This window comes from Asterias amurensis, chromosome 8, assembly GCF_032118995.1.
Source record: "Asterias amurensis chromosome 8, ASM3211899v1".
NCBI lineage: Eukaryota > Metazoa > Echinodermata > Asteroidea > Forcipulatida > Asteriidae > Asterias > Asterias amurensis.
In genome coordinates this window covers 764,380-888,305 of record NC_092655.1, presented here as the reverse complement: position 1 = coordinate 888,305, position 123,926 = coordinate 764,380, and the positions used below count along the sequence as shown (strand labels likewise).

General features: G+C 36.6%; 3 protein-coding genes across 4 annotated transcripts; 1 reads left to right on the top strand and 2 right to left on the bottom strand.

Moving 5' to 3' along the window:
* The first annotated feature begins 5,652 nt into the window (after window positions 1-5,652).
* On the top strand, window positions 5,653-47,026 carry LOC139940733 (neuronal acetylcholine receptor subunit alpha-10-like). 2 transcript variants are annotated; one of them, XM_071937101.1, is made up of 7 exons: window positions 5,653-6,156; window positions 32,309-32,448; window positions 34,625-34,669; window positions 35,698-35,807; window positions 43,335-43,537; window positions 44,175-44,501; window positions 44,888-47,026. In XM_071937101.1, exons 1-7 carry the CDS (start codon window positions 6,108-6,110, stop codon window positions 45,478-45,480), a joined length of 1,467 nt encoding a protein of 488 aa, XP_071793202.1. In that variant the 5' UTR covers window positions 5,653-6,107; the 3' UTR covers window positions 45,481-47,026. The 2 variants fall into 2 exon arrangements, with proteins under 2 accessions (XP_071793202.1, XP_071793201.1); XM_071937100.1 differs by lacking the exon at window positions 5,653-6,156 and adding an exon at window positions 17,314-17,665.
* A 2,222-nt stretch (window positions 47,027-49,248) lies between these two features.
* On the bottom strand, window positions 49,249-96,870 carry LOC139941134 (acetylcholine receptor subunit alpha-like). The gene is made up of 9 exons (XM_071937583.1): window positions 96,365-96,870; window positions 80,279-80,430; window positions 69,728-69,772; window positions 67,366-67,475; window positions 61,997-62,196; window positions 60,872-60,904; window positions 55,823-55,944; window positions 53,842-54,049; window positions 49,249-53,520 (listed from the first exon to the last, which is right to left on the bottom strand). The coding sequence occupies exons 1-9, from the start codon at window positions 96,432-96,434 to the stop codon at window positions 52,961-52,963; spliced, it is 1,500 nt and encodes a 499-aa protein (XP_071793684.1). The 5' UTR covers window positions 96,435-96,870; the 3' UTR covers window positions 49,249-52,960.
* A 2,499-nt stretch (window positions 96,871-99,369) lies between these two features.
* Window positions 99,370-122,939, bottom strand: LOC139940766 (neuronal acetylcholine receptor subunit alpha-10-like). The gene is made up of 7 exons (XM_071937145.1): window positions 122,518-122,939; window positions 106,663-106,811; window positions 105,497-105,541; window positions 103,632-103,741; window positions 102,996-103,198; window positions 102,258-102,596; window positions 99,370-101,549 (listed from the first exon to the last, which is right to left on the bottom strand). The coding sequence occupies exons 1-7, from the start codon at window positions 122,585-122,587 to the stop codon at window positions 100,918-100,920; spliced, it is 1,548 nt and encodes a 515-aa protein (XP_071793246.1). The 5' UTR covers window positions 122,588-122,939; the 3' UTR covers window positions 99,370-100,917.
* Between the last annotated feature and the right edge of the window lie 987 nt (window positions 122,940-123,926).

Sequence of the window (123,926 nt, the reverse complement as noted above, 5' to 3'; positions counted from 1 at the left end):
TATTTGTCCACTCTATGTGCAATTGTAGAGAAAAGCCAAAATAAACACTACGGGAACGAGTGTCTAAAATTTACTTGCATGACTAAAATGCACTGGCCACTACTTGGTAGCGGATATTGGAGAGCTGTTGATAGTAGAAAACATTGTGAGAAACGGCTCCCTCTGAGGTATAGCGTAGTTTTATAGAAAGCGGTAATTTCTCACTCAAATAATAACAAACTTCAGCTGAAGCTTTTTTATTATACATCTGAGACACACAAAGTAATGCAACAAAGGTGTTTTTTCTTTAATTTGATGACCAATAGAGTCACAACTTTCACATGGTTGTTATGTTTACGTTGAGTTATATCAAGTGAGAATACTGGTCTTTGACAATTACCAAACGTGTCCATGCAGTGCCTGCAATGTGCAAAATACAACAGTAAAAGTATCAAATGAATGTTCTAAATTGATGCTGTTTTCCTGAATGTTATCCTAGATTAATCACCGTCACGCACCACCTTTGTACTTTCTCAACAGAGTCGTTTACTTCAACGAGTTGCAATAATGGTTAATTGTTTTCCCCATCGTATGTAAAATGGCCCCACAATGTCCCTCTACATAATCCATACCACTCGATTGCTTCTATGGTTGGTTGCTTTCTCCACACTATACTGCAATGAGTATACGGAATATTTCCAATCAAGTCTATTCAGCTGAACATCTCTGTGGGGGTAAATTATCCTTTTTTAATTGGAACAATCTTTATTGGCTCTTACAGCCTTCATGCCACGGGGAGAAGATACTTAAATGCAACATCCGCCTTTACTTGACATTGTTCATTCATAATGGTATTGAGATTTACTTAAAGTTAGACATAAGCGTCTCGTTTAATTTAAATACTTTATTGATTCATATTTTCTCTTATATCTCACAATATTTCTGCAGTATTTAGGTCGTAAGTCTTTTTTATATGCAGAAGGGAAATACAAGAAGTGATGGGGGTGTTTATTAAAGAGAGTTAGATTTGGGCAATTTTTGCGACATGGTCGTGTCCAAGCAATTGTGGGTGACGGAGTTTAAAACCTAATGTTCATTCGTTCACCTTTAACGGCTTATTTACATCCATCCATCTACATGATTTATGTGACACTCACAAACCTTGCTCCAAAAAGGCTTGGTGTCACAATCATTTTACCAACGCATGTAAAACGTTAATCTCCCTCGCCACTTTAGACCGAGAAGGTAAAATGTATCGTAATGCCACTTTATACTGTGCAAAGCTGACGTTTCATATCAGAAAAGAAACGATCATTGCACCTAACCCCTGTGGTGTGTGAAGACCTGGTACTTCGCTGAGGCGACAGATGCAATTGCCTCAATTGGTCATTGCCTTGGTGCCCTTGAAATATTCCCAAAACAATTTACAATTTCCTCATAGTAGAGGTGCCCTTTACTAAAGGTGAAAATGCTGTTGTAGTGGCATTAAAACCCATTTCTAAAAACGAAACATATAAAATACTAAACGATAGGAGTTTGATACTTTGACAGTAGGAATTAACATAAGCAATTATTATTGCACTTTGGCTTTATACAAGAAAATGTTTTGCTCGAAAACAAATCGCGGTTGAGTTAAGAACTGTTATTCTTGTGAGAATACATTTATTAGGTTGGTATAAACATAAGCAAAGCTTTAAGACCACAAAATAAGTTTACTCGCAATTTTGGAAGAGTCTGCGTTTAAGTTTGGTATATTAAAATTTGGCTAGACCATAAATTCATATTTGGGAAAACTACACACGCTATAACTTCCTTGAATGTCATGTTGTAGCTTCGTACTGATGCAGAGTCCAGCAATTAATTATGAAAGATTACAATTACACTTGCCCTTGAAACCAGAGCCGTGCTTCATTTCCATAGAGTCTAATTATAGATGTTACCGATTAGCAAACCATAGCCTTAACGGAAACCACATATCTCAGTATATAATACAGTTGTTCATACAGTCGTTGCCATTGATTCGAAATATTTCAATTTCAAGTTCAGTTATATTTTATGAGTAGACGTAATTTCTTTTAATCAAATTGTGTTGTGTTGACTTCTTCTTCAAGACTGCCGCGGCGCCATAATATATTATTGCTTCTAATGATTTATTAATTTCATTATTTTGTTTAATTATTTAGCTTTTTATCTTCAAGTTGTTCTGGTTTGGAATCACCCGAAACTAGTTCAACCGAACCTTTGTGTACACTTTGTTGAACATCTTTCATAGTAATATTTTTTGGTTTTTTTGCTGTTCAATATTCCATCATTAGTGACAAATTGTGGTACGGTCAAAATGACGACCTTGCATAAATATACTGCGTCTTCGTGACAATATCCAATGCGGCTATGCCTCCTAAGGGGCAACTATAATTTCTCAAATCCCCAAATGTTCGTCCATCTTAAGATTTGAAACCCTGAATTAACCACAACCTTTAAGACCTTTGTATTTTATAGGACTCATGGTAAAAAAGCTGTGTGACAGAGTTTTCTTTTTAAGTTCACGTCTCAAATGGCCATCGATATCTGTTAAATTTAAATCACGCAGTCTTCTTGTTCCTGACATCTCTTTTTAATCTATATCACACAGTCTTCTTGATACTGACATGTCTTTTCCAGAGAGTTACCTCCAGAAGGTACAGACGAAGAAATATGAATATTCGGCGCTAATTCGTCTGTAAGAGGTGTATACATGGCTTCCCTCTCAGACTGGATTCATTTTTATACAACAATCAAGGAGGAAACACCAAAGAACTATGAATTATCGGTCTGAAACACAAACACTGGCTCTAGAGAGTGCCACAATAGGAATTTCAGCCTCAACCCAGATTTTAAATGCTTGACTTGCGTAGTCTGTTTTGATTAAGTCATTCTTTTCATCATCTTAAAATGTTACTTCGAAGGTGAAAATTAAAATGGAATGAAACACCCCGAACAATTACTTCTTTATTTAATTATGACTAATATTGACGGAAGCTTCGAAATGTGTTTGTCACGTATGCGGCATACATACATATATTAGATAACAGTTAAGAAAATCGAAATATTATCTATGGCTTTCACGTCTTAATATTTCTTAAGTGGTTTTGAACCAAATTCAAACATTCAGCAAAACCTCTGAAAATTAATTTATTATACAATATTAAATTCGAAGTTGTCCTCTCAAAGTTCCCAAACAACAAAAACAAACACAAAACAGAGATAGACTTGTCCATGTTGTCATGTTAGCGTCAATGCACATAAACTCATACCATAACCAATCAACAGATAGTTATAAGGATCAAACATAATTTGTATAACATAATCTACCCATTACTGCAGATCCATTTTTACGATAAAAATTGTAATTATTTAGAAGATAATTACAATATGTTAATTGTGTAATTTAACCAACCTTGAATTTGAATAATGAAGTTTAAGGAACAGCTGGTGTAGAGCGAGGATACAAATTCTTTATTCAGTGAAATACCATTATCGGTATTATTTACAATCAGGCATAATTCCCAATTGGGTTACCTGAGCTTGTATTCAAGGATAAGTGCGTCATTGATAATTGCATGTTGTACTTTGGGTAAGGTCGCCTATAATTTAAATTTCGCTAGAAGGTGAAACAGTGGGTAACCATGATGCCATTATTATTCCCACGTAACATTTTTGGTATGGATGCACGCAACCCAAACTGCATGCCAAGGAAATTCACCTTTCCTTTAATATGATACTTTTTAATTAGTAGAACGTTATATCGAGTTGGTTAAATAGTTTCCATGGATACTTATTTGTATCCAAGATTGCACTTAGTTACATTAAAATGCATTCCCCAATAGGTGTGCAACTCCTTTAAAGTAACCGTGGTCGCATTCCGCATCAATGGGGCTACGATAAGGTCATGGATGCTACAAACAGTCGGCTTCCAACCTCACAGTTAGAAAGGTGACCATGCAATAAAGCACGTAGTTTGTAATTTCTCTAGGGGCGATGGGGATGGGGGAAGGGGGGGGGGGGGGGAACTTCCCGGACTATCTTCGCTGTGTCAGTAGGAAGTGACATCATACCTTGTATATGATTAGGGGAGAATCCAAGCTCGTATCGACAGGTCAGAAGTTTTCATTTATTGCATGCTCTGATGCTGCTAAAAGAACTTATTATAGACCCATGTAAACTTTGAAGACAGTTTAGTGAAGCTTAAAGGGATGAGCGGATCAATGCAGACTTGATCTCTCTTCAGAGATGTCCTTGGGCAGTCCGAGAAGATGAAGTTCATGCTCCTTTTATCCAGAGATATTCCTCTTGACTCAATCCTCAACGCGTGCTATATTCCACTTCTAACCCACGCCAATTTGTCAGCTTAACTCGGACTATCCATAAACCATACACTCTCACAAGTCAAACCTGTCCCCATTCTAACCTCGTGACCGTCGTACTCAGGATTGGAATTAAATCAGGGCAAACTGCTGATTTTGAAAATGGAGAAATGGGTGACCCATATCAGATTGTGGAGAATTTGTGATAGAAAATTTTATGTCAATAAAAGAAACTGAAAACATTTGCGGTAGTAGAATAAAAGCAAGACAGTTCTCCAAAATACAAACTCTCCCTGGCAAGTAGATATACACATGGTGTTACCACAAACCAAATATAAAGATTATGTTGACACCTCACATGATATTGTTATATACTATATTTAGTTATGAACATTGGTGCTGGCTCATTGACTGAATGGAAGGAGGTTGAGTTATTTGAATGTTCATTGATACACGTGCTTCTGTAACGCAGCTGTTATTTGGGAATGGTTGACATACTATGTATATTGTAGACAAGCTGTTTGTTTCATTGATTGTAATTAATGCTACGCGGAGACATAACTGTGAATTGGGAGTTGATTTACTCAAAAGGTTAAAGATCAGCTTCGATTCTTTGCAGGAAACTATAAAATGAATTATTAATTGTCAATATCATTGATATCACAAACCTACGACGTGCTGTGCAACCCGTAAGCAATTGTAGATGTAGGATTAAATATACTTGACTGAATGCCAGCATACACTGCATACATTTTAAATTATTTTTTATTTTTAGGTCCAAAATTATTCATAGTGAACACCCTATGCTACAAATAGTCGATGGCTTTGTTGTATAAGAAGGCTTTGTTAAAAGAAGGCTTTTTCATGACACAGTGTGTAATCAATATTAATGTAAAATTGTTAAAGTGAAAACTACTCAGCTTTAACCTTGTTTAAGACTGTGCGTGGAAAATTGTTGTACGGCAAAGGGCTATTGTTGAAACACGAAACGTCAGTTGTTTTTACCACACGCTTGCAAGTTGAACTTGACAATTTCCCTCAATGGCTTTGTAAGAAAACACTTAATACATACGGTAAGTTACCAATGTACGAGCGAGACTAGTTAGATTTCAACCGTTCCTTCCGATTGTGTTAGTCCATCGAGGATACCTAGCCAATAACACTCCGTGGACACTCGCATGCCAATCAATCTGTTTCAGATGCATTTAAGATAGAAAACGCGCGTAATAGGAACAGTTCACCACACACGTGACCCTTGAAAACCACAGGAGTGGATGAAGTTTGGTTGCAGTATTGGGTATCTGCTCTTCACGGAGAGTTAACGCTTCTTCAAATTGATGCTGAGATTGAGATTGTGAAACACATAGAGGAGGAAAGTTGGAGACATATTCAAGATATCAAAATGAAGACGCCATCACGAGTAGCATAGAGCAAAGTGATGCTATTGTGTCAGTCAAGCGTATTTAATTGGCTCGTGTATCCCAAGGCTGTAACGATGTTCAATCTGTGAAGATTGTGGTATTGTGTAGACGTGGACGGTTAGGCATCACCCTCATCATCATTATCGGACGTGCGATGAGCCCTAAGCGACGGGGGGAAATAGTTGAGTGAGTTCGGTAACACGGCATTTTCTCCGTTCCTACCTCTTGGGCTTCATCGTCATCATCATCACCCGCGGACCAGGAGCAGCAGTTGCAGGCAGCCTGCTGCCTATAACACCCCCTCCTCCTCCGAGAATCCTCTTTCAGTCGGAACTGACGGACTCACCAACAACATCCTGACAACATGAAACACTTGTGGAACTATGTTATATTGCTAGGATGTCTTATGCAAGGTGAGTGTTTTCACATGATGCGTACGGGGTGTTTTTCTTACTTTCATCACGGCTTCGTTATTGAATCTCATGTTTGTTTTTCACAGCTGTGTGCATTAACACAATCCATTAGATCAGAATAGTTTCCTCCCAGCCCCCTATCAACACTACTCTCCGAGGTCCACACAACCAGACTAAGGCCCACGACCGTTTTGAATATTGATCCCCCCTTTTTTAATGTAGGGGTGTTATTTACGTGTATCTCCTTTGTATGTGCGTCACCAAAACCATATATCACTATTCTACATTATGCCTTCGGTGTCCTAACGGCAAGTCGGTTCCATCTTTGTGCGGTTTTATCAGTCATAATTTCATCTTCATCTAAGCATGATAGCATCATCCCGGGAAAATTTGTGTTTGTTGGAGATTTTGTCTTCTTAATTTTATCAAATTACTCCAACGGGACTGTGTGATTGTCTGCACACTTGAAATAAACTCAAGGCTGTTTCAAGTGTCGTACTTGGCCGTTATTACACGGTTTACCAAGTGGCTCTTATGGAGGCAGATGCAATCCAAGCAGAACCCAATCTCTAAGATAAACTAATCCCTTTCATGTTCTTGATAACATGCTAACTGATTTCTTCTTTATCAATAAGTCTGTATTTGTTTTGATAGGCCAACATTACACATAGCAGCTAGGGACTCCTGACACTTTGTTTAGATCTCTCTCTCACCGTAATCTCTACTGGGAATGATCAACTAAGATGAGACGATGTACTTAAAGAGCAAGGCAAAGCACTTCAATGCTCTCCATCTATAATGAATCTACTTCAAGTTGGAATATGTTATGTTAGGTTTCTTCCAAAGTGGGTAATGCCTTTATATTTAACTGGGACACAAGAAAACTGGACTACTGTAATGCTTGTCTAAGATAGTTGGCTCATACTTGTACTGCCTTTTGAGAAGTTCATCACATTTTATTGCGGTCAGTGGCCTCTTATTTAAACATTTTCCTGTCTCATGATGCTTATGAAGACGTCACTTTTGTCTGCGTACCACATGATTACTTCCCCACCCCAATGCGGTCATTGGCTTTAAAATCATTCTCTTGTCATCAGTGGAGCTCTTAAAATAAACACATGTATTATTCAACCACATCATCTTTTACACGAAGAGTGAGTTGATATTCCAATCTAAAAGGCATCCTCGTTACGAGTACAAATTGTAAAGCCACCCACTGGAATGATATTTCCACGTAGCACACTGTGATGCACTTACTTAAGAGCCTGTTATTCTGTTCAGGTAATTGCTCATTATGGTTTAATTATAAAAGGTATTGATTCTTGACTATCACTGGACACTATAATTAACAACAGGAATAACAATAGACTTGTTTCACGGCATAAAGAGCACCTCTTCAAAGGAGTCTGAAGAACAATGTCAGGACCCGTCACTAATGACAGGCCTATTATGAATGCAATCAACAACAACTCATCATAACTTTCTAATTTGAAAAATGCATTGGTGTTGGTTAATAACAATTTATGGTTAAACCATGGAGGTGGAAAATAGCAAAGAAATATTGGACAACAATATTGATATAGGGAGACCACCAACATAAGGGTTAGATAGCTCAGTTGGTAAGGTACAGTAGTAGTAGTAGGGCCATAGTCCGACACGGGCATTCATCGCCATATCTTGAGGTAGTTGCGAGCTAAAAGTAAGTTGGTAAGCGCCGGCACGTTAATCCGGACGTCACAAATTCAAGTCTCACTCTAGTCAAACTTTCTTTGGTTAACTTGAAATTATTAAAAGTCTCCCTTCTAGCATTTAGGCAATCGTGTGCGCGTGGGTGTGTGGGTGTGTGCCTTAACACAAAGAAGAGGAACTTTAAGTTGTCTTGTCATTTTTTTCTTCAAATTTCGTTAGAGTGGGCGTTTTCTGTATTGTGGCACATTGTCTTTTGAAGTAAACCTTTCCTATCAGTTATGGAAAAGGCATGAACAGATGAACAATTCTGAATGTCAAATCTGTTGATATCCGGCTTTCACTTTCACGACTTGACAAGGATAAACAACACTGTCATTAAAAAGTTTGATTCGACCACTGTGGTTTCCCAATGGAGCTTTCTTTGCATTGCTCGTGTACATCCCTGCTATCACGGGGCCTTCTTTCTTGATGAGATCTACAAAATCTTTGAAAGTTTCTTTCAACACATGTGCATTGTAGTTACGTTCTTACTAATGTTGCCACGGAACTAGCAAAGAGTGCAGAATTAAATCACTGGGAATGGTTAGAATGTAATAAACTGTGATTATTTCTAATCCCCCCTATGGGCCTGGACTCCTATAGAGGAATTTCAAATGCAATAACAAAGTTCATTTCAACGCATCGTTGCTTATCGTCTTACGTTTTCTCCTTAATGTCCAGTGTAAATAGTGCAACCACGTCAATGTCAAGATAATGTGAAAGTACATTACGGAGAGCTTCTTCAAAATTCAAAACAAAAACCAAGAATTGTTTTTGTTTGTTGGAAAGATGTGAAAGCACAGTCTAAGCTTAGCGGAACTAAAGAAAAGCTTATTTGGATGTGTTTTCCTCCACCAAGATGCAAATGTGGCAAATGATGTGCACTACTTTGCAATTTGCCACTAACAAGTTGCTAATGTTCTACCGAACAGTCTTAAGGTGGTTGGGGGTTGGTTCGAGATTGTCTTTGTGAACGTGCATGACAACAAAGTGGGTGGGGAGGGAGAGGGCTGACCTGGTTTTCTATTCCTTCTTGTCTTATCGTTGATTCATTGTGATCTCTCGAGCTTGACATCAATCTTTATTCTATCATCATTGACATTTGCACACACACACACGACCAGAAAACCCTAAACATTGTAGTCTGGCTAAAAGCCTCCGCACATCCTCGCAAAATGTATAAGAGCTTTTTAGTATTCAGAGCGTAACATTTCAATTTCCGGTTGTTTTCTTTTCAGAGATATAATGTTGTGGATGTAGGGCCATTACTGTTTATCATGGCATGTGTGCGTAAGTGCACTCCGAATGCCCCAAAATGCTTTAATGTGTCCTTATGTTAAATCGGTTGGTTTACAAAATTGTTCGAATGTTTAAATTTGTGACAAATTGAACATCATTCTAAAAAAAAAAACTAAAAAAAAAAAACGAAAATTGTCTGACTGGTTTCATTGTCAACTGCTGTCAATGTGCTAAAAAAAAATTATTTCTTGTTTTGCTATATGAAGAGAATTGTTTTCTTTGTTTAACTACAAAGTTCATATAGACTTGGTAAAAATACTCGAACTAATCCACTTTGGGAGGATACAAATAAATTTTCGAAATCTATAAGTTATATTTTACTCACTCTGTATTTATAACATGCTTGTGTTCATAATGAAAACAAATAATTGTTATTCTTGCTTTATGTGTATGTATGGCACAGTCCTTGAAAATTATTCAAATATTCCGGAGGCCGAAATTTGGGCAAACCAAACATGGTTAAAGCGTATTCATAAAAAAGAAGAATAACAAATCGTTTAAAGGAAAAGGTTATAATGCGCGAAAAACATAAATTTGCATTTTTATCTATTATGTTTGTTGTTGTTATAAGTTTTGATACTCGTAATTATTATTATAATAACTAATAATTGTGATACTTGATTAACTGTGCATCAGAATATCAAACGAGAGCGAAATCCAATACAAATTACTTTGGTGTAACAGCTGTTTAAATGTCTAGGCATGACTAAAACTAATCTAAAAATGAAAGACTTTAATAACCACCAATTGGAAGAAAGAACGAACGAGTGTGTTTTTTGGTAATGACCACTACTCGTGATTTCTCTAAGGCATTTTGAGCTAGGGTTAAAGGCCTGACTGCAATACGGTAACCGTGTTTTATCAGTTGCATCGGTCAGCTAGTGACGCTAGTGACGCTCATTACTTTCCAATCGATCCATGCTCTTGATGATATCTCGCGTCATGTCATTTGGACTTTCTCTAGAAAGACGAAAAAACGGTTGCGCCTAGAGGGCTTCCCAGCGGCCAGGCGCACGATCAAACGAATCTGATATATCAAAATCAAGGGGTATGTCTCGAAACAAATATTTCATTTCGCTGTGTACCGGTAGTTATAAGCCAAGGGAGAGTTGTTTGTTTTGTTTGGCAAATAATAAAAATCTTGTCTGCATCCGATCAAACATTTTCCCAGTGAGTTGGAAACAAATCTTCCTTTTAATTTGATTAGGAATTTGTCGTCTCCCGCAAGCAATACTTGGTGAATTTGATGATATTTAGACCAACTTGACAGTGTCTTGCTTTTTGTTACAAGGACACTTGGTAAAGCATTGCAAACAATAATATAAGCTTACAACGCAAACCCAACCACTTAAGATTTCATATATAGAAGTCTCAAATCGATTGTAAAATTAAATCAACAACCATTTAAAAATTACTATGACAGGAAATTAGTTCTAGTTTATCAGAAATTGGATTTGAATTTTACAATATTCCGAATTGAAACTAAAGCTCTTTTCAATTTAGCCTATGTGGATGAATGGCTACCGTGTTATTTGGTTATTTTAGTTTGATATTATCGTGAATCAGAGCAGAAGCATTTTGCTGACTGTCCCCATGAGAATTCTAGGTGACTTAACCCTTAAGACATTAATCTGTACTCCTGGATCGTTGGCATTGAGTTTGAACCATGCAGTTTGAACGTTCAGTATCTTTAAGTTCCTTTTACATTTGAGACTAAACGTGTTACAGAGGGACCTTGATTATGTCGCTGCATGCCCATAAAAAATATTCAAACCATTAAGATATTGTTAACAAATTCACAATTTGTTGAATTTAAAACGACTTTATAGCTGTTGTTCTGACTTAGGTAAACTGTTCAATGATCATTTACTGGCCAATGCATTGTACACCAACAATCATCATTCTAAGGAGGATAGTTGCACACGGCTTTATATCCTGGGAAGATTAGTGTCCATAAATATTATAAGAAGTAAAAGAAGACGATCTTTAAGAAGCATACTGAGTCATCTGAAGCACTTATGCATTACGTAATTAAATATCAGTGGGAAGCCTGGCATTTCATTGCTACAGTGCAGGCTTTAAATTATTTGTTTTGAAATGTCCCGTGGTTTGGGAAATGAAATGAGAATAAAATTGACGATAATTAACCACATACAAGTTTTTATTATTAATAATCTGTGTAGTCTACTACATTCAAGTTAAAGGTAAATACATCATCTGGTTGTAAACCTGAAGGTATGGGATTTGAGGCGTTGCATGGTGAGGTACCAATGGTTTAAGGTAACACCTTGCGTGTATCTACTTGCTGTTGAGTAGATTATGTTCTTTTGAGAAACTTAAGATGGCTACCTACTACTGAATGTATCAGGCTCTGTAATGAGAAGACACACAGCAAAATCAATGCATTTGTATTATTTATTACATCGGTGCATTGAAGATAACCCGTGGTTTCCATCAATGACATAGTGGTTGACTTTGGTTGTGTCGTAATATATCGATGTGTCTATAATTATTCCTGAGAGACATTACCTTTTAGTATCCAGCCCTTCTCCCCTGGCACATTCAATTTTTGACAACACAGAGACGGGACAGTGCCCGTTTTTCACTGCATGGTGTACACATTTGATACATGAGTAATTTAAAAGAAGGTTTTTAATTTAGGGTTGATGACATTATCTTTATAACATTCGGCTGTTGACCTCAGAAATATTGACATTTTATGAAATCATGTGAGAGAAGATTTATAATAAACACTAATTTAATGAACTCATGAGTCAAGATTTTTGCAAAGATAATACGAAGCAGTTGCTTTCTGTTCTGAGGTCAAATGTCACGTAAGGATGTGGAAGCAACCAATGAGGAATTCCACATAGCAAAACATTTTCTTTGAACAGTTTTTAATCGTTTAGAAAAAGAATGAGCAAAGGTGTCTCTTTACAAGAACATAACTGCCATCGACTAAAACTTGAAAGAGCCTTAATTTTTAAATTGCCTAAATTTTAAGGGAGAATGCAAAAAAATGCCGGCATTTTAACAACTATAAATTTTAATTGAGGAGACGTTGTACCAGCTGACGACATTGTAGCGCGTCTTTACTTATTAACATTACTTGTTTAAGTTTGAAAGAATTTGGAACGATTAAGCAACGAATCACGCTCTTTGCAAAGTTGTTTTCACATAATATCAAATCCTCCACTTAACCGTCACCCTACTGCCCATTTTCGGTCTTTCAAACAACTTATGCACCCCCCCCCATTTTGTTCTTCAGCTTCTGTCTTTATCCCGAGCTAAGCTTGAACACAGCCATTTAGTTTGTTCTCAACCACACCGATATCATGTATTATTTGTAAAAAAGGCTTTTAGTTGTGTGTTAGACGTCACGATGGATAACAAATTCGATCCGTCAACCACATAATTTTATAGTTCATGCGTCATCGCGCCGTGAGGATTTGCGCCCTCTTTCAACCAACCGATCCAATTAGTCTTTCCACAAGGACATATAGATGAACAAAAACAAACACACTTCCCAGGATTGAGTGTGTGTAAATAAATCTGTCTGGTAAATGAGATACAGTAAATAATGCAGACATCAAATTGATTGTTATGCAAAGAGTGCTCAATTTAGATGGGGAATTGAATGGATTAAAGAGGGATATTATCTTACAGGTAACTATGATATTTTTAAAGTTTCAAAACACAATTTACTTAGAAGGGTTCTTGACAATCTATGCGTGTTTGTTCACTCAAATGACATTTGTTACATGAGACATGAAAGAGAAAAACACACATTTTTTTTGAATCAACAAAACATTGGATTTTGATTTCAATATAGGAGGCTTTGAGAGTTTTATATTTGTTATAATTTCTGAGTTGAATTAGGAAAGGCACCTACGGTTACCAAACAAGTACCATACCTCTCTATTTACAATAGAAACGGTAAAGTACTTGTATGGTTGCATTTATAACATGAATCAAAGAGATTACTGACCATAAACCTTAGAGCCCGAAATTTGCAAACTTTGATTAGAAATGAGAGTGGAGATTTAGGAATCCTCTTAGGCGAATTCAGCAGTTATCAAGATATAAATCCATGTTAGAAATATTCCAAATGCAATCCTGCCTTTTTTACGAATTTCAAAAGATCAGCCATGTCGCAAACAAGATTTGCAGAGCGTCAGTGGCTCAAATTATCCATTGATACCACAATACTTTACGTTTGTTGTAAGCATTGCTCTCTCTCTCTCGAATGAAATAGAGCTGTAGTTCCATTATTGACTTACATGCAATTCGTTCATTGCATCGAGCGATATTTTGAAACAACGACTGCCTGTTCTGACAATTAAACATCACTATTTCTCCATTTTTAATTGAACGTTAAGACGCACATAACATTAACCCTAATCAGACCTAAACTGTTAACTGTTAACTTTTTGCTGTTTTGTTTTTTGGTTTTGTCATTGACAATGTTGTCATTTCTTTTGAACGAAATTGCATCGTTAGGAAAGCAGGGTGTATTCTTTAATCGTGCCGGTATGGGACCATTCCCGAATTTCATCTTAAAAACTCAACATATTGGATAGGTCATTTCTTAACACTCAAGTTTTTCTTTCTATACAATAACTCACACTCAAGTTTGGTTTGCAAGTGTGAAAACATTTAATGAAAAGAGTCGTCTACATTTGGCTCCAAAACTAAGTTATTTTAAGACGATCGCGTGTAAAATGTTCATTTTTTATTCAGTGTTTAAACAAATAAACATGTCTCGTGGTTACGGTGTGGTGCCACGTTGAAGTGTTTTAAATAGGTGTCTCGCCTTGGTTGTGGTTATGTAAGCTAAAAAACAGCCACGTTTGTGTTAATGTTACATTACATCACGCCCAAATACTCTTCTATAAAAAAAAATAATCTTACGGATTCAGTGACAGCACTGTCTAAGATCCTCAACCAACCTTCTTGCTTGAGGAATCTTCTAAGGAGGACGCCGTAGTCTTATCATTACTGCTTGACTGAGTTGTTGCCTTAGCTCCCCACAGATCGTGTCAACCTTACCCGGTCTGTAACAACTAAGAGAGCGCGCAAAAATCCTGCGGGGCGTTTCCATTGATTACCTATAATTTTGATGAGACAGCCCTGAGCAAGATTATTTCCTCTTCTTCTTCTTTAAACAGACAAGAGGAGCAGGAAAGAAGCAACGTAAGGTACAACGGGTCCCAGAACTGATTTATTAATGTCTCCGGTGGGTTCATGTTTAGGGGCCAAACTTATTTCACGCGGTTGAGAATAGATTATTTTGTGGTGGTGAATTCGTTTCCGGTAAGGACAAATCAGTTCGATTTTGTGTCCTCTTTTTCAATCACGAGGCGCCACAGAAACTCTGCTGGTTTTACCCGAATGTTATTTTTAGCGTCCCTTTGCTTCGATTTTCGGGCACTCTTCCACCAAAGCAGGCCTCTTGTTGGGTTATTAGCCTTGCAATTACAAGTAATCTCATTCTTAAATGCCAATTTTTATTTAAACTAAAACAGCCAGACTAATCGAACATTTATTCTGGAATTGCAAATACAATTAGACTGTAGGGTATGCCCGTGGTCACATTTTGAGATGCAGTCATGTATTGCCTAATTACATTCCGCGCTATGGCTGTCCCTGGACATTCACTAGAATGCGTTGTGAAAATTGCATTTAAACCAGTACATGTATAGTGGTAAGACGTCAGGGGTTTAGACTCAACTTTCTCTAAAGTAAGGATCAGTGGGAGTGTCATTTATAACGTGATGCTAGTAGTGGTAAGACGTCAGGGGTTTAGACTCAACTGCCCAGTAATGAAAGGATCAGACTAGTGGGAGTGTCATTTATAACGTGATGCTAGTAGTGGTAAGACGTCAGTGGGTTTAGACCCAACTGCCCAGTAATGAAAGGATCAGACTAGTGGGAGTGTCATTTGTAATGTGATGCTAGAAGTGGTAAGACGTCAGGGTTTAGACCCAATTGCCTCTGATGCAAGGATCAGACTACTAGTGGGAGTGTCATTTGTAACGTCATGCTTGAAGCACAAACACACGTCACTCTGTCGGTTTACACTGTGAAGTAAGAGCCCTGAAATATAGACACCAATATCACGACCGCTTAGAACATTTTACGACGTAGCATTGAGAGAAAGGGGAAAGGTTTGATTACCCCAAAATGATGTTTCAATGCACAGTATTCTTCAGAATTCAATTGAGTGTATTGTTCTCGTGAAAATTTGTTTATTTTGTTACATTGTTATCCTGTATTTTATATACCGATTGATGACAAATGAAGATGGGAATGAAAAGTAATGCCACGGGATAATATACATTTGATTGTATCTTTTCTTGCAATATGTAAATGGTATTATATTACTGATTAATTTTTATTCAACCTTGACTGGTCATAAAAACCCGCAAATGATGCAAACCTCCATTTACATCCAGCCCAGACATTCCAGTTAGGCGTGCGGCAGCATTAATCATTAAATGGAACACTTTACAGAAGGATTTGCCATCTGCATGGTACGCACGTAAATCACCAGAATCTCACGGAAATTAATAATTAATTAGAACAATATTCACTTTACTTTAGGCCCCAAAGTGTACCAACCGTTTGAATATACATTTCCGCTTAGAGGCACTGTAAACCAAACTGTTTCCATTTGCCCAAAGCAGATTTGACGATACCAAAATGTTGTATTAAATCTGATCGCTATTTTTGATAGGAGTTTAAAACTAAGTCCTTGCATTAGTCCGCTCCACCAAAGGTCAACCATAGGAAACGTGAAAGCGCGTACGCGTCACGCACAACTCTCAACCAATGATAGAACTTCATTTTGACCTCAGTGAGGGCGCTGTTTGAGCTTGTGACGTCATTAACCAATGCTCTAATATCGTAAACAGAGCGAAGAATTGTAATCATATATCGGAAACTTATTATTGTTTTAAACACCCAAAATGTTGTAACTGTTCATTTAACCCAATGTTTGAATTAAACGTTAGATCAAACCGTATGCATTTTCGACATGGTTGGTTTGTAACATCTGTCTTGGCACTCACATAAGAGGATTTAAATTCATTCATTTTCTTAATCAAAAACGTGCACTCTCTTCAACCGAACGCTTACATCGGATTACAGATAATAATTGTTTTTTGGGATTCAGGGAGATACTTCAACCTCACATGTTATTACATCCCCGCCATAGTCCACTAATACGTCAGTAGGGCCCGTTTCAATACATAGTGACTTTGATAAAGGAGCTAAGAGCTGAAATTGTACTGGGGTAGATGAAGCATGTAGAGCACGGAGTCATCTTGAAACTAGCTACAGATGTTTGTGTGTTTTTGTTATATCTATGAGGATTTTACGAAAGCAAACTTACATTTTACCAATCGTTGCGTAAGCCAAGAGATGTTTCACTCCGAAATACGTAAATCTAACCATGAAATATGGCTTCAGTCAGTTATAAAGCAGAAATTTTACATCTCATTTTTTTTTAAATGTTGTGGAAGAGGAGCAGGTTTTTATTTCCCTAAAGACACAATATGATGAGTCATACCATTCCTTTACACATCACAAAGTACGTTCAAGTTCAGGTGTACTCATTGGATGGTGACCAATGTGATGAAATGACTAATTGAATTTTGACCGAGAGAACCTGACAGAGAGAAACAACTGGCAAAAAATTTTGCAGATAGAGCTTACCTATGCTTGAAAATGCATACCTTTAAAAACGTTGATCGAGGCGTTGGATAACATACCAATAGTTTGTGAAGTATTTTAAGACAAGTATTGTTTTTTGATTTGATAGAATTGAAACACTTGGTCAGGTTGGGGCTGGTTTGAAGGATGTGGAAAGTACTTGTGTCTGTGAAAGCAATTAGCAGTAATTTCGTTCTGAAGGTCATGCTCATGGATCTTGCACGATTGTAAATGAATGCATTAATTGCGTATTTACCATCAGTCCTGCCTGAAACTGCTCAATTGAATTTGACATCATAATAGATGGTCCCAGGAGATTCAATAGAATATCAATCGGAGATGGGTAGTGGCTATTAGTAGACTATCACCAAGCAAAGCAATATTTGAACTACAACATAGCTGTGTCCATGTATTTAAGTCTCCATATACGCGTACCATTTTAATTCTGGACTAGAAGCCAGCCGTTGCCAGTGAAGCAAGACTCCATGGACTTCAGGTATGTGTCACGTGCTTGATACTTCTGGCGGCAACTACCGGCAAACCGGGTTGTTGTGACATTCGCCACCGAACACTCCAAGGTCCGCGTGCTGAAAACTCGACAGTGAAGATCAGCAGACGAGCCAGAATATCTTGTCAGGCTTTTCGGAGAGTGCTTGGGTAGAAGTTTGTTCTTGTTTTGCCACATCGTGTGATCATGCCGCCATGACACCTAGACTAAGCCCAGCATTGCTGTGTTTACAGCTTCTTCTACTCTTTCACGTGGATCAAGGTTCGTGCCGTTCTACCGTTATACAACTTGTCATAAACAATTTACGTTAAACAGTCTAGCTTGCGTTCAATGCTAGTGTATTATCATTACAAAGTGGTTTTATCATCCTTGCTCTATGGTTTATATGCAGTCATGTTTCCAATGGTAGTTTGTGCACGTTAGTTACAACTGAATGACACGAACGGTTGTTAACACCTGCTAGTCAATATGTTTTACAGTTTTAATGATCCTACTCCTTTTGTTATTATCTGATACTGCGTAAAGGTACTCCCGAGGCAGACATTGTTTACGTCAATTAAAGCTTTTAGGTAGGGATGACTTGTGATTGAGTAAAATTCAAACCTTAGGCTGATAATATTCTTTAGAAGTATGACCTATCGTTATGACAACCATGTGGTGATGATAGAAAGGTAAATAATTGGTAGTACAACGTGACAACTTTGAAGAACAAGTTTTTGTACACACATATTCAACATTTGCTACCTAATTTCACGTGCGTATATGCATGGAAGGCATTAGTTAAACCCATATGAATATTTGCTTTAAAATATTAAAACCCTGCGCTAGGAGTAGGCATAATCACCCCAATATCGTATTGATTTAACACTTTGCTTTGCTTTGGTTCAATTTACCATTAGCTAGTAAATAGCCATTATTTATGAAATACAGCTAAATGCGTTGAAAATTGTCGTCATCATCTGGTATCCTAAAAAAAAAAAATCTTAAACCGATTTTGTTGTATCCGAAAACGCCACCTGCCGGAAAACGCATTGAAACTGTCATTTCGTATACCGGCATTAGTTCTAAAAGGAGTTTGTTAAACACCAGCAGAATGTCTATAAATGAATGTATTATTAATGAGAGCTCTGATGAGTAGACACCAACCTGTTAATACATTGTATTAGTGTTTCAGAGAGAAATGGAGAGGGGCGATGAGAGGTAGAGAGGTGGAGAGAGTAGATAAAGAACAGGTTTTCCGTAGTAGTAGAGCTTCTGTGCAAGTTTTGTCTAGTTATGTTTTCTGGATAATCTCATGTTGATTTAAGCTGTTCGATGCTGATCCATCGCACACGTCATTTTTCGGCAAATGTTCTACCATGACATTAACGATGCATTACTAGAATTGTTCAGCACATCATTGTAAATTATGTTTTAGGGAACTCGGCCATTTACGTTTTCCTACTCGCTATTCACTTGGCAGATGTTATTCCTCGATGGAGTTCTTAGAGTGATAATTTGACCTATGAAGACAAGGTTTTAAACAAATATATTGTCATGACTAATTGTCCCACGTGAATTTATGGTGCTCTCAGCCAAATCACGTCTGAGTAGAGAAATGCATTTATTATACGGGCCTCGATGGGGACGATGGCAAAAATACAATTTGATTATTTATGAGCATAGACATCTCCGAACTGAAGTTGACTGAATATTCAATGCTACTCGTGTGTGTTTAGCCGTTTTTGATCAGTCGATTGTCTTATACTGTAGCTGTTATTGGTGCCCCAGTGTTTGTATGTTTTTCCTTGAGCTTGTATGCGATCTCTTGTAAATCTGCTCAGTAAGCTATAACACGAATTTTTTTCTGAGCAGGAAAGAATTTTTATTGCATGTCTGAGGTCTACTGTACAATTGTTTGGTTGTAATAACAAATAGTTATCGACAAATAGCAAGAGTTTTGCCCAAATTACTGATTCTGTTTATTCAGAGTGAAGGGAGGGGAGGCAGCATATTGACCCAACGAGTAACCATATTATTCGTAGATTGTTTTTCAAACAGTAACCAAAAACTCTCCTGTTTTCTTTTGGGCACCTTTCGGACGAATCTATATTCTGACCTTAATTATATATACATAGAAAACATCAACACTTGTAATAACATTGTAGATAATTATCATAAACAAGTGGTTTTTAATGAAAGGAAGACACGTCTTGTGAATCTAACAGTTGGCCGTTAACTTACTTCTAAATTTTAATTAAAACAAAGTGTGAGTCTTGCCAGACGCTGATAGCATCAACGTTTAGAAATTAAAATCAATTTTATTTCAAGAGATAAGACAGGTATTAACTAATTAAAAATGAGAGACAATATCAGAGCATAGGTCGTTATCTTTCGAATGTTCATTAAATTATTTCTTTTCTCGACGAAATTTTACAATTTAAAGTCATTGAAACCTTAAAGGGTCTATGTAACTTTTGTAGGACAAAAAACACAATGTCCACAGATTTACACTAAACTTACACAGTTTGAAGATAATGATAGTAGAAAGCTTCCCTGAAAATATTACGTGCTGAGGTGCTGCACTTTTTTGGGAAATGAGTAAAACAATGTCATGAAAATAATTTTCGTCTCATGAGACGAAAATTATTTTAAACATTTACAAACGTATTTTCATGACATTGTTTTACTCATTTCTCAAAAACTAAGGCACCTCAGTAAGTAATATTTGAAGGAAAGCTTTCCACTGTCATTATGATCAAACCCTGTAAGTTTAGAGTAAATCTATTGACATTTTGAAAAAGTACCCAATTCCTTTAACTAAAATGTTAAAGATGTTCTTACGCAACACTATGGTCATATGGCCCTGTGTTTGAGTCTAGCGTACCCATAGCGAAAACAGTCTTGGAGTTGGTACAATTTGGCGCCAAATAATTGTGTAAGAGTTCCAACTTGGGAAGATCAATGTTAAACGTGAAGGCGGCGACAGCATTCTGAGATGCCACTCTCATCGTTACGGTCGGTTTGTGAACGTGAACTTGCTATGCAGAAGAATGGAGCCATGAGCCGAATTACTTCAGTCATGCCATCATTGATTAAGAAATTAACAAAATATACGTTTTTATATTTGGAAAACCTGTTTGTTTTGACATCTGTGAACAACTTTTACTTCAAAGTGACACGTATACTTGGTTGATATCAGTACGTGCTAGACTTTGGCTTATTCAGAAAAGTTACACATGACTTTCTGAATACGTAAGTGTTTGCGTTTTACATGTGCAATTTGAAGTAATTTAAATCCTTAATCATTATTTGATTATATTACTGTATATTTGCAGCCTAGGGGTAAACACGTTTTACACGCCACTCGAATAATGTAAGTGTCTCTAATGGTAGACATTTTTATGACAAGAGAACGCATGTCCGTATAGCAGACGTGAGAAACTGATTTAAAGGCAGTGAACACTGTTGGTAATTACTCAAAATAATCATTAGCATCAAACCTCATTTGGTAAAGAGTAATGGGGAGAGGTTGATGGTATAAAACATTGTGAGAAACGGCTCCCTCTGAAGTAACGTAGTTTTCAAGAAAGAAGTAGTTTTCCACGAATTGGATTTCGGGACCTCAGATTTAGAATTTTGAGGTCTCGAAATCAAGCTTATGAAAACACACTACTTCGTGTGACAGGGTTGTTTTTCTTTCATTATTATCTCGCCACTTTGATGACCGAATGAGCTCAAATTTTCACATGTTTGTTATTGTATGCCTATGTTGAGATACACCAAGTAGAGTCTTTGATAAGTACCAACAATCTCCAGTGTCTTTATGTGAGAATGATTGATTATGAAACAACATTTGGAACAAACATCTTATCATGAAATGATGAGAAGAACACTAAAGTGCTCATGGTTCTTGTTGTACAGTACTTTAAATGATCAATACAAGGTGAACGGCAACCCTAGTGCATTTAAATGTCTGTCTGCATACAGCACACCTCTTAGGATCTCGTTAAATTGAGACACCAAGGTGCTTCGGCAAATTGTATGCATAATGTATAATACTAGGTTCCTCTTGTTTGTAGGCAGTTTCAACAGCTAGTTCTGTTATCTAGTTAACTGTTATTCCTAGTTATTTGTTTCTTTTTCTTTTGAGTGAAGCTCTAAGACTCCGTTTATTCATCACCAGTGAAAACAAAGTACAAACAATGTTTTTATTATTAGCCTTAACATTGTATTGTTCTTGTACAATTTTATGCGCTTTTGATTATGTTACATTTCTCTGTACTGTTTAATTCTCACAATTGATCCTTTTCTCCAACAAAGAGTATGAAATAAACATAATATTGAATTGAATTATTGAAACTAATTACCAACTTTGTAGAAATGTTTTTGATAAAAGCTCAATGATTCATCATCAATTCCGAACTTTGTATCAACATATTTTCCCGATTTAATAAAACAAAAAAGGATGTTGCTATATGAGCGCAAGGTCTTGCAAATTCGCAGTAAATTACATATCTGGAACATTATTGGATAGACACGGTACTTTTTCTCAACGTAACTAGTCCAAGGCCAAATAGCAAATGATTGCACGCAGAGACGTCAGACATGAATCGATTTCATGTATAGCAAAGGTAATCAAAGAGATATATCCCTTCATTATTAGCGACTGCCAACATGAAAAGGCTGTGTGATTATTGTTAAGCGATGTCTTATGTCGAAGGTTCGTCTATAGGTTTATTAAAGTGTACATGGGAATTACCGAAACCATTGGTCTATGACGATGACGTCCTTAATTGCAATGTGACATCATGTGTTAAAGTTTGATATCTTTATCACAACATGTCAACTACTCACGTGTGATCAACATACAACTGTTAGGCTCGGAGCAGATTTGTTCACGTGCTTAAATTTCTTACCATATCAAGCTTAAGCTTAGTTAATATTATTTATAACTTCTTCAACTCGTTTGCCGTTGCCTTATCCTCTTACATTTTTTCCTTGGGCCCGTCTTGTTTTCCTTTCGTCAAATGTTAGGCTACCATGGCTTCATCCAAACCATAGGCCTATTAAAAAAAACACCAACAAAGAAACAAAACTGCGTGTTATGTTAACGAAACAACCCCCGGTCGAATACATTATGAGGATTATTGACATCACAAATATTTTTTGGTTATAAGGTCGGTTGTGGATGAAAAAAACCCAAGAACAATCCTGATCGTTCAGAGCGAGGCTTAATCTTACTGCAGCTGGTTCCAATCGAAACTTGAAACCATGTGGATTTAGTAGACATATTCAAGCAAGCTTTAAGTCAAGATACTTGATTGGTAACTTTTGTATGAGGTTTGAAAATAAAACAGCCAAGAGGGCAAATAGTGTCCACATCCTTGGGCTATTGGTCCGTTAATCATAGCAAAATTTGACCTGTTCTTTTGTGAAGGCAAACATTTTCAATGGAAAATGATAAGAAGAAGATTGACTTTTCAATAACACACTTAAAAAAAGAAGAAGAAAAAAAAGAAGTCACATTTTTCACAATTGCGGTAAGATAACATTATAGAAAACTTAACTTGGAGAATAATATTAAGACAAGTTTATCTCCCGTCGCAATGGTACAATATCTTACAGAAGTTGGTATTGTTTTTTTTATGGATGTATTGTGTTTCGATCACCTAATGGTTACTGTAATTACAGCCGGATATCATAGCTCCTGGCATTTAAGTGCATGCTCTTCTACCCCCAGTTGTTTCTTGTCTTAGGAGGGGCCGGCCGTGATTGCGGCAAGCATTAAGCGACCCATATTCCTGGTCATGACTGAGTCGGAAACTGTCGTCGGAATGCACTCAGTGCCCCCTTAATGACTTGGTGCGAAACTTTGACGTATTTGCACTCAACGCAATGGCGTGAAGTAATCACTTAATTCAACCATTGGTCTAGGGTATAGTTTTACGGCACCAGGCAAACAGGGCAGGTAGAGTCGGGAAGAGAGTGTATTTAGATTGTTGGGCGCACTTTGGAGGGCCTTGACATTAAGGGACCATACAAACTATGGTCACCAGATTAAATTTTGATATTTTGCCAGAGGGCGCAATCTTTTGGATGAATTACGTCACAAATGTCAAGCAATTGTATAGAAGCGCATAAAGTCAGGTACTCCTACCTCTACGCATAATTTAACTGACATGGTTTTAATGAATATTGACAAAAAGAACGGCGTTCTTCCTTCCATTACTAATCTGTAAGTACCAGATTCTAACTGACATGTTCAGTCACTGTAAAATATCTGGAGAATAGTATACTCATACTGTTTTAGGAGAAGATCTGATCAAACAGGTTTCTCTTATTTCCTTCGAAGTGTTGAATCATGAATATTTACAAAACAAAAATCAAAAACCCACCCTTGTTTCCGCACGTTTCATGTGTTAAAAAAAAAATATCCGTTATTCTCGATATCGAGAATAATTGATATGTTTTCTCAAAAAGTAAAACATTTCATGGAATAATATTTCGAGGGAAGTCTTTCACCATTACCTTCTGTAAACCCTGTAAGTTATTAGTAAATCTGTGAACTTTTAATTTTTGTTCTGTTCAGAAAGTGTCCAATGGCTTTAAGTCTTATCCCAAGATTATATATTATAGATTGATTACAATCAGCAATTTCTTTTTCATATCTATGTTCATGCTTGAAACAACAATAATATTTATCGTTCTTCTTCATCCTATGCACATTTGGCTGACAGAGAAATAAAGATGAAGGGAGAGAGATGGGGAGAGACGCCATAAAATAAATGTACCCTAGTCTCGAAGCAGCAGCTGCTGCATCAGACAGCCATCTTCCCTCTCATCAAATCGTTACATCTCCTTTTAGGGATTTATCATCGATTGCTTCTTTCTGATTCGCCATGACCTTTAATTTGCAAAGATGCAATGCTTTTCACAATGACATGTGTTCATCATGGTCCGGACACTGCTGAGGTTGCCCAGTGCAGATACTGTATTGGTAGTTTAATTCCATTAAGCAATTGGACTTAAGCCTTTAACCTCGTTTAAAAATCTTACTCTAAAAGGTACACAATACTTAACCTTGATGATGCTCATCTGTCATGTATCCAATTTGCAATTGGTGAAATGCAATCAATTTGATATTAGATGGATAGATAGATAATTTGTACACAATGTATTTATTTCAATGTTGCCGTGAATAAATACATAGTAGGCCTTAGTCGTGAACAAATGAGTTGCAAAAGTTTAAATTTATTCCAAAAAACTATATTACTACTAACAATTTATACGAAGGCTCTGTAAACAGTCACAAAAGTAGCACAACATTGGGCCTAAGGTGAAGCAAGAGCTTTTGTTCCCGTACCTACGGACAGACACTACAAACAACAAACAACACACCATCAACACCTAAAACAACACTAATCAACAAATTGATATGTAGGAACTAAAACGACGACACATCATCTGGAAACAAGTCATAACATAATGCGTATACACTAAATAGTGCTAATTAATAATTACCATCGTATACAATTTGTACTACTGAAATCTTTTCTAGGCGAATAGACGAAAATCAAATTAAGTAAATTGAAACCCTCAAACCAGAAAAACACGAGATGTTATCACTTCGTGTGTGGTATAGAGTTTGTGTTTGAGAGTAAATTTGTCAGCCTCCAGCGGCGGTATATGTGTATCCGTTTACTTCCCGACAGGGGACACTCAATTATTGAGATGCATTTGCCGGGACTTTGGTAACCTAATAACATTTGTCATCTCCCATCCTGGAATATTGAATCGAATTTTAGTCAAAGTTATACAATCTCTTGAACATCCGACAAATACATATTCAAAATGTAACAATTAAATAACTAAATCACCTTAGGGCTGATGCTGTAACAACATTGAATGTAACTGACCATTGAATGTTACCCGAGGACTACCCATGAGTTTGTTTGATTATTTGTGACTTTTTCTATTTTAGTTTTAGTTCATGTTTCAATCCTAAACTTTCGACTCTCCATTTAAACGAGGCTAAACCCAGTTATAAGATTAAACTCCATTTTAAATCGACTCCCTTGTCGTCGAATAATCCGAGCTGCATCAGCTCAGTTTCTGCAATTTCACAAATTAAAAAAATAAAAAGCTACAGAATAAAAACAAATCAAACCTAATTGCCCTAGATTCTTTTAGAATTTGAAACTCGAATTTCGCACGATCCGCAGCAAAGCAGTATTTACTCTCGATTCATTGCTTGTTAAACCCAATATGGGTGAAAGTGTTGCCAATGCTGGCTGCAGACCAGCCGTACTGTAGCGCTAGACGACTGATTGTGTAGTTATTAGTCAAATGGCTGTAAGGGGTGCAACCCCCAAGAGAATTCTGGGCTTTAATTCGCAAACATCTTACAGTTGCAAAATTAATTACCTTGATATCAAGAGGCGTTTCCTTTTGCTTGAAGTTCAGCCACCTCTAATTGTTCCTCTGTATTTCCATCAATCGAGGCACTCCCTGAACCTAATGGAATTATCAGTGTGTGAAGCCTTGCATTGCTAGGTCATAGGTGCTTCTTTCTGACACATTCAAGAAGGATTTATATTAAATAACATGACTGAAAAAAATGTATTAGTACAAGGGTCCAAATGGTATGTGGGCGGGGTTGTGTGCAGTTATTAAAGTTTTCTTTGATAAACTTTGGATGATATCAATTCGTACAAAAGAAAGTCAAGTGCCCTCTTGTCTTCAATAATGATCTACAAGCGACAAGACCGTTTTATGTTTGCCTTTGACACAAGTTCGAATACCATTGAATACTATGGACAGTGCCCAATGCAACTGACCTCTATCGACACATTGTGTCCGAGGAGCAGACCGAATTCTTTCGTCCAGCTTCTTTAGTGTCCATCCTCACCTCAAGCAAGTAAAGACTATTCACCCTTTGTTAAATACGTTTGTCTACCCATCTTATACATTCTCATATAGTACCCCTTCCAGGCTGAACCTCAAAACCTCAATTACTAGATGTGAAATGAAAATATGGAGGTTTTTGCAATCATCGGGTTGCTCCGTGTCTGTATGGAAACCCCGTGGCCAGTTTCACTTTGAAACAAGTCCATCCATCTTTAACACTCCCTTGGATGTTGAGATAATGGATTGATTATAGAAGTGACGACGTTTGTTGTCTTCTTGATTTGCCTGACTGTACAAAATCCATCTTCGTGCCTAGGTTGCTAGTTTGTCGAAGTCGTATAATATTTTAACGAGTCACCGTAGTCAGAGCAAAACTGATAAAAGAATAAACTATAAATAAATAGTAAACTTGCCGATGCAACTATGTATTCAATCTCCTTTGTGGGAGTGTTTGGTCTGAAATGAGCTGGTTTGTGTTTTGAACAGTATACTCTGCTCGTCTTCAGGAGAAAAAAAAGGGAAGATATAACAATTTACGGGAGAAAGGTCTTAGTATAAAGCTGTATGTACCATTTTACCCCACCAGGGGTCCATGCACTTTCTGTTAAACGCGACGAATGAATTCTAAGCAACACTGTCTCGAGTAATTTCTGAGTAATTTGCGAATAATTTGGGACCTTGTATCACCATGACGTACCTTTATTTTCTGAACCCACTTTCACAAGGTAAGATGTACTGTATAATTGAATTGTGAAGCTACGTGGTCAGCAATGATACAGACAAGATCTCTCTCTGCCTCTTCATAATTGAGAATCACACCTTCAGGGTTTGGAAGATACTTTACGAGATGTTGATCCTTGAGATTAAAGATGAGGCAAAATATCAATGAAAGAAGATGCCATCTAATAAGAAGCCATCATGTCTAAGACGGTGTTATGCCGTCCGGAGGCCCTGTGCTGGGTGTTGGTCTTAGGGCAAGATACTTTGGCAGTTTGAGATCAATGGGACGATGAATCTTGGGATAGGGCAATTTGCTAGACATTGAAATGACTGAATGGTGCATCCATCGTGGGAGACTTCGTTGAGAAAGTTATGTTTACACACGTTCTGATATATATTTCATGCTATGTGTGTCATTGAACGTTGTAACTAGAAACCAAACTTATTTTTCGGATATCAGTTTAATTTTTCATAGAGCTGCTGAAAAATATTCAAATGAAAATACATGAATTTTTCTTTGTTGTTCGACCTGTGCTCTTATGATTTTAGTAACCAACATGCTGAACATTATTGTCTGTTCCCCCCTCCCTTCTAAAAGTTTACACAACTGAAAACAGCTTCTGTTGGTGTGTTTTTGTGTGTCACATATTTTTGTACTCATGAGTGGATATTGTATATTGATTGAAGAATAGGCCGTATGGTCCTGTTAAAGATGAATGCAAATACTGTAGATAAGAGCGATCTCTGCGAACCTTGCAGGCCCCATTTTGTCTTCACACATCCAGACAATCTTAAGAAAAAAGAAGTTTAAGTATCGCTACAGTGCCAATATCATCACATCTCCCTCAACCTTCTACTAAGTGTAAAGTCATCCGGTACTTAGTCAACCAGACAGGTTGTTCAACAAAGACCCTGTCACCAGCTACATGAGTGAAGTCTAAAGGCATGAGATCTGTATTATGGTTACACATTTTCTGAGGACATAATCATGACAATAAATAAATAATTAGTCCTGCGGGTTCTTCTGGCTGTTGTAATTTGCGACTTGTCGAGTGTGATGAATGGGATGCGAAGTCAAGACACGGAAGCTATGCCCCATCTGCGATTCCTGGTTTTTGAATCAAATTATTCAATATTCCATGATGTGATCTATTTATTTATATCATAATTGCAGACATGATGTGGGCTGCGGACACAAATTTGTTGCATGCTGTGATCTGTAGCTTGTTATTGTAGCCTATAGCCTGTAAAAAAGGAAAACCTTACACAGTTTTATTTCAGCATTTCTATTTACTTTTACTTATGAAACGAAACAATTCCTCAACAGCCTGTTTCTGTTTTATATTTATCTTTATACTGACGTGATATTGATCGTTATGAAACGAGTGAAAATGTTGCATTGAACTAATTGGTTCAACCTACCGTAATGATTAAGGTAGATTGAACAAATTAGTTCCTTCAAAAACATACCGACTTATTTTACACAACAAACAAAAGATAACATTTAATATTTAGAGAATAAATAAAAGAAGACATTTAATACTACCTGAAGTAAATATTGAGTGGAGGTAAACTAATCTATCGACACCTAATTAAAGTGTGTTTAAATAAGGTTGTGGGAGTATTGCAACATTGATTGAAAAGTTGCGAAGTGTGTCTAGAAAGTGTTTCTAGACAGATATATCATGTTTCGGATTCACTTCTAAATGGAGGAACCTCTTTCTGGTTAAACAAACACGTGCTTGTACATTTTGCACTTAATTAAATTGTAATCAATACGTTTCGCGCCCGGCAGTGATGGGCCAATGGGGGCACACAAGGTCCTTACGGACCGTGATTTTGTAGCGCAGATTAGGCGCTCCCTCTTCATTAAGTCTCTATACTTCAGAGAGCTTTCAACCGCAAAATGTTATCAAAATTTCAATCCATTTAAGCGGTTTCTTCCACCTCAGTGGCTTAAATCATTTTGATTCCAGACAGTGTTATTAATTGGAGTGTAACCCTTAAGTTACCAACGCGGTGAATCAAACGAGATATTTTTTTTGATACTCGAGAATGCCTCTTATTTCTCCTTAAGATATGTCTTCCAATGATAAAAATGGAAATGAGTTTTTAATTATAAAAGTAGCTGTAAAAATATGCGTGTAGCCGCAATGATTTCTTGAGGCTATAGTCAAGTATTTTGTTTGTTAGTTTCACTTGTAGTGAGAGACATAGGGATGAATCAAAATTAACTCACGCGTTGTAACTTTAAAATTGAAATAGGTTGCTTAAACCTGTGATTAGTGAGTGCCAGTATGTCGACCGACCTTTATACATGAGTAACTCTGTAGAAATAAGTGTATAAATAAAATAGTGAGGTCTGTACGAGACGCCCCTATTCCCAGTGATCCATTCACCAAATAGACGCAATTTGACGCCATTTGTGGCCAACCATGCGTAAGCAAACACCTCTGACGTTCTTAAATAACGGACGGTATATTGATCTACTTGTTTGTTTATATAATAATATTAATAATAATTAAATAATAGATACAAGATACTTGTTTCACCTACAGCTTAAATGCAATGTCCGGCTTCTGCTCTATTGTTCTAGAAAGAAAGAGATATAAAATAGTTTTTCTTCTTATTTACTTGTGCCCTTTTACTGATCGGAGATTGCGGCAGGGAGTTTGTTTGCATTTACTGTTGATGATCACTCTAAAAAATATCAATCATCCCAATTTGGGAATCGGAAACACTTGGACGACATCTTAATATCTTAGTATTCTGCAAGTGGCAATACATCAATGCTGAGTAATAATGGTGTACACTGCTTGACAAAGCAGTAAAACAAAACCCCCCAAAAACCACAAGCACAAACAAGAATACTGAGGAAGACGGGAGGCACAAGGCAGGCAGAGGCAGTTCGATGATCATCGATTTTTTGGTTCATAAGTGCTTTTACAAAAGTCAAATACAAATGGAAAAAAAACAACTTTGCGAGTTGTGCATTTAGAGCATGAGTTAAACAGTTAATAATTTCCAAACCTATGTTCTTACTACATGAAATAATTAAATTTGCTGATTTGTGTTGCTGCTTGATTGTTGCCCCATTAAAGTGGCAAGGTAGCTGCTAGTCTATAGTAAGCAGTTTTTAGTTGTTGAAACACAGCCACACCAGTTATTCATTCAGGGATGCATTAAATGCAGTGGACACTATTGGTAATTACTCAAAATAATTATTAGCATAAAACCTTACTTGGTAAACGAGTAATGGGGAGCTGTTGATAGTATAAAAGACTGTGAGAAACAGCTCACTCTGAAGTAACGTAGCTTTTGCGAAATGAATAATTTCCACGAATTTGGTCTCGAAATCAAGCATCTGAAAGCACACAACTTCGTGTGACAAGGGTGTTTTTTCGTTCATTATTATCTCGCAACTTCGACGACAAATTAAGGCCTAAATTTTCTAGGTTTGTTATTATATGCATATGTTGAGATCCACCAAGTCAGAAGACTGGTCTTTGACAACTACCAATGGTGTACAGTGTTTTTAAACTAGATGTAAACGACTTGACTCTTGGCAAAAAAAGAATGTTCAAACACTTTCGAGAGTATTTAAAAGCCTTCAAAATAAATGAGCTCACTGATCTGAATATACGAACGACATCATGAGAGTACGGCAAATTGTTTGTTCAAATCAAATTCAGTAGGCGAGCCAATCGAAACTGTACTCGTTCAACGCATGGCGAGGAATCAATTGCGTTTTCCCACACCAATTTCTCTTGGTGTGTGCACATATTAATTCAACCCAAGAGTGACGTAGGAAGTAGGCTTGTAAAAACATCACGTGAAGTGAAGTTGAACTCAAATCCTCTCAAGAGATTAAATTTATATCTTTATAAACAATATTAAATGTCATGATAAGAAATTGAACGTGCCATTTTTAATGTCGTTAAATCTGGTTACCTGACTCGGTACTGCAAATTGAAATGGGTTTCTCCTAGGGCACTGTTTACTATCGGCCTAATTTTTCAATTAGGCACACATAATAACTATAGCGTTACACAGTTCACAGAAAAGCCTGACAAAATTACTTTTTAGAAATTTGCCCACCGATATTATATAATTTCATGAAGAAAAGGTATATTGTAGTTGTAGTTTGTGAAGGACGTCTTGTATATTTACTGACTTCCGTACTCTCTTAGTACACATTACGATAAATCAACTCGTTGTTATGCGGAGGAAAACAGTTCACCTTTCTCATCACAAGCGCACTCAAAAAGAAGTTCACAAATAAATTGTCCTTCTAAGGATCACTGCTAATATCAGGGACTAATAACTTTGACATTTTGTCCAGGTTGTACCCAATGGTGTACTTTTTAAAATCCGTTATATACTTTGAAGTATTTTACATCTGAGCTCGTTACTCTCCACCTGTCATACAACCGTGGTGCACAGTGCCACTTCTCGGTATATGCTTAATTGGAATCAGTTTACATACACGTAGAGTCACATGCTGCTTATAATTTCTCAAAATATTTGAGTTACGATATAACACGTTTGAACATTAACAGCTGGAAATAGTACTTTAATTCCCCTATGATACTTATTAAGAATTGATGAGTGGAATATAAGCTTAGACTGTGATACGTAATGGTGTGAAGTAAACTGATGATGCTATCGGAAAGGTAGTAGCAATAATTATGGTACCAAAGGTGGGTTGAAACACACGCACTTTCTTTCTGTTAAATATCATGGTCGCAAATAAGCTATATACGCATTCGCTGTTTTATTGTCCGTTTCTTTGCATAAGTTCTATAAAAGAATATAATATTAAGGTATATATAGGTAAACATTCCGTTTTAAATTGTTTAAAAGAGGTTTTTAAGGTTAAAGTAGACTTATTTTTGAAGAATGTAGACCGAATATTGCTTTTGGTTTTAAGTTAGAGTTAAAGGATTGCCAACAACCCTTAAAGATTATACCCTAAACAACATTGCATATAGTTTGTAGTTTTTGAAGCCATGCTCTTTCTAGATAGGCCTAGTTTAAATATGTATCTCAATACAAACTTCTGTGTATGATGATGGCAAAGTTTTTCCATCAGTAAAAGAAAGAACGAACAGTTTTAATTGTTGTTGCGACGTCAGGGTGTCGTACCATGTTGGGGCAACGCGATGTGAGAAGATTGTAGTCTGCTGTTCGGTTGGTCAAGTTTGAAATTGGTCATACTTATAACCATTCGCAGTTATTAAATACCACAATCTTCTGTAAATTTGAGTATTAATTGACCATCCTTTTGTCTTTCAGTGTCTGCGGCAGATCAGAATGTATCCAATTTGATCTCGAATTTGTTTGGTGAATATAACAAGTTAGTTCGACCAGTCAAGAATGCATCCATGCCACTTATCATCAGATTCGAAGTCTTCTATGCGCATGTTCTGGATATGGTAAGTTGTTGACTTGACGTGACTGTAATATTGGGTGCGTTCGTTTAGCTTCCTTGGGTCGACCCGCGGTCTGCCCCAGTACGTTCGAATAATACGAAATGTTTGGCACACGAAACAGCGAGGGGATGGGTCCCATCCTAATCTGTATCCCCAAGTATTAATCAAGTTAAAGTTTCTCCTTTAAAGTTTGCCAACCCTTCATATCGGTGACTTCTAGGCTTCAAAAATCTCACCAACTAAAAAATGATAAGATACAGTGAATGCACATCATTTGCCGCACCATCAGTTTGTGTTCTATTAACTGCAAAGGGTAACCAGGCATACCTATCATGGACAATAACTATTTCACTAATTGAAGTGAACACCTCGAGTTATTTCAACTGGGCCCAATTTTATGAAGCTGTTAAGCAGAAAATACTGCTTGGTAAATGTCTTTGATACGCAAACATGAGTGGTGCACCAACGACATTAATGCACTCTTAGTGTAAATGTGGCTGGTAACCTGTTTCTGCCAAGCAATACTCTTGTGTACTTAGCAAGTTTGGGTACTAACAGTTTTTATAAAATTTGGACCCCGATTTTAACGGTTCAGTGACCATTCATTTTCTAAATGCAACTGCGTCGCATCAAAACTGGTTCGAATCCCCAAGTCAGTAGACGTCAAGATAATATTCACCACCAACTCGATCGATCACATTGGGTTAACATTGGGCCATCAAACTGTAATTTCAAACACCATGATCGATAGCTTTCTATCCTAATCCATATCAGAGATTCGGATGATATTGAAAAAATAAATAAGAAAGATAATAAGAAACCGAGCTAGACCATCCAGAAGCTTATTATGGAGCGTCTAGGTGTCACAATGGTAATGACATTGCCAGTGTCATTTGAAACTCGAGCTCTTTGGTGCTGATTGAAACTCAATACGTGTTCTTGGATCTAAATATTTGGCGCAGTTAGTGATTTTTTTTCGGACTAAGTGAATGCCCTCTAAAGTAAATCTTATCTTTGTGTCTGTTAAAAGTAGTGGACACTATTGGTAATTACTCAAAATAATTATTAGCATAAAACCTTATTTGGTAAAGAATAATGGGGAGCTGCTGATAGTATAAAACATTGTGAGCAACGGCTCCCTCTGAAGTACAGTAGTTTTCGAAAGAAGTCATTTTCCACGAATTTGATTTCGAAATCTCAAAGTTAGAATTTAAGGTCTCGAAATCAAGCATCTCCAAGCACACAACTTCGGGTAACAAGGGTGTTTTTTCTTTCATTATTATTTCGCAACTTTGACGACCAAACGAGCTCAAAATTTCACAGGTTTGTTTGTTAAAACGTTTAGGCCGATGTTTTTATATCTTGAATTTTCGTAAGCTGGGAAAAATTGAAAACAGATGCAAATATTAAAGAAGTTTTCAAAACATGTGGATAGCTGCATGAAGGCGTATGCGCATTATTCAACTAAACATTCTCACCTATACAGACATTTTTTATAATTAGCAATGGTTGAATAAATGCATCAGCAAACCCTAAAAAAATGTAAACTGTTCATACAGAAAGTAGCACACGTGATCGTCATCTCAGTTAGCATTGCCTGACTTATTCATTATCTAAATTTGTAAAACTGGCTGTTGGAAAGGCTTTTAAGTTTAATGGGCGCAATGCAAGCCGGTAAGCTTTATTGGGAGATAAAACGCGACTGTGAAAGTGGCAGTAAAAACCTGGAATGCCAGTAAAACAAAAACCACTGTCGCCAAGGGATGATCCTGGCAACAGACAAGTCTAGCGGAAAAAACACGATTGTGAAACATAAAATACGGTACAATTTGTATGAACGTTGTTATTGTTATTTGCATTATTCGGTGCTGATATTTCCTCGTGGTGAAAAGTCCATTTGAATTTATAAGTATAACAATGTTTTTTGAACACAATTATAAAACGAAATGCATAGCAATAAAGGTCACGTCAGGTTACACAAGTATAATTAGTAAATGGTTGTCGTACATTACACAGTTCTCGGTCTAGAAAGTGTTGATGTATACTATTTGAAAAATAATAACAGATATTCAAGTATGTCAAATATCTTCGAGTTGTAAAATTTGTTTAGGTCATTGTACCATTACCAAACTGTCTTGTCTATCAAAGTTTAACAAAATGTTATTACTTTCGTCTACAGAATGAAAGGGAACAGACTTTAAGCAGTTCCATATGGTTGACATTGGTAAGTAGCGATAAAAAATTTCTCCTCCTACTGAGTCAACGATACAAAATCTTCCCCAGACAGAAATATTAGAATGATAATACTCGCTGTAGGGATCCCTTTTATCGTCCTTGGCTAATGTACAGTTGAATTGACGCGATTTCCGAAATGCTGGAAATATCTCGCACTGCCAATATTGACGCACTTTAGTACTTTGTCAGTAAAATTGATAATACCAAAAGGTCATGGTTGAATATTGGCAGAGAAGTCACAAAGTGGCGGGAATAATTCAACATTATACAGGAGATTGTACTCTCAAAATGTCAAATCTGCTAAACACATGAGTGTTATTATTATCATACTTAAGAATGGCTGAGGAAGCGAACTTGGTGTTAAAAACATTTTGCTTTTTGATTTAAAAATTTAATATTATTTTCAGAATGCGTGATGGTTACAGACATTGGACGCTATTGGTGATTACTCAAAATAATTGTTAGAAAAAAAAAACTTACTTGGTAAATGGATAACTGTTAATAGTATACAAAATTGCGAGAAACGGCTCCCTCTAAAGAAACCTAGTTTTTGAGTTAGAGGTATTTTCTCACTCAAATAGTAAAATACTTCAGACCTTAAGCTTTTTTTGTCGCACCTAAAACTTTGAGTAAAAGCACACAAGTTCGATGACCAATTAAGTCCCAATTGTCACCGATTTGTTACAATATGCATAATTTGGGAGACAACAAGTGAGGATACTGCCGTCGATTTCACCAAACTCTCCCTAACTTAGGATTAATCTTAGGACGGGTTCAGTTCCGTATCCAAATACGTAGGACGCATTGAACCCATCCTAAGTTAAGACGGGTTACTCGTCCTAACTCGAGACAGGATTAATCCCAGCGTTTCGTGAAATCGGCTGCCAGGTCTTTTGCAGTTACTAAATGTATCCAGTGCCTTTAATAATGCAGTTGCAACCAAAGTAAACCTTTGTATAGTCTATGATTATTCAAAAGCAGTATACACCCTTAAGAAATGTTCTCTTCTCTGTACAGACTTGGACGGATGATTACTTGACGTGGGATCCTGACGACTATGGTGGAGTCTATGTGTTCAAAATCCCCTCGTACGAAATATGGCTTCCTGATATCTACTTTTATAACAAGTGAGAAAATCATAACCTTGTATTTTTATTAATAGTGTTATAATATGTGATTTGAAGCATTGTTTGGTTTGCGGTTACACCATGTGTGTATCTAAACTTGCCAGGTATTTTTTATGTTGTTCTTGTCAGAACTAACTCACAAACAATTACTATTTTGTTTGTAAACATTCACAACAGCAGCAGCAAATACCAGCACACTTCAAGGTTCTTTGTCATTTACACCGTCTGGTACTAACTGATTGCTGTCACTTTGCGTCATGTGCCATGCTCGTGCGATTGTCAACCATTAGCTGTTTACTTCATCAACAGTTTATGGTGTGGAATTCATTTTTACCGTCTTTAGGTTAATCTCTTTCATCTTCATGGATTATTTTAAGCCATAAAGTACAACCAAAAGGTCTCTGCTGCAATTGATATGTTTGGTTTCATTCCAACAGGCTTATTATTTTATCAAAGAGTGAAACTTTGTTGTTGACTTATTGTACTTTTAAGAGCCACACTTACCTACTCAGATATCTAGTCCAGTAACGACGAAACGAGGGTTGCAATCGCTTTAAATACCCACCGTTAAATTGAATGTTCAAATACAAACAAATATATTAAAAACACTCTATATATAACATGCCTAAGAAAAACCCATCCAACAACTCACTTTCTTGACAGAAGTCTCTTTGCTATCAAGGTTATACGTTTTACACTGACAATGAAAGGCTTGCTTTAGTCCCGGATGCTTGTGCCAAGTCGACCAGCTTTGCGTCCGTAAGAATCTGTATTTAACTGACGGGAAGAACAGATATTCAATTGGGTCTTGTACTTGTAAGAGTATTATCTGATCGAATTACTGCCTCTTTGCTGTTACCAAGATACTTTAACTCTTTCTTATTTGCATAATGGAGTAAGGGTATTATAGCTATTTTGCTGAGGAAGGGGAAGGGGGGGGGGGGGGTGTCAGTCGATACCATCATACCAGTGTTATCATGTTCAATCATGATGTATTATGAAAAGAAGATATATTTTGAATGTCGCCTTGTTTCAGTTGCTCGGCAAGTCTATATCGACAAGCATTCTAAAAATAAAAAAATAAAACAGGCCTGCACAAAGAGGTTGCCATGTTTCTTCAAGCTATTGAGTACGCTTCATGGAAACTCGAGGGTTTAAACGATTCTGCTCTTCCCTCATCCATAGAAACAAGGATATATGAAGAAAACCAGTTGTCAATCATCATTTGTTATCAATACTTGTCAGGATTCTGGTCCTTGACATTTATCATAAAAACACAATTTGTGTTTCTTAAATCAAACCCCAAAAGAACCACTTGATCAATACAAGGTCAATGAACTTGACAAGTGCTGTCAAAACAAGTCGAGCGATCGAATTCTAATGATTTTCCGTGCATAAACAAAACTCACCCTCCCAACTTAAAATTCAGGTAAACAGTTTTTTATCAATAATTTGCAAATGCTTTCCAACTGAATTTCAAGGGTTGCGAAACAATAAGGTAAGCGTATTCAATGGGTTGTTTCGGGGATTTCTGTCACTACAGCATTCCAAATTGAAATGATCAAAGAGCATCACAACCTTAAATTATGTATGGTCGTCTTTGTGGACTGTAGAGGTAGAGGACTGCATTCAGACGCGCCAGCTGTTTGAGTTTGTTTCTGTTTATGACACATGGCCGCGCCCAAGGAGTTGGCTGGGAACCTTGGCATCTCATCAAGGCTCTCAAGTAAGTTGTGTGTGATATGTTATTTTGCTCTTGCTTATAAGCGAATGGCAAAAACATCTTTACCCGAGAACTCTTACTTTGCTTTCAAAGGAAAAGACACAAATTTTGGCGGCCTTAGGAAGAGGAATTGACTATACCTTCTTAAAAGTATTTAGTGTAGTTTGAGACCAAAACATTAAGCGTAGCTCAGAAAATATATACGACCAATAATTACTCTTGCCTGATCAACTGAACAAACTTTATGGATGTAAAAGGTGAGAAAGCCAAAATAAAACGAAAACTATCCCATTGACTTTTCCTGTAAAAAACACCCACCAAAGTATGACAAGCTTTACGTTTGAGGAGAAGACCAATTCAAGTATGGTTACGCCGATGACTTGGGTATTCTGGTGGCCTACAAGCATTGGGAAGTCATTGAGAGAACCCCCAGCCTGGACATGGATACCTTGACAGCCTGCTTGACGAACTGGAGCCTAAAGCTCACTAAGGTGTATATAATATCAGCAGCAGTCCAGCTGACCAACAGAGAGGCCAAACGAGAGCGGGACGTACAGGTCAACGGCAGTGACTGGCTTTCTAGTCACCTCCACATCCCTTGGTGTAAATCTTGACACATGGTAGGCCTGGATCACCATTGCGCAGGCAAAGGTATGGGACGAAGGAGCCAGCGTCTCCTCACAGACACACTTCTGCCTTGACCTGGCACCTATGGTCATCAAACACAAGCAACTATGAGAGCCTCGAAATGGAGACGTGTCATTGCTGCTGGTATGCCTGCAACCATGGATGATGTTTGAACCAACAACGATGGAGCAGTTTTCACCGAGACCACCTGCTTCCTAGGTCATCACTTAAGATACTAGACACTCCTGACCCAAATCAAAGCGACAATTTGCAACAACAGATGCTATAGGTAGTAAAACACCTATAAAAACCTCATGCCCATATTGACTGCCACAAATCGTCACAACAGTGGCACCAGAGGCAAAGGTACTACTCCCACAGGCACACACACAGACAGTGCATCAACACCTCATGCCCAAATTGACCTCCACAAATCGTCACAACAGTGGCACCAGAGGCAAAGGTACTACTCCCACAGGCACACTCAAAGACAGTGCACCAACACCTCATGCCCAAATTGAATGCCACAAATCGTCACAACAGTGGCACCAGAGGCAAAGGTACTACTCCCACAGGCACACACAAAGACAGTGCATCAACACCTCATGCCCAAATTGAATGCCACAAATCGTCACAACAGTGGCACCAGAGGCAAAGGTACTACTCCCACAGGCACACACAAAGACAGTGCATCAATACCCCCATTTCTAACGGACTGCCACATGGTCGCAACAATAGCACCAGTCATCATAGCCCCTGAGAGAGCCTCATCTATAAGCTGTATACACTCCTGACCCATACCTCATTCGGCATGCATAGGTGAAGCTAAACCGCTAACTGGAGAAGAGAGAATCACATCACTAGGAAGTGCCCTCTCCATCAACCACCAATGGAACCCCAAGATTTGACTCGTGTTCCCACATCAAGTCAGAATTGGCTGCTCAAAATCAAGCTCAAGATCTAAGTCTACCCCCTCCTCCTGAAGAAGACCATTGACCTCTTTTCTATCCGTTCATGCCTCCCCATCTTGCCGAGCAATGACGCAGATATTGCCGAGGGCAATGCAGAGGAACTCATGTGTAGTATTGCCCACTGTGTGTGTCTGAAGCGTCACTATTTTATTATTCCTCATTGGATCATGACAACTTGGGCAAAACGTACAAGTTCACCGATGACGGTAAAATGAGCCCCAAAATGATTGTGTTTCCCTTCAGTGGTGTCTTGATTGAGAACCATCAGACTGGAAACAGTTGAGGTGTAGTTGGATATAATTGACTTGATGCTTGACTTGCTAAGTATCACTTTCGCTACAGGAGTTATATTGAAAGGACCACCATTGGTGTCTACCTCCAATAATAATTGGAGAGTCATGTTGTTGTAATATCCCTTTCAAGTCCATATGGTTTTTGTCTGCTTGGTTAAAAGAAACAAATGTGATTTTAGGCATTGCATGGTGATGTATCAATGTATTGCGGTAACACCATGTTTATATCTACTTGCCAGGGCCTAATTTCTTAGAGCTGCTAGGCTCAAAAATTTGCTTAGCACGAAATTTCTTCCTTGATAAAAACAGGATTACCAACCAATTTTCCATTTGTTGCTTGCTTGTCCTGAAAATCACGAGGACATTTGGTTGGCATTCCTGCTTTTATCAAGGGAAAAATTGTTGTGCTTAGCAGCTCTATAAAATTGGGCCAGGTAGAGTTTCTTCTCTAGAGAACTGTCTTGCGTTATTTTACTGCTAAGGAGAAGCATTTTTCCGATTTTTAGTGAGATTTCTCAGTTTTGAAGAAAGATGTTGACCAGACGTCTTTGACATTATTTTCTTTTCTGCATGGTTATAAACAAACCGGCCTTTACTGGTGCGTCTTTGGATATGATTACCTTTTCTACATGGTTTAAAGAAACCCGACCATTACTGGTTGCTCAAACCAGACGTCTTTGACATTATTTTCTTTTCTGCATGGTTATAAACAAACCGGCCTTTACTGGTGCGTCTTTGGATATGATGTTCTTTTCTACATGGTTTAAAGAAACCCGACCACTACTGGTTGCTCAAACCAGGCGTCTTTGAATATGATGTTCTTTTCTAGATGGTTTAAACAAACCGACCATTACTGGTGCTCATTTCCTCATCCTAAGACTCTTTGGATATTGTTTCAGCCGCAGATGCAGCTCGAGCTAAAGCCAAATCCGGTGATTTTGACTTTGGCAAAATAATCCGAAGTCTCTGAGGAGAGTGGAACATGACGGGCAATTGCGTAGGCTGTACCGACAAACACTGTCAGGTTATACTCCAATAGAATTATATTTCGATCAAATCCACTCCCAGTTGAAGTTCTGACGGCATGCCGAATAATCAACCTGTTTCTGGTACAAAGTTTTGTTCAGTTCTTATTCTATTTTTCAGTGGTCCGTGAATTTGACGAAACCTAAGGAAGTGTAAAATGAGGTTGTAAATGCAAGTGGAATATGAAGCGTCTGTATAAATGCCGATGTACCTTAATGCATCCAAACACTAAAGTTGAGAGATTTATTCAAAAAAGGAAAATTTAATTTAAATTGTTTTAATATAATAATGTTCGACCTATTTCACGGACCTCTAAAAGAGATAATGGGATTTTAAATTCTTTATAACCCACCGTCTTCAAAATCCGGGTAGGGCCTACCTTACCCTAAAATAAAACTTCACACTAAAGATGCGTAGAATAATTCTCAGATCACCAAAACAACAACACCTTTAAAAACTAACTATTAAAATTTTGTTCCGAACTTACACCTAGCTGAAGCCCCGACTTAAAGGGTGTATGTACTTTTTGTAGGACAAAAAACACAATGTCCACAGATTTACACTAAACTTACAATTTGAAGATAATGATAGTAGAAAGCTTCCCTGGAAATATTACGTGCTGAGGTGCTGTAGTTTTTGGGAAATGAGTAGAATAATGTCATGAAAATAATTTTTGTCTCATGAGACGAAAATTATTTTTTAAACATTAACAAACGTATTTTCATGACAATGTTTTACTAATTTCTCAAAAACTACAGCACCTCAGTAACTAATATTTGAAGGGAAGCTTTCCACTATCATTATCTTCAAACCCTGTAAGTTTAATGTAAATCTGTGGATATTTTTAAAAGTACCCTAATCCTTTAAATGTCATTTCACGGCAGTGTGGTTTCTACCCACCTGCATTATTTATCTGTGAAATTATGGAGTAGTCTGGCTAATTTAATGACTTCGATTTACAAACTAAGGAAAAATACTCACAAAATACAGACTTTTACCGTAAATTCACATGTGAATAATGCAGGTAGGTGAAGACCTAACTGCCGTGAGTTGATGTTTGACAAAGGCCAACCTTCAAGTCTGAAAGATAAGAGTATAATCATGAAATTTGTGGAGGCTGTTTTTTTTCAGGTAAAAAAACATCCACTCAACCCTTAAAACGGTTTAAAAGAACATCAGGGTTGGCAATTCAAAAGATTGCCTTGCTCACCTGCCACGTTGGGGTTCTGGCTTTATTACTAAGTCAAGTTGACGATCAGAGCATACTGATCGAAACGTCGAGTTGAGACCAACGGTTCTTTTCAGAACCACCCCAACTCATTAGAGATAGTCATTACATGGTGTTACCGCTAATCTTTCTATATATCGTCAAGTTGAACATTGTAGAAGCTTGATAGAAGCTAAATATACCAGATACAAACACCGTTTTGTATCAGATGTATAGCTCCTGTATACACGTAGATATCATAACTACTTTACATCAATGACGAAACAGGAAAGATTCTCAACTACACATTCACTTCCGACGGACGGTGTGACACAGGGATAGGGAGCAATATAAAGACTCCATTTGAAATGCACGGGGCATTAATTTTGTATTAAATTACTTGTTTCCCTTCAAGACATTTAATCATATAAAACTGCCATAATCTTTTATCTGCAGATCTATACTAATAGCGACTAACCCCACCGGCCGACTTCTTAGGGGTCTTAAAGCAACTATATGACTGATCTTCTATTAACAGGATTAACGTCTCATCCAGTTATAAACAGCAGCGGTGAAAATGGCACCCAGTTGTTGGTATCGATACTGGCTCCTACACAAACTCGAAAATAGCACCCAGTTGTTGGTATCGATACTGGCTCCTACACAAACTCGAAAATAGCACCCAGTTGTGTTTCCCTACACAAACTCGAAACTCTCATGTCAAGTTTAATATTGGTCACCACGATTGGGACTCAACTCAAATGAAACAGCAATTAATATGCATCTGACACATTGTATTTAACTTTACTTGCACCGAGCTGTGCAAGACATCTGTCATTCCAATAGTCTATTAATCTTTATTTATATACTTCGATGCCTTAACGTAGCAGTCAAGGGCAGAAGCGCCCATTAACCGCTTAAGATCTATTAGTACCTGATCGGCAACATTTAAATACATATTGACAGTGAATAAGCGCACTGTTTCCGAAGTAATGGCGAGATATTTTAATAAATTGGATTCTTACACAGGTGTTGATTGTCAATATAAATTGCATTAATGTTAACGATTTGTTTACTTTGTAATGACACATAATTCAGATTTCTGCTGTCAGTTGGTTGTTTAATACAAATGAACGAATGAAATGAATGAATAAACATTCTCGAGGAAATCAAACAACATTGATTTATGGGCACATTGTAAGCAAAGACTTACACCAATGTGATTGGTCACGACTTGAGCACATCTCATGAATGTTCATGAACAACCATGTTCATAAGAATGACTTAATCAATCAACTGTCATTGGTCAAGGGTCCATGACTCTACGTCCCCATGGCTGGTTTTCAGGGGAGACCCAGCCCAAGAAATCGACGGGTCAGTTGTTAATGCCTTGTCCATCCTTAGGGCATTCTAGTGTGGTCCTTGCTGGGAATGGAGACGGGATCTTTGTCGATTGCTTGTGGCAGATGATCAGGTGGATGATCACGGTAGGCGACGTGGGGAAGATCGATCGGAAACAAGGGTTGGGAATGTCAACTGATTTACCACAGAGGCAGTGACCCATATATTGCTTCCTGAACACATTTCAAAAGATATATCTATATAAAAAAAAACTAAAAAAAAAACATTTATTATGCACTTAAATTAATCACAATGTTTTTTTTTTATTGTTTCAATTAGTGCCGAGCTGCAAACGAGAAACTTTCTTGTCGGTCCAGTGGTCAAGATCTTCTCTAATGGGGGTATCATGTGGGCAGCCCCGGTCAACTTCAAAGGGTACTGCCTGCTCGATGTTCGCTACTTCCCATTCGACCATCAGCACTGTGATATGAAGTTTGGTCCATGGCAACACAATGGCAAAGAGATAATCATGGAGGGACATGGTAATAATAAATTTGTGTTACACGTTTCTTTCTCAGTATCTGTTGTCGATAGAGGGCGCACACTCTATAGAGTGAACCGGACTGTTGCTAAGATGAGCTCCGTTTATTGTGGCGATCAAGCCGTATCCCGTAATACAGACACAGTGTCACAGGGAAATCTGTCCGTCGGAGACACTGTACCCCAATTATGGGAAATATTAACATGTGCTAAAGGTGGATGTTTCATCAAAGGAGGGCGCTATCACAAAAAGTTTATACACAGTTTGCATTATGAGGGACAGAAACTCCGGTGTACAGGATCTCCTGCCACAACGGCCTAGACTTTTGGAGTCACTGTTGACTCACCATTTGACTCACTCACTCAACAAACAAGCAGTTTGCAACCTCACATTAAGTAGATGGGTGGTTTGTGAGCTTTGCTGATACTTACGATAAGACTGCAGACTGATATTAATGGGTTTTTAAATGTTTTTTTTTTACACAGGACCATAATGTAAAACGGCTCTTGTGCTGGTATAAAGATCTTTAAATAAATAAATAAATAAATATCATATATATATATATATATATATCAGTAACTTAACCGTTTTAGCAGTGTATTCATTTCTGTTTTTTTTTAACTTAATTCTCTCATCAGGTAGCCAGTCAGTGTTCATGAGTAATGGTGAATGGGACATGACAGGCATCAGTAGCGTAGATAACTTTGTATATTACCCAGACGATCCAGGGGTACCCTTTACAGATACAACCTTCACCATCAAGTTCTCAAGACGTTCAGAGTTCTACGTCTTTAATCTTATGATGCCATCGTGTCTGATTTGCCTCATGGCGGCGCTCGCTTTTCTGCTGCCACCTACGTCACAAGGAAAGGTCAATCTTGGGGTCACGTTTCTATTGTCGATGACAGTGTTTCTGATGATTGTTGCTGAGTCTATTCCACCGACCAATCAGGTCCCAGTTATCGGTAAGTGACTTATAACCATTGACCAATAACCATCGACCTTTGCTGGACTTTTGGGGTCCGCTTTGGTCGATGAGCAATGCTAGCCTACGTGTATAGTGTTTTCGATATATTGTGTCTGAATTGATTCTTGACGCCAATGAGCACATTGATGTACATTTAAAATTCTGACTGCATTAAATGAGTACTTTTTTTTATTTCATTTTCTAATTAATGAGTGTGTTATGGGTGAGTGTGCAGAAAACACTTTCGAGTACAATGTGATAAATGTTAGAGGTAAATTTAAAATTAATCGTTTAGTTTCACGCAATATTTGCTGTTGACCCAAAACAGAAATTAATAAAATGTGTACTGATATCAAACTATGTTTGGTGCTTTGTTCTTGTCAGGTCAATATTTTGCTGCAACAATGCTGCTGGTATCCTTGTCGTTGGTTCTGAATGTCATAGTTGTGGCCATCTTTACCCACGCACTTACCGGGCAGCCAGTTCCAAGATACATTCGTACTATTGTCCTTGGTGTTTTTGCTCCAATTGTTCGCATCTCTTCGGAAGAAATCCGTGATATTCGTCGAAAAACCTTTAAGCAAAAGAGTCACAATCATAAAGTTCTGACGAAGTCCGGAGGTGGAACCAAGTTTACTACCGTCCCGAGCAAGGAACATTCAAAAACACACGGAGTCAATTTCTACATGGATTACGTACCCAACTCGCATCATAGCAACGACAGTGACAACTCCAAGAGACACGGGGAACAGTTTGAAGCTCTCACGCGAGAATTGAAGAAAATGAACGAGACCTTGGCCCATATGAAACAGGGTGAGAAACAACTGACACCCGAGCAGAAACGAAATTACAGAGAATGGGTTCTAGTCTCACGTGTTCTTGATAGAACCTTCCTTGTTCTTTACTTACTTGGCAATATTTTATCTGTTGTTTTGCTAGTGTTACCTGTCATGATTCGAATGCAATCAGCCTCGTGAGCTAGGTCAACAAGTTGTTTTTGTATTTTTGTTGGTGTTTTTTCAAAATTATTTTGATAATATATTGGCTCTGAAACGAAATAGTAGAAACAAAAACTGTAAGGAAATATTCACTTGAAGTTTGTGAATACAAAAGGCTGTCATCCTACAAATATTAAACAAACAAAATTACATTTTATAAAGGAATCTTAATTGTTTCGTTTAAATAGTGTTGTTTTTTTTTGCATTATGACATAGGTTTCCAGTAGTTGGTTTTAACGCAAACTATATTGGACTAGAATTGTAGGAGTGAAACCTGAAAAACAGTTGTTTATTATGATATAACCATGAGTTCTTCCGTAAGTGTTGAAGTGGTAAAATATAATGTCAATACCAATATGAATAAAGCAATAGATAGATGACTGTAACACACGGTAGTTTCATTGTCAAAGGTGTCTTTTTGCGGGTTCTGTATAGCGCCCTCTCATGCTCATACTAGTTGTATTTTGAAATGGTTTAATTTCTAAATAGAGCCGATGAAAAAGATTTAAAATGTTGATTAAAACAAGAATGTGTGCAAAATGTGTTAAGTGAATAATTGAATCCAAAAGTCAAACCATGTAAGTATTTGTTACCATCTTTTGAAACGTTGCAATTCAATAGTTTTAAGTTTGCATGATTTAATAAACACGTTTTCGGTGACTATATTATCAATAATACCCGTTTCGTCTTTTATTTTAATGCCTCTTTTTAGATTGATATTTTAAGCTGCTTTATTCCAGATTGCACCCTTTATCAGTATGTAATAAAATTGAAAGTTTTGAACTGTGATATTTGTGTTGTATCTAAATGTGTGACATTTTTAAATGCAAAAGTGATTCACCGTAAAATTGGCAAAGCTTCCTCTATTGATGTACTATTTAAATATAAATAAAAAAAAAGTCTTCAAACATTGATAAAGTTGTTGCTCAACTAATATGACTTCGTCGTGGTGTAAAACCGTTGTGCATCAAGTATCACATTATAACATCTATAGGTTGGACATAGACCAACATAATGATATCATCAGCTAATTGTGGTAGAAAAATGTCCAACTTGCCCTCTTTCTTGCCCTCAACGTGCATTTATCTTTCCAGATTGTTGTATGGGTAGAATGTCTCCCTCATGCACTCTCACAACACCACTTTGTTATTCATTTATTCATTATGACGTTTATTCAAATGCTCTTTTTGGAAAATAACTCAATATGAGGATTTATCAGTACATAGAAAGGTAATAACATCAAACGCGCATAAAGTAAACAAAATTAATATAGTTGTTATAGGGAATAGTAAATAAATAACTGGGAATGAACTATGTATAGGAGAGGTGCGAGAGCATGAGGCTGCTTTGAACGACGGCACAGCGGTAAACTCAGTCAAGTTTGCCATCAGGTTTCTGGTTAAAGTTCTTGTGTTTGGCGATCTGTGGCAGGGCAATGGGTTATGATAGTTGAGTTTAAAACCCATTTCACAATAGTACCCATCCACAGGCATTCAACATAATTTGGTCATCTTCGCCAGGTTTCCTCGACAGAATTGAGCTAAACGGGATCAAGACCCCCCCCCCCCCCAATCTAGAACCAGTGTAGCTTAGTTTATTGTAATGGATAAGCAGTTTACGCAACACACTAAGACACAATGAAACTTTACCCCCAAAGTAAAAATAAATCAGGATAGTTTTATTCATTAATGACAGCATTGTATTCGGTAAATGTGAACCCTTCTTTTTGATTTTTTTGACACAGTAGCAAAGTTGTCTGATTGGCTATTGTACATACAGAAGAACACAAGTCATAGTACTTCTCATCGGCACTGAAGATACTACTTTAAATATTATATTTTCTAATGATCCTGTACAATAATTGAACATAATTTAACATTATGCAAATGATTGTCTAAAGATCAATTTGGTACCATCACTTGGCGATTTGTTTGTTGGGTGTACTCTAAGATTAATAGAAAGGATTTTTACGCATGAAGTAGTATAGATATACTAGAGCATTACCCAATAGGAATCCCTCAAAATACAATGGAAGTTTTGTTGTAAAATTCAAAACGATATAATTTAAGTACTCATAAACATTAGTAATAATTCAGACAATAAATAGTATTCACGTAGGCTACTAAATTGAAAGGTTTTTTTTTTTTTTAATGAAGCTCGAATTTATCGAAAAAATGTTATTTCCAAACTATACCGTTGTCATTTTCTGTGAGAATATCAACATAACAAATAAATCGTGGCAATATTTAGTGTCATAATAAGTATCCTTGTAAAGACACTTAATCATTCTTTTGACAACAAAAATAACATTGTTTGAAAATTATATATAAAAGGGGACAAAGATAACTTATTGGTATTTTTCTTGATGCCAGCGCATTTGTGTTTCGCTTATCTGAAAATATACTTTTCGCCAACATTCAAATGAAAACAATACTGGTTAAACTTAGTATTCCAGGTATAAGCTTTAGGGTTTTGCTTCAAGTTCTTCATAAAGAAAAAAAAATACAAAACAGAACGTTATTATTATAAAATAGTTTATAAAATGGAACAAAGTAATACCTTTGGAGAGTTTCGACCCCTATACTCTCTTTATAATTGCTATTGGCGCTTGTGTAACGATGACAGTATGCATGATATATATTTTTTTTCTTTTAATAAATTGGATTGGACTTCAGTCTTTATTCGTTAATTAATCTACAAAACAAAACGACAACATTTATACAATGATTGATTATACATATCTTTGTTAAGGAAATCCGGGATGTGTTTGGCAAGAACACAACTGAACAAAGTAAGGGCGTTAAGAATTGTGGTTTTGTGACACCATTATTTACTGATTATCCAAGCTTGTTGAATTTAAGCAAACTGTTTATTTGGCAAATAAATTGTGTCGGACTGTTTCAAAACAATGATAATAAATCAAATGGTTTGAGTATGTATTTTTTCAAAATACTGTAAGGAACATCGACCTATAGATTGATGAATTAAACATGGGGAAATAATTCTGCCCGATAATTTCAAAGGTCATGTTAAAATCTCACCCTAGTAATATGCCTGTGATTTGTTTTGCACATATCTGGGGAAAGTACAGAGTAAACCGATGCTATCGCTTGAAGGGTAAAGCCTAAATTAATATTCTTTATTCCCGCTGCAGATTCAACAATATTGAAATAATCAAAATAGACTCAACCAAATAGTCATTGCGCAATACTGTAATTATTACAATGTCAATAAATCAGTGGCTCATGTCCATCAATCATAACTAGCACAAGTATATAATACTTATCCATATTTAACATTATTTGGGTGATTGAAACACCTGTCGCCATAAAGGCCCCCAATAGCTCTATTCAACACTTATTTGCTACCTTCATTGGATGAATAGTCACATGAACTGTCATAATCATATCTCACATGTTACCACAAGCCTTGTTGAGATCACATGGGGAATATAGTCCTATACACAGAAAGAACTTATCATCATCACAAAATCATGATTGCCACCACTACACCGCCACTACCACTACCACCAAGTCCAACCAATAGCACCAGCCGACCAGCGACAGCACTAGTACCGCTCCCGCCAAAAACCAACACCATCAACCGACCACCACTTCTACACGACCACACCACTAATATCATCATCACTTCACCCATATCACCACTATCACCACCACCAGCACCAACACCCTCATAACCCCTACCATCCCACCATCATCACCACTACCATCACCATCGCTACCACCACCACCAATACTACCAACATCACAACCACGACTGTATCATCACCATCGTCACCCCTATCACCACAACCACCGCCATCACCATCAACAAACTCACCAGCAGCAAAACTACCACACCATTATCACCCAACCCCTATCCCATCACTTACAACAAGTTTCCATCATCTTAACATTATCCACACAATCTCAGCAAGTATATCATCACATTATTATTTATTCATCTTACTATTCTGAAGTTTCATTACCATCATGGTCAACCTTGCTGGCAATTTTACAACATCAATATCCTTTATTAAAGACCCTGGACACTATTGGTAATTGTCGAAGACCAGTCTTCTCACTTGGTGTATCTCAACATTATGCACAAAATAACAAACCTGCGAAAATTTGAACTCGATTGGTCATCGAAGTTGCGAGATAACAATGGAAGAAAAAAACACCCTTGCCAAACGAGTTGTGTGCTTTCAGATGCTTGACTTCGATACCTCGGAATCAAATTCAGATGGTTTAGTCGAACAACTATGTTACTTCAGAGGGAGCCGTTTCTCAATATGTTTTCTACTATTAACAGCACGCCATTGATCGATTACAAGTAAGTTGTTATGCTAACAATTACTTTAAGAAAAATATCAATAGTGTCCAGTGCCTTTAAGGACCGCCTCCTCCAAACTTAACAATTTTGTGTTCGACATGGGGTATGGAGTAAAACCATCCCCTCTCTTCATCTATCAAGTAATATCTGCCAATTTTGCGCTTTATCAACTCTTATTCCATACCAAACTCTTCTGTCTCAATGAGTAAGTTTGATTACTGGCAAACATCCATCATGTTTGATCAAGCTTTAACCCCCCCCCCCCCCTTTCTAACCATTTCGTTTCTTGCAAATGCTGTGTTAGCTGATTGACTGCGTGAAATATTAGGATTACTCCGCGCTCAACATGGCAGAGGGCGCTCTTTCGTTCCGTTTTAGTCAGCCTTTCACTCTCTATGGATCTGGAAACGTGCCTCAAAACAAGTATGGAAGAACAGACTATTCGGGATAATTTATTACGTGTTTTTCTGCTGGAAACATTCAAACGAGACAGACTGATCCACTTATTTAAAGTGTTATTATACATGCAATTAACTTCAACAAATGCGTTCGTAGTGAAACAATCTTTATATTACTGATCAGGATAAGACAGTCCACCCTTGGTTCAATTAGTATTGTACCCTTGGTTAATTAATATTTTTTTTCAAGAGTTACGTTTTGAATTGACCAACTTATTACATGTTCCATGTTTTGAAACTATTCAAACAAGTTTACTTTATGTATTCTTAGCTGAGATAATATCGAGGTTAAAAACAAACCCTAAACATAAGGATAAAAAAGGATAGGTCCTGATGTGAGAGGAAGTAGAATTAGTAATTAAAATCGAACACTTGCGAATTATTATTATTCGTAACGTTATAATATTCATACTACACACAAATTACAATCAGTAAATGAAAGTTTCCTCAACAGACCTAAAAGTTACATCATCAAATGTTGCGCTCCATATCAAAGCAAAGGCAGTTCCTGCCAAAACTCATTAATTTTGATTTCTTGCACAAGGCAGTCATCGGTGAGTGCACAAATATCGTGTGGGGGCGCTGTTTTCGAACAAGACTCCACTATATTATGCAAGTCTTTACTTTCAAATAACACCAAATGCCCATTTTGGTAAGCACTTCTCAACTTTGAATGCAAGAAACATCACATCATATTGATGTCAAGGCTGTGATGTTCCAAGGTCCGATCTCACAAAGAGATAAGATCGCGTCTCATCTGAAGTTAGGACCAGTAACTGGTCTTAAATCAGACTAGTCCTATCTCTTAGCATTACCTATAGGACTAGTCATAAGTTAGGTAGAGTTATGTGAAACCGACCCCAGGTGACTGTTTTCGTCTTCATTTCACTTTCCCTTAAATCCATTCTTTAGTTGTGGGGCGTCACATTTGATAAAACTAATTGCCAAATTAAAGAAATAGATACAGAATCCAATACTTTATTTACAATGAGTTTGTTATTTATCTTTTGGCAAAACTTTCCCATTAATTGAAAGCCCATTAAAAATTTGTTAGAACAGTCCATTCAACCTTTGATATATTTATAAAAACACCAATAAAAATTCACCATTAATAAGTAAGAAAGCTTGAAATTAATAATACAACACGTCAAAGAGGGCGCACTCGTTATACCAAAAAACACACCAATCACAACTTTCAAAATGATATAATAATATTATTGTACATTATTTATTTATACAAGCATAAAAGCACTGGACTCATCAAGGCGTCATAGAGCTGCAGCTTTTTAATTAATGCAAAATGGGCCAGCCCTGTAAACACTATGTTCATGCAAAATAAGTAATCAAACGCTTCATTTTATCACATCTTAAAAAGGAAATGAAACAAAGTAGTGATAATATAAGTAAATAATCCCATAAATTCGTTGAGTTAATATTTGTATCCTAAACTAGTATAACGTATACTGGTAATTAATACCTTTTATCTACTCTCTCGTTTATACTTATACTTCATGTCGCATAATCATCAAATAATGTGGAAGTTTTAATAACTTTTATACTTGATATCTGTTTGTGTCTGTGTTCGAAGTGAGGGAAGGGTTTTTGGTGGGTTAGATTCAATCCAAATAACCCAAATAGCAGGTTTATCATCGCTATGACCACACCCTGTTTTCTGATTAATAAGTCAAATCATTAATATGGATTAAGAGCGACGAGGTGTCTGTATAGTTAAGGTTTGCGGGAACATCATGTAACGATAATGTCTAATAGCCGGTCATCATCGTTATGACAACACCCTGTTTAGTGATTTATGAGTCAAAGCATGAAATAAGAGCGACGATGTATCTGTTGTAGTATCTGTTATTTCACCACGTTTGCAAACCCTCCATAACGAAGTTCCGTATAATACTACCGTTCCGAGGAAAATAAACTGGTCTTTCTACCTACAGTCATGCTACTCGTTTTACATAAACTTTAGGTTAAACTATACTTCTACGCCCTTATAATTACTGGAACTTACGTTTTTTTACAACCGCAAATTTATTAATTTTTTGCTTATTTTTTTTTATTATACCTTTTTTAGAAAGAGGAAAAAGTCTTTGTACAATATACATGTGTTTTGAGTGTAGTGAACAATACATCATTGGGCATATTGCGTGTGCAGTTGATTCCAGATGTGTTAATAAATCACTGTACGCTTAGTGCACAGTTTGAATTGAAAAGTCTTTAGACTTTTGTATTCTTTGTTTTAATGAATAAATAGGTATACAAGAACGCCACAACGAGTCAAAATAGTTGCTTTTATAAAAAGCCGAATAATGACGCGAAACTGTTTACCAATATCCTTGAAAATCGAGATGACAGGATCTTCAATAATCCATATTCGTGTCGTATCCGTGACGTATCCATAATTGTCTGTCTGCCGTGCCAGGAAAACTGTAGAAGTGCAGTAGTTTTTACTCCCCAGAAATTGGATTAACTCTCACGGTTACTTGAAGCGAAATCTAAAGCAATAATTCTTCAGTCATAAATAAAAAAGTTGTCTTGAGAAGTTCGAAGTTTGAACTGACTGTATTGCAGTTTATACGTGTAGCTATCTGTACGTCACCGGAGCCCGAATTAAATGTATTGGTCATTTTGACGTGAAGTCCATGATAATCAAAATGTTAGACCTGCACGAAAAACACAAGGAAGGTTGTTGCTGATCCAATTAAGCACATAAGAAAGAAGAACCTGTCCAAGACAATGGCGACCCTCTTCCACTCTGTCTGCACCCGTCTCGAATTCACCTCCACCTCGATGCTGAATGTAATCTTTTGCATCTCCCGTAGCAACGCCAGATAGAGGGCGCGATTCCTATGCAGAGAGTCCTTGTTATCACCTGAATCATTTTGTCTGTTTTGTTCCGATTCGTCGCCTTTGTTTTCCACGTTACATCCATTCGATACCACTCTTGATCTGGAAGAGTTACCGGTCACCTCAGCCATTAGGCTCTTTGTCTCCCATGATTTGAGCTCCTGTGAGAGCCTGTCTCCGATGGTTGGACGTCGTTTGGAGCGACTGCTCTCTGATGGTAGCAGGACACGTCCGATACCATTCAGTATGTACTTCTTGATCCATGGTGGAACAGGTTTGCAGTCAGGGCCTCGGTGGTGCATATTGAGGACTGTTACAGACATCCCGATTGAGATTGAGATCAGCACCATCGTGCAGGCAAAGTACTGACCTGAAAAAAGCAACACCAAGAAAATATTTGACTTGTATGTTCGTCACTCATGTTTGAAGCTCATTGCATGGTGTGAAGTGTAGGAATAAGTCAAGTATACATATTAGTTAATTTGCGAGTACAACCATGAAAAAAATATCCTTTCAAGGAAGTGTTGACTTTGAAAAGAGCCGGTTTGGGTTCGAACAGTATACTCCGCTCGTCTTAAGGAGAAAGCTTGTTCGCCATAGAACGACACTTTTCATGCTTCAAGTTTTACCATCATTTTCCTTTAATGTGAACGAGAGAGAACGATGATGTGATGTTGATACACAATCTCACCTATAACGGGAACTGTACTCGTGGGTGGCATAGTCTCCGCCACCAGCAGTAGGAAGACGGTGAGTGACAGTAACACCGTTACACCAAGACTAACTTTCTCTCCAGACTCTGGTGGTAGGAAAAACGTCAACAGCGACACCAACGACAAGAACATGCAAGGGATCAGCAGATTGAAGAGATAGTAGAGTGGGCGCCTCTGAAATAAAACCTACAAGAAATAAACATTGTTAGTAAAAGTCTAGCGAAGTCTCGTGCGATATACGGACTTTGTGGGACATTGGATGGCCCGGTATTGACAATTTGTAATGATGTAGAGGAAACAATATGCTGTGACGGTGCCCAACGTTCGAACACGCGAGATTTGTATACATCATTACTGTTATCAGACTTGCCAAGTATTTCTCTTTTGTGAAATAAAGTAATTTGTCCGAAAAAAGTCAATACCTACAAAACATTAATAGTAATAAATATCTTTGTAAATGGTCGTGTCGTTTCCATAATTAAACAAGCACTGTCATTACTTCTACAAAACGACACAATACTCTGCCCTACATTCAACGTGAGGTAAGATTATTTTTGTTTCCCATTTGATGCTGATGCAAACAAGAACCGACATTCTTAATATCATCATGTCTACTGGCTTAATAAATTTTAGACTGATTAAACAGTTCATTTCATTGGTGTCACTTATTGTTTGTCATGGCTTACAAATGTCAAAAGGTATCCGGCAAGCCTGTTGGTCTATACTGCTGTTGTCATTGGGGAGTTATATTGCTCCGGAGAACCCAAAAGAAAACGTGATTGTCTGTATCAACCTGGACGCATTGCTTCTTCAACATAAAAACGATCAGGAATTATCTTTCTCTTTCAATCCTTTGGGAGTGGTTATCTTTACATCCCAAGCAAAGACGTATACCATAAGACATACTCCCAGGCTATGGAAATAAACACCAGCGTTTAAAAGTTAAATTTAACTTAAGGACAGAAACTGAGTATCAGGTAGTCCGCTGTGTATGAGCGATTTTATTTGAAATACTTGATTTCATTTGGATGACTTGAAGCACAAGGTCTGGACCCATTGTGCCTATAGTGGTTAAACGTGACTTGTATCCGATCATACAAAACCTACTATGGAAGTCTGCATCACGTAGGGCATATACAGTGTAATTATTAGTCATCTCTCTTGTAATTTTAATGGGAATTTCTTCTTCCTTCACCTGAAGTCAACTGACGAATTCATAGTTGCCTTTTGACTTACCAAAAAGGAAATTAAGTAGCGGTGCACAGAATTAAAGAATGGCGACAAGGCCTGAGTTTGTTTTCTCTATACAGATCTCCGGGTAGTTAGTATTCACTGTGACCAAGCTGTTCCTGTTTTGCTATTCCCTAAACACATCTAATATTTCGACATAATGTAAATCTACCTGTCGTTGGGTCCTTAAATGTATTGGAGGCATTTTTAAATGGAGGTAACTGTTGGCCCTTTTAGCCTAAATAATTCAGAGCGTCTCGGACCCACTTATTTACACTGCCCTGCAAGTTAAACGAGGTGCATTACCTTACGCTTGAATTCAACTACACATGCATAGACTATTTAGACTAATAAAGAACAAACTAGGTCCCACCTTCGGCGGTTTTTGCTGAGCGAATGTTGAGGGAGCTACAATTGTGATCTTGGAAGGTTGTCATTTCACATGCAGTGATATACTATCGCTATAAAACTATCAACTTGGTTATTGAGCTGGGTTGCCGATGGCGTTCGAATAGTAAACAAACAACTCTGACTGGCATATATTTTTAACTTTCGCTACACCAACACACACCATAATCTATATAAGGCAACATTTGCTAAAACCATGGTCAATCTGCTATTAGGACACTAACCCGATTCGACAAACTTAAAATAATACCAGAATGTTGAAGATTCATCGTGACTTTAATTCGTAACAAGTTGATACCCAACCTTAGTCAGTGTACCCACCTCATACACAACGTCAGTGTAATGTTTACCAGGGTCGTCTGGGTACTCCATTGTGTTACTGTGCACTGTAACCTTGATCATATCCCACTGTCCATCACTATTAAAAACAGTTTCATCGCCTCCTGGTAAACAATGGTAAAAACAGTAGACATTTTTTAAAGTTAGCATCTGTGCACGTGACTTTCATGATTACTTCAACAATCTTGTACTTTATGTTAGAGTTTTAATGTTCTAGTTTTTAAATGGGTTATATTATAAAAGGTTGTTAGCTTCCGAAGCCGTCTCTCCATTCAAATTCTATCGTCCGTAAATTATGCCCCCATCGTTTTCTCTGTAATACAAAACGTGTTCAATGCATCAACTGAAAAACCGAATAAATTTTCGAAATGAAAGTTTTTTGTTGTTTTTTAACGTTTAATTTATATAAAAACAATTGTGGTTTAACTTAGATTAATGGTAAGGGTGCCATGCCATGCCTGGGTTAGGGTTTATTTTGATTTACTATTGGAAAGGGTTATGCTGTAAAGTGACACATTGTGAAGAAATAAAGCCACTCTTTTGGGGGAAGGGTACATTTTCAAAGCTATGAGGTTTACATGCATTTATCCTACGTATTAGGCAGGCTCCATTGCAGTACCTACGACTAGTGTAACAATAACCAAATCGTTCTAAATACAATGTAGCATCTACGAGTACAGTTCTACTGATGATCAAAGATTGAAGGTTTTTGTTTCGTCAAGTAATTTGTAACGAAAATAAAAGAAATAAATAACAATATGCTTTGGACTTTCTTTCTTAAGAATATATTACAATTACTAATGTCTCGCATGGGAGCAAATAGTGTGAATCAAGGAGAGACAGTCACCTATGGAGACGTGTACTTCATTTTGAACACGAGTTCCTCAGAGATGAATCTATAAGAATGTCTAAGATTCCAATATGTAATACCACAATGATCAGTTTGTATATTTGTTTATGCCTCTGAAGAAGGTCCGGTTTGGATCGAAAGTTCAGCCATTTATAACCCAAACCATTTTATACAACCATAACATGATATATTTTGTGTTTTATTTGACACTGTTTGGAATAGAAACAAATATATAATTGAATATTGACATCAATAAGGAGAATTGGATCACAAACATTGTAAATAAGAGATTAATCCGATGGTGTGACGTCACACACCGTTTTTCATTATAGATAGTTTACTAATTGAAAGTCTTAAATTGATCCAAGAAACATGAAAAGGTGAACCTCATCTTAAATATGTAAGAGTATACAGGAAATTGTTATATAATGAAAGCTGCGGCTGATATATGCAATCATGACTTGATCATTAGATTGATCGCTGAACGCCATATGGATTCTATAAGAGTGCTGGATAATCAAACATTTTACACTTCAAACAACTGCAAATACTACGCACTGTATGATTATAAAACGTTAACAAATGTTGAACCCCGTATCGAACAATAAATACAGCATCGCAATTTGTTTTACTACATATTTAACAAAACTAGCGATGTGTGAAACTGATTGTTTTTATATTTAATGGGAAAAAATGTCATGTAAGATTTGTGCTTGTATCTTAAAAATCCAATAAATTGGCATTTTGAAATTAATAGGAATATTTTTAATCATCTATGTCAGCAAGCATTGTATACTTCAACAACATGAAAACCCCAAAACCCAAAACGTTTCTCTCTTAATTCAATTGTATTCATGAATGTGACAAATGTTAAGCAAAATCAGCCAAAAACTTGTCACTGAATGCTAAGTTATTGTGTTATTAACATAAATTTCAATTGACAGAATATCCAGAGGAATGCCTTGCGGGGTATCCGTGTAAATGCGTGCTGACAACGTGAATTGAAAGACTTTGCCCCTCAGAAAACAATTTTGTTTTCAAACGAGGGCGAAGCATATAATGAAATTGTGTGTAATATGGAACTGAAATGATAACCAAAAACGCAACCCCCTCCCGAGCAAACACCTGTGGGCTTTTGATGAAGATTTCATATTATATTGAACGATCGGGGGCTCCGGATTAACTAGTGTATCGAGTGAGACATAATAGAAAGCCGGACGTAATTCCAGGTTTATTTTGTGCACCATTTTGCTAATCGCAGATTGCCTGAAGCTAATCTTTTGTACTACAAGAGCGATATACTTAGGTAAATTGACATTTAATTTCAACAACTGAGTTTCATTAGTATGGCATTGCCTAAAGGCATTGCGTTGAACTGGTGCATCAATGAGTGTTTGCACAAAATAGTCACATGCGTTGTCACAATTTCACTTCGGATGAATTCACTCCCGATCTCGTTGGCTATTAAAGGCAGTGGACGCTATTGTGGACGCTACTCAAATTAATTATAAGCATAAAACCTTACTTTGTAACGAGTAATGGGTTGACGAAGTTTTCGAGAAAGATGTTATTTTCCACGAATTTAACTTCAAGACCTCAAGATTATAATTTGAGGTCTCGAAATCAAGCATCTGAAAACAAACAGCTCCGTGTGACAAGGGTGTTTTTTCTTTCATAGTATCTCGCAACATCGACGACCAATGAGCTTAAATTTTCACAGGTTTGTTATGTTATACATATGTTGAGATACACCAAGTGAGAAGACTGGTCTTTGACAATTACCAATACTGTCCAGTGTCTGTAAAGAAATTTAAGGTGTCTTTTGGCAAAACTGATTAATCTAGCATGTCACTTTTTTGAAGAATTGTGAATTTAGACGTTCAATGTTGCAATAACGCAGACTGCATTACAATAATAATAAAAAATATAACACAAAAATGACGGGTTGCTTGTTATAAAATGTATTTTTTGCTTATCGTTGGAGGTACCAAGTTAACATCACTGGATCCGGCTTATAAACGCATGTGGGTTTTTACCTTTTTGTTCCGATTTCAAGGAAATATAATTCCCAACAATTATTTGATAGTAAGCTGTGCTTAATTGGAACATTGTGAGATTATGAAACCTAATCATTGAAACTATTTGATAACCAGCTGAGTCGAATGTGATACATATGGATGGTTTCAGGCAAAGATTGGAATGGATGTTGATGAAGTAGGTCTAAGCATTCTTAGAATTGAGTAGGCCGATTCTCAGCTGTCAATCTTCATTTCTACAAGCTGTGTGTTGTATCCTCTTTCATGGTCAGATGGATTAATACAAGCCAGGCTTAGTTAACATTCCAAAACTCTAATTTTTTGCTTCATTGGGTTAAGAAAATAAAACAAAGTAAAAAAAAATAATGAATGCAAAACCATTACCAAGCAACTATTGAATTTAGTTGTTAGTTTTTATCAATCTGCATCAAACATTCGACTTAAGGAAACAACATGCTTCATTTTTAATACCATGGACACATTGCTTTAACATTGTTGAAAATTAACCAACATGTAAAAGTCAAACCATTTATTTAATTAATGCCATAAGTGCTAGTGAAGTTATTTGTCTCTAGCAAATAACTGTTTTATTATTTTGATTTATTGAATATATATATTTTTTATTATTATGATTAATATTATTATATTTGTTTTCCCTTTGGGACACGGGGTTTTCTATTCGTGGTTTAAAGGCAGTGGACACTATTGGTAATTAATCAAAATAATTATTAGCATAAAACCTTACTTGGTAACGAGTAATGGGGAGAAGTTGATAGTAAAAAAACATTGTGAGAAACGGCTCCCTCTGAAGTAACGTAGTTTTTGAGAAAGAAGTCATTTTCCGAGACTTTGGTTTCGAGAGCTCAGAATTAGAAGTTGAGGTCTCGAAATCAAGCATCGTGTGACAAGGGTGTTTTTGCTTCCAGTATGATCTCGCAACTTCCAATTGAGCTCAAATTTTCACATGTTTGTCGTTTATGCATATGTTGAGATAAACCAAGTGATAAGACTGGTCTTTGACAATTACCAATAGTGTCCAGTGTCTTTAGACCACAGTCTCTCATTTTATGATAATCAAAATCTTGGCGTCAACGTTCTCCTCCCTTACTTTGCATGCAGCGGAGGAGCGTATATTTAATGCTTTTAAAGTTCTACACAGCAAAGTGTGTAAGCAGCTCAGCATTTGAGTTGAAGCTTGTGCTTTATAAATTCAATTATTTATGGGGAAAAAACATAAGTAAAAGGGAAATGAATAAATCTCAAGCCTGCATTTTTAACTAGTTTATCGTTAATGCGCAGCAAGGATGGGAAAGGGTGTGTTTTATTAGATGTTCGATGGACTAACAAATTGTACATTTAAGAAGTTCAACTTGCTAATGAATGAGTTATGGATGTCTAATGGATGGATAACATATTTTTTATGCTTTTAGGTTGTATCATAAATCTTGTACAAATAAGATGTTGCAGTATGCTGCTGCTTTAATGTCTCATATAAATTTAGGCTATGTTTCAGCTGAACTACATTGTTATGGATGCAAATATGAAAATAAATAGTGTTAGGGATAAATCTATAAAAATAGTGTAATAGAAAAAACAATCTATAATGGTTTAATGAAACACCAGCATTCGTGACTAAAAATCTGAAAAAGAGAAGGGCTGAGTTCAAAATTGAAATATAACAAATATAAACTGGATTATGATAAGTATTCAGTTGAAATGTTAGTAATAACTCTAAAACCAAAACAAGAACCGATACAGATAATCAATGTACTTTTAATGACTGAATGCAATTTGGTTGTTTTAAAGCAAACAAAAACCCCAAATCTACCGATTAATAACTTCACTTAGAATGGAAAAACCATTAAAATCAACGAATTTTAAAGTCGTGAAAGCCAGTGATTACAAAACGAAAATGCTATAACGATGGACAAAGTACCAAAGCATGTAGGAAAATCAAGAATAAGTTGGCAAAGATGTATTTTGGATTCGGGGAGAATGGGAATAGGGAATGGCAAGCAGCGGTGGGTTATATGAGCGGGAATGGAATAATGCTTAAAGACGTTCTGGACAACAGAACAAGAAAGTGGGAGATAAAGCGACTGGCAATTGGAATGGTAAAATCTGTGTTATGATATAGGGCCTTACCGCCTTCAGATGTAGTGGTGTTGTCATCTTTATCTGAATGGGCGAACCGACATAATATTACACATTACTTCAATAGTGTTGCCTTTAAAGTAAACATACTCAAGTAAGCAATACGTTGATCAGGAAAATGTGGTAAAAAAAAATGATCCGCATATATTGCCATGTTTCATTTCGTGTTTGAATTCTAAGAAGAAAAGAAAATTCGGGGCACTTTTCTTTTGATATGTTTTTAATAACTGTTAAAACACAAAATAAGAGGGACAAAACATCAGAAAGATCAGAAAGACCACATTTAGGTCACGTGTGAGGTGACGTCATCGAATAAGGATCTCGCAAGACACAAACATGTACTGACTATACACTCGGGATCTTCTTAGTTGAAACGTGCAGCGTAACACTACGGGGTAATAAAGTAAGTAAACTCAACAGCTATTTCATTTTCCCTCAACAAAAAGAGCAACTATTTATAGTGCAATGTTTGCAGGCACGTGCATTAAGTGCAGACAAACTAAGGGTATCTTAAGCGCCATGGTGGATCCATTAGGAACAAAATACAGTTTGGCCAGTATTTTCACTTACTTTGCATATTCAGAAGCATGATTATTATGTACATAAATTATGCAAATTAAAGGCAGTTCCTGCGAAACACCGTATTCGATCCCGCTCCTCATTGTTTGTAGATTAGTCTTTTGAACGTCAACCTCTGACCTTCGTTTGTTATCAATACAAGGTCCATTTCGATAATAACTTTTCAAAAACAGTTCGCTCCCGATACTCAATCTCTGCAGTGACGTCATTGCAAAAGAATGATTGAAAACCTAAAGTTGAAGTACCATACATCAAGTATCCATAGTAACGTAATAAATGATTAATCAATATTGCAAATAATTGTTTGTAATAGCATGGTGGGAGTACGAGGCCTTGCGGTTATAGATGAAAGGCAGACACCTCATTGAACTTGTAATGTTAAAAGAAATTGGGGTAATGTGTCTACATATGGATGACCATGCATTACCTAAACATTGCTACTATCCATGTTCATGCGATATTCGAATTATTCCCTTAATTAATGTCTCTTATAAATGAACGTCTTAGTGGGGATAATACGAAACGTGTTCCTCTTACCAGCCCCAACGACGACAACCTCTGTTGCATCATGCTGCCACAAACCAAACTTGAGTCTACACGTTTGCTTATCAAAGGGAAATGTGGTGATGTCAATTTTACAGTAGGTAGTGAAGATTTGGGGGCAACCCCAATTGATAGACCCATTGTAATTGATGACTGCTGTCTGACCCTTCAGAAAATTGGCGTATTTGTCGGCACTGCGAAGAAAAACAAGAAGAGGATTATTAATATTTCAAAATTATTAGATACTCTGTCTTGATTTTAGTAAACCAAAATGTATACTATTTTCTTAAGCTGCGCCACGCATCTGAGATCTTGTCTTTGTACCACAAACATTCAAGTATCTTCTCAAAACTTATCTTGTGTCGCAGAGTTTCAAGGAACAATTGTGTTGTGTCTGTTTTCTTTCGTTTCATTTTTCGGCTTTACTACGCCTTGAACACCCAGTCTTTATTATTATTATTATTAGTAGTAGTATTATTTCTTATTAGTTATAATCAATTTGAAGACATTGCTCATGATTGTCGAGTGGTTGCCTATAGATTCCTAACTGAAGTGAGACTCACTGATTGACTACAGCCAAGCGAAATACATGAATGTCAAGTTCTGTGTCTCTGATGATAGCAGCGGGCCACCCATTGCCGCCCTTAACAAGTCCTCAGCTGCCTCTCGAGTCTTGAGAAACCTACGCTAGTCGATGATTTCATCGACAGCATCTCATATCAGTTTCAATATTAACTTGACGTTTGAGCGTACTTGTCCATGTACTAGGATCAATTATCATAATCTGAGTGGCAATCAAATCCTCTGGATTCACCTGCAGACATTGCTTGAGATAGTTCAACTACAGGTGCTAGATGAACAAAGATATCCCTATAATAACACGCTTCATATCAGAGCTAGATATATTCGGGTAGACGCAGAACCGTTTGAATGAGCCGCACTGATTATTTATAACTACATAGTTTCTCACACTCTTCTACCTTTCTGTATTCCAATTTGACGCTGTTCTTGTTAGGGTCGAAGAATTACTAAACCCATATACAAACAAGTCATTAGTACAGTAATTCAAGCAGTACTTAGGTACCACTAGAGTCGAGTAATGCGGTAATTCATAACAATTCCTCGGCGTCTATTTAGAATCCACAGAGCCAACGAATCGGAATTCAAGCTTCCAATAATCGCATGACAACATCCAGACACTAATGGTAAAAAACACTCCCTACCGGAACCCAACATCCCTAATAACAATCATCGTGACGTGGGACTCTGCGTCACAGGAACCAGCCTATATGGGTCAACAATGCCTCGCTTTGAATTATACACCGCTCTTTTACAAGTGTGTTCATGCAAGTTCAATGAGAGACTTCCTGACTGCTGTAAGAGAAAGTCATTGCAAAAGAACAAATACTTCCAAACTGTTAAAAAAAAATGGAGTATTGATTAAACATCAGATGTTGATATCTGCCCAGGTGTATGTCCTTAATGAAATTCTTATCTCTGATTCAACTTGCCGTAGTGTCATTGATTAAAGTAATTGTGTACGTTACCCAAGGTGGTGCCTGTCGCAGAAATGGCACCAAAAGTATAACAGATTTAGCATAAATGCAAAATGTACAAGTATAAACCTTAAAGGAACACGTTGCCTTGGATCGGTCGAGTTGGTCTTTGAAAAGCGCTTGTAACCGTTTTTTATAAAATGCATATGGGTAGAAAGATGTTGTAAAAGTAGAATACAATGATCCACACAAACATGCCTCGAAATTGCGTGGTTTTCCTTTTACCTCGTCGACTAACACGTCGGCCATTTATGGGGGTCAAAATTTTGACTCCCATAAATGGCCGACCGTGTTAGTTCGCACAGTAGAAGGAAAACCACGCAATGTCGAGGCAAACTTGTGTGGATCATTGTATTCTACTTTTAAAACATCTTTCCAACCATATGCATTTTATAAAAAACGGTTACAAACGCTTTTGCTTTGACCAACTCGTCCGATCCAAGGCAACGTGTTCCTTTAACATTAGTCATAAGTAATTTAACATACACAGATTAAATTTGGGATCAATATTTGCTGATATGGATGATGTTCTAAACATTAGCAATCATTTTGATCAAACAATGTTCATTCATTGGAATAATCACACCCACACTATCGGCATTATGGTTCCTTCTGTATGTTATTATGACATTAATCTATGAATTATGCATTCTTGAAACGCAGTAATTGCATTATGGCTACTATTAACAATTGCTGCAATGTAATTGTACCTCAGTGGCAATCACAGACGAGACAGGTACCCAATTAAGCAGAAATCCTCAAGAAATCTGACGTCAACGTCATTATGAAGATTCCGGTATGGAAGTGTTTTGCTCATAACAGAAGCAAATGGATCAAATAACATACCTAATTAGCGTCTGAATTCATTAGCACGTTGTTTTGCTCATAACCAATCTTATAATTTCCTATAGAATATTTTAATTACTTTTTTAACACAGTCATTGAAAACTAAACACATTTAATTTTACTTATTGTTCATTTCAAGTATAACCTTGTTCTCATACAAATGAGAAGAAGGTTGAAATGAGAACAACTAATTAAAACGAATGGACGTTATTAAAGACACTGGACACTATTGGTAATTGTCAAAGGCCAGTCTTCTCACTTGGTGTATCTCAACAAAATACTTATCCTGTGAAAATTGAGAGTTACGACATAACTATTAAAGAAAAAACACCCTTGTCACACGAGGTTGTGTGCTTTCAGATGCTTGATTTCGAGACCTCATTATTCTAAATCTGAGGTCTCGAAATAAAATTCGTCGAGTTACTTCTTTCTCGAAGACTACGTCACTTAGTTTCTCACAATGTTTTATACTATCAACCTCTCCCCATTACTCGTTACCAAGTGAGGTTTTATGCTTGTAATTATTTTCAGTCATTACCAATAGTGTCCACTGCCTTTCAAGTGTTGTCTTTCTAATTTTGGTATAGTTAATTGTTAGCATCTGTTCCTTGAATGTAAGAGGAGAACATATGCGTGCCTATACATTTATACCTTTTAACGGTTAGCAGAGAAACTTTAGACTAGTCTAGAAATGCATTTGACCGTTAAATGATTGTAATACTACATTCTTCTTATAACTGATACCCCGTCAATAGCACGCAACTTTGGCCCAATCTCAACTGATGGATCAAAAAATGTTTGATAGACATCATCTTTCAGCAGATCACTTCCTGATCTAAAATTGTCCCCGTGGGCCAAATAATAATTCCCGTCCCTGAATTATGTTTTAATCTTAGCTACTTGTACCTGAGGACAAAACATTGATTCATATTTACAGAGATGTTATTTTCTCCACGGGCGGTAGATAACTGTAATACACTTCCTGTATAAGTGTAGGTTAATTATAAAACGAATTAATCAAAAAGCGATTGGTTTGTCTGATAATCATTTCCTACAGGAACGATAGTTTCAACAAAGTGTTCGCAAGATCAGAACACAAAGCAACCTGATATTCTAAAAGAACAGTTAGTCGAACGAGGCAGTGGAGCATACAATTTATACCTTTCGGTATCAAGACTGTAATGGTTTTGGGAATCAAAATACGAAGTTTCAGATGAATCCTAAAATCAACAATGAATTATTCATGTAAGTACAACAACAAATTGTTAGGATTGCTAGACCGACAAATTTCAAAAATGAATTAAGGTAATTGGCACCGTAAAAGCAAGTCCATTTACATTGGAGATCGGTTTATCTGTGGGGAGAGTGTGCATGCAAATTATTATCATTTTCTGGCGGCAGATACTAAGCTTGCAATAAAAACCATAAATCGCTTCAAAGTCATCGCGATTATCGTAAATTTCATCGGCGGCGTTATCTCTAACTCCCGGTTTTCACCTACTTTAGAGAAACAACAGTGAACTGATAATAACATAAGAGGGTAATGACTCGTACAGGAATAAAATTAGTACACTTTATATACACCAACATCAAGTTGTCATACCAGAATGTCTTATAATGGTTGACGCAACTGACAAGATATCCTGTATATTAGTAAAGATCAAACGCATGCTAATATTTCACTTATATCGATTTTCACATCTTTGTTACAAAAGGTTAATGGTACAAGAGGTACCTGTAGTTGATTTTACTCGTGTGAACATATTTTAAAGGGGAGACGACAAGCTCAAAGCAATTACAATTCAGCTTGCACTAAGTGCCTAACTCATTGCCTACCGAGACTGCATTTCGGCTAAGACAGTACAGTCATATAGGTTGTACAAATCTGTTTGGAGCGTTTTATGACTGTTGAATTTGGCTCAATGTTTATACGTCAATAACTAATTCTTAAAATGTTTGTTTGTGTGTTACCAAGCTAACGTTTGATAAAAATACTGTTAGCCTAAATGGTCTAAGACACTTTAAAATGAGACTTTATAAATAAAACCATAATAGCAGCATTCTAATGACGCATAAATTGCCATATCTGGAAAGAGGAACACACGTACTTGTTTTACTGAAACACAACGCCGGTATCTAGAGCTGAACTCTCCAGTGATATATTGTTTACTAATGATATTTCCATTTGCATTGGAGTATGAATGCCTATAGACTCACATAAAACTAGTATCTTTCTATTCTGTCTCTATATTCTAAACGTGACCCAACATCTGATGATCAGATATTGACAAGCACGAAGCAATTTACAGCCTTCGGACTCTAAAGTATGTCCCACCGAAGTGTTAACTTCAAGGAGCTCTGAGCTCTGCTCATTTAAGTGTCATTACCTCGACAACAACCTCATGGGGAAACAACAACTTTAAGAAGAACATAAAGGAACTAGAGAAATGTTACACCTCAACTAATACAGTCATACTTTTAAAACTAAGTCAAATGCGATCAAACTGACTATAGATCACGTTCTGGGATACAGTATAATAGGTTTTCTCGGTCAATTTCGGCAAATGAGCAGCCAATTTAACCATAGCTATTCTATTTTGCGCGAAATCGAATGCTACTACAAATGGTAATTCGATTTCGTTCTATGATAGCCAAATGTATGTTGGGTCATCCGATTTCACAAAAAAATATGTCAATTTAACAATTCATCAAAGCAGCATTCAAATTCGCAGACGCTTCATAAGGCGTGTGTGTCACGAAAAAGAATGACGATACGCTAAATTGAACAGAGTGCTAAAGGAATTTGACTCGACTCAAAACGAAATTGAATGGCCGAATTTTGAATTTGAAACGCCGTAACAACTGGAGAGGTAAAACAGCGTTAAATCGAACGCATTAAAATTTTTACTGCCCCTTTGCCGAATTTGACCGAGAAAACCTGTATAATAAAAGCGTTTATACTTATTGTAAAGCGTGACGTCGGGCATCCATATCGTCTCAGAAGGAACTTTGATGTTCTTGAGGTTGTTATAATCCTTAGGGTCCCAGGTAAGATACTCATCTTGCCACTTCTGCAGAAACAATAGAGCAATTCAAATGACAGACTTGTTGAATTAGTTTGTTGAAATACCGATTATGGAAGGCACAACATAATGTGTTACACAATTAATAATTCAATTTCAAATAGAAATGAAAGATATACTAGAATATGTGTTGTCATTATTTCGTTCTGGTTTAGGATGTAAACGTTCTTTTTGCCATTTGTTTTCACAATTTTGTTGACAATATTACAGTAACAACATAAGTGTACGACATTGTTGAGTGTAGGTAGAAATACTTTGATACCTGACTTCATCTATTGTTAAAATAAAATGAGTAGAATTTTTTTTTTCATTTCTTTTTCAAAGTCACAGTAAATATTTGACATGTGGGTTTGTGATTTAAATTTAGAACACTAGCAAATAGGCCTACTTTAAAGTACTGCGACATTTTCTACGGATCCAAGAAAAGTGCAAAAGTTCATCGAGCCAATGTCGTTTTGACTTAGCGCATTGGATGACAACAATGGTTCAGCCAACTGTGGGCTTCGTGATATTAACAGGCTTTGAATACCAGACTGTAAGATGAAAATGTGACTCCTTCATGCTTCATTGACGGGCACCTTTCATGAAACTTCAGGAGAACATTTGTAATACTATAACTTTATTTGAGTATCAAACGATAACAAACACCATAACGATTCATAAGCTGTATCAAATTTGTCATCGTTATTGGTCCCTTTTAGGCTAATGATTACCGCAAAGAGAGTTAAGCGTGTTAACATTATGCATTTTCGTTATTAATTTTGAAAGAAAAGTATTTCCCCAGGTGACTTGCATTTGTACTTTTTTTCAAAAAAGATTCTTATTAGCCATCTATAAATTATGTTGAAGTTCAATTATTACCCATTAACCGTAATTTTGTTTATTTAACCGCTTTTAGATAGCAATCCCTTAAATATACACGTGAGAGAAAACAGTGCTCCCTTGTGTTTGAAACGCGGATATCTTAAATTTGAAAAGTTTAACACTTAATGTTATTTCCATTAGTTTAATTATAGTATGTTTTTGAAAAGCAGTTGAGTAGGCTACGCCTATGTTAGTCTCTTGCTCCACTTATGACGCGTGCGTTCATCGAGACTTTGAAAGGAGCGCCAAAGGCTTAACGACCGATGTATAATGCTTTGAAACTTGGTAATCAGTGCCATCGGTAGTCCGCAGACAATGTTGAAACAGCTGCATGGTTATAAAGACGACAGGTCACTAGACGGCTGTTACCTGGTGGATTTGTTGTTAGCTTGTATCTCTCTCATGCTAACTGGAATCTCTTTTTGAGCATCTCCAGACGGCTGTTTTATGTACGATTTGATGCTAGTGCCTCTGTCTGCCCGAGAACTATAGTCTCAACTTGTTACTTTATATCCCAACAGGTGAAATCAATATGTTTTCTTCTTAAGAGAGAGATTGCTTTTGACTGTTTAAAGTAACAGAGACAAATTACTCAGGTGGGAGCCAATCGAAGAAGGGGGGCAACGATGTCAAATAACCGACTGAAAACCGTATATTTTTGGAAGCAATTACACCTGAAAGCGAGCTCAGGTTTCAAGGTAATTTTCCAAATGTTGTGCAATCGTATTCGATGAAGCATCTTTGAGAAATGACGAGAAAAACTTAATAAATATTGAGCGAAGACCATCATCTGTCGTCGGGTTCCTTAACCCCTCTGAGCAAAATACTCCCGCACAACAATTATCTGTATACAACTTAAAGATTAACGAACTCCTTCAACCTGGTTGAATCTAGCCCCTTTTCATCATGAATCGAAGACTGAGGGGGCAGGTGTTGCCCACTAGCCTCACTCTGTTCCCCACCAAACCCTTAATGGGTAAGGTAGAGAACCTTTCAGCATATGGGATAATGTTGTTGTTGAATCTTGGCTCGCATAATGCTGACATGATTATTATCACATGGAAATAAACCTGAACCAAATCTGATGGTTTATTGACGTTTGCCCTTATGCTACCCATCTGGTCATATTTCAGGCAAGTGTTGCAGTTTCTAAACAAGTTTAATATGTCACATCATAATAAATCTTTAAAATAAAAAAGAGTAACATTTCCTGGGAGGAGTATTTTAACCCACCGCTTTCACCTAATATTTGTTCCTCATGTCTAGATTAAACACAGCTATGTAATTTATGTTGCTGTCAGAATGATGGAACAAATCAACAGTATGTTTATTCCCTTGATTTGTATGTAGTTAATAGAACATCACATGAAGCTTACCAAAGTCAGCCATACATTTGTCTTCAATGTCTGTTTCCGCTCATCCTGAAAAACAAAATCACAAATGATTAATTATAGAAACAGGTGAGATAATTCCCCCGATGTATCAGATGTCATCTCTAACAGAGATATGCGTCAGTTCGACAGAGAATAAATATATTTATTCTATTTCAATTCTGTTCCTAAGTTACACTCGTTAATTATGAATGAGGTACTAAACCCACGTATGATACGGGTACCTCTTAATGAATTCACCATTTGGGACAATCCTCTAGGGACTACACGGGTTCACCTTTAATACGTGATATAAATAAACAGTGTTGAACATGATAGTCTAACATTCAACTGGAATAAAACGTGGGTATGGAAAGGTTATGGTTGGGGTGACCGGTGATGTTCACTTGTCAATCCACCACCAGACCTGGAAATACTTAAAATTGACAATCACTTTAAAGGGTCTATGTAACTTTTGTAGGACAAAAAACACAATGTCCACAGATTTACACTAAACTTACACAGTTTGAAGATAATGATAGTAGAAAGCTTCCATGAAAATATTACGTGCTTAGGTGCCGTAGTTTTGGGGAAATGAGTAAAACAATGTCATGAAAATAATTTTCGTCTCATGAGACGAATTTTTTTTTAATCATCTACAAACATATTTTCATGACATTGTTTTACTCATTTCTCAAAAACTACAGCACCTCAGTAAGTAATATTTGAAGGGAAGCTTTCTACTATCATTATCTTCAAACCCTGTAAGTTTAATGTTAATCTATGGACATTTTGAAAAAGTACCCAAATCCTTTAAATTTGAAAAGCATTCATGGCGCTAATCAGGTATTCTCGTCGTCACATTAGTCATTCAATCAGTCCTTCAAGAGAAACATTATTCAGATTTTATCAAAATCAACGAACCGTTTACGACTGGGTATTGTAATGATTTGACACGTATTGATAATATTTCATTTTGTAGTCCTATACACAGTATATCAAGGTTGATGTGCAGAAGTCTACAATCTGATATTATGTTATTATTGAGTTTGAAATATTTTGGATCATCACAAAATATGGCTAGATATTAAATTCTGGACACAACTCGCCATGTAATTTTCATACAAAACAAAATTGGACCCGAAATATAGCCCCAAAAACTTTGAGGAAGACAACCATGCAGAACTGCACAAATTAATAACATGTAAAGTGAGAATGGTTGTAAAATGCAATTTGTGTTTTGTCACTCCGCCCACATACTGTTAACGCTAAACTGGATGTTTGACATTTCGCCCCCTTTTGCATAAACTATGTTATTAACGTAGCTCCCAATCCCAGGAGGGTGTCACATTACGTGTAGGGAATTGGATTGTTCATATATGAATATATGGATTATCAACAAAATCCAGATCAAACATTTTGAAATTTCCTCTGATGAAATAAGACAAGCCTATGGAATATTTTGCGAGAGAGGAAGTTATTTTATTTTAGGCGTTGTGGTAAGGGAGTTTACAAAATAAAGTTCTGTTTAAAGATAATTTACATCAATTTAGAGATGCTGGAGTTATGTCCTTGTTACCCACTGTAATATGCAAATATTATAATACATGATATATTCGTTTTGCATGAATTAATGCCGTAAATTGCTTCATGACACCTGACTTAAATGGCTTCGTATTCAGGACTGTATCCTCCCCATGAGTTACTGAGTCTTTAACGACATAAAGTCTGTCATTTAGCACGCAATTCAGACAGATTGCTCATCTTGGAATGTTAGAAATTCACACCGAGCCATTGTTTGGGTCTTTTTGTTTTATATTCTGACAACAAATTGTATAGTGATGAGTTATATACGTACAAACAAAATGTGAGGTTAAAGACAGTTGACACTATTGGTAATTGTCAAAGACCAGTCTTCTCACTTGGTGTCTCTCAACATATGCATAAAATACAAACCTGTGAAAAGTTGAGCTCGATTGGTCATCTAAGTTGCGAGATATTAATGAAAGAAAAAACACCCACTGTCACACGAAGTTGTGTGCTTTCCGTATGCTTGATTTCGAGACCTCAGAGTTTAAATCTGAGGTCTCGCAATCTAATTCGAGGAAAATTTCTTCTTTCTCGAAAACTATACTATTTTAGAGGGAGCCGTTTCTTACAATATTTTATACTTCCCACCTCTCTCCATTACTCTTTACCAAATGAAGTAAGGTTTATGTTATTAATTGTTTAGAGTAATTACCAATAGCCTTTAAATTGTGCATGATACCATGCTGCGGAATATATAGAAGAAGAATACACCCAGACTCATGATTGCAATAGCCCCTATGATTTGCAGCAATAAATATACGTTTGGGGGGGGGGCAATGCATTAATGCGACAACTTAACAAAGATATCTTGTGGCTGTAAACGAACTACATATGTAGAACCCTGGGAACCGTTTGCGTTTATTTGGATGACTTAATCATAATCAAAAATAACTTAATCATAATCATATCCCTTTTTGCAGTTACACGTCTCAAACATGGCCTTACTATAAAAAACAAAATCTTAAATTTAAAATACAGCAGCAACTGATTGGCAAAGCTAGTGAGAAATCCAATATTAAAAACCAAGAATGAAGAGAAAAAAAACTCAATATTATGCTTGAAGAGGGTAATGAAGGTTGATTCCTGCGGAATATAATGTGAGCTGTCCAGCCATACCCACAGGTCATTAACAGATGTTCAAAAACGCGGAAATATTCATCTCCGGGTGTGTGCTCTTACAGTGTGCAGCATCTTTGGATTGTGTATGTTTAGCACTTGATCTGTAATGAGGAATTGATGATACCTGGTTTAGATGATTGATCGCTTCATCTAGATTCACCTGTTCCTCCACCAAATACAACCCCTCCCCCCTTAACCCATTATGCATATTTAATGGAAAACAACCTGCGATGGTAATCTGCCTTAATGTCTGAGTGTGTTTGATTTCATCTCATCTTTGAGAAGAGTGACATCGAAATATATTTGGCAATCTGCGATAAAATCGAGAACTAAACCTCTCTCAAAGAACTTAAAAATGAAGGAAAAGTCGAAGCATTTTCCGTTGGGAATACTGATGCCGACTCGCTGAAAACCACTTTAGGCTCTGGGGGCTACTCGTACTCATTCCATTTCTTACAGAAATACAAAATAACAACTTTTTGTTGACAGTTCAATTCTTCCAATACAGAAGCATTTTATGACTCGGTCTTCATGCATCAAGTCGATACTGATATAGTTTATAAATTGAATTACTCTATAAAGTTACAGAGAGTCTTCGCAAAGGCTGAAAATACATGCTTCATGGAGCATCAGAACGAGGAAGTGCAGTTTAGTATTCAGATGGCATTTACAAAGAATGAAGTATTTAAGGCGAGACTAAGGTCATCTACATACTATAGCTATGTCCATGTCTTTCTGAAGGGAATGTAACATCTTCCCGGTTACACTTTAATTATTCAAATTTTCTAAATGAACGCACGGTTTCTTCCGCGTTGCTGTTCTTTCTGTGCAATCAATCATTTAGAGACTTGCGTTATGGGTAAAAATTTCATCTTTGTTGTTGACATCTGAAATCCAGCTCAGTGGAAAATTGTATTCTTAGAAATGCCAACCAAGATTGATTACCGTGCCATGCTTCAAAATATGCAAATATGTAAAATTCCCAGCGTCTTCAATAAAGTGTCTCAACAGGAGTGGAAGTAAATAACAAACTAGTGGAGTTGAAAATGATGCAATGTCCTGGCTCAAATCTTAGTTGCCACGCACTTAACTTTCCCGTGCTGTCTTTGAACTAAAATAAATCGTCTTCAGGCAAACGGAGATGAACATTAATGCAAGTTGTATCCCAACTATACTCGTTTCGTCTTTAAGATGATTTGACTATCTTATATCCCTAAGGCGTAACGTCACAGATCAAATAACATTTTGATTTCACGAAATAGTTCGTGTTTGTGGATAATGAATAACAATTGACAATGAATTAAAGCTCCATGTTTTCCAAAGCTTCTACACTTGCCTATAACGCACTATTAAGGTCATACGAATAATGTGTTTATGTTTGTGTTTACAAGACCAATGGTAAATACTATATGTTTTTTGTTTTGTTTTTTTTCTCTTGATGTGGAGTTATATTACTCCGTTTATTCAACATTCATCAACAAAGGCATACATCAAATAAACACACTATCAAAATACACTCCAGTAAATACTTCTAATGTATAAAAGGCACAGTACGTAACAGAAGCTCAGAAAATAACAATAATAATAACAATAAACAAAATAAATAAATAGTTAAATGAATACCTCTACTAATATTATATTTTATACGAGAGTGTATTGTTTTGTAAAGAGAAAAATCAATAAAAGAACGTATCTTTGACGTTTGCTCGTCATTCTTACTAATTCTCTATAGTGAAATGTGATAACCGTGCTTGGGATACATAATTGCCGAAGTACGAGAGCCTGTATATTTACCCCCACGTACGTTACCCTCTTCAAGCTGTCATAGCCGAATTAGTTTACTTAAATCACTTCTGAGTGCCGAGTGTTTTGACCAGCATGAAAGCCAGCTGAAGTTCTGTCTTTAATTTGTGTTCAGGAAGACGCTCTTCTCAGCCAAAGATAACAACGTATATAAAACAAGTGTCAATCGTTGTCTGGGGTGAGAGTGGTTTGTACAATAATCTTGGGCTGTCAAGGGAGAGTGCATCAATGGAACATTCTCCTGAGACAAAATTGACCCTGAATCAGGCCTCCAATCTGGTTTATTCCTCGTCACTTCTTTCAGCAGATTTTGTGTCAAGGATTTCGATTTTTTTTCTTACGACACGTGTCTTTCCTTACTAATATGTGTAACCCAGACCTTTTATTCAAAAAGGGTTTGACTTGGCCCCAAATCCCATCCCTCAAAAGGAACTGCCTTAAATCTATAGTGTGACTTGATACTAAAGCCAAAATAGATGTGTTCGGGCTTAGCTCTTGTGTTGCTATTTCATTGGCAAATTTGTCTATCTCCTTTTGAAAAGGGTAGACTACATTATCCCTGTCTTAGAAAAAATAATAAGCACTTTAAGACGCCTCACCACGGAGTAGAGAGCGCTCTATAAGAAAAACTTGACATTACTTCTATTTATATTTTTGCGCTATCACTTAACATAAATCGTGTAACCCTTGGAGAAAACAAAACCTAATCTGCGATAAACTAGAAGTACAAATGACTATTTCAATACCGTACTTTCTTGAGAATTCCTGGCATTTTGAAAGGTTATCAATACAGAGGATTCTTTGTCTGAGACTCTTGACCAGTATTGATAGACACTAAGCCCAGTCATGCATCGTACAGTCCATCCCTGTCATGAATAAGCCTTCATATCAGCTGCTTAAAGATCACGAACCATCTTGAGTTTCGAAACCAAAATTCCTTCTTCAGTTCCGTTTACCTTAAACGGCAGGTGATGTGAAGGGGTGATATAAAATGATTTAGGATGGGATTATGTAAATAGTCGTCTGGAGAGACATGATCAATAGTAAAGAGGGCAATGGATCAAAGTCTTCATTCTTAAAGGAACACGTTGCCTTGGATCGGACGAGTTGGTCTGTAAAAAAGCGTTTGTAACCGTTTTTTATAAAATGCATATGGTTTGAAAGATAATTTAAAAGTAGAATACAATGATCCACACAAGTTTGCCTCGAAATTGCGTGGTTTTCCTTTTACTGTGCGAACTAACACGGTCGGCCATTTATGGGAGTCAAAAGTTTGACTCCCATAAATGGCCGACCGTGTTAGTTGACGAGGTAAAAGGAAAACCGTGGAATTTCGAGGTATGTTTGTGTGGATCATTGTATTCTACTTTTACAGCATCTTTCTACCCATATGCATATTATAACAAACGCTTTTCAAAGACCAACTCGACCGATCCAAGGCAACGTGTTCCTTTAACAAAGCTCAGTTCAGGAGCTGTAAGATCTCATCTTAATTCTGTATAAAGAAATATGGACAGTTGGTCGACTATAGTCGATGGTTCGTTGTCTCCTTGTATTAGAGAATTGGGTGAAAGATTAATATTATATTATGAAAGTGTCAAAATAGATTTGGCGTATTTAGAGTGACCATTTCAACAATCTGTAACAACCGTTTATTTTCGTAAACATAAGAAGTTATATACAATAGATCATTAATTTCATCCAGGCATGTTTTCAAATTCTTACAATATTACTTATATCAAGGGGATAAACCAAGCAATCACTGTAGATTCAACTGTTATAACTCCCTGCCTAATTTCGCGCTTCTTCAGCCTTCAACATGTTCAAAGAGAGCCTTCTAAAGTTTAAACATTAATTAAACATTTCTCGAAAAAACATCACGAACTGAGGTCCATTGACTCGACAAATTGAAACTAAACAGACGTAGCAAGTTATCTGAAAGAAACCGGTTTGTCTCGGATGGAGAGGAAAAATACCAAACCAAATCGCCTAATTAAAAATAGACAGATACTTGATGGGACAAACAATACAAGTCTCTTGGACAACGTTTTATTAAGAAAGCGTTCATCAATCAGTGAGATGTTCCTAGACAGAGCAAAGGGGCTTTAGGCGTCAATTTTAGGAGGTAAACCTTGACGATTGTTGAGGTATTTAATTAGGGGCAGTGGACTTTGTCAGCGAGTTGGGCTCTGAACTAAGCCAGATTCTGATTAACTGTGGGCGATCCAAGTCAGCTGTGTTACATATGACATAAGTTTCATCATATTGTCACATTATACTGGTCCTTATTAATGAAGGTATGTCAGTCATGTTTGGTATCGTCATACGTAACCACATCATGTTATTATTGGTGTATAACAGATGGATAAATAAACAGAACCATAGAATCCAATTAAATCTGCAGTCGGGCAATCTGCTTTCATCCTGACTTCTTGTCAACATTTGGGAATACTTAGAAACCAAAGGTGCACTAGTCCAATAGGTCATGCCTATTTTAAATCTGACCTAATAGTGGATTTAAGAGGTAAATGTGACAATTTCAACCAATGTTAATACAAAGAATGTTGGAGAGATGCATTTTCAAAGAACATTTTGATTATTTCATAATGTTTGATTCTTGTTCTTATTACTAATGCTGTATTTGTCAAAAAATGTGTTGGGTACATTTGTCTGTATATATGATGGATTGGACGCGAACAAAATAATCTGTTTTATGCAGTGTTAAGGATTTAGACTTTTAGATGATCTAAGGGGTTCGTGAATGTCCAAAAAGTCGCTTAATCAGTGATCGCATTTTTCAGATTTTGTAAAGAGCAGTTTCTATAAATAATGCAAAATAAATCCAATAGACAATTTCAATTTTCAAAGTAACTTCTTCTAGATATTATTTTCACATCAAGATCAATTTGCTTATACACATTTATAAGAGTCCGAATGACTCCGAATAGAATTGTGCACGACCGGGGTAGTTGATTGGTTGTAAAAAGAACACACATTACAAACACTAACAGTTAGTACATCGTCACACTCAAGTCTCTGTCCATCACAGCCAAAACTGATTTACTTGAAATATTGAAATAATAAACTGAAGATGAAATGTCAGTCTCTAGCCCCAATATTAGAAAGTAGTTTGATGTTATTTGAACCTCTCGAGTTGTTATGTATGAAATTGTAGGATTGTATTGAAAGCAACGGTAAGTACATGACCAAGCCAATGCCCGATAAATGTAAGAATTTAATCCAGCGGGTTAGAAAGCTCCTTAAATGGATTGCTTTAGATCAATCAGTGTCTTCACTCACTACGTATTCATTAGTGGAGATATCTACCCTATATTCCAGCATACCTCTCGGCAGGTAAATCGGTCTGTAAAAAGTACAGACAAGCTTCACTTTTAAGGAGATTCACTTTCTATATACAAATGCATCCACAGTTACACACAAGATAAACAAATAGAGACAGTTTGTTAAGGTTTGTTAAGGTTCCATACAGTCATCGTATACATCGCCAGCAGTCAGATAATAATGTACAGTGCAGATACAAAAAAAGAAGACAAAACAGCGCATTTCTGCGGCAGTATGTTGCATGTGTTTAACCGTTTTGGTCATGCCACTCAACAACGCACAATATTTTAAAGGAACACGTTGCCTTGGATCGGACGAGTTGGTCCATAAAAAGCGTTTGTAACCGTTTTTTTTATAAAATGCATATGGTTGGAAAGATGTTTTAAAAGTAGAATACAATGATCCACACAAGTTTGCCTCGAAATTGCGTGATTTTCTTTTTACTGCGCGAACTAACACGGTCGTCCATTTATGGGAGTCAAACATTTTGGCTCCCATAAATGGCCATTCGTGTTAGTCGACGAGGTTGAAGGAAAACCGTGCAATTTTGAGGCATGTTTGTGTGGATCATTGTATTCTACTTTTACAACATCTTTCTAACCATATGCATTTTATAAAAAACAGTTACAAACGCTTTTCAAAGACCAACTCGTCCGATCCAAGGCAACGTGTTCCTTTAACATCCATTTATGTCTTGAGTAGGCATATTGTGCGTTTGAATCGCTGTTGGTAGTTTGAACACGCTATACCGAATTGGAAAAAGAAAAATCCTTACTGATTCAAGAAATGCCTTTTAGGATATGAAAAACCCGGAAGGGTTGCGTTTAACAAGATTTGAGCAGAATGTCTTGGGTCAAATGAAGCTTAACGAAATGCAGACAGATGCAAATTGAAATAAACGAAAGTGCGGGTATCAAGTCAAAAAGATAAAACCTAAATTATTTCATAGAAGACATAATTTGAGGTTTTGTGATAATCTATTTTGTATGTTTAGGAATTATGTTGTAATATTCAAACAACGAAATAAACCAGGACAGTGTTCGATGTGAATAGTCAATGTCATACAAGAAATCTTCATAATTCAAGAAATACAGATTTAAACCTGCATTTTGATAACAACCTATACTTATGAACGACCAATGTCAGACGGTTTTGAATTAAGACATGGGCGATTTGCAAATGGTCGTGTACGGGTGACACATTTCGGCTGGTACTTGTTTGTCCAGCTTCATATTAATCGTAAACGTTTCTTCTAAATCCCATTCACACCCACCGCTGTAAAAACCTTGTTACCTTTTTGCCCCTAAGCTGAGAACGAAGATGCAGCATTCACCATAGTGGCATGTGGATTAATATAGGCTTGTATAATGGTGTTTTTCTTGTCAACTTGGCGAGCACACCATCTGTTCATCTGTATTCAGAACATCAGTCATCTAGTCTGATATAGTTGTCCACGGTGTCCAATAGTGACTGTCTGTTACTAACTGTGAATAATTATTTGATATATTTCTCTAAAACAACCGGTTGAAAAGTATCACATAATGTTTGACGAGTGACTTTACATGGGAATAGTTTGTACATTATGAATCCTAATAGCACCACTATAGCGGCCAAATGAGAAATATATTACCAACCTATTTACCATCAACATTTAAACAACCACAAGGGTATCAAAATGCTTGTATTACACATCGATGTTAAAGCCATTGGACCCTTTCGGTACAGAAAAAAAAAAAAAGTTCACAGATTTACAAATAATTTACAGGGTTTACAGAAGGTAATGGTGAAAGACTTCTCTTGAAATATTAGTCCATGAAATGCTTTACTTTTTGAGAAAACGGTAAAACAATATAAATTCTCGTTAACGAGAATTACGGAGTTGTTATAAACACATGTCATGACACGGCGAAACGCGCGAAAACAGGAGTGGGTTTTCCCGTTATTTTCTCCCGACTCCGATGTCCGATTGAGCCTAAATTTCCACAGGATTGTTATTTTATATATAAGTTGTGATACACGAAGTGTGCGATACTGTTTACCGAAAGTGTATAATGGCTTTAAAGGGAAGGTACACGTTTGGTAATTACTCAAAACAAATATTAACTTAAAAACTGACATAGTAACGAGCATTGGAGAGCTGTTGACAGTATGATACAAAATGATCAGAAAGCACATAAATTCGTCCAACAAGGGTGTTTTTTCTTTCATCATTTTTTAGCAACTTCGCTGACCAATTGAACCCAAATTTTCACAGGCTTGTTCTTTTATGCTTATGATGGGATACAGCAAGTGGGAAGACTGGTCTTTGACAATTACCAAACGTGTACCCTTTAAACCTAGAACGTTGTTATTTAAAGTATCTGTTCAATTTGTAAACTGATCGACACTCATTTACGAAAGTCTGTTGGCTCCTCGTATGATACAGCGATAAGTGGAAATGTTTTTTCATGGGTGCCCCGTTGAAATATTAAACCAGTAAGGTTTTGATGATTTTCTTTTTTAATTAGCAAAAGTTCATAAATATTATAATTGTCTTGAATAGGTCACCTAATATTGGGTTCTAGGCTAACACATTACATCCTGGCTCGCTAATGCATGACAAGTGGTCAATGATCCATAGATTCCAGACACACCACTCCATCATGTGGGTTTTCTCTCAAGAGTCAAAATGAAAAGGAAAAAAAAAATCAAGACTTGACTTACCAGTTGAATAACTTGAGCTAAGAATAATAACATCTCTACTCTAGTGACAGTGGTTTGTGATTTAACTGGTCGGACAAGCTGGCTGTAGTTGTTGGTGTTAAATAAGGTCTGGAATAGTCTGGTATGCTCCTCTGTAGCCAGAATTTGTCGACCTGAAAAGATAATCAACAATACAAATAAATATTTAAATTGATCCACTGTAACCGAACATTGTTTAGATTTAGAAATGCATTATTAACACCGTACTATTATACGCTCAAATCAGAAATAACACGAAGAATTAACAATAAAAAAAAGTTTTAATGCTTTATGACAAGTAGATACAATATTGTAAATCCAATAATTATTCAGCTAATATAAACCTTCTTAAACCATCTGGTTGCTAAGTTGTTTGGACATAAGCAACCGCAAGTGACCGAACTGTTTGACCATTTAAGCAATAAGCACATCTGGTGAAACAATAAACCACAATTCCAGAGATAAAATTGCACAAATGACCTTAAACCAATATTGTTTTAACTGTGTGCGAAATACATTATAATATAAAGCTCAATCTAAAGAAGAAAATATAGAAATGTCAAGATTTTCGAGCTCAATACTGTTGATGACACAATATGCATGGGAGTGTATTCTAATGAAGTCTTGCGGGACATTAGAGGTTGATGAGTTTGGACCTCATTTTAAGAGGATGAAACCCGATTGAATGACGCCAAACGTCCTTCTACATCGTCGATAGACTCGATATTGAGTTCTAGTTCGGCCCTAACGAGCAATAGATACATGGCGCTTGGCTTTTATTGCAGTTTTGAATTTCTCGCACTGACATTTCGATGGGAGACGATGGGGAAAAAAATGGTAACTCCTGATGAAATTACTGTCAGGGGACGTGCCGTGATCAAATGATTTTGTACTTTCTATCTGTAGACGTGTATTGGTATTTCATTTCGAAAGCTGGGTCACATAATTGGACATTTCTTTATCATTTGAATATAAGAAGGCAATACATTCGCATTAAAAATTCAAACTTCACGAAGATTTGTACTTACGTACTTAAAAAGGAGCCACACCCAAAATGTAAATAGTCTCAGTTTGTCTCTTAAACCCACAATTATTATTCTATACAAACGCTTGCATCCGGCCATTAACATTACCATCTTGTTATTTACTGGAGTAAGTTCTTTTAACGAGTACCTATTTCAGTAGTTGATATTCTGGTAAGTATTACGAGGTGGTTTTGAAGGTGGGAGCGATAGTTGTGTTGAGGGCTCTCGACTAGCCCAGTCCCGGGTTGCTGCGCTGATGGCCCCGGTAAGGCAAAGTGCGATTTTCTCACTTGAGCCTCGGGCGAGGGATCGGGTGTCGGAAACAAGAATATTAAATCGCCAACGAAAATTGCTCCTTGCTTAAAACCGCAGGGCCTTCTTGCATTCTGAATTTCCTTCGATTTAGAAATTTGTCTGCAAAATGACCGTTGCCCTTTCCGTAGATTGGTGTTACTCGTAAGTGTTTTCTTTACAGTTGGGTCTTCTATACGGGAGGAATTGCCGACATGGTTAAAACTAACAAGGAAAAACGTATCCGTATCATGTTTGGTGTTTACACTAATATTCTGGGCATACGTTTGCAATTTATAAAAAGTAGGTTGTTTATAAAAGTTGTATAAGAACTATTTTGTAATAATGGCAGAAAGAAATCCGTGTGTGGCAGAAAAAAAGTCCGTGTAAAATCGGTATTTTTAAACGTGAGAACCAAGTCTAGAAATTCGTATTTCCATGTCGTGCAGAAGTGAATGTTTAAACATTGTAACTACCTCCAACATTTGTTGGTTTCCATCATACTCCTTATGACGCAAATAGTCAGACTAGAATACGGGCAAATTATTCACTACGTCTTGTATTATACAGTAATATGTAAAGATAACTAATTGCCACATCAGTCAAAACATTGTGAAGGTGTGGAGATTTTTTTTAAGGAGCAAGCTTCTTACTTAAAGGCGTATGTTTGCATGGAGGAAAGAAACCTTGTTGAATAGAGGAATAGTTCTTGTTGCATGGAGTAGCCGTATACATGGATGAAAGTTACTTGACTAAATCGAGGAAAAGTACTTGTGTATAGGAGGAAAGGTTCTTGGCTGAATGGAGGAAAAGTAATTGGCTAAATGGAGGAAAGGTACTTGTGTGTAGGAGGAAAGGTGCTTGTGTATAGGAGGAAAGGTTCTTGGCTGAATGGAGGAAAGGCGGTTGTGTATAGGAGGAAAGGTTCTTGGCTGAATGAAGGAAAGGTACTTGTGTATAGGAGGAAAGGTTCTTGGCTGAATTGAGGAAAGGTGCTTGTGTATAGGAGGAAAGGTTCTTGGCTGCGTGGAGGAAAGGTACTTTTGTATAGGAGGAAAGGTTCTTGGCTGCATGGAGGAAAGGTTCTTGTGTATAAGTGGAAAGGTACTTGGCTGCGTGGAGGAAAGGTACTTGTGTATAGGAGGAAAGGTTCTTGGCTGCATGGAGGAAAGGTACTTTTGTATAGGAGGAAAGGTTCTTGGCTGCATGGAGGAAAGGTTCTTGTGTATAAGAGGAAAGGTACTTGGCTGCATGGAGGAAAGGTTCTTGTGTATAAGAGGAAATGTACTTTGCTGCGTGGAGGAAAGGTTCTTGTGTATAAGAGGAAAGGTACTTGGCTGCGTGGAGGAAAGGTACTTTTGTATAGGAGGAAAGGTTCTTGGCTGCATGGAGGAAAGGTTCTTGTGTATAAGTGGAAAGGTACTTGGCTGCGTGGAGGAAAGGTACTTGTGTATAGGAGGAAAGGTTCTTGGCTGCATGGAGGAAAGGTACTTTTGTATAGGAGGAAAGGTTCTTGGCTGCATGGAGGAAAGGTTCTTGTGTATAAGAGGAAAGGTACTTGGCTGCATGGAGGAAAGGTTCTTGTGTATAAGAGGAAATGTACTTTGCTGCGTGGAGGAAAGGTACTTGTGTATAGGAGGAAAGGTTCTTGGCTGCATGGAGGAAAGGTACTTTTGTATAGGAGGAAAGGTTCTTGGCTGCATGGAGGAAAGGTTCTTGTGTATAAGAGGAAAGGTACTTGGCTGCATGGGGAAAGGTACTTTGGTGTATGGAAGATATGTACTTGGATGCATGGAGGAAAGGTACTTGGCTGTTTGAGGAAAGGTACTTGGCTGTTTGAGGAAAGGTACTTGGCTGTTTGAGGAAAGGTACTTGGATGCGTGGAGGACATGTACTTTGGTACATGGAAGATAGGTGCTTGGCTGCATGGAGGAAAGACACTTGTCCGTATGAAGGAATGATACTGGTACATGCATAGCAATACTCTTCTGAGGGAAAACAAAATGCATTTCTGTGTGTACGAGAATTCATGACGTATGGTCATACATAAATCTATATTATTACTTAACATAATTGAAATTACATTTCACGCACCAGACCATAACGTTTAATTTATTTTATTCATTATTTTGTTTTCTCACGTTACATTGTCTTGTCTTTGAGGAGGTGGATTTCATAGAAGAGGTTCAGGTGTTCACAAACGATAGCTTTCCAATCTAGTAATAGCCGCCTAAAGTTGCATTTTCACTTTCCTTATGTTCATCTTCTCTTCTGATTTACGGTTAATAAACTAATCATGTTTCTGGATGCCTTGGTTTTATTACTCGACAAATCTCAATTTGATAACAACATAAAAGAGAGAGTGTAATAGAGTTTCCAGAAGGAGGTTTCACTAAAGACTGTTTTTACTATAGTCCACGTGACAAGTTCTTCAACGGATACTGCTAACATCAAAAAGCCTTTCCACTGGAGAATTTGAATATAGAAACAGTTGCAACTCGGCTTCAATAAATAAAGGCTAGCTTTGATTTGTGCAGAGGAGGCAAGTTAATGATATTGGCAAGTTGTAGACCCAGTTTGTATAGAGTTATATGAATCAATCGGGTCTGAATTGCCCCCGGTCTATATTGGGTGTTGAGTTCCTTGTCTTCATGATAAACTAATTAAACTTCTCCTAACAATACCCAAACTATGAGCATCTTATCCTGAAAGTGCAAGTGAGAGGTGATACCTAGGGCTAAGGTTGCAGTTAGCCCTGGCGGTCTTACACTCGTATTATGTAAAGAGGAAGAGTCCTATGACAGGGCTAAGGTTGCAGTCAACTACTCTAGTGGTGCCCACTGGATCATTTTCAACATGTGTGTGGGAGGGGAGGGTGAGGAGAGTTGTCAGGAAAGCAAACTACATCACAGTTATTACACATTTTATACCCAACTGTAACAAAGGTCTAATTGGTTGTTTGGTTGAGCGCCTAGACTATCGAAGGTGTATATTGCCATATAAATACAGTTGATATTATTTCAAATCAATCCACCGTTTGCGAAAAAAAAATGAAATTTGGAAATAATTATGAGTTTGTAATGGCCTTGGTAGCATCTGTTGCTGTTGCTTCACAAAGATGAGTCAACTCGTAATGACCTCATCAACATTCAACACTCATGTTAAGTGTGTATGTTACCATGGTTTTATCTTGTGACAGATTGACATCAAAGTCAAGATAATACGAATTCCGATTGTGACGGAAACAACGCAGCACGGAATTGTTTAGATAGCGTTTCCTAAATCACTAGAAGCTTGACACCAACTCGTGGTTAGTAGCACGTATGATTGTAATCCGATCGTGTTGATGTTCATCAAGTCATCGCTAACTGTCAATCAACAGTAAACTGACACTAAATGAACAATATTCTACTCGTTTTCAGTTTGTGTTTAAATATATTTTCTTATGATTGTTGTTTTAAAATCCGTGTGCACACACACAAAGTAACACAATTTCGTTTTCATTGGAGAGCTCTTTTTTTCCAAGCTACACTTCACTCATTACAGGGTTGTATCAAATGTCACTTTGCGGATACATCAAAGTAATTCAAAAACATATTTCAATTACTCAAATGATGAGTATTAATTGACAAATCAACATGTCCATTGTTTTTGTGTTAAGAGAAATTTAAGTATACATTACAAGCATGTTCTTAATCACTGCCGAAAAAAGGCGAGTTGAGTTTCCTCTTATCATTAAAGTATAACCAATATTTGTGTGTACACAATTTACTCCTGTCAGCTGCGTCCAGGTTTTCGTTATATTCCGTGTCTTATTACTTTCCTTGTTACTTTCCATATAGTAAGTTTTATTTGGATTTGTGTGGCAGATGATAAAATAATATATACGGTGGCATTTAGATATTGGCCCGAGCCATTAAATGTGGTAGCAAAGCTACCTTTGTAAAGGAAAACAAACAAGGACGAGGCTCAAAGCAAAAACCGATCTGCCTCAAACTCGATGTAAACATTATGAAGGTAAGATGATTCCTATAGCCTTTGTCGGCCAGCGTGTAGGATGAGTTTTGCGTCGGACAGAATGCCATTGGCCATTGTAACAAACAGTAATAACAGAAGCTGAATCATCAAATCATCCAAACACTATATTTACAGGACTGCTTGAAATGTCAACCTAATTACATGTTTAGACCATTAATGTTTGAATGGTGCAACCCACTGCAAAACTCATAATGAACATGACATAATGGCTCTTGCAGATGAGCAGTTTCTCTTGTTTCTAATCCAGAGGAGATCTCTGGAGAAATCTTAAAGAAGTAATTGCTCTCGTTGTGGTTATGTTATTCCTTTGCTCTATTAAAGTATCTACTGTAAATGCCATCGGTTTGGTCCTAATCTTGATTACATTTTTGCCTGTTACGTCGGATGCCAAACTGCTTACAGACTAAGTACAAGTGGCTTCAAGTCCAGAACATACAAGATCCAATAAACAGACCCTTGGTTTTTCACTCAAGACTGTTCTTGCCACTAGATATTATCGAACGAGTGGTTTTTACGTTAATTACGTTAAAGGCACTGGACATTATGATAATTGTCAAAGACCAGTCTTCTCACTTGGTGTGTCTCAACATTATGCATAAAATAACAAACCTGTGAAAATTTGAGCTCGGCCATTTATGGGAGTCAAAAATTTGACTCCCATAAATGGCCGACCGTATTAGTCGACGAGGTAAAAGGAAAACCGTGCAATTTCGAGACATGTTTGTGTGGATCATTGTGTTCTACTTTTACAGCATCTTTCTACCCATATGCATATTATAACAAACGCTTTTCAAAGACCAACTCGACCGATCCAAGGCAACGTGTTCCTTTAAGCTTTTTTGTTATGGATTATGTGCAGTATATTATTATTCGATGCAGTTGCTGGTTGTTGACTGTCTGTATAAGGTCTAGCAATCATGGATTAACACAGATTGTACCAGACTAGAATGAACCCCCGTTGGCAACTATAGTGTTTCAATTTCTTGTCTCAGTCAGCACTGACGCGACAAGTAAAAAATGAGTCTCGTGCTGCAAATAATGGTCATAACTAGTACAGTTCATTTACAGCGATGCTAAAGACATTGGACACTATTGGTTATTGTCAAAGACCAGTCTTTTCACTTGGTGTATCTCAACATGTGCATAAAATAACAAACCTGTGAAAATTTGAGCTCATTCTGTCGTCGAGGTTGCGAGATAATAATGGAAGAAAAAACACTCTGGTCACACGAAGTAGTGTGCTTTCAGATGCTTGATTTCGAGAACTCAAATTCTAAATTTAAGGTTTCGAAATCAAAAACTACTTCTTTCTCCAAAACTACTTCACTTCAGAGGGAGCCGTTTCTCACAGTGTTTTATACTATCAACCTCTCTCACATTACTCGCTACCAATAAAGGTTTTATGCTAATAATTATTTTGAGTAATTACCAACAGTGTCCACTGCCTTTAAGTCTACCTTTAATAAAGAGCAGTTTCCATGTTTGCAACATATCAAAGTTTTCAACATCAAGACTTTTAGTGGCAACCAATTTGTACCACCATTTTGTGTATTTTGTTGTGAATTATGTATGGTTATACACTGGAACTCGAATCCTGTCGGCAAAACATGTGCTCGTGTGTGTTTTGTGTAAATATCCCAGTATGGATTTTGGGTGAATGCCTCGCCAAACCAAATATTGACAGTCTTATCATTTTTCTGATTCTCGATCGACCTTAACCCAACATTGTTAGCCGTCGATCAAAGGGTGTTCTTTGAATTCAGAACCTGCAATCTGAACCATGCGGCGCCAAGAAATATTGTGACGCATTGGAATTGCTGATACTAAGTGAACCTGTTAGTTTAACTTGTGATAATTCGCACTCTATTGTAAATTTATCAACTCAAAACGACAACTCAGGGAAGCGTAACTCTGGTATTATGCAGTTAAATTTAATTATTTGTAGTTTGAACCCATCGCTGCATACTATATTTAATCCTATCATGTGTTTTAAAGTGCACTGTGCTTAAAGAAGTAGATTCTATTTAAAGTGGCAGGTGGCTATACCAATCGCTTTAAAATTCATTCTTGAAAGAAAAACGTAAAAAACCAACAACAAAACACAAAATATTTGGGAACAGACATTCTATATTTTATCTGTTGGTAAGATACTGTAACCAGTGTGTTTGAAGGAATGTAGAGATCTCACTATACTTGTAGTGCAGGGAAGAAACCCCAATGAACACGTAGGGACTGAAAACCCAATCTACATGCAATAGTTGAGGATTCAAACCGGTCTCTCAGAGGTGAAAGGAAGGCAATAAACTCCAATGAATCTCTTCCAATTTAAATGCAAAGTGCAATTTGGGTTTAAATCTTGAATTTAATTAATCATCATTTAATTCCCCTTGTTCCTCCTAGTCGAATGTGCAAGTCTACCCGTAGGGGATATGTGACGGTTTTTCCAATGAAATATTAACATATCTACTTGTGTGTAGGCTCATCTTGTTCAATAGAAAAGTTTAATTTTAATGATATCAAATATTTATCGATCTAATTTTGTAATGTCTTTAGAAAGTTGTAATGTTGTGTGGAATACAAGACCGGATTACTACCAACATGTCTGCAGAAGTAATATTCATGTCCCACTAGAAAATCTAAGAGCTATAAACTCATTCATGTATGTCTTAATTAACTCCGTCGAGTTTCTGCAAACGGTCTCTAACCTCGGCTAGAATCTCACACAAGCAGTAATGAGCTCCCTTGAGCAGTATTTAAACACGGAACGAGATTTGGTGTTAAAGGGTCCAGACGCACTGAGTCAGGTGCTGTAAGAATACACCAAGACGATTCTGTCTTTGAGACGGGGTAAAGGCGTCCAGGAGACGGCGTCGATATTGGGATAAGAAAGGCCTAATAAGACAGCTGTTTCTAGTGACATCATCCTCTGGCCCAATCCGATATTATTATGTAGGAATGATGCCCTCATACCAATGCTCAGACTTCATGAATATGCAGGAGCTTATTATGTTTGGAAGACAAGATAATTAGCATAAGTGTCCAGCATCTCTTCTCAAAATGTATTTTTTTAAATCCAGCCATCACTTTGGAGCATCTGCGGCCACAGCTGCCATAAGTGACTAGAAAACGCAAACGATTAATTTCTAGTTTAATTTTAACAAAAAAGCTAGAAAATCCATAGCTCCATGCTAGGAAAAGGTCAAACAGTAGGGAACTCATTTGCAATCCGTATACTGAGTAAACATAGTTTAGCCGTGTTGTCACACCGTATCTAGAAATCAATGTCAATATGGAACTTTTTATGGTTCGATTTTTAAGAATGTTTAGTGTTTTTTGTAATAATTTAGATCTGACAATAGACATTAATGGTGCACAAAGACATCACACTTTTAGATGCGTGGACAGTCGCTTGAACAAACTTTAACTTTGATTTAAAGCAAGCTATTGAGGCACTACATACTAGAAACAATACCTTAATTCATACACTTATATCTTTTTGTTTACAAATAATCTAATGTTCCCTAGCTCTTTAAAGTCCTTGTATTGTGATATTTCCAGTTAACTTTGCGTATAAGATGTTTCTTTTATTTGTCAATGAAGCATATCGTTACATTGGCATCATGGTTGGCTCATCAGGGTTTTTTTCCCTGCCGTAACTTCCTTGAACCCCGGTTCGAATCCCTGTTCAGACATGTGGAGCCTTATATGGAATGGTTTTCAGTCCGTGCTTGCTTGTGTTTACCCCATTTAGGGTTTTCACAATCCATCGTCAGCTTGCCTTCGCTCTTGTAGGTAGTAATTGACATTGATATAAAGACACCATAGGCTAGATCCTACGTAAGTTTTTGACGTAAAAATTATCAAAAATATTCACGTAGGCTACCTGATTGTTTATTAATTACTTGTAGAAATTATTCAAGTACTCCTGGGACTTAAAATGAACCTTGTGTGTGTTGTTAATGATGGAGTTCAGCAAACTAACTACCCCTCATTTGAATTTAGGCTACGGATCAAATCAAGCATTAGTATTTTTACGACTCAAGGAAAAAAGAAACAATTGTATGGGATGGGGGATCGATTAGTACTGGGCAGCGTGATGACCACGTGATAAATTAATAATACGTGCGGACATGGGTCAATGGGCTGTGTATAATTGCATGAAGGACGTTATGAAGCCAATGCATATCAATTGTCTTTGATTATTGATAAAGCAATCCTTACGTTTAGTCTGTTTTTTTCTTCTCGTACTGTGATGTTTGTATTTCTTGAAGCAGAATAAGTATGCCCATAATTCCCCAGTTATTAAAGGCAGTGGACACTCTTGGTATTTACTCAAAATAATTATTATCATAAAACCTTTCTTGATTACGAGTAATGGGGAGAGGTTGATAGTTGTGAAAAACGGCTCCCTCTGAAGTGATGTAGTTTTCGAGAAAGAAGTAATTTTTCTCAAATTTGATTTCGAGACTTCAGATTTAGAATTTAAGGTCTCGAAATCAAGCATCACAAAGCACACAACCTTGTGTGACAAGGGTGTTTTTTCTTTCATTATTATCTCGCAACTTCGACGACCAATTGAGCTCAAATTTTCAGGTTTGTTATTTTATGCATATGTTGAGATACACCAAGTGAGAAGACTGGTCTTTGACAATTACCAATAGTGTCGAGTGCCTATAACAGTAGCTTTGTTTTGATTTGTCTGGGCATGTCCACCACACAAGCTATGGCTAGTCTGGTTATGCTCCAATTTCCAATGTTCTCCCTACTATTCTTTGTTATTGTTTTCTTTTTTGTATCTTTTGGAATGGAAATGCATGTCTTGAAATGCAATGAAATTAAATGAAAAGTAATGAAATGAAATGAACCCCAGAAGACGATCAGATCATCTGATCGAAACGTCGAGTTTAAACCAACGGTTATTTTCAGAACCACCCCAACTCATTAGAGATAGTGCACCATGCAAAGTTTCAAATTCAACTTGAAATGAACTATGTAAATCCATTTTGACAAAATAATAACTAATACGATATTCTTGTCCATGAAACGACACTGTGTACTTCCAGCAGCAGCCCGTGCGAGAGGGTCCTTAGTTTACGACAGCAATTTGGTCAACATTTTGGGTACATTAATATCTGTCACTTAGTACCGGTATTTTTGAATAATTGATTCGATTCAAGAAGTCTCAAAGGATATGATGTAGATTAAAAATCAATCAAAACGACCTCATGGGAAAGACCTCTGTAATTATTCAACACTACAATAATATCCGTGCAGATTGTCCATGATTGTTTTGGTGCTTGTAGAAAAAGTTCTTTATATGGTGCACAGCTGATGGTGCATGATTCATAAAATACATTTTTGTTTAAATAATATGGTCAAAAAGTTTGAATAAAATGGGAAAACTAAAATTAGCTGTTGCAAACAACTTACCAAACAAATGGGCCGATGGTATAAATGTAAAAATTAGTTAGTGGCCTGACGTTTCGACCCTAGCAGAGTCTTTCTCGAAGGCTAAATGAGAACACAACAAACATTAACAGGTAACTAAGTGGAATGGGCACAAACAACCCTATTAACGATTTGAAAGTTTGATGCTGCCACAAAATTGTACACTCTAATACACTCTTGATATTAAGCTAGCAAACAATATTGTTGAGAATTCATATTTCGTTTTATTCAAACCTTATAAAGTTATACGTATTCAACGTTTCACATCGCTACACTTGAATGGTGAAAGTAATGCAATGGTATTGCGCCTATCATGTTCCTTCCTCACTCAAACCTATAACGACTAAACAGTATGTCCGTCCCAGCAAACACTCTTTAAAATACCCGGAGTATAAGGATAATATTCAAAGGGTATTTATTCATAAATATAAGAAGCAGTTCAACTCCGAGAACCTCCTCTTGCTTGGTAATTAGCTACCGGTCAAACCTAGCTATCTACCCGCGTAGGTTATCAAAGGTTTTTATCGTCGATAATTACCTCCTTCGCTTCAGCACGGTCCGTTCATAAGATATTTAAATGGTGCGGTGTTAAGTCGGTGCGATACAGGTTGCAAACTGATATAGACGCAGGTGGCTCTCAACTGTGTACGGGTGACGAATTTCATGCTCTCTCTCTTTGAATATTGAAAAAGGGGGCAGCTCTTTCTTAAACACAAACATAGATAGCCCTGGACTCCACACTCGTAGATCGAAAGAACATCACTCTCATAAAAGTAGTTGAGAGTGAATACTGACTGACATTCTTGTCAAGAAAAGACAGGTGCACAGGATTTGAAATTCATTTCTGGAATCTCAATTATCTTGATTTTAACGCCTGGTTTTAATCAGCAGTTTCACACATGGAAATAAATAATTCATCACTTTCAAATCGTTTCAAGATCAAAGTTCTCAAATTGAAACAATTGTGGAATACAAAATGTTTCGAACAGCAGAGTAAGACCGAGATAAATTATTGATTGAGGTACATTCATGTCCGATGGCTGAACCCAATTTATTTCTTTGACGACAGTTATTTTTCATTTTGATGCTGTCACTTCAATATTTGTCATAATAATAAAAGCAACAAAAATATGCACAATGTTTAAAATATTGAACGATTGATGGCAATAAACAGAGTTTAACTCCACTTCGATTTTTTTATTTTACAATTACAGAAAATAAAATTAAAAAAGTATGTTTAATTGCTGTGTGTATGTGGCCTGCAGATGTTTATATCCCATAATTACTGATATGCACTTTTTGTATGTTCATAGCTCTGGAACCATGATTCAAAGTACAATGCTCTATGGATTACCAGGGACTGTTGTTGGAAACAGCTTGCCCAGGCTGTTCAAACCAAACCAATAATTGCTTTGTTAGTTGGGTATTTTTACCAATTAAACAATTATCGCCTTTGTCTAATCCACATTTGATATAGGACGTGGAAATTAATTCATCATGGATTAATGTCGGCTTTGTACTTTGATAATTGATATTATATTTAGCACTTGTTTAGTAAACTTGATTTTCAACCAGTCAAATATTGTTTGGAAGACAAACCATTTTATAAACAGTATGCCTTTTAAAGACACTGGACACTATTGGTAACTGTCAGAGACCAGTCTTCCCACTTGGTGTATCTCAATTGGTCGTCGAAGTTGCAAGACTACTTCTTTCTTGAAAACTACGTCACTTCAGTGGGAGCCGTTTCTCACAATGTTTTTAAACTATCAACCTCTCCCCATTACTCATAATCAAAAAAGGTTTTATGATAAAAATTATTTTGAGTAATTACCAATAGTGTCCACTGCCTTAAGGTAAAGCTATCTTTGTAATAGCATTTTAAACGATGTGATGTTTTGCTAAAGGTTATGTTTGCGTACAGTTTATGACGTCAAGACTTTACTTGGAAGTACTTTCACCTTATGCAATAATAGATATCCCCCAATCACGACCTGAGCACTGGGAAGCTCCAACTCAATAACACCGTCATCAAAACCCATGAACGGTCTTTATCATCAGGTGGAAATAACCATCGCTATGGTTGCCTCAAAGGGAGATATAAACGACTTGGTCCCTAACCACAGTCGACCAATACGGCTTCATCCCAATGGACCACCAAACGTCAAAATGTGATCTCTACACATGACTACCCTACCTGAATTAAGTTATGTCAGTTGTTGAAGAAGGCAATAAAATATAAGCTTGAACGATTCAAGTTCTCACTTAGATTGGCGCGAGTTGAAGCTTTTTCTGAGAATCTAACCCACTCTTTCCATTGTGGAGCTTTAGGGTATTAAAATGAGGTTATAAAATTATATTGATACCAGCTAAAACTCTGTCTAGATCTACAAGGTTGTCTGTGTGTGTGACAAGAATTACATAAGATTAAGAAAACCAAAGTGATGACGTTTTTTATGATAATTTGACGATTTTCGTAATACCACTCAAGGATTTCAAGAGTGGCCATTTCTTAAAAAGAAAAAATATACATTAAATTGATCACATGCCAAAGTCTCGTATTAATATGGACTTGATTATAAACACAACATCTTTCATCTTTAAATTGTGGTATTAATACATATTTACTCGACAATTGGTATACTCTATCGCATTAGTCTAGAACAACAAGCAATTTATCTGCTTTGCACTGCAATGTATCAATGTATATTCATTGGACACTATTGGTAATTGTCTAAGACCAGTCTTCTCACTTGGCGTATCTCAACATATGCATTAAATAACAAACCTTTGGAGATTTGAGCTCAATCGGTTGTCGAAATAGCGAGATAGTAATGGGGGAAAACACCCTTGCCACACGAAGTTGTGTGCTTTCAGATGCTTGATTTTCGAGACCACAAATTCTAAATCTGAGGTCTCGAAATCAAATTCATGGAAATTTACTTCTTTCTCGAAAACTACGTTATGCCTATTTCAGAGGGAGCCGTTTCTTACAATGTTTTATACTATCAACAGCTCACCATTACTCGTTACCAAGTAAGGTTATATATGCTAATAATTATTTTGAGAAATTACCAATAGTGTCCACTGCCTTTAACACCAGTAAAAACACCTTAAATCAACTATAGTGACATAAGGCACGTGTCCGTTAGAATTGAAAAGATGAAAACTAATGCTTTATATTGCTTAACATTTCATTGTACAGATATTTTTTTCTACACGACATACCAAAAGTTATGTGATCATAATAAACAAAGCCATTAATAAGAAATGCCACACGAAAGGTTAATGATTTGTTTTCACAGGACTCGGGAAAGTACTGAGTATACAGTGCTACACACATCGGTGTATGTGGGTAAAAAACTAAAAATTAATACTCTTTATCCCCGATGCAAATTTAACATCTATTAAATATGTTATAGGTTTTGCATGCAATCAGACCAGACCGGGTCATTGTTGCATACACAATTGAAATGTACACACGTGGTGTTAATGAGCTTACAGTAAAAACAATCACACGAAGAGAAGCTTGAAGTGATTAAGAAAACAGGAATCGCTGTGTTTAGAAAAACATGACTTTAAAGTCTTCATTTCTGTACCAATCGCCCCCCCCCCCCATGTATTTTCCGCGTCATTCTCATAGTGCAGTCCGAAGCAATCCACATAGAGAAAGACCTTCCAAATTTCCAATTGACTTCACAAAAGCTAAATTTGGCTTGAATAATCTGTGTCCTAATAAACGGATTCTTTAATTAGAAGTCTGCAAACGGCTGAGACTCTGCTTAGTTGCGCACTGTTGCTTTGGAGATTCGTTAAGGAAGTCGCTTCCAAACAAATCTGAGCAAAAATATAATTTTTTGACGTTATAAATAGATTTGTTTTGGCTTAAAGGCAGTAGACACTTTTGGTAATTACTCAAAATAATTATTAGCATAAACCTTACTTGGAAACGAGTAATGGGGAGAGGTCGAGGGTATAAAATATTGAGAGAAACGGCTCCCTCTGAAGTGGAGTACCTTTTATAGAAAGAAGTAATTTTCAACGAATTCGATTTCGAGACCTCAGAATTAGATTTTGAGGTATCGAAATCAAGCATCTGAAAGCACACAACTTCGTGTGACAAGGGTGTTTTTTTCTTTCATTATTATCTCGTAACTTTGATGACCGATTCAGCTCAAATTATGATGAGATACACCAATTGTGAGAAGATCAGTCTTTGACAGTTACCAATAGTGTCCAGTGTCTTTGAGCAGGAAAATATCTTCGATTAAAAAAAAGTAATGCGTCCTATGTTTTGCTTGCATTCAATCAACCTGCATGATAAGACCTTACCAATGTAAGCCAATGTACTCAGACATGACAGTGAAAATCTGATTACTCCCCGTAGATATCAGACAACATGTTTCTTAATAATGAGTGATTGAAAAAGGTTTGTTATAAGCATAGGCTGACAGTGCGGCTCTATTCCCAAGCTTGATCACAAGGGAACATTTTGATATCAGTTAAAGGCAGTGGACACTATTGGTAATTACTCAAAATAATTGTTAGCATAAAACCTTACTTGGTAACGAGAAATGGGGAGAGGTTGATGGTATAAAACATTGTGAGAAACGGCACCCTAAGTGCCATAGTTTTCGAGAAAGAAGTAATTTTCCACGAATTTGATTTCAAGACCTCAGATTTAGAACTTGAGGTCTCGAAATCAACCATCTAAACGCACACAAGTTCGTGTGACATAGTTTTTTTTTCTTACATTAATATCTCGCAAGTTCGATGACCGATTGAGCTCAAATTTTCACAGGTTTGTTATTTTATGCATATGTTAAGATACACCAACTGTGAAGGCTAGTCTTTGACAATTACCAATAGTGTCCACTGCCTTTAAATTAGCGTGTGAACGTGGTGATCCGTGGATGGGAAAATTCCAACGGAAGCCCCCTTCAGAAATTATTCATATTGAATTACCGCTTCCATTTATTACTCATGATTTGCCGCATATTATTGCTGGCTGTATTACTATTATTACGAGGAAGTTAAGTACGAGTGTTATTGTTAACATCCATAACTTTATTGTAATTATAAGCAATCCCGGTGTGTTTATTTAAAACAAGCAAATTTGACGACCACCAAACATTATTAAGGACCCAAACTTTATTCCCAGAAGCATATACATCAATTGTAACCAAAGTTTATTGTACATTAAGTGAACAATGAAACGTCTCTTAATTTAATACAACGTCTGTACTTTTTATTAAACTGTTCCTACCTGTACATATGATGACTAGACACACTGATAAAATTCCCCACCAAACTCTGTTCCTCCATGACCAATTCATCCTGTACTTTCTCTTGCCTCCAAACCACAAGACAGAAAGATCTATGAGCTCTCTAACAACACGCACACTGCTCTCCTACTACATAAATCTTGCCTCGCGTAGAGTCTGAAATTACGACTCAAATCGTTCCTTTTCCTCGCTCCGAGTTGACGTAGAAATTCCTGTCGCGTTTATACCGACCGAACTGATGAGACCGAATTTCCAAGCTTGGTTCTATTGTCGTTAGAGCTCCATACAGATATGATCCAATACTACTGCTACGTAAAGCGAATACCCAACACGCGAGAAACGTCAAGTGGTCCACTTTTAATGTCTGCCTACAAATTTGTCAGAAAGAAGTGAAGAAAACATAGCAAATTACGCACAAATTTCCCAATGGTAAAGCTTGCAATCTTTTGACGGTAGGATAGTTTGATCGTACTAGTTTAACTCTTGTATTTAGTATTCTGTATGCGTGATGAATTAAGTAGGAAAGATAATCACACTTATTGCTATAGGGGTGGAGCTTCAATAAGTTCGTCACGTGACGCTTGGGGCTGTCATTTATATTAAGCTCTGTTTAGTCACAATATAGAATATTGACGATATACTGCCCTGATAATTCTATGGACGATGACACTGTGCTTTGCTCCATCAAAGGACACAGGGTGAAAATTAAGAAATAACTAACGAATCTTTTCGTACCAATGTAGAATGTTAGTGTGCATGGAATACTGAACTCATAGACTGCTATACTGTGATTTGAAACTAGAAAATTTGCTGAAATTGGAAGTATAATTTTACAGTTTGTGATTTCATAGGACTTTGTCTGGGTATCCCTTGAACCTAAGCCTTATTTATAAGATTCAAAATAGTCTATTTTGATTTTCTTATTAGATTTATATCCAGACTGGAACGGTTCATAGCGCGAAATTAATGATATATCTTTCAGCAACAGATGTTACCAGCAGGGTCAACAATGTCACCTACAGCTAGTTTATTGATTCTACTTTATGTTAAGAAAGGATGAGATCGATGCAATTAACAAGTACAGAGAGTGAAGTCAACCAACGTAGTGGGGGTAGCGCCCCCTACGATCACACAAGGGTGTGAATATCACGGTTTCATCATATCCATTGGTGTTTGGGGGCGGGGTGGGGGCCATTCAAGTTAACCATTGACTCTCTGATGGCAACAGAAATTAACTATGAATTCATTCATCCGTTTATCGTTATAAAAAGGTGAATCCATTCCACATTCTAAGTTTAGAAAGTGGATACACACAGTTTAAGAGGAATGCATGCAGTTCCCTTTAAACTGTCTTTATTTACATTGTGACCTTCAGTAGGTCATTACAAACCCGTATAATGAAGCTGGTGTGATTGCAGAAACACCATTAGTTCATCAAAGAAGCCGACAGATGCTTCGGATGAACAATTTTGAAAGAGCAAAGGAAAATGAACAGAGAATGTCTTTGGGACGATTCTTTCATGTGAAGCATTTATCTGATATTGACTTTAAAACAGCCACTGTATTTTAGTTTAAGCTGGGCAATTATTTCTCAAGAAGACACCTTCTGGTTTTTCAATTGATTACAAACAATGTTTGGTAGATAAGCTTAAACCGTTTGTTTATTTAGCTCAACTTGAAATTAAAAAAACACCACACATGATTATAATGTTTAATTGATGATGGATAAAGTTATCGGGGAAAAAGACGAGGAGATACCCAATTATTTGAGGTATGTTGGAAACTAATAATGTAGAGAAAATTTAACACGCTCAAGAATTGCAAAGGGCGTGGGTTCGAATCCACCTAGAGTAATTGTGCCTGTGATTTTTGTTTTTCTTCACAGAACTCGGGACAGCACCTAGATGTATACAGCGCTAGCGCACATTGGTGTAGGGTAACTGCAAAAATTAATATTCTTTGGCCCCGATGCAAACTTGTCATCTATTAAACCAACACGTTGGTTGGTTTTATTGGAGTTTATAAACTTAGAATCTAGAACCTCGACCCTTTGTGAAGTCTTCTAAGGCAGAACCTTGTCTTAACACCTCTTAATATAGACCCGAATGAAAACCATATCCTCTTTCACACGGTAACAATAATGTTTCTCTCGGGTTACCAATGAAGTATAAAACATATCAGTATCTAACTGCAACTTCCTAGAAAGCATTTTTGATTGACAATTTCATGAAGGTGTCACCGGAGAAATCAAAGCGGCCATTATTAATAGAGTAATAAAAACTTCCAAGGAGTCGTGTTAAAGTGAACCTCAAACAGGAACTGCAGAGGAGCAGGTCTACTAACCCAATCAGGTTCAGGATGTAGTTTGATGAGATATGGCTGTTGTTGTTTATTAATTATCAAGGACCTCATAGTGATTAGATGACATCTTCAAGATAATTTATCACACAGAAAAGCAATTAATTGCCGTGTGTATAAGTGTCCTTCATCTAGTTATATTGGAGCTATGTAAGAACCTATAGTTTTATTAAACAAGAAGAGTGCTCAGATTGGTTTTATACAGACTTTGTTCCACTTTAAATTGGATTGTGTTCAAACCTATTAAAGCAAGTTTTATAAAGAAAACATCGTGGGTCCAGAATTCCTAATAAAAAACAATGGCCAGACAATTCATGTCTTAGCCCACAAGGATAAAAAACTTTTACTTATCTTTTACAAAATATTTTACATATTTCGAGGACAAACAACTAACCATTATTTTTATTGGTAATAATTTGAAAATTTATGCTATTAGAATACTTTTCAATTATTGTTTTATCTCGTTTTTATCGACGGGTAAAACAAAAATCCAAAAAGATTGTGTGAGCTTAGAAGGTACCCGACGTATATGAATGTTTGATAAATCATTTTGACTAAATAATAATTGAAAACAAAACGTAGTTATTTGAAAACGAAAATATTCCTTTATTCAAGTTTCTTCTAACTTTTTAAATCCACTACAAAAAAACAATTACGTCATGAACCTATTAACGAAAAACATATTGCTACAGTCCAACTGCTCGTTGTAATGTTGTAGTGAATACATATTGCTTTAACTTGTGTAGGTAAACATTGTCTCTTCATGCTAATGGGAGACTGTTCGTTTTGTTCTAATGCAACGTATTGAATACTGCCCTCTATTGAAAATCATTCGTCAGAGATTTGTTTGCTCGTCTCCGTATAAACAGGCAGTGTGTCGGTATATATTGTCCAAAAAGATTGCTTAATAATCATACAATGGACACTGCAAACATCTTACTTAAGTTAAACATGAAATAAATACATTTTTAAAGAATGAGTACCGTACCAGCCGATTTCAAATTTCCAATTACGAAACAAATGTATGTAACTTTATACAATTTTAATAACTGCTCGAATTCTGGTTGACCTTGTGAAGTTCATCAAATGTAAATGTTGAACCACATTTTTCAAAACAGTAAATTTTTTAGAATGTCAACATCCATCATTGTTCAGAAACCAAGGCGTAAATACACTGCAAATAAAAACACACTTTTAATCTCTAACATTCTTAAAAAGTAAAGTAAACAAATTAATTAGATGATTAAGAAGAACACCATTAATTTTACTTCTTAGGGCTCCACAGATAGATACACTATACATCAGTAAATAAACTGCCTTCGGTAAAATGATTATCAATCGCCAAAAAAAATAAAAAATAAAATCGAAAGTTTTTGGGTCATCATTTTTGAACGCAGAGCTAAATCGCTTTTAAGAAAATTTACCCGTCAGTAAAAACGTCTGCAGTCATGTCAACTTTGGAAAACAAAAGGACATCAATAAAACTTCAACTGAAAATGGTGATACAACTTTTTAGTTCAGGTACATCTATTATAGTCGGACCCCGATGTATTGTACATATATTGAATAAATAGTTTGGTTACATAGTTATTGTGATAATAGATCATATGATGACATACCTTACAGGAAATGGCTGCGAAAACAATAAAACAATAAAATCACACATGCGGCACAAATTTTGTTTCATATATTATAAGCATTTCATTTTAAGAGACATCTCTTCTACTTAATTGCAGCAAAGTGCGTTATGACACTATCATAAAGTAATTGACAAGACTGAATCGAGGGCCGCTTTTGTCGTTGATTGGAACAAAAATGAATAAAACAACTTCCTGCAACCATAAAGTACCTCAGTGGGACATGATAAAATGCAAAATACTATCATGTAAGAATTGGAGAATATGCGTTTATAGTTATCATCCAGTCATGATTACTTGTTATTTTCAACACCTCTGAAAGAATATACAAAAAAGTTCACTTTTACATTCATCGTCTTTTCCCCACTTTGACAACATCAAGGCGCAACCAAAAGTAACTTCGCATAAACTGTGTATTTACCTGTATGATTAGTTATTTCAAAAGTAATAACATAATAATCTTCAATTTCACAGCATTTTGACAATGGAAGACTTTTGCCGGCTAGAAACAAGATCCATCTTAAAATATGACGGCTGTTTCATGTAATATGCCCAATGATTATAAATAATGTGGATAGCATTCCTACAACATAAAGCACCATGAAAACCCTGTCAACCATCATAGCAACTTGTTTCCATTCTGCTTGCATAATGGCATCATCCTCTTTATCCTCAAAGTTACTCCGGATACATTTAAACTCATCCAGGATTTGTTGCAACATTGTCAATTCCTGTAAACGGAACGACTTCCCCTCCGTAGGATGGTGAGTGAACGCCCTCTTGTGAGCATTCGTAGTTCGGTTTCTAATCTCACCCTCGTTCCCAGAGGACGAGCTATTACCGTCGAGGTTGACCATGCTATTGCCAACCACGTGATCATTCTCAAATGTATCCTGCATTTCCACAGTGGAAAAGAATTTCTTATGGGCTCGTTTTCTTCTTCTACCGGCGCATCCATTATTATTCTTGGTATCCCGGATGATATTCTCTCTCTTATCGAAGGCAGTTGTTTTCCTCATGAGGATGAATCTAACCAACCGACCCATCATGATCTTACGAAGCCATGGTGGAACTGGCCTCGTCGATGGCCCTCTGTGGTGCAGATTCAGGACCACGACAGACATCGCTAGTGACAATGACACCATGACCATTGTAGAGGCGTAGTAAATGGCTGCAATCAAACATAAAATATGTGACAATTGAATAAACTATTGAGCCATCCTATGAACTTATAGGCGTCTTCTCTACGCACCCATCTTCTTGTAATCACTGCGATGTCTTAAGTTTCATTCAGCATGACATTCCACAGATTAGAAACAGGGCAAAAGTTGTTGTCACATAAAATAGATGTCCGCGAGTCATCGAATTGAATGATCGGTTTTAAAATGGAACTTATAGATTCTTCATTTCAGCGCACGTCAAATCCAAAGTTGGACCGCACATGACGTCACTTACTATACACTGATCACCATCTTTGATGAAGAACACTGGAAAAATTCCCACACGTGTACTGCGCTCGACCCTCAAGCCTTTCAAGCATGCACGTTCTATCAACAATGGCGGCCATTGCATGCAAGGGGTCTTTTAAAATGGCGGCCATTGCATGCAGAGGATCTTTTAAAATGGCGGCCATTGCATGCAAGGAGTCCTTACGGGTGCGTTCAATTAGCTTCCTCGGGTCGACCCCGGTGTGTTGCGTTTTCTTTTTCCCAGGACGAACGTGTGCAGATAATTACCCATGTTCGTCCTGGAAAAAAAACCCAGCCACACACTGGGGTCGACCCAGGGAGGCTAAACGAACGCACCAATAATTTGTTGGGTTTTGTTTTACCACATATCAAGCAAGTCAATAATGTCCCACCACCTCGTTCCCCCTTACCAATGATAGGCACTGCTCCAGACGGTGGTAGTAACTCAGCTACTAAGAGTAGAAACACCGTCAAGGACAACAGCACCGTGATACCAAGACTCACTTTCTCACCAGACTCAGCTGGTAGAAAGAAACTCAGTAAAGTAGTGCAGGCAATCAAACAACATGGCATTATCAGATAGAAAACGAAGTATGTTGGTATCCGCATCAGCTCGATGGAATACTCCACGTAGGTGAAGTTTACCAGCGGGTCATCTGGATAGATCTGGTATGGTTGCTTGTCGTTTTTGGCTTGGAAATCCATGATTTTCCACTCACCGGAACTGCGAAGGTACATCTCAGCAGAACCTGTTTAGTCGATAATATTCAAAGAATAATTAGGACTGCCACAATATAAAAGAGTTTGCATAAATGTATCAAAACTGTGTTTAGAAAACTCTATCGTGTCTGTTTGATCTTAACATTTCTGACTTTGTCTTTCCCCGAATAATCGTTCTTCAACTTCGCTATTGATTCGATATTGAAATAACATGAACCAATATCTACGCCTGAAGACAATCAGAGCATACTGATCGAAACGTTGAGTTGTCAACCACTGGTCTTTTCGGAACCATCACTACTCAAAAAGAAATGACAAGGTGCCACCGCAAACCTCTACAAAATTTCAACTCCTACTTGCTATGATTGTCTATCATTGGTTGACTTTGCAATTGTAATGGTTATCAGCATTAAAACTTCATCTCTCACCGGTTCCTTCAAGTATGATCTCGTTGGCACCATGTTGCCATGGGCCAAATGTTACCGTACATTTCTGTCTGTCGAATGGGAAGTTAGTGACATCCATGGTGCAGTGTGTCTTAATAATTGAGGGCGATTGCCAGACTACTTTGCCATCAAAATACACGCTACATATGGAGTTCTTGGCGTAGTCCTCGTATCGACTCCCAGCACTGCATGGACAATAAAAACACAAATAAGTAAATTGGACGACTCAGCATTAGGAAAATAGTAGCCCCATCAACACTACATTTTACTCTTATTCGAGTGAATTTGATTCCGTTCGTGGGAATCAGCGAGTAAAAATGAGCTGATTAGAGGTTATACGTGAAATTCATTATCACAACCTCTGTAATTTATGTGATCAAGTTAAACAATCATGTGAAATCTGTGATGTATCGGGTGAATCAGAAATTGCCCAATAACCAATATCCGCAAAATGGTAATTTTGTAATCAATGTGAATGTAGATACATTGCAAAAATCGAGGTGTTAAATTGACACATTGGGTGATGTCATGCCCTAAATGACATACGGTGTTAAAAAACACTTTAAACTGTTTAAAGGCAAGCATATTTACTTGAAGAGTAAATTGTACAAGACTTACTTATTGTATAACCAGAGGTCTGGCATCCACAAGTGTTCCTTTGAAACCTTGAAGTTTTCCAGTCCACTGTAGTCTTTTGGTTCCCAGACTAAGTACTCATCAATCCATCTCTGTTTATGGGAAACACAGGAGTTACAGGAAAGGTACACGTTTGGTAATTGTAAAAGACTAGTCTTCTCACTTGGTGTATCTCAACATAAGCATAAATTAACAAGCCTGTGAAAATTTGAACTAAATTGGTCATCCTTGTTGGACGAGTATTTTATTATTTTAGTGAGAAATTACCTCTTCTCAAAATCTATGCTACTTCAGAGGGAGCCGTTTCCCATATGGTTTATACTATCAACAGCTCTCCAATGCTCGTGTACCTTCCCTTTAAAGGCAGTGGACACTGTTGGTAATTGCTCAAAATAATTATTAGCATAAAAGCTTACTTGGTAACGAGTAATAGGGAGAGGTTGGTAGTATAAAAAATTGTGATAAACGGCTCCCTCTGAAGTAACATAGTTTTCGATAAGGAAGTAGTTTTCCACGAATTTGATTTCGAGACCTCGGAATTATAATTTTAGGTCTCGAAATCAAGCATCAGAAATCTGAAAGGGTGTTTTTTCTTTCATTATTATCTCGCAACTTCGACGACCAATTGAGCTCAAATTTTCACAGGTTTGTTATTTTATGCAGTTGTTGAGAAATATTGGTCTTTGACAATATTACCAATAGTGTCCAGTGTCTTTAAAGATATTCTTTTGATCTGTGAAATATAAAGTAGTTTCTTTTATGCGTCTTGTGAACTGAAGAAAGCTTTTCTTATTGAATAGTAAACTACGGAACCGTATTGCCGCCACATGAATAAAAAAAAAACTCTCTCTTGTCTTACGTACACAATAGGTTATCGTGTATATATATATACATTGACATATTATACATGATACAATTATTTTATTCGTGTTGCAGCTTTACGCTTCCGTAGAGAATCATGTATTAAACTTGGGTATCATCCATTGTGAATGGTTTGTGGCGGGGAGTGTAGTGTATGTAATATGACCTTGAGAAACAACACTTGACTTCGCAATCGTATGAAATCAAAAGTTAATATTCAGTTGACGCGTATACAATATCAAACCCTTCGGCAATAGAGTGAGCATAACAAATTACGCGTCCATGAACAAATATCATGTAAGAGCCCTTCGTCCTTTTCTCTCTCGGTATTGGTTATTGATATTAATTTTAATAAAACATTGCCCGACCACTTTCCCCTCATGTGTTGGATTGAATACATTCAGGTAATACCTTGGTGTGCTAAACAAAACATATCTTCTTGATTGCCAAGAATCTGGATTTTCAGACTAGCTACTCAAGGCAGACTGCGAGTATGACCTTAAAGAAAATATAGGACGCAGTCTGTGAACATCTGAAACATACGTATAGGGAGCAGTCATGATTTGATTGGTGATCAATCCGAAGGTTCGGTGATAACTGGACTAAATCCGATCATGGAAGTCTGATTAAGACGAAGAAAATCCTTATTGCGTAAAGAAAGCACCCGAAGATTTACTCTCTGGGTACTTTATTATTTTTTTGAATTGTATCTTCTTTGTTTTTAACAAACAGTTTTTACAGTGATACGTGATATTAAATATCATCAACCCCTGGATTATGGTATGATTTTAGCGACCGATTTCACAAAGAGCTAAGATTGATCTTAACTGCAAATCAATCGTATAGTTGCTCAGTGAAGTGTGATGTCACAATACAAATCACTATGGTGATACTGACAATATTTGTCTTACGATGGATTGTATTGCTCTGTGAAATCAGGCCCAGGTATGCATTAATAACAAACGATGTCATTGCAAAACTCTCACCATGGTCAGCCATGCGTTGATTTTGAATGTTTCCAGGCGTTCATCCTGTAAATGAAAATATAAGAAGTGGATTGGATTCACCTTGATATAAAACAATTAATTATTGCAGTTGTCATGACTTGAATGCATTCCTGACTGTCACAACTCGACTATCTCAGTACTCATCCAGGCATATCGCCAAGGACACAAGTCTTCAATTCAAGGGTTGTGAAAGCTTTCTCAATATCATGATAGCTTTATTTCAAAGACTTATTTCTGTAAACCGATATTACATGGCATTCAGCATTGGAATTTATTGACAAGAACCCAAACATGCGCGTTGGTATTTCAGTATTAATATTTGGTTTTCAAGCAGAATGTGCTGCTTCTTCGAAATGAATGAAACTTTTGTGGTGTCTCGTGGCCGAGCAGTCAAGCGCTCCGGGCTTGAACTAACCTTTTTGATGTTTCTGATCAGCTGAGTGTGGGGTTGGGTCCCTATTGAACACTTGTGTCCCTGTAGCAACCATAGAGCTATATAGCTCTATGGTAGCAACACACTCGTGTACCACTTGTGTATGTATAAATATATAAAAAAAACAAGGCACTTAGTGTACACACCGGACACTATTGGTAATTGTCAAAGATTAGTCTGCTCACTTGGTGCATCTCAACATATGCATAAAATAACAAACCTGTGAAAATTTGAGCTCAATCGGTTGTCGAAGATAATACTGAAAGAAAAACCACCCTTGTCACACGAAGTTGTGTGCTTTCAGATGCTTGATTTCGAGACCTCAAATTCTAAAACTGAGGTCTTGAAATCAAATTCGTGGAAATTTACTTCTATCTCGAAAACTACGTTAGGCCTATTTCAGAGGGAGCCGTTTTTCACAATGTTTTATAATATCAACAGCTCCCCATTAATCGTTACCAAGTAAGTTTTTATGCTAGCAATTATTTTGAGTAATATACCAATAGTGTCCACCGCCTTTAAGTAAGACACTCTCGTATGTACACTTGTGTACATATAAAAAAAACCAAGACACTTAGTGTACTTAAGTGAGTCACTTGTGTAATTATGCAAGTTACCTGTGTCTAAAAGCACGACACTTAAATACTTAAGAAAGACACGTGAGCCATTTGCCTCAAGGTTATACCGCCCTCTGTGTCCATTCCAGACTTACCACGTCTAACACTTGCGCAACAAAGAACTGCATCTGCACGACTGTTGGGAAACTATCATTGATGACTGGGCGAACTGAATTATCATATTCACTATTGTTGTGGAACAAGTCATGTCGGAGACGCCTATGGGGCTCCGAAGCAAACAAACCTGAGTAGAAATTACAAACAGATGTTAAAGTTGAATATTTTGTGCTATTTAGGGTGTCTGGGACATTAATTAACGCAACCATGTGCTGTTTGCTACCATTTTAACAAAACCAGATGGCAATGCAAGTTAAATGGAAAAGAGAATAATAGAAATCACCATTTTAAATTAGTCAGGAACGATGTTTCACTGAAGTTTTGAAAAATCAAGAACATCACAAAAACAACAAATTGTAATGTATAGCTTAATTCGAGTAATTAAATGCTTGATGCATGGAGTTCCTACCACCATTCTTGATGCATACTATTATTGATTGAAAATCTCACACATGTTTAATTGTCATTGTCATTATTGTATATTGATTAAATGCGATGATTAATTCATCTGCTATCCACTGACGAGGTATTTGCACAAATCCAACTATTTATCAAGGTCAAAACAGGTAATATAATGCACAAGTTCAACTACTCAATGTCAAGGCCAGAAAACATAGACAGAAATCCCTTTTTTTAAGCAAGGCCTGAAAGGAAACATAACATACAAATTCAGCATTTCCATAGCAATGGCAGGCCAGGTAACGTACACAAGAAATCATCATTTTTTCTAAAGCATAAAGACTCGTATTTTTCATTACTAAAACAGATTTGCACCCATATTGACCACACCCTTATAATTGTAACTGCCATGTTGTTTCTAAAATGAATCTTTACCAAAATATTTCATGTAAACCAAACCTCATTTGCACGAAAGCTTTTGCTGATACTGAGTTAAGACTTAAAGGCAGTGGACACTATTGGTAAATACTCAAAATAATTATCAGCATAAAACCTCACTTGGTAACGAGTAATGGGGAGAGGTTGATAGTATAAAATATTGTGAGAAACGGCTCCCTAAGTGACGTAGTTTTCGAGAAAGATGTAATTTTCCACGAATTTGATTTCGAGACCTCAAGTTTAGAACTTGAGGTCTCGAAATCAACCATCTAAACGCGCACAACTTCGTGTGACAAGGGTGTTTTTTCTTTCATTATTATCTCGCAACTTCGACGACCAATTGAGCTCATATTTTCACAGGTTTGTTATTTTATGCATATGTTGAGATACACCAAGTGAGAAGACTGGTCTTTGAAAATTACCAATAGTGTCCACTGTCTTTAAGATCTTAAAGTCGGAGACCGAGAACTTGTCAAGACCTCCAGCACTGATGATGTCTTCATTGCTCTAAATTACACGTACAAACATGTAATTAGCCAAAACGATATACGTCAAAGACCGATGGCCAGACATGTTTTCTGGTCAGGGTCGCAGAGTGGGGGGCGACTTGATGGAAAGTCTACCAGCCTGTAGCACTAGCCTTGGTTATAGCAATAACTCCCCTCCCCCACTGAGTACAACGTCGATTCTAAAACAATGGCCTTGAACATGGCACCATGAATCTGAACATCAATCGACAGGTGTAAAGACTTAACCTGTAACGGCTTATCTCAGATAAATATAATCGTAGACACTGGACACTATTGGTAAATGTCAAAGACCAGTCTTCTCACTTGGTGTATCTCAACATATGCATCAAATAATAAATCTGTGAAACTTTGAGCTCGATTGGTTGTCAGAGTTGCGAGATAACTATGAAAGAAAAAAACACCCTTGTCACACGAAGTGGTGTGCTTTCAGATGCTTGATTTCGAGACCTCAAAATCCTAAACTTGAGGTCTCGAAATCAAATTCGTTGAAAATTACGTCTTTCTCGAAAACTACGTCACTTCAGAGGGAGCAGTTTCTCACAATGTTTTATACTATCAACCTCTCCCCATTACTCGTCATCAAGTAAGGTTTTATGCTTATAATTATTTTGAGTAATTACCAATAGTGTCCACTGCCTTTCAAAGATGGTACCCAGTTAAACAAACTTCAGCCTTTACGTTGATTGTTTAATTAATACATATATATTAAAATTGCATCGGGGATAAAGAATATGCCACTAGCAACCGGGCAATCTCGACCTGCCTCTAGCCTCCGGGCAATGTCGATGTTCTATTTGGTAAGACACTGCTCCAGAATTGCAAAGGTCGTGGGTTTGAATCCCACCCAAGTAATATGCCTGTGATTTTGTTCACAAAGCTCGGGAAGGTACTGAGTATAAAGTGCTAACACACATCGATGTATTATGGATTGAGGTTTACGATACAGACAAACACGAATGTCAATGTATGCTGATGTTGTCGTTTAAAATGACAACTTGATTTTAAATTGTAAAATTATTTGCTATATAGAGTTAGGGAACTAAATGAACAATGTACAACTTACGTCTTTAAAATATCTATCGCGGAAAAAAATTCTAAAGAATACGTGAAGAATATGATACTGCTGAGAAATGAGAACAAGACACATTAAACAAATTTTTTTTTTACAAAAATATGGCTGTGCATCGTTTTCCGTGAAGCTGTAAAGTGCTGTCAGATTATCAAGTTACAATACATGTTTAATATGATCACATTTCAGTTGAAGTATCATGCTGGGTTCATCATACCAAAAAAACAAGAAACGAATTTTTGATGGTTTCTTGACTTACAAAAATCTGCCATGAGGAAGTATGATTGTAATGTAATTTGGAAGTCAAGCTGTTCGGATGAGATATGCTTGAGGGCGGTCAAACAGCATTTATAAGGCCTAATATAGGCCGGTCCTAAAGCGCGTTGGTCATGTACATTATTCGGGTCTGTTTTTCTTCTGTTCTTCCTACAAATTTGTATTTTGATCTCGATGCCAACCAATAATTTTTGCAAATAAGCATTATTGTTCAAGAAGAAATCATTTACTTTAAGTCATTAAATATCAATATTTATGGGTTTTTTTTCTTTTCTTTTGATTGGAGCTCTAAGACTCCGTTTATTTTTCTCCAGTGAAAGCAAAGTACATACATATTCAATGGACAATACATCACTACATTAAGTACATTGTGGATACAAGAAGCTAATTAAAATGACAGTGAACAAATATGATGTTACATATCAAACAACAAGAACATAAAAACACTAAAAAAAAACAAATTTAAGTACATGCAATAAAAACGTTAAACTTAAAACGAACGTAAAGGACAGTAACTGAAAAGATGAACAACTTCGATTTACATCAAAACGTAAAACTTGGAGTGTCGTCCTTAATGAGGAAACAGAAATTTGTACAGTTTGCTGAAGCTACTTATTTTATTTTTAAAATCTTGCCCAGAGCTCATAAGTTATTTTAAAGTCTTGATAATGTTATTCTTGTATTTTAAACTCTGGTGGAACATTTTCTAAATCTCCAAGATCAAATTAAATCTTGTTTTCACAAATGTCTTCATCTTTTAGCTGCAACCACAATGTCACCATTGTGGGGAGTTTCTACTTGATGTTAAAACCATAACTTTCTTGACACTACATTTTAATTTCTTATTAAAAAAAATAAAAATACTGAATTCCGTTCAGAACCATTTTAAATTAAGGTGTAATGTTTTATAAATCTCTAATATTTAAATTAAATCTAGTTATCATAACAGTCTCCATCTTTTAGCTGCAACCACATGTAACCATATGGAATTGCTACTTCAGTATTAAAACCATACCTTTCTCGACACTGCATTTCAATTTATTTATTTCATTCCAAATAAATACTGAATTCCTTCGTTGAGACCCATTTTCAATTTGGTGCACGTATGATTGTGTATCCGTACCGGATAAGATACGCATTACGAGCCCATAGCATGTGACTGTGAATAACAAGACGAAGACACCGTAATGTGTTATTGCTCACACTGCAAGATGAGTTCCAATTTCACTTTATTGGCTGCATAGTAATAATAACCTACCTAGCTAGCAGTTGTACGGAAATAGGCAGATATGTATTACCTATCTATCTATACTCAACTACAGGTTTAATGCCGGAGTAAAAGTGGTCTTTGAAAAGAGAAACACAAAAAAGAATCCATGAATTTAGCTCAAAAGCTTACATATTGTAAATAATTTTGGGTTGAACAAAGAAAGTTTAATAAATCATAATTGGACTATTGTCTCCTAGAATCTGCCAATCGTCGGGGGAAAAATAAGCGTTTCTTTGATTGTTTATAATATAAATTCATACTGTTTGCAGATAGGAAAACAGTATAGTCACGAACTAATAAACAATAAAAAACATGTGTTTTACACAGTACACAAGCAGATCACTGTGATCTTCCTTAAAAACTTGTTAGGACATTTGATGATGAGGGTTTAATTAAATAAAGTCTCTCAGCCAGCATTAAATACAATTTTGATCAGTTTAGTGTATAAGCTTTGATTTTGGTGGAAAGTACTTATTCTAAAAATAAATAAATACCATGTTTACCTTTAAAAAATAATTACTCGAGACAAACATTATCCAATAATTGTAACTTATTCAAACAGATGCATTCGGATCTGCCCATATTATTTTCGATGCAGACAACAACGAATTGCTCCGATTTACCCTAAAAATAACCCCATAGCAACACCAGCAGCTGTTTCGTAATTGGGTTGATACAGCAACCGATAAAACCGATAAATGATACAAAGTTAGATCTCACTGCTCGGCACTGTGGCTTATAAATCATTCACAATCCATCTGTATAGAGAAACTCTTTTTATTTGGCAACCTTTCAGTATGTCTTTTCGTGTATTAAATGGGTCATTTACTTGACGGTTGTGCGCTTTTTATGCACTGGATCGTGAGTACTCCTTGATAAAAGCAAATCCCTTTGAAACCTTGCATAATAGATCGTTAAAATTAATGCTATGCTAAAACAGTGCAAAATATTCCTTTTAATTAATTGAATGATCAAAGGCAGTAGAATCACATGACCATTTTACAATTTTTTGAGATTTTACAGGAAAACTGGTTGATAATTTTTCTTGAAGTGAACATTAAAAATGAGACATAACGTCATAGCATGATTGTTAAAAATATTGATTTTTTAACATTCCATAAATTATACTGTATTGGGGGAATACAGGGAAAACTGTTTGATCATTTATGTTTGTAGCGAACATTAAAAATGCACGTCATAGCATGATTATTATAAATATTGATTTGTAACATTCTATCCGTAAATTATAATGTATGTGGAAAGAGTCAATTGAACCAAACATGTTTTCCAGTTGCGTCCATACATGGCAATGCATGGTGTAGTTTCTAGATCCAATACACCGCAGAGAAAGAACTTCAGGTTTGGGATAATATTGTCGATCCGACGCTGTGAGACCTTGCAACTTGATGAGCCTTGTTATACAGACCAGTTATAACATATAAAGACACCCTACCTCCATCTATAAATTCCATGCATTTCATCTTAATCTGTTTTCAAACATGAATGCAACTTCCTCTTAGCTGGATTTAAGCGTAACCAAATTTTTTCTTTTGAATAGATTGAAATGAAGTGATTAGATTACAAATGTTTGTTTAACCAAGAAGGAATGTTCTTGTCAATAATTAAGGTATAATCATAGATAATTAAAGACAGTGGACACTATTGGTAATTGTAAAAGACCAGTCTTCTCACTTGGTGTATCTCAACATATGCATCAAATGACAAACCTGTGAAAATTTGAACTCGATTGGTCGTCGGAGTTGCGAGATAACTATGAAAGAAAAAACACCCTTGTCACACGAAGTTGTGTGCTTTCATAATGCTTGATTTCAAGACCTCAAATTCTAAACTTGAGGTCTCGAAATCAAATTCGTTGAAAATTACTTCTTTCTCGAAAACTACGTCACTTCTGAGGGAGCTGTTTCTCACAATGTTTTATACTATCAACCTCTCCCCATTACTTATTACCAAATGAGGTTTTACGCTGATAATAATGTTGAGTAATTACCAATAGTGACCACTGCCTTTAATGCATAAAGAAACGACACTCATGTTCAATCTTGTGGAGAAGGCTTCTCATCTGGAATGTTAGTACAGTAAACGAGAATCCGGTATATACATGACATCAACGGCACTGGACACTAGTTACTCAAAACAACTTTTAACATAAAACCTTACTTGGTAACGAGTAATTACCAAGTACAAAATCGAATAGTTCTAAAAGGATTTTTGTTTTTTATATTATTTAATTTATTGGACAATAATTCAAATATCGTTTGCCATCAGGGTGAAATATCTCACACCTGAAGTAAAAGGAGTTTGACACGATGCCCTCGAACCTTTCTGTGAACCATTCCAAGGTTAGAGTAATTGTTTCTCATAAAGATATTAACTATAGAGGGATAAAGAAAAATTATTGATTATAAGTAATCAATTAATTATTGTACATGAACGTGACTGAATCTGACTATAGCAGATGCCGATGTGGTGTGTTGTGGCTGGGCATCGGATGATCCTACGAGCGAGTTGTGTTCTAGGTCAAGTACGATGGCTGTTCAATTTGAAAATTATTCTTCACAAATTATCGTTTAAGGTTGATGGTTGAAATAATTAAACAGATAATACAGTTTGTGGTGAAAAATACAAAGAACGTGAAGTGTTATTAAGATTGGTGCATTAAAGCTATGGGCCCAATTTCACAGCAGAAAATAGTGCTTAACGATTTTCTGCTAAGCAGAAATAAACAGCATACTAGTAACAACTTGTACATATGACATGCTAGTTTGTCTGGTAACCTTATTCTGGTGAGCATAATTTTGTTGTGGTTAGCTAGTTTTGGGGCGTAAGCAGCTCTATAAAATTGGGCCCAGGTCTCTCACCGAAAAAAAAAACCCGAAAACATAAACACAAACTGGACTACTTAATCATTACCTTTAATCGTTATTATGTGCGCATATTGAAATCAAATCATAGTCTAGCATTATACCACATGGATGAAAACTCGTCTTGTCTGAAGTCATTCCTTCTTCAAACCAGACTAATTTGATACTATCAGATTAAACAATAGCCCAATCGTAATAAAGTGTTTATGTGCATTGAGTGGCTTCTAAGCAGGCTTGTCATTTCATTAGTACGTGCCAGTGACTTGAATCTAGCTGTTAAAGGAACACGTTGTCTTGGATCGGACGAGTTGGTCTATAAAAAAAGCGTTTGAAACCGTTTGTTATGAAATGTATATGGTTGGAAAGATGTTTTAAAAGTAGAATATAATGATCCACACAAGTATCACTCAAAATTGCACGATTTTCATTTTACGTCGCGAATCAACACGGTCGGCCATTTATGGGAGTCAACTTTTTGACTCCCATAAATGGCCGACCGTGTTAGTCGACGAGGTTAAACGTAAACCACGCAATTTTGAGGCATATTTGTGTAGATCATTGTATTCTACTTTTACAACAGCTTTCTAACCGTATCAATTTTATAACAAACGGTTACAAACGCTTTTCAAAGACCAACTCGACCGATCCAAGGCAACGTGTTCCTTTAATGATTACACGTTGTATCAAGACTCGAGACGCTTTGCTTCACTAGGTTTGCAGTCAATGCAGGGAGAAATCTACAACAAATGTGGACACGGAAAGTCTTTTATATAAAATGTCAAGAATTGAATAGTATATTTAATGACAAATTATCTCTATGAAAGTTGAGTGACAAAAAAAATGAGAGGGTTTTTGCGTGGCTATATGTAAACTTAGCAACGGTAAATATCCTCGTAAATTATAAACAAAATAAGAGCAGGTTAAAAAGGTCATTTTGCTTTATTAGTAGGGGAATTTAACCAAGTAATTTTATGCAGAGAAAGGTTTATCATGACAAACTTTCGCAACCGAATCTAACAATTCCCGATAGTTAGTTTTCTTGAAACAAACCATACAAATTAGTAATTTACTTTAAAAAAGAGACGTGACCTTTATCTATAGTACGCCATGTTTTTACACAATAATGATGTTCACAATAAAGACGTGATTTCTTCATCATGCTCTAGGCTTGAATATTAATGTTTTCTTTTTCTCTTTACACGAAAATTACCAAAAACCTTTGTACTTTCTTTAAAAAAAAAATTATAGCATCTTGGAAACATGGCCGTTGTATTGCCGACACTATTCAATATGATCAATGTCCTAAAATAGTGACCACTCAGTTAATTTGTCCTCGAGCACAATGCAAAGTTTCATAGACAAATGGCATGTGGCCATGAAGTACCATGCACCCACTTTGCTATACTTAAATTACAATTAAATAAAACTGCAGTCCAAATGGTTGCTAAAACTAACGGACATATGTTATTGATTCTTGATTCACAGAAATTTCATTAAGCTGAGCATTTGGTTAATTATATTCGGTAATGTAGCGTTGAATATCTACTTGTAATTCAGTGAATGCAGATTAAAATCACAGAGGCTAAGGATGTAGAGGGTGGGGGGATGGAAATAATCGTTAGGACCACAAGGTCTGTAAAAGGTTAACAGAGATATGTAGAGAGATACAGAGAAGATGCTTGGGGCTGTATCGGATATTGTCATTCACGATTTGTGTATGTCTTTATTTTTATCATAATGTTTTTTGGGGGGATACTTTTCTACTTATTATTAATATGCTAAATGATAAAACAATTATTATTAATTATCGTAATGAAGTTTTTTTTACATAATATCAAGTTGTTGTTAAAGGCATTGGACACTGTTGATAATATCTCAAAATAAGTATTATCATAAAAACTTACTTGGTAACGAGTAATGAGGAGCTGTTGATAGTATAACACATTGTGAGAAACGGCTCCCTCTGAAGTGACGTAGTTTTCGAGAGAAAAAAAGTAATTTTCCACGAATTTGATTTCGAGACCTCAGATTTAGAATTTGGAAATCAACCAGCTAAACGCACACAACTTCGTGTGGCAAGGGTGTTTTTTCTTCCATTATTGTCTCGCAACTTCTACGACGAATTGAGCTCAATATTTCACACAGGTTTGTTATTTTATGCATATGTTGAGATACACCAAGTGAGAAGACTGGTCTTTGACAATTACCAATAGTGTCCAGTGTCTTTAAGTTGTGTGCCTTTGTTCCGAAAGGGGATTATGCAAGTCAATGTTCGTCAATACTTTACTGTACATGTTTAATGATGTAAACCGTGATATAAAGACATAACAGTGAACATGGCGGAAGTTTTTACATTATTTATGTCCTCCTTTACTTGGACCGGGATGTGTAGGTAGCGTGCCATCATTACATAATGAGGTAAATTATACGGATTTGTAATAATATTAAAATTATTATTGTTGTAGATTACCCTTTGATTCCATCCCCTGACATTTACCAAATAAAAACTTACTAAATATATATAGTGATCTAAGAGTGGACGCATCACGTATCAATTGATTACATTTGCTGAGGTTGCATGATGTCTGATGACATCCGCCTTGTTAATGATAAATTGCGATTACAATTCGATTTAAGTTTAACTAATGGATTTCTTTTGAAAGTATGAAACACCTCATTGAAAACTGGACGGCTCTTTAAAATAAATCACAATATTATATTAACCTGTGAGAACTTGGAAAACAACTTTATCATTCCAACATGCTTCGCCTTAGGTTAGAGGAAACACATCCATTATAATGGTACATTTTCACTACAGGCAAATACACATCATTACACCCAACTCTACACATGACGCCCCGGGTTAAACTATGTTCTGATTTCAGATTACACATTAAGTCTTAAAGAATAATTCAACACAGTCCTCATGGGACACGATTTCTTGATTCTCATTTGACTAATTCATGACTAATTGTAATAGATTCTGTTTAATTGGTAATCTAGAAGGGGATCCTGCTAGCCTGGGTGTCGACAGGTTATCGATTTAAATTCTTATAATGGGTCTGATTTGTTTGACTTGCTGAAACTACTACGTGTTTGAATTAAGAGCGTATAAGATGTTTCAGGTCTAGAGTTAAGTGTTAGGTGAAGAAGTTTAACAACGTGGACAGGAGTGTAGAGCACGATAACTCCGCGATAATTTATTTCTTGTATTTCTGGTGGATTCCACTTGGGATAAAAACACACTGGAACGCACACAGGCCTAAATAAACGAATCTCACTGAGATGAGTCAATTAGGAACCAAACTTTTAGGACAACGTTCTAAAAAACAATTCTCATTGCTCATTGTACTTGTTTGAGAATGCCTTAGGATGCAACAAACATGGTCTTCAATACTTATTCTAAAATGTTGATTGACAAGTTGAGCTTTTTTATGATGAGATTAATAACGAAGCAGACTCTTGGATTTGAGTAGAGAAATTTTTGAGATTTGGAGGTTTATCAGGGAAATCTTGTCGGGGTTAGTCTGTTAGGTTGGACTTGGACGGTGCTTATCACACATCAGTGTAATCTCAAAATTCCGTATTCTCGGTTATTCAATTCCAACATCAAGGACTCGTTGTTCTTCTTTTTTACTTCCTCTTGTTTTTCAAAATTACTCTTGATTTTTAGAGGAGATTTTCAAATTACAATCGCAGACAGATGAGCTTTATCCATATACGTCCAACCCAAGAGTAGCATGAAGCATATTTCACTAACAAAATAATTATGCTTTTTATCTTTTCAAAGAGAAATATCCGCAGTGTTTTTATTTGGGACTGGGCAATCTCCCTTGGGTGTCCTATCTACAGGGAGGATTCCTCTAAAGCTACCATAGTATACCTATGATGCAGAGCTAGATAGCCTCCCTATGGTTTATGTACACCTGGTCGCGGGCTCACGGCCACCTATTGCGTCTCTAATTGATAAGGACAGAGAAACATAGCTATGGCAGTTATTATTAAATAGCCCTCCTCCCATTTGGACATGTGAAACAGCCAGACTCTAAATTTGAAGCTTATTAGATATCAGCGACCCATAAGACGGGATGTCAAAACACTGTACACATCCCTACTTCAATATCATCAGGAATGCGAGCGATGAAAAGTGTCGTACAGGTCTCCATGTTAGAACTATTACGTGCTGCTTTAAAACCTCTAGTCCAAATTGTAACGAAATGTGAGATTTTTTTGGTAGGATGCTTGTAATCTATTGAAGGAGGTGTAATAACAGTGAAGGATACTAAAGAATTTAATATTAAAGGAACATTACAGAATTGGTTTTTGCTAACAAAACAGTTGCTGGCAGTGTAAGCACTTTATGTAATCCACCATATACATAAACTGACAAACCTGTAGAAGTTTGAGATCGATCGGCCATCTGGGTCACGAGAAAATAGTGAAAAACCGATTACAAATTTTGCATTGCATCATTCAATGCCAAAATAAAAACGAATAAAATGCTCACTGAGCGATAAAATCCAAACGCGAAGTTAGATTATTTATTTCTCATCAAATATGACATTTCAGATAGAAATATTTCAAGGGATGTTTTCTACGGTCATCAGCATTAGACCGTGTACGTTTTATGTAAATCTGTGATCTTCACGGGTTTTGTTTCTTACCAATTCTGTAACGTTCCTTTAATAGGTGACTCGCTGTTCTATACAATATTATACATTTATAAACGGAGAGAATGATACACAAACCAAAGACTTTTAAATTTTTCTTTTTTTTATAATGTCATCCAGATGTGAATTATAGAGTACCGATATACAACAAAAGGTATGGAGATAACATCAAAATATTCCTTAAATTATCATTTAAAGGAAAGGTACACGTTTGGTAATTACTCAAAACAAATATTAACTTAAAAACTGACTTGGTAACGAGCATTGCGAGAAACGGCTCCCTCTGAAGTAGCATGGATGTTGAAATAGAGATAATTTTCTCACTAAAATAATAAAAGACTCCTAGCTAGAAGTCTTTTATTCCAATCTGAAAGCACACAAATTCGTCAAACAAGGTCGTTTTTTCTTTCATCATTTTCTCCCAACTCTGATGACCAATTGAGCTCAAATGTTCACAGGTTTGTTATTTTATGCATATGTTGAGATCTACCAAGTGAGAACACTGGTCTTTGACATTTACAAATAGTGTACCTTGTTGTCTGTAGCGTGGATAACGTTTCTGTTCCGTGGTAAATATATATAGATATAAGTCTGTGAGCTACATTTGCTTAGTTTAAAAACAAGTTTTGAGAGGAAACAAGTGATGATGTGTTGTGATAATGTGTACATCTAAAGTGCTTTTGTTGATGTAAGTTCCACATCAAGTGGTCCACTCTAAAGTCATACATCAATCAATCATCAAACTGAATTAAAATAAGCCGCGACAGAACAAGACGCCGACAAGATCCCAAGCAAAGACGTTTCTGCTTGGATAACTCAAAACAAATATTTTAAAATAAACTCTTAATCTTAAAAGAAAGACGTATAGCCCTTTTGATTTTACCATCGTTGTTTTTATTTCAAAATACCGAACTAGAGGCTCTCCTAAAATCAACTGAAAGAAAAGTCTTAAATAATGCCCTGGTGGATTTTGTTTGATAGACTTACCATAGTACCTGATGAAAAGTCTGTTAAGCTTATCATCCTGTTTTTACCCAATTATTATCATTGAGAACATCGCAACCTTCCATTTAAAATGACGAAAACTGGATGTTATGTCTTTACTATAATTCGGTTTTATATCAAGGGGATTGTTTGATATCGAGTTACTTACCGTGGCTTATATGTCAATATGGTAAATTCATCTTATGGTAATATCCAATCAAAACCTATAACTCTGCTTACGTCATCAAGTTGTAGTTGCATCATTTTAACTGAGACCTTAGCACACCAGCCTGTGGGTGTCTCTTTTGTATAATTGATTCTAGGGTATTTTTTAGATGTACGACTAAGAAATGTATAGAACATTTTAGAAAGATAAATTGAACAGACATGTACATAAACTTAAACACCGTTCTAGTTTGATCACACACTGTCATTGACTTAAAGGTGTTGATTATCAAAACAAATCTAAATTAATAGCCCACCTTTGAACATTACGTCATAAGTGTACGCCATATTTTACAAAATTAATATTATAATTACTCCTACATTTAACTTTAATTTTGGTGTTATACATTATATTATCATTATCATTACCTCTGGCAAAGACAAGGGCCACACACACACTCTCCTCCACCCATTTCAGGGATGTGCATCTATGGTCATCACTTAAACTTTTTCATCCTACTGTTATTGAGGAGCTCATTAACTAGTACAATGACGGTAAACAAAGACTTTTTACACCTTTAAATTTCCGTTCAAAGGTGTGTCTGAACTGGTTAAGAACTTTCTGTTTTGGGGATAAATAAATATACACATTGAAAATTCTTTATATTTTAAAGCCATTATACACTTTCGGTAAACAGTATTGTCCAAGTCCCACACTTCGTGTATCACAACTTATATATAAAATAACAATCATGTGGAAATTTAGGCTCAATCGGACATCGGAGTCGGGAGAAAATAACGGGAAAACCCACTCCTGTTTTCGCGCGTTTCGCCGTGTCATGACATATGTTTACAACAAATCCGTAATTCTCGTTAACGAGAATTTATATTGTTTTACCGTTTTCTCAAAAAGTAAAGCATTTCATGGACTAATATTTCAAGAGAAGTCTTTCACCATTACCTTCTGTAAACCCTATAAATTATTTGTAAATCTGTGAACTTTTTTTTTTTTCTGTACCGAAAGGGTCCAATGGCTTTAATAAACATTTCAAGCCCACTAGTCAACTACACTCTGTGAAAATACTCTGTGAAGAAACGATGTTTCGACTGTCAACACTACAATCTTACGTTTTAATCAAGATTGCCAATGGTGCGCTCTGCAGTCTTACTTCCTGACAATATCTGACTGTCTCACTGAATATCTCTCAACTCTTTATAACATTGTTGAGGTTGTTCTTTTTGCTGAGTGTATCTTGTGTTTTATATCCGTTTACATGCGTGAAACTACACTTTGAGAATCAAGAGAAGTTCATTAGATTTGTCGTGCCCGGAATTGGGAAGCTGAAATTACAAGACATGGGAGTTGACGCACAGGATGGCCACTCTCGTATTGGTTGTATCAAGTTGCCATTTGGGTGGATGGTTTGACTGTGAAATTAGTTTTGATTTTGATTAACAGAATACGGAGGGAATTAGTCATTGACAAGTGAGGTGAAAGTGCTGTTACGTAACAAACAGGTTCTTATCTAATAAATATTCAGCCAATTAGATCCGTTAAATGAGCTTTAACAGCATTTCTGCAGACGAGCATGCAAAACAAAAACGGTTGGAAACGTCGAAACCCTGCTTTCTCAACCACAGTTCACAACCAACACTACTCACGAAGTGTTGCCAGGGTTGTGACTCAAACATACCGATCGCTCTAAATTAAAAACATTAGACTCTATTGGTTATTGTCTAAGACCAGACTTTTCACTTGGTGTATCTCAAAATAAGCAAAAATAACAAACCTGTGAAAATTTGAGGTCAATCGGTTGTCGAAATTGCGAGATAATAATGAAAGAAAAAACACCCTTGTCACACGAAGTTGTGTGCTTTCAGATGCTTGATTTCGAGACCTCAAATTCTAAATCTGAGGTCTCGAAATCAAATTCGTGGAAAATTACTTCTTTCATGAAAACTACGTTACTTCGGAGGGAGCTGTTTCTCACAATGTGTTATACCATCAATAGCTCCCTATTACTTGTTAACAATTAAGGTTTTATGCTAATAATTATTTTGAGAAATTACCAATAGTATCCACTGCCTTTAAATGCAATTTGAATATTGATAAAACAGCTTACCATAATTTATCATAGTGATTACGAGTAGGGTGATTCGCTGAATGTGTGCAAGATTGAGCTAGGATTATAATAACGGTACTATAATGAATATTTCCACAAGATCAAACTAACTAGTTTATGATAATTGATGACACATTTGGACAGCTTGATTTGTTGTTTCAGAGTTCAACCTACAATCAACACAAAGCTACCATAAGACACCAATTGTATCTTGTCTGCTTTGACTCTCGGTTGACTTCAAGGCAATTTAATAAACGAATTATTCAAATGACTGCTGCTACTGAGCGGTCATACGGAAATATAGGTCAATAAAGTTGATCAAGTGGAATCAAAAAGACTGCTGATCTTTCAAATACGTCGAAACGATAGAAAAAAATGACAGAATGTAGTGAGGGAAAGAATAGTATATTGAAGTCATTGCACTTTGGAACAGAGGTACACGTAAGGAGACAATTTCAATGTAGCCCAATTACGATGACCTTTGCAGATGTATTGGTGAGCAGTTTATCTAATCATTGCTTGGAATGATGAAAAAAATAGTCTCCATTTTATTACAACTGATGCCTTATTCATAAAATAATAAAGGTTTAGGTTGTCTTTGTTATGGGTAATTTTGTTCATAAATATCTTATTCACGATTGAAATCAAATGTAACAAACATACTGAAATTAATAACACATGATTATAATTAAAAAAAAAAAAATAAATAAAACACATCTTCAAGCACTCACTCCAATCAAAACAAACAAACAAACAAACAAATAAACAAACAAACTAACTAACTAACAAACAAAGTAAAACTAACGCATAAAAATGAATACACAAGTACGAATAGTATAGAAAATTTAAAACAATTGCCGGCATAATGCGTATACACAAGCTGATATCACACGCATTGGTACGGAACTCTGCATGAGTTGTGCTTTGAGACCTGATAAGCGCTTTATAGATTGGATGGATTTCCTTATGATTGTACATGTATTTCATTTTGACCAGAATATTTGATAGTTGACGATTCTTATTTTACCTTTAGTGTTAAACAGCAAGAGTACAATCCAAACCACAGCTCGTTGTGACGTCTGCAATCCAACAGGCATGGTGACTCGTTTTCAAGTTATTCAAATGAAGCAGCTTTTCTCAGACTAGATAAACCGGATAGCTTCTATACCACTCAACCATTTCCTCTGAAGAAAGTTGAAAGCTTAGTTGATGTACACACGTGGCTATGTTGAGTCCCTTTCCATTGTGACTATGACTTCACTAACATAGATGTCTCTCTCGCTAGAAGTTCAACTTCAAATAACATTAGCGATTGTGAGTCTAGTTTTTTCGTAAGTCATTTATTTTAAATAATAAAAAAAAAAAATGGTACAGTTCTTCCGACAGTTCGGATGAATCAGCTCCTTTCCATTCTGAGTCCAACAAAGAAGCCAGTGTTGATACTTTTGACAGACATCTCATTTACGGTAACATATCATCCTGTTAAGCAAAAACGACGAGTCCTTACTGGGTGTAGTTAAAGTTCTACGTCCCACAGATTGGATACACTCTGTACATCGTCAGTAGATAGCGAAATGGTAACACCTGGCCTTCAGTGCGTGCTTCATGTTCGTTACTTTGCGCAAGCGTGTTTTACTACTGCTAATGGTTTCGTGTTCTGTTACTAAAGCCCGCCCTCTGTGGCTTATTAAATCACAGCTGGACAAACATAAGGGGTCATCGATTCGATACTCGGATCTGAACATGTATTATTTTGTTATAGGGGCGTGGCGTACATGTACATGCAGTCGCATAGTAATAATTTGTTCTTGGTTATCCACTTATCTTTAGCTGTGAAACTCCAATGCCTGAACAAAATTCATTTCATGTTCACAACTCGCCACTCCTCTTGGCTACTCGCTTCCATTTTCAATGTCCCTGAATTCCTATTAGATCTCATTCACCAACGACTCAGTACTCAGATCTGCACATGTATTATTTTATAACAGAGACGTTGCGTACATGTAGTCGCATAGTAATATAATTTTGTTTTGGTTATCCATATATCTTTATAGCTGTGCCACTCCACTGCCTGAAACACTTGTCATTTCATTTGCACAACTCACCATTCCTCAGTGCTACTTACTTCCATTCAATGCCCTGAGTTTCTAGATCGCCCGTTCACCCATCTCCTTTTCAATCTGCCTTCTCTTCGATAAGTGTCCATCTATTGTCTTTTAACGCGCTCATCTCATTTCCTCTTATCCTCCGTAAGCATTGAAGCTTGCATGGTGTGGATAAATATGATGAAACTAAATTTATTATAAATAAATAGTAAACTTGCGGGTACAACCATGTGTAAATCTCTTTTGTGGGAGTTAGCTCTAAAAAGAGCCGGAGTGGTCCCGACGTTTCGAGCAGTATACTCTGCTCGTCTTCAGGGGAATCCTCAAGCTG

What these genes read in the sequence shown, in the direction of transcription:
- LOC139940733 (XM_071937100.1), top strand. Translation starts at nt 17,599, where the DNA reads ATGACACCTAGACTAAGCCCAGCATTGCTGTGTTTACAGCTTCTTCTA. An exon ending in ATGCGCATGTTCTGGATATG is followed by an intron (nt 32,449 to 34,624) that starts GTAAGTTGTTGA and finishes TTTCGTCTACAG; the next exon opens with AATGAAAGGGAACAGACTTT. An exon ending in GTTCCATATGGTTGACATTG is followed by an intron (nt 34,670 to 35,697) that starts GTAAGTAGCGAT and finishes TTCTCTGTACAG; the next exon opens with ACTTGGACGGATGATTACTT.
- LOC139941134 (XM_071937583.1), bottom strand. Translation starts at nt 96,434, where the DNA reads ATGAATTGGTCATGGAGGAACAGAGTTTGGTGGGGAATTTTATCAGTG. An exon ending in CACCACTACATCTGAAGGCG is followed by an intron (nt 55,945 to 60,871) that starts GTAAGGCCCTAT and finishes ATTGTTTACCAG; the next exon opens with GAGGCGATGAAACTGTTTTT. An exon ending in GAGTACAGTTCCCGTTATAG is followed by an intron (nt 53,521 to 53,841) that starts GTGAGATTGTGT and finishes TGCTTTTTTCAG; the next exon opens with GTCAGTACTTTGCCTGCACG.
- LOC139940766 (XM_071937145.1), bottom strand. Translation starts at nt 122,587, where the DNA reads ATGCCTGTTGGATTGCAGACGTCACAACGAGCTGTGGTTTGGATTGTA. An exon ending in CTTGCTGTTTAACACTAAAG is followed by an intron (nt 106,812 to 122,517) that starts GTAAAATAAGAA and finishes ATTTCTACTCAG; the next exon opens with GTTTGTTTGCTTCGGAGCCC. An exon ending in GATCATACTTGAAGGAACCG is followed by an intron (nt 102,597 to 102,995) that starts GTGAGAGATGAA and finishes TCGACTAAACAG; the next exon opens with GTTCTGCTGAGATGTACCTT.